Below are 144,179 nucleotides of genomic sequence, written 5' to 3'. Positions count from 1 at the left end.
CTGACTCGCACCCGCATTTGATGCCGTAATTACCTCCCGGCTTACTATTGTAACCAACGTCCATCCAAACACCTCTACGCGTCGTAGGCCAAGTGCGCTCGCTCCTGCCATTCCCTCTTCCCATCTTCCGCGCAGGGTCATTTTACAATCACATTGTCAGTGGACGTGCGGCAGCATGGTGTGACAAATGCTTAAGGAGATAATTGGGTGTAACGAAGCTCTCGCTAAGTTTTCTGCGTGTGCCAAGCTGAGTCGACTTAGACTTGCCCCTAGTAAAACCAGAGCAGTTGTACTTCGGGCTACAAACTAATTGTCGAAGTTAACAAACACAACATTTTTGTGAGGTCAGGAAAAAGGGTAGCTGATGGTAAACAAATGGTAGAGTACTTTTCTTAAAATTGGTGCTGAGAGATGCAGGTGGCATACCATCGGTATCCCAGCGCAAATCAGGCTGTTCAATGGTCTCCTCGATTCGGCTACACTTTCTGTACTAGTTCACAAAAGTGCCGTGCAAGTGCAGCGCCAGTTCTTTCGCGCGCTACACCTTGCACGAGACGAGAACTCGCACAGGGGCTAGTGCAGAAGTGTAGAAGAACTGGTGCAGCACGGCGTCAAATCGAGGGCCGTAGTGCAGGTGGCGCAAGCTGCACTGGTAAATCGAGTGCGCGAGTGCTTCACCGCCTGAACTGGTGCAGAAAGCGTAGCCAAATCGAGGAGACCACAAAATAGGCTATTGTTGCGACGCTGGCTTCCCCTTTGAAGGACAGCGCTACGAAAGCAGAGGAAGCGTTGCTGCAGTGTAAGCATGCTTGTGACAGAAAGCTTATTCGTTAAAAGCATGCAGCTAACGAAAAGCACAACGAAGTCTTTATTGCCCACATCACTGGCGTGCGTTCCTCTACTGCGCACCGACAGGGGTTTTGGCCAAAATAATTTCTTGCAAAAGCCAACCATAAATTTTCAGCTTTGCTATTCTTGTGAAAAATTAAGAATGACGACATCTCCCCACCTTAGCTTGCTTGCCTACCACACACGTACCATGCATATACTAACATTTCCACAACATCGTGCCAGGCCACCTGGCCTTGTCAGAGCAAACCAGCAGACCCCAATATCGGCACCCCAGACCTCGAGCAATGCGAGGCCGCGCTGTCTAGCTCAGTCTGGGAGGACCCGCGACTGTTGGTGGACCGGGCACTCACGACAGCAGCCACATCAGGGGCCCTGGACTGGCGTCCTCTCCCGTTTCCGAGCACGAAGGTCCTTTAACTCGGAAGAAATGAAGCTTTCACCACCACCACCACCACTATCACCTTACTTATAGCATCCTCGATAAACCGCACCGCTGCACACCGGTGTGCACCTTACCGGTACGCCTTTTCATCCTCGATAAACCGCACCGGTGCGCACCGTCTGTCCTCGATAAACCGTGGTGCACCCTCGCGAGGCACTTTTTGGTTACCCCGTCGCGCACCGAGAAAATCGACGGTGCGCCGGGGTGCAATCCCGAGATGCATCGCGGACGACGCCGGCGAAGGGGCTTCCTCCGCCGTCTGCTGCAGCGAGGCGCATCGCCGCACTCGTGTCAAGGCGGATGGAGCTATATATTGTTGCTGACAAGGATGGCGTGCTTGTGAATTCACCGGGCAACGATGCGACAGGCTCCTAACGGGCGGTAACAACGGCCAGGGATTGTAAATGAGGACGCGAACTTCGTGTACTTCAAAGACGGCTGCATGCATTGCCAGACAGTTGGGGATTGACATTCGTTTCGTTCGATCGAATTATCATGAAGTGTCACCGGAGTGCCTAGACGATGAAGACCTACTTGTTTTTCTGTAACGGAAGGGCGGAACAAAACAGGCACTCGCATTATGGCTCAAACGAAGATGACGAAGATGAGAAGCAGCTTGTGTAGCTGTTTAGTGGAAGCGGTGGCGGTACTTTGTTCCGCATGCATGACGGATTTGAGTTGTGCGTACATATAATCATTGGCCTTCAATAAATACCACTTTCTAATAGCGCTGTGTCTTATTACAGTGCTGTATTGCTACTTGTGAACGATTTTATGAGTTGATTTCTTGGATTAAGAGATGGCGCCTGGGTAGAACCGCCCCGTTTGTCCTCGTTCAACGCTCCGTGCCGGTACGCACCGTCGTGGGGCACTGTGCACCGCGCCGGTTTTGGGGGCAACACCGGTGCGTGTTTATCGCGGACGCTATTAAACAGTGCTAACATTTCGAATCCCGAATGCCATGGTCTTGAGTAGGAGCCCCTCATTTCAGTCCGCAGAACTGGACTAGGTTGCGTCGTGTGCCTTACTTGTAACCAAACTCTTACGGCTCTTCGTCCCTTGCCTTTCTCAACTGCGCAGGGCTCGTGCTAGCGGATCCACCGCAAGAGGGAGCCAGCGAAGCGGCGGGCGCACTCCGCCCACCGACGCCAGCAGCCCAATAACCGCGGGCGCACCGGCAGCCGGGCGATGTGGCTTCGGCAGCCATGTTGGCCCACGCCAGCCGCGCCAACTGCCGCGCCACTGCCCACTCGCCAACAGCGGCCTGGCTGCGCCCCGCAGCGCCACCGATCGGCAATCGCAGCGACGCTGGTCCGGCCGAGCTCAGGCCGAAGAAAAGACTCGATGCCGTCTTCTTCGTCGTCGTCGTCGCCGTCTTCTTGCTCGGCCGAGCAGGGACGGTGGCGCCGTCACGTGCTCGCAGTACTCACTGACGAGGAGAAGGAGGAGGAGGACGAGGAGATTGGAGAAAAGAAAATGCAGGACGCAGTCTTATAGGTTTCTCGCCAGCGTTTTCCTAGCTCGCGAGCGTCTCTTCATTCATTCATAACGTCATTTCAGCCGCTCTGGCTAACATTTTTGCACACCTGGACTTGGACCGTATACCGGCGTTCAGCAGCATTCTAGTCGCATCCGGCTGAATACCATGGCTCAAAAGCGGTTTCACTTTCTCTCGGGATTCGCCGCAATCGCCGCATCTTATTCCCCGTATAGGAATTGTTAAGGTTGTACTTCCCTCAAAATGAACTCCGCTATCTTGACATCCGCTTAACGAGTGGCGTGTGTCCGTGCGCCAAACATTTCGTGTTCCGATGCGGCGTGCTCTGCTGCCACGCTTTCCGCGGTTTAATCAGCGCCATCAGCTTTCGGGGCAAGTGACAGATTCGGGCGGCGTCACGTTAAACTACGTCTCCGGTTCCAACTGCATCCGCAGCCGACGTCTCTCGTGACGTCATCGCAACGTGTCGCCGGGAACAGCTACGTCATCCTGGCGTTTCCCGCCGCGCCGCCTCCGCCGCCGACTAGTTTCGGTTTGCCGTCCAGGCCTCCAGCGGGAAACGGCACGGAGGAACGGGGTCCTAGTGATGCGTCGACGCCGAAGCGCTTTATCGCTGGATAGTAACCGGAAGTTCCTGTGCGCTCATCCACACAGCGGCGATGCCTGACAAGCGGTGTGTGAACAACTTTTTCAAACGCAGAGACACTGCTTTCACCTGTGAGTTTCTGGAACCTCCATGATTGGAGGATTTTGGACAAACCTGAAGCGAAAATACCGTGCCACTGTTCTACTCGCAGGCTATACTCGCCCTGCTTTTCTCCCATGCTCTAAGGAATGGAATAATATCAAAGCCTACGCCACCAGAGTTCACGGTGCGCAGAGTTCGTCGTCGTTAAATCTAATCTAAGTCTGCAGCAGGCTCAACACATAAGCTGTTTGACGACGAGGGCGTAGAACGAAAAACTCCATGAAGCCTCTTGCATTGACGGCACTCGCAAGCCATTTTCACGTTGCCGTCTCTCACGCATTGCAAAAGCTTTGTGAGCAAATGTCCGCATGCATAAAGGACGATGGACAAGGGAATGACAGTCTCACCCGAATTCTCCGGTTCGTTCGTTTACAGCTCTCGTGTCCGTAGCTACCGTGCGTTACTCAGAATGTTTCGCTCAAAGGCGCCCACTCGTTAAACCCGCATACCTCGTCCGGTGGCTGTGTGGGATGTTGCCGCCCAGTGACTTCCGGTTCCGCGTTCGCTTAGGATAGCAAATTGCCGCGTCGCCGTCTCCTCATCCTCCGTCGCGGCGACTCGTCGCCGCCGCGCCTCGCTCTTCGAGCCAAAGAAGAGTGCGCCACACACCCCGGCAGACGAGAGGCTAGGGAAAAAGGGGGAAAAAAGAAATGCGCCGTGTGAAAGAAACCCCGTGCTGCCGAGTTTCGAAAAGCCGCGGACGTGTCTGTGTGTGTGTCACCTTCATTCCCGTCGAGCCGCTCTCTCTTCCGCAAGGGCGAAGACGTGTGTGCGCGCGAGTGCGACAACGCCGGCGACGACAGCGACGTAAACAACGGACGGACATCATGAAGGACAACAGACAGAGAGAGAGAGACAGTGATCTTCGAATTCCACGTGTACAGTACTCTTCAAGTATGCCACATTATACACATTATATTATATATAATATATTATATATACACAATTATGTAATATCAAAAAAAAACTACGAAATGATGCGGCTGTAGCGCCGATCTTTATGCGTTATACATGACCGCCGTTTGTTGATCGCAAGTGGGTCTTACGAAACTGGGGGCGAAGCCTCCGTTCTTTACACAAACCTTCTCTCTCCCTCTTTCTCTCTATCTTTCTATTTATACTTGCCTGTATTTTCGCTCCGCCATTTCTCTCTCTCTCTCTTCCTCTCTCTATCTCTCTCATTTTCCTTGCCTCTTGGGCATCGCGGCTGTATTTTGTTTGATATTTACCCATATTTTCTGCTAAAGTATGCGCGTTGCCTTTGTAGCCACTTTTTGTTTGCTGGCCTCGGTTTTTGCGACATCAAGATTGACCCCGCTGCCGGGAGAGTTCGTCTGGCTGTGTCTGGTTCGAAGCATTCTCAGTGGTACGAGCGAAAGATATAAACAAGCCATAGCAAGGCTGCGGTAGATTCCGCCCGAACGACATACCTCTCATCCGCAAACATAAAAAGTTGGAGGCTATTTGACAAAACTTTTTCACCGAACAATACACGCGCTGTGGCTATCCATTTATGCGTTTTAGAGCGCTTTTCTCTCTAATGCTGCCTGCACTTCATTTTTCAGTGGCTGTCAGGGTAGGCAATCTCCTGACACGATATTACGGGTTCACCAGCAATAAGAACTGACCGAATGCTCCTGCTAGGTCACTTAGTCTGACGTGAATGACATGGTGCTTGTAATAGATATTTGCAAGTTGTGTTCAAATCGTATTCTACCCGGCCTTCTTCAAATTGTATTTTTGCATATTAACATGATTCAGTCTAATCAGCAAGTCGAAATGTATTCTTCGTTGCAAAATGTTCTCAGGGCCCCTAAACCTTCAGTTTTCGAATATATTCAGCTTCTGCAACAAAGTAAGTAGCTATTTTACTTATATAAATCTCCCCGTGATACACATTTTTTCCAAGGAAAACCAAGGGAGGCGCCGCTATCGAAATCGGCGGCTCACCGTGTTCTCTTGTCCAAAACAAACAAACAGCCAGAATTTTCGTGACGTCGTGCTTTTTTTTTACTTAGAACCTGGACTTCTGAGAAGCCGTAGGCTACTGGAATGCTGAAGAGAACACAGTAGGGACGAAATGGCTCAGAAAAGAGCCTATGAGGCCAGGGTGTTAAAGCTTCCAACCATCGGCCACTGGTGAGTAAACACACATTGCGTCCAGGTCATGCAACATACCTCGCCTGCCACCAACCGCAGGCAGTCCATCTGACTGGTCCAGCATCAGCCAGCCGAGTTCTCCCGGTCGCAAGCATTTAAATTAAGCGCTTGTGTGCGTACACCCACTCACACACACAGAGATACACACACAAACGCACACACAGACATCCAGAATGCGTTATTGTTGAAAGTTGCGTGATGGTTGTGTGATGTGCGAGCCATTTGCTTGTTCCGCTCTCCTTGAGGTTGTTACTGCCCGAGTATAAATAATAACAGCGCCAATGATATAGCGAGACGAAATGGTCACAATAATACTCCGCAAAGCCGCGCCAAACCCATAGGTATAATATACGCGTCGTAACTAGAGGGGGACAAATGGTCGGCTGCGAACTTTATAGGCATGCGAGAGGCGCGCACTTTAAACGTCCAATTTCGACCTCCGCGCGTACGATCGTATTTTTTCTATCCGTTCTGAGAGAGTCCGCTGAACACAAGAATCGTCCTCTAGGCTGCTGCTCCGCTGCTTTCGGGGGTTTCCCCCTTTTCGAGCGTCGTTATTATCTACGAGCGCCTTACAATGTAACACTGCTCTTACTACCGCGTACTGTCACTCCAACAAGGGACGTGGGCGACGACCGCCTACACTCGGCGGCCAACGCTTGTAACCGCCAATCCTTCCTTCCACCCGGAAAGCCCACAATTTGCCAAGAAGGTTGTGCGAGGTACGAACATCGCTCTAGTCTTACTTTGCCCGCCTTTGTTTCAATTCCTCTCTTGCTGCATGCTACGCGTCGATAGATATACGATAGGCTTTACGTAGGGAGCGATCACGGTATTACTCACGAAAGGAATCGCCTTCGGATGGATCCAACATCGTAGCAACTTCTATAAATATATGCTCAAGTCCGCGACCACTCGTATGTCGCGTACGTAAATCGAAGAACAGACAGTTGGCCCACTTTCAGTGATATGAAAGGAGACCTATATGCTGCGCTAACCCTTAGGACGAACTCTTTCGCAAATCATAGTGTTTTTTTTCTTTGTTTTTTTTTTTCTAGTTTCGGTAAATCTGTTTGAAGGAAATCATGCCCGCTGAACAAATGCACCATTCCTATCATCTCAACATTCTTAACAGCCTATCGTAGGAATAACATTCTTAACAGAACCTAATTATGAAAAAATTTCGGCGCCTGATTGCCTGCCGAAAGAAAGATCCAGTTGCCGCATATTGAAGTGGCTAAGACCGAGATTGGGCTTAGATTGCGGGGGAAAAAATATAGGAATTAAAAGCAAAAAGCAGGTTCTGAGCTGTTGTTGACGTTACTCGCAAGTCGCATCTGGGCGGGATAAAATGCGATCCCATCGGTTTACCGGCTTCGAAATTGCCGATGCGGAACTTTTAAAGTGAACACCTAATCCGCTTAGATCGCCTAAGTTCTGGAAGAAACCGCTGCACAGAGTTCGGAGAAAGATGGCGAAATAATTCTTAGGTTGGGATTGCGAACGACGCTGTTGAGGATTATACATGCGCGCTTGAAAATTGCATCGAGAGGGCGTTCTTTAGAGTTCTCCGTCGAGCACAACGCAACCAATTTTGTTGCCAATCTAATAACATCAAGAACAAACGGCAGAATGTGTTTATTCTGACCGTGCTCTTAGGTTCTCGAACAAAGCCCGTGCGCATGCGCAGTGCTGCTTCGCCATCTTGTGCAGCTTAGGGAACGGAAACATCAGCATGCTGTCGGTTTCTATTGGTGGTTTTAAATTATTCTTCGTTTTTATCTCGCACGGCGACCAAGTAAACGGTGAAGCTCAAAGCCTTCAAATACCCACGACGCCGAATTTTCACTTTTAATTATATTGTCGAGGCAACGAAAATCATGGGCATTTAGCGTGCATGATTCCCTTCAAAGATGGCCGACTGGTTTCTTCAAGTTTTCCAGCCATTCAATGGCGGCCGAGGGGTGACAAAAATTAACGAGCCTCGCTCATTGTAAACAAGAAAATTACTACGACTTTTGTCCTTAAAATGGGCTGTGGGTGGGTGTCGTCATCGGTGATTTATGCAGCATACGTATTGTACCAGGAACAACTTACGCTAGCAATCGTAGCTGTCGTACTGGATAGCAAACCTCGATCCCCTTTTCTCGTCCGTCTCAACTTCTGAGCATTAAACTTCTCGTCGATCAACAGCCCTCCAGTCGTAGCTCGGCCCGGTAGCTTTTTGGAACCTCCCAACATAGCTTTGGAACGATGCTGTTCAACGACAACCTTTCAAGAACAACGTATTCATGCTTTTTAAAAGAAGCGAGCTATTGTTCCATCCTGTACCGCAGCGTCTGTGCTGAAAGTTTAGTGACGATCCCTCTAGCAATTTTGAGGTTGTCTGGTGAAGACAGTCCTCATCTTTTTTTCCGTTTTATTCCTCCTCCGTTGTAGCGTTCTAGCCGTTCCCGTTGACAGCCGAATGTCTGTTTTTCTGGGTGAGTTTTTTATCGGTGCATGAGCATTTGGCGAAGCCAGCAAAATCAAATAGAACAAAATAAATGCCGCGTGACGACAACAATGATATTGCGTTTATCATATGTTAACAGCAGACAATAACATTTAGCATACGAGAGAATGGTAGGTGAAAACGCCACGTGGCGGTTCAGTTGGCGCCGAAGAGCGGTGGTGCAGACGATGACAGACAAAAATGCTCGTAGCTCGTAAGTGAGCGATTGCGGCAGACAAACTTGCAGATAAGGATTATAAAAACACTTCTATGGTTCTTTACCACTGCGAATATTGCGTTGCTTATCATCCTCGTGTTAAATTTGACATGGGAGTGAATTAATTCAGGGGAACGGTTGCTCTGAACCTTCAGGGCTGTACTGTGGGTGGGCTGATAGTTTTTAAGAGCCTTTAGCAGACAGGTTTCTCCTTTAGTTTTCTGTTCGGCAATTTTAAAAACTAGCCGCCTCTGAAAAATAAATTTGCCGTTTCTTCGACATAAAAGGACAGCGTCTATACCACCCGAAAACTTCGTAGTTCATTCGGGACTTCGTTGTAGTAAAAAAAACAGATTTCTCTGTTATAAGATACCTTATGCGTTACGTATTTTCTTGATCCTCCATTATCGCTGACCTTTCCTGAAGACGTCGTTTCGCGAAAGTCTCAAGCGCTAAGTCTGAGCGGCGCCAGGAGAGTAGTTAGGTTCATCTGTTCAGTTGCCGGAAGACGACATCCCTTTGCCGCGCCTGACACTGCACCAGAAGGTTTGCTTGCTTTGTTTCCCTTTCTTTTTGTTTGCGTTCAATTTAGCGTTATATTTGCTCGGTCTTTCTCAGGACTGTACCTTATAAAGAAGTAGCCATTCAACTCCCACCCCGCAGGTTTCCTTCAAGCCTGGATTGCAAGGTCTGGAGCGAGGGTTTCTCGTGCGTTCTTAGCCTCCCCTCCCGCAAAGGAAGTTATGTTGTATTCAACACTCGCAAGGAGTGGCACGGTGCAGTAATTAGATGTTCGTGTTCTATGCAGTGCCCGTGCGCGAAAATTCTAACTCGTTACCTCTGTATTGGGGTTATTATTCTTCGGAAGTTGCTCACGAAAGATGCGGTTTTCCGTGAAAACAGCGGCGACTCGCTCCTCGCGCGCCGGTAGATTGTGCCAAGAACATAATAGGCTTCGCAATAACTTGGCGTCGCTCTGAAAGACTATAGAGACGTCATGACGTCAGCTAACAGGAATCGACTGTGCCGTGCGGCATAGAAGAACGCTCCGAGTAGAAAAAGAACGACGCCATAACTAGTAGCAGGTAGCGCTTGGTCAGTGACTCCTCCCCTTTCTAAAGCGCGGTTGTGACTGATCCTTTTGCTCAGTGAAATTGACGACCACTTGTCTCTTTGATTTAGACGTATCGCTTCGGGTTGTGATGGTTCGTGAGAGACGCTAGAACTGGATAAGACTAGACTAAACTAGGAATACGGCTTCAAGTGCCCCGACTCGGAATGAACCTCGGCTTTCTAGGTGCTCTAATGTTCGAAACGTTAAGGCGACCTCTACCGCCGCAGTATTCCTTAATTACTGGCGTGAGGCCGCTACAGCATGGGTGCATACTTAAACGCTCAGGTAAATTACACGCCACACTGATGCGAACTGGAGCGCGGCGCAAAGGGCGAAACACATGTGCGGGGATCGATGCGTTTTCGGAGGGGAAAACGCATCAAGGTTGCGGGACCGCTCTTGGAGAGGGAAAAAAAACGTGTCGTTCTCCTTACATGTGTTTCGCCCATAGGGCCACTTAAGCACGCTTACAAGAACGCACATCCGGGAGGTCGTGCTTCGTAATTTATTTTGTCGTTTACCTTACGGCGACACGCCTGGTGTCAGAGGAGAGCAAGAAAGCGCGTGGTTGGCGCAGCGGCTGGTCCGGTCGTCTGTTACTCTGGGCGCTAACACCAGCCGTAATGGTGACGCTTGTTTGTGTATTTGAGAGGAATCAGCTTATTAGAAAATGTGCGGAATGATATTTTATTGCTGTTTTTTTAATCAACAGTGCATACGCAAATGACCTCATTCGGGCTTGCGAAGGTCGAATGCTTCATGCAGACGACGACACGCCGGAGATCAGTTGCAAGTTTGTCTGCTTTCATGCAAGGTCGGTTACTCGAGTTGACATGAGCTTGTCTCAGGAAGACAAACTTCGTGAGCGAAAACAAATCAAGGTGTGAGCGAATGTAAGGCGGCGGTTTTTACAATCTGGGCGGGAGGCAGAAGAAAAGAACTAGAAATATGATCATACAAATAAGAATGCAAGTTGCGCGCCTGTCTGTCTCAGGCTGTCATCCCCCCGATTTCTACCTTTGTGTCACTTGTGATCGGGAGTGCATCATCGTCTGCGCGGTTCTGTCGAGCGCGACGGTGTGTCTCTCTAAACGAAAATGTTCAGCGGTTAAGTTTGGCTGTTGAAGGAGTTCTTTCGTTTGTCTGTTTACGGCGTACAAAGCGACTTTTGCTTGCTACTACTAAATGCGAGCGTATTAAAGTACCTTCTTGTCTTGTACTATCCTGCGTCTCGTTTTTCAACGCGCCCCATCTCAGGCGCCCAGAGGGATCCCGGGGCGTACACTGGTGCTGCTGCTTTTCGTTGTCGTGGCGGCGGTTGTTTTTGGTTGTCGTTGATGATGATGCTGTTTTCTTCCCAAACTTCGACGACAGTCATTTCAACATCATTTTTGTTATTTTTGTTCTTGATATTGTTTTTTTAACATGTTGTTTTGTTGTTGATGATGTTGATGTTGTTCTGTTTTTCTTTTCAACAACTTTCGATGACCGACACTTCAACACGGGATCGTATCGCATCCCCATTGGCTGACTGCCCAGGTATCCTGCCGCTATGAATGTCTTGGTGCCCGAACACTCGAACAGATTCTACTACGTTGCCAAGTGCTTATTGGCCTGCATCGCAAAAGCAGCTTTGTTGCAACTTGCAGTGTACGTTCTGACACGGTACGGTTTTCTAAGGTGCATGCTTCCCGATCCTGGAGCCATATATTCATCGCTACAATGGAACCTTGCCTGATGTGTGTGCCCGCCTGGAAGGGGAAAAATAACTGGCCGTAAATTAATGCTTATAGCAGCCACTACCATTCGAAATATTAGGGCCCGAAAATTCAAATTTTGGAAGTTGAAAGGAAAACCGTGGCGTGGTTCAGTGGAGGATTATAAAGGGTTGGTAGGAAGGGGCACTCGCACCCCCCCCCCCCCCTGCCCCTCCTTTAGTAAAAGAAACAATATGCTCTACGAAGCCAATAATGAATGGCACGCTCTTGCTGAAAGATACCTTCCGGCCTCATGAAGTCAGTCTGTAGGGGCACAAAAATAAGTTTGTTACGAGGAAACTTAGCTACTACTTTTTTTTATCTGGAGCGGGGGGGTGGTAATATTGCTGTTTTCTAGCGTTCTAGTCCTTCTTTAAGCTGCCTTATAGCTTTCTAAACCACCTTTTGGAAAGACCAGAAAGAGTGCCACCTTATGTTTACAGCGAAGCTCTCAGCGGAGCGTTTTTTTTTTTTTTTTTGACGCCTTCGTGACCACGTCCTCCATGCCTATGTCAGGTAAGCCTGTTTTTATTCTCATTACTGAGGAGAGTGTTTAGAAAGGTTTGGCAGAGGTTTAAAACTATACTCCTCAAGAGGCGAAAAGGGATAAAGTCTGTTGGCAGCGGAATGGTCGTCGCTGCGTCTTATAGGGTTTTCCCACCGAATATGGATTCTACGATGGAATGATGGTCAGCTTCGCTTGACCCATGTGGTCGGAGCTCAATTTGCACATTTTTTTCTCCGAAATTCGCGGGTCCCAAAGCGTTCACAGTTCCCCTCCTCTTTCACAGAAACACGACGAAGCGGCGCGCATAGTGTCCCTAGCAGCAAAGGTGTTAGTCGGCCGCGGTATGCCGAACCGATGCCCTGTGCCAACAACTTGCACACCAACCAAAACAACAGAGCAGGTGGGATGACGAAAGGGGGCTTTAATATTTCTATCTAAATCACGGCGGACGGAAATAAAACGGGAAGAGCGGCATAAAAATAGCTGGGTTGTCTCAATAGAACACATGCAAAAAATGAAGTAAAATATAGACCGCATACAGGGTAAAACTATAGAATCTTCAACCAAGTATATAGCGCGAAATTAATGATCGAGTGACCTTTATTTAGAAAAGAGGGCTGAGGTACCAATTCGGGTTAAAGGGAAAGGAAGATTGGGAGACACATACAACAAATAACGGTTGAAAGACGTAGTAATTGTTTAGAGCCTGTGTTCTTGTAGGTTGCAAGCAGAATTCGAGTGCTTACATAGGTAGCGATCGTCATTATGAGGAGCCCTGTTCGAAAGGCTCACCCTGATAATGTCGCACAGATTGTTAGTAGCAAGAGTTACGGACTTTGCTCTCCAAGACAATCTCTGCAACGTTGTATAGTGGCTGACTGACTCAGATCCCTTTCTTCTTTTTCAAGAACGCGAAAAAAAGATAACATTATTCAAGAACGACCACAAAGACTATAAAACGCCACACTAACAACAAAAATTAGCAGTGGCTTAGCTCGGCTATGCCAGGATATACGTAGCGTGAGTTAAGGTTCAGCTGGTTATTGTTAGCTTTCCTGGTTGTCAAGGATGAGCTTGATTATCATGCTTACTGCTGCTTCAATGACACGCACGCGATATACGCATTATGTGACACGTGTGTATTTATCAAGCGGATCCGCCGCAGCGTCACCAATCGCCCCAGAGGTAAGCTGGTTCCACAGGCGCAGCACGCCGGTGTTGCTGTGACGCACGAGCCATCGGTTTCACACGCGGCTACCCCTCGCATGATCATCAAGTGGACCGGTCCGCCACGTGCGGAAGGGAGGTCGGCGAAGACGCTGGACGCGTGGGGTGTTGTTCCACAGGCGCACGCCGGTGTTGCTGCGACGCACGAGCCATCGGTTCCACACCCGGCCACCCCCCGCATGATCATCAAGTGGACTGGGTCACCACGTGCCGAGCTTGCGCAGCACGGCACTCCAGGAGCCACGCAAAACTGCTCAACCTCGGCCAGTCTAGCTCACGCTACAAAACCAGCTCCCAAGCCCCCCGCACCATGGCTCCGGGGCCGAATGCAGCGAGAGTTGGCATCAGTATATCGCTATGCAAATTCCCAACTCCGTGTGGCTCTGACGTGGGTATTTCCGTAGATAACGCGCTACACAATACCCAGTTTCAAGCGCAGCTATCCGCGGACGACTCATACCGGTGCAGCAAACTCAATTACACTCATTTGGCCACTGCTACTTATACCGCACGAGTAACCGCGCTCGGCTTTGAAAAGTTGAACGACCGCTATCTCACTCCCGATTCGGCTCCAAAGGCGGCTTCTAACAGTATCTCTCGCTTCAAAAAACAAAACAAAGAACAAGAAAGCGTGTCCTTTCCCTACTAAACTGACACTAAATTTTAAAAAATAGGAACCGACGTGCCGCTTGTCGGTGCGTCGATTCCTATTTTTTTAAAGTCCTTTAAGAGAAACAACTGCTATTTGTGTTCGCAGCATCTGCGCCGGGTTTACTCTGAAGTTGACTTTTCGGCGAGTCGATTTTGTGCAGGACGACGTATTCGCCACTGGCGCGCTCATAAACATGACACCTGCACCTGCGCACTTATATCAAAGGCCTCCGGTGCAGTCGTGCGGAACAAACAAGCGTGGGGGTGGGTTTACGCCCTCCTTGCAGATGAATCCGGCCAGCATCGGGTTGCGTCGTGTCCTTTCCACCCGAATTGCAACTTTCGCGAACGTGACTGTGGCCGTTCTTTTTTCTTGTTTTTTGTTTTGTTTTTTGTGTGTTGCCTTGTATATATGTGTCCCCTCTCACACTTTCTTCTCCCTTTCCTGCCTCTCTGTAATCCCCATCTCCCACAACCCCGCACCATCAGGCGTTCCGGTGTCCACCCTTAGGTGAGACAAACTACGCCTTCTGGTGGACTTTCCTTTCCATGGTCTAAAACAATAAGTTTGTTCATTCATTCATTCATTGCTGTTGGCCTGCGTGGGGTTGCTTTGGGTGCCTTGGCAGTGGTGTGAACCGTTCGGCAGAACCAACGTCCGGCTCACACCGTGGCGTGGACGTTGAAGGTAACTTCGCGAGAATATTATCGTGATGAAAGCCTTAATGGCTCATCGAACGCGAAAAGTAACCTTCGCCGTCGTCGCCCTCAACACGGATGGTACCCAAATGGCCGCCGCTGGAAGGAGAGAAAAAAAAACGCCCGTTTCTTAAGAGAAAGACAGTTAAAGCGCGAAGCTTTCTCAAATGCAACCTGAGTCGAAGTCTGTCCAAAATCCTAACTTCTTCGACCGTGTCGGAATAGCACAATCGGTAAAAAGCGCCCGTGAGTTCGAGATTTTGGCGCACGTTAAAGATCCACAGGTGGTCAAAATTAATCCGGAGCCCTCCACTACGGCGCGCCTCATCGCCTGCGTTGCGTCGGCGCGTTAAACCCTACAATCGATCAATATCACAATCGGATAGGCGTCGGCTCCGTAACGTGAGGGACGCAGGTTCGATTCCGACCACAGGAAGCGCGTCTTTTTCTTCAGGCGCTTGATGTGGTTTTGTAGAAACCCATTGTGTAAGTCGACTTCCGTGCAGTGCGTTTTGGGCGTAACGATGGACGACACCAATGAAGCGAACGACGCCATCGGCGGGGCATAAGAAGCTTCGCTTACTGTCGTCATAATTTCATGAAACCCATTTCGTAAAGTTGGCTTTTCCTGCAGTGCGCTTTGCTCGGACATCGGCGCCATCAGTGAGGAATAGAAAGTTTCGATTCAATGAGCAAACAGAAACACGTTTGTATTCGTGTGGTGTTTGAACCCGGGCCCCCTAGCTGGAGCAGAGTGCGTTACCTGCGCTAACACAACACCCTCCCAGAGGGAGGGCAAGAGGTAGCCTGGAGCTGCCCCGTGGCAGACGATTGTTGTTGTTGTTGTTGTTGTTGTTCCTGGTGACTGGGCACATATCCACGTAGGGGATTAGCCAGGAATCGGGTGTGAGGAGGGCTACTGCGCCCGCTTGGGGAACGGGACAGCACGTGAGTAGAATAGGTGCACGTGGGAAGAGCCCTGACTGTGGGGCAGCTACCGCGTGAATTGCGGCCTGTCTGTCTGTCTGTCGGAGTGATTCGGGTTAAAAGACGGAGAAACGATCGCGAAAATAGAGGCGCAAGCACGATGAAGTGGTAAAGAAATTGTCAATAGTGACCACCAGGCTTTCTCCTTCAAATCAGGTTCCAGGCGAATTTTTACTTGAGCGGTATTGTGCGACGTCGGGAAAGAATTGGCGTTGTGCTAGATCGATGCCCTGCATGCCTCCATGGATGCCCAACATAGATGGCTCCCCGTTTCGTGCCCGTCCCGCGTCGCAGTGGTCTTGTGAAAGTTCACTTGCGCTACGGTGGTAAGAACCGTGCTTAACAGCTAGAACAGCAACAAACATTGGACGCCGAATGGCTGCTCTCGTTCCGGCAATCGACGCGTTTCTTTGCGACTGGGGGAACGAGATCTGAGCGATCCCACTATTGCTTGACCAGAATCGTGATCCTGCATGCCACCAACCGAATAACCCGTTCACTAAATCTGGGGTGATGAGGAAGCAAAGGGGGGGGGGGGGGGGGGTGGAGAAGCCGAGGTTGCGCACAGAAAATACTTTATAGTATCAAAATTGCGGTGTCAATTTAGCCGAATACGTACAAAAACGAAGAAGGGTGCGCAACCTTGTTTATTTAAAGAGCGCCAGTTAGGTTTTTGCTGATCACACAAGGTATTGAACCCAGCAATATCATGAATGAAGATTAGCTGGCTAGAGGTTGTAGGCGGCCGATGAGGCGGTGCGGCCGAGCCCACGTTTATTGTGGTTGCGTTGGCTGTGCCATGAACACGACGAGGCGCGTAGAACGCGGGTGCCGTTCCCGAGGTGTGCCGGGTGCCGAGTGTGTTCCGTGCCAGCTGACCAATCTACTGATGATGATGGTGGCGCTTCAGAAAATGATGATGGTGGCGCTACAAGGTAAAATGAGGCGGCAAATTGGCCTGACAGCTCTCTTGACCATTGTTTGTTGGTAGGGAGCGTAAAGGCAAATGTATTTCACGCTTTGATGGCTACGGGATCAAATATACGCCAGAGGAATCTCATTTCCTGCTATTGCCCAAGGAAGAATACTTTTTACCCAGCTTTTTAATCAACTCCGCACTCATCTGTGGTGTTTGTGACTGGTCTGGTGCTCTCACCTGAGAAGGCAGCATTCATAACCATGGCAAATCGCTTAACCAGCAGCACGCTGGTACAGCGGGCGATACAACTGAACGGGCGTGCTGCCGACATAGCTCGTGTTCGCTGAAATGGAGCGGTTTGGCTGCTGCACGTGGATCTTACAAGAAACGATTAAAGACGCCAGGAAAAAAGTCAAGTTACTCAAGAAAATTGTTGTGAAATCCCCTGCGAATCAATCTTCGTGAATGTGAGCATCGACAGGCGCATTGGAAGCATTTTACTGTCGATTGATTGATTGATTGATTGATTGATTGATTGATTGATTGATTGATTGATTGATTGATTGATTGATTGATTGATTGATTGATTGATTGATTGATTGATTGATTGATTGATTGATTGATTGATTGATTGAAAATACGTTTATTTCATTTTGTTGTACTTGGGCGCTGCTATGGATAAGAGTAGGGTTGGCGGGGGGGATTGGTGGTAAGGAAGTGGAAAGTGGGAACGGATAATTATGCCACCATTTACTGCGTCAGCGGCCTGGAGGCAACACCGCGGTCGCATGGAGTCATAGCCGTCGTACTGTCCTGCGCTTCGCCGCAAAGCTCGGCACCAACGCCCAGAGAAAAGGCAGCAGGGCGCGCCACGAGCTATTAGGTTATTAAGAAGGAGTTTTAGGGGCTGGGCAGGACCAGGGCTGGAGAGACGTGGACACGGTCCAAGTCGCACGTTGGTGAGGGCATGGTATACCGCGGAATACTGTAGTGGGAGCATACCCACACTAGATGTTCACGCTAAACTTTTTTGCACCCTTTTTGGCCAAAAAGGGTGTAGTATAAGTGAAAAAAGAGTGGTGGGACGCCATTACACCCCTTTTTCTTTGAATCTCAACACCCTTATTCGTAGCTATATACCCTTTTTGCGTGAAAAAAGGGCGCTGACCAACTTCAACATCCTTGGTTTTTGGTACGGGGTTGAGAGGGTGTGGAAAAGGTGTTCAGCTGTTGATTGATTAAGATCATGCATGCATGTATAATTGTACTGCGAAGTACAAGACATTCCCTCATATCCTCCTCCCCACCTCGTAAAATGTTCAAAGGCTAAAAAAATTGTTCGCTTCCAATGATCGCTCGTTTCAATATACGGTGCGCCTCTTGGCCGAAGTTTAGCTTCGGCACGTGAACCGTCAATTTGAACTCTTAAAATTAAAACGACTATATATATGCACACTAAGCTTTTTTTTCACGTTTATTGCCCAAAAAAACGTGTATTATAAGTAGACTAAAGGTGTTGGGAAGTCATTGCGCCCTTTTTCTTAGGTCCCAACACCTTAATTTGTAGCTTTACACTCTTTTTGTGTAGTTAAGTTTTGCGATGTTATTGCTAGGCAAGGCTAAGTGCTGAGGGGTGAGGCCAAGTTTAGCGGGATTTTTCAAAAACGTTCCGGTCGGTCCCCCACACTGGCAGCAGATTCATGGGGGGAAACAATCTAGGTCGACCACCAGCTCCGCGCGCTATTCCTCCAGCCTTACACCGCTAGTGCAAGCTGCGCCAATTTCTTTCGCGTTTTAGTATCCCAAAAAAGACCAGTACCTTTAAAATGGTATAGTAAGAGGTGCGCATGCGCCCCTTGTGCTCACACTCGAACAGGCTCGAAAGCCGGCTTCACTGTTAGAATACTTTATCTGCGGTGGTGCACCCTTTACAGTGGCAGTATATGGCTGTAAGCCACCTGACCCGCCCCAAGAAATTGTAGTCAACCTAGTCAACTGCGATGTATCTGCTTCAACTGAGCCCATTACACTCCTAGGCCTTCCAATTGGAACAAAAAACAGTCCTGGCATTTGGCTCAAAAGATTAAAACAGAAATGGAATGCCATACTGCACTCCATTCGTCGACTGTCGAATAAATATGGTGGAGCATCGCAGAAAGCCATCTTGAATATGGCCAGGGCTGTCACTGTGAGCACCCTCACGTACGGTGCAACGGCTTACGACCTCAACAAGACGAACACCAAAACCATTCAGGTGCTACATCGGGCGACCCTCAGGACAGTCACTGGCTTACCAAAGCACACACCCATTGGTAAACTGGAGCAAGCTGTACCTCTTCCTCCTATTGAAGCCATCATTCAGGAGGCCAAAGCCCAGGCGGACTTCAAAAGACCCCTTACACACCAGGGACACGCCTTAGTAGCGTGGGACGCCAGAAGACCACCAGTATTGTCAGATTACCCAGTCCCCATAGCACCCTGGCAGCGACCAGCAATTGATACTTCTACGCACAGCAGACCTATAGAGCGTGCTAATACTCTATTGCGACAGCGACGAATCCGACGCCTCGAAAGGGATCGCCTTCAGAACGAAGTGGACATTTTCACGGACGCAAGCGTAAACCAGTACGGCGCGGGCCTTGCTTGGACATGCCCTGAGGCACCGGTTCTCTCAGGGTACACTACCATACTTGGCAAAGAACTTTCCAGCCTCGATGCGGAGCTGTACGCTATTAACAACGCAGTGTCAGCTATCGCTTTTGACTGTGACCCACCTCTACCGCCCTCCATACGCATACTCACAGATTCGTACGAGGCCCTCACAGCTTTGCGATCGTATGATTCGACCCACCCTGTCGTCCACGAAATTCTGTTTCAAATTCAACTTCTCAAACGGAACAACACCAACATCCGCGTCGACTGGGTGCCTGGCCACGAACCATTTTCTTCAGGCAACCAGGCGGCTCATGTGGCCGCTCAGGAGAGTTCCCCCTCTTATCCTCCACTGGTGCCTGGGGTAAGGCCGTCGCGGTCCCCCGCTACCTCCCCAGCGATGCGTATTCATCAGCACAAGAAGGACCGACGCACACGTCTAAAAGCCCTAACTCCAGCTGGCTACCTCAGCCGCCTACCTCCTATTCCCCGCTCAGGCGAAATTTTTATTAACAAATATATTGCAAATTCAGCATACACACCTGAAACACTTCGCAAGTGGTACACCCCTCAGCTGCCCCCTCGATGTCCTTACTGCCGTGCCACCACTCCATCAGACCTCGCACACCTAGTTTGGTGGTGCCCAGCTTTCGCCACGCACCGTACATTTAAATCTCCCCAACCCCATCCCGATCCACAACAAACTGATGCACAACTATTATATGAAATAGCGGTTTATTCATTTAAAAGCGGTCTGGCACGGGTTGTTTGAGCGGGTCCTCCCCCGAACGAACTGGTGTATGTGCTCTAACCCTATTGCGATCACCATGAACTGGCCCATGAATTGCAGGTTCTAAGAACTGGCCCAGTTATTGAGTCTACTGAGAACAACCAGCATTTATTTGTTTTTTTTTTTTTCTCTTACCCTCCCTCCCCATTCCTTTCCCCCATCGTGACCAGTGGTCATCCTTTTCTATTAAAGGCTGTCTCTCTCTCTCTTTTTGTGCGTGTGTTTTTTTTTGTTGTTGTTGTTGTTAACGCCACCGAACTGATCTCAAGTTTAAACAGCTCCGCTGGTAGTAAATCATGGCAATTCATACTCTTTTAAACATCGCGAGGTACAAACCATCCCCTCGCTTGTAAGAAATGTTCAGTCCACCCGTTTAAACGTGTATAAAATACCTCCAAAGTTGGATGTCTTTCACTCGCCTTTTCTTAGTTGGCGGTCTTTCACACCCTTTTTCCAAGTTTCCAACACCCTAATTTGTAGCTTTACACCCTTGTGGGGGAAAAGGATGCTTAAATAATGAACACCCTTCTTGGTGGGCGTTGAAATGGTGTGGAATAGGTGCTTGGTGTTTCATAAAGTTCTATGATTTGTTGAACATAATAACCACCTCGCGATTTCATTTCATTTCATTTATTCCACCTTAAAGGCCCGAAGGCATTACATAAGTAGGGGTGGCGTACAAGGTATAGTAAACAACGCAACAAAACTCAAAGGGTACCAAGGCTACACATTCAGACAACAATAATAATACAAAGGGTGCAAAATGCAAAGTATGCAGTAAACATTACCAAGTGCAAAGTAAACGTAAAGGTACAAGGGTGAGCATTCAGAGAACGATGAAACAGTTTAAATGGTACTTCAAAATTATTGTAAAAACTGGCAGGAGAACAGTATAAATTCACTTAGATTGTGAAACGTTAATTTTTAGTTTATTGCTTAAGGTTTGGAGTTTAATGCATGTTACTATACTATCGGGTAGTTTATTCCACAGTGTAATCACATTGGGGAAGAAGGAGGTAATCACTGCAGATGTGTGTCCATTTATAGGTGCGATAGCATGGCTGTGGTTTACGTGGGATGAAGTTCCGTGTGATGGTTGAAACGGGACGTGCTGTGATTTAGGATGATAATAGAAAGCATGCAGAAGACACAACCGAGAAATGATACGACGAGATTCAAGCGAAGGCAGGTTCAATGATTCTTTCAGTGCAGGAACGCTAATGTCGTTAGAGTATTGGGAGTAAATAAAACGGGAGGCGCGGTTTTCAAACCGTTCTAAATCGTTAGTAAGATAAGTTTGTGAGGGGTGCCACATTGAGCAAGCATATTCTAATTTCGGTCTCACAAAAGTTTCATAAGCTAACTTTTTAATGTCTGGCTAGGCTAATTTTAAGTTGCGGCGCAGGTATCCGAGGGTGCGTGAGGCCTCCGAACAGAAAATTTGAATATGGTTTGACCATATGATAGCGATGATGACAGATGCACTCCGAGATATTTGTGTGATAGTGTAGCGCTAAAGGGAAGAGACTTTATGCGATAGGTATACTCTGCTGAGCTCATTTTACGGGTGAATGACATCATTTTACACATGGTGAGGTTTAATGGCATGAGAGATTTATCACACCAAGCTACAATTAAATCTAGATCATGTTGAAGTTTAGCTGTGTCATCGGGTTTACAGATTGGAGAGTATAAAACGAAGTCATCGTCAAAACGTCTTAATTTTGTTAGTACATTAGTGGGCTAGTCATTCATGTATATTAGAAAGGGAAGCGGGGAGAGGCAGGCACCCTGGGGGGCACCTCAAGTTACGTCAGAGAGAGGTGAGTCATAATCGTTAGCGCTTGTGAACTGCTTCCGGTTTTTTTTTTTTAATTTTCTATCCAGGAAATTATGTTGAGAGAGATTCCAAGGTTGCATAGTTTAAAGAGTAATAGGTTATGAGGGACAAGGTGGAATCCTTTATAGAAATCTAAAAATATGACGTCAGTTTGAAGATTTTCGTCCGTGAAGTGAAGTATATCACGTGTGAATTCCGCTAGTTGGGTTTCGCACGATAGTAGTTTGCGGAAACCATGTTGATGAGCAAAAAAAATTGATGGATTCCAGATAAGTCATTAGGTTTGAAGCTATGATATGTTCGAGCATTTTAGATGGGACACTGGTTAAGGAAATAGGTCGGTATTTTTGCTGGGATTGCGTGGTTGCCTGATTTAAAAATTGCAATAATATTTGCCTTCTTCCAATCGTCTGGTACGTTTCCCGTTTTTAATGATTGCGTGAAGATGAAGTAAATTATCTGGCTAGAGACTGAAATGGTACTTTTTAGTAATTTACTGTTAATACTGTCACAGCCCGCCGAAGATGAAACTTTTAGATCGTTAATCAGTTTAAATATTCCTTCTGGAGAGATTTCTATTCCTGGCATCGCTACAGCTCAGGATCCGGCAATGCTACGGTATCAGTGGTATTAACAGAGGAAAACACAGATGAAAAGTGGTCATTCAAACCAGAAGCACACTGTGCGGCGTCGATTGGTTCTCCGTCAGCATTAGTGAGGTCCAATCGATTAGATTGTGACGTAGGGGAAAGTATGCGCCAAAATTTGTTGGGGTTTGATTGAAGAACCGATAACAGGTCGTCGGAAAAGAATTTGATTTTTGCAGCTTTGAGTTCGGTTAGGTGCTGTTTCGCGCATGAGCGGTATCGCTCCCACGCAGTTGAACTTTGGCTTAGACGGGCTTTTCTGTACAAGAATTTATTTAGGTTACAGAGTAATTTTAGCTGTTTGTTAAACCATTGACAGCTGGAATCTGATTTAATGAGGGTAGTAGGAATGTATTTGTTTTTAAGGTTGAGCATTGTAGTCTTAAAAAGTTCCCAGTTAGCGTTGACACTTCGAGTTAGGTACGTAATCCTGAAGTTATCTAAGAACTTGATGAGTTCGTGAATAATGGCGTTAAAGGAGTACTGACACGAAATTTCAAAGCTGATATAACTATGTAAAACGCTTCCTTTTTATCAGGAGATATCTCCCAGCAAGTTTCAGCAGCAACCGTTCAGCGAAACATATTTAAAATCCATTTTAATCTTCGCCGGCACGAGAAAGCCCAGAGCGGGCCGACGTGACATCATCTGCTACGTGCCCCAAACTGCCGACGTCGGGGCTCCCGTGACGAAGCCGACGCGCTGGCCGTGGTTGGCGCGCGCTTCTCGGGCGTGTGTACACGTCATGGTTTTGGGACTGACGTCATGCTGCCCGGGCCTGTGGGGACGGCGAAGACCTCGACCGGTCTGGGCGCGCGCGTGTGCTCGCTCGCGCGCGCTTCCCGAGAGGCAGCGATACGGCAAGAATGGTGACGCCATGTGATACATGCTGTCATGGCGGCCGCTCGGCGTTTTTTTGCCGAAACCGAAACTAGCACGAATAAACGACGCCGTAAATGAATGTTTGCGCTGCGCTCGACCGTCTAATCTGTCATTCTATGATTAGTGGGCTGGTAGGCACGCATAGCAGCGAAAAAAACGTAACATGAAAATTTCGTGTCAGTACTCCTTTAAGGCTTTTTTTTTTTCAAATCCGCATGATTGCGTATTTGCACACAATAAAATGCATGATCCCAAAATTAGCGCTCAAATATTTGATTTTTTTTTTGCGATAAGCCCACCGACTCTATCAGAAGACTTTCCTCTGCTGGCTATCAAGGCAAGTAGAACAGACGTATTTCTAAGTCTCGCTCTCCCCATGCATCCCGATGGTTTTCATGCTCAATTCATTTGTTGTCCAAATGTGACTTGCGTGTGTTGAATGTGTCTGTCTGTAGTGATTTGCGCTCAGCCGATGTCACGCGTAGCTGCGCTGCCGACACCCCTATTTTAGGGTGTTAAGCAACCTTACACCCTTATTGTAAGGTGTTCAAAAGCACATCCTTTTTTCCTCCTTACACCCTTTTTTAGCCAAAACACCTTTAACAGAATTAATTGCGCCACGGGTCAACATTGTTGCACCTTTTCCGGCCGAAAAGGGAATAAAAAAGTTTAGTGTGTAGGTCTGCCCGCTATGGCAAGTGCTGCATGTACTCGGGACACTGGGAGCGACCCCGCGGCGGTGAAAGCGGTGGAGTGAAAACGCTGTGAGACCCGCCGCGGTGGCTCAGCTCGCTAAGGCGTTGCGCTGCCGAGCACGAGGTCACGGGTTCAATCCCCGGCTGCGGCGGCCTCTTTTCTGATGGAGGCGAAAAGCAAAAACGCCCCCAATGTACGAGATTTCGGCGCACGTTAAAGATCCCCAGGAGGTCAAAATTCGGAGCCCTCCACTACGGCGTGCCTCATCGCCTGCGTTGCATCGGCACGTTAAACCCTACAATCAATCAATCAATCAATCAATCAACCAAAAACGGTGTGAGCAGTGCTCCCGTCGGAATTCGTCGTACAATTAGTTTCCCGCACGCTAAACTTTTTTACACCCTTTTAGCCAAAAAGGGTGTACAATAAGTGGAAAAAGGGTGTTGGGAGCCCTTACACCCTTTTTCTTGAATCTCAACACCCTTTTCCTAGCTCTACACCCTTTTTGGGCGAAAAAAAAAGGTGTTGATCAACTTCAACACTCTTGGTTTTTCTTAGGGTGTTGAAAGGGTGTGGAAAAGGTGTTCAGCCGTTCATTTAATAAGGCCATGCTTGGATGCATAATAGCACTGTAAAAAACAAGACACCCCCTCATATGCTACATGTACTCCTCTGCTCGCAAGGAATTTTCAAACGCAAAAAGAAAATAATTGCTCGTATGCAATTATCGCTCGTTTCCATATGCGGTGCACCTCGTGCCCCGAATTTAGCTTTGGCACGTGAAACACCAATTTGAACCTTCAAAATTAAAAAAAGACTATAGTCGTGTGGCGGAAAGGGTGTTTACCGAATGCAACACGCTTGGCTTAACGTAGGTGGTTGAAACGGTGTGAAATAGGTGTTCAGTTGCAAAAAAAAAAGAACAGCGGAGCTGGGGGTCGACCAAGTTTCGTCCGGTGTTGCTAAGTTTTGTTATGTTTGCTAAGCTTTACAGTGTTCTTGCTAAGCTAGGATGACCGCTGAGGGGTTAGGCCAAGTTTAAGCGGATTTTTCAAGTCTGTTCCAGTGTGTGTCCCCCTCCCCCCCTTCTCTGCCAGGGGATCCAAGGGGGAAACAAGTTAGGTCGGCCCCCAGCTGTGCTGTTTCTCCAGCCTTGCACCACTATTGCAAGCTGCGCCAATTTGTCTGCCTTTTAGAATCCGAAAAAAGCTAGTACCTTTGAAATGGTATAGTAAGAGGTTCCCATACGCATACGCCCCCTGTGCTCACACTCTAACGAGTTCGACAGCCGAATTCACTGTTATAATACCCTATCTGTGGTGGTGCATCATTTATTTTGTATTTTTGTATTTTTTTGCTAACGCCACCGAAAATAGCTCAAGCTTAAAGAGCTCCACCGTTAATAAATTATGCCAATTCATATTGCTTTATACATCGTGAGGTACAAAACACCCACCGCTTGTATTAAATGTTCAGTCCACCGGTGTAAACAGGTACAAAATGCCTCCAAAGTTGGAGGTTTCTTCACCTTTTTTCTTAGCTGACGGTCTTTTCTTACACCCTTTTTTTACACCCTTTTTCTTAGTTTCGAACACCCTAATTTGTAGCTTTACGCCCTTCTGGGAAACAGGGTGTTGAAATAACGAACACCCTTTTTGATGGGTGTTGAGGTGGCGGGTAAGACTTGTTTGGTATTTAATAAAATTCTCTAAGTTATGGAACACAAAAACTACGTCGTAATTAATAGCTTTTGCAAATCCGCGCGTTTATTTGTGTATTCTCATAATAAAATCCATACTTCCAAAATATGCGCTAACTTATCTGTTTTTTGAGACAAGCCCACCAACTCGGTTGGGGGGCTTTCCTCTGCTGGATATAAAAGCCAGAACAGCACATGTATTACTAAGTAAGTATGGTCTCCCTGTACCGCTTGCATCCCGTTGGTTTTCCTGCTCAATTCATTTGTGTTCCAACTGTAACGTGTGCGGATTGACCGTTTGTGTTGAATGCTGCGCGCTCCACCGATTCACATTGCCACTGCGCATGCCGGATGCTCAACACCCTTTTTTTAGGGTGTTGAGCATCCTCAACACCCTTTAAGGGTGTTGAGCTAAACGCCCTTTTTTGCTAAAACACCTTTTAAGGGTGTTAGCCATGGGACAAGATTTTTACACCCTTTTCGGCCAAAAAGGGTGTAAAAAAGTTTAGTGTGCGCCGCGAGTACGCACGGGAAGGAACTATATGGATGGGCGGAGGGTTGGACATGGCCGCGAGGTAAGCTGTCCGGCGGGCTTGACCAACGCCACCTTCTAGGAGGCTTTGGCTTGACTAGGCTGCCGTTCAGCCGTGGGATCGGCTTCTTCCTGAGCGACGGGCAAGGATGCCGTCGTCACGACTGGGTGGGGGGCTCCGAGCTAGCACGCGTGAATGCGCTCGTGCTAGTCGTTGCACTATCTCATTTCCGAGGATGCCGCCGCAGTGTGCTGGCACCCAGTGGAGTGTGAAGCCGTTACCCGAGGCCCGGAGTTTCAGAACTTTGCGGCGAATGATGGTAATTGCACATCGCCACAGGTTCGACACGCTACTTGTGTCCGAGTAGACACTTTGATGTACTGTTCTCGACCGAAACTTCCATCCTGCAGTAATGATTACGGTCAAGGGTAGACCACTAGCATTACTGTTCGGACGAGGAGAGAGAGAGAGAGAGAGAGAGAGAGAGAGAGAGAGAGAGATAGATAGATAGATAGATAGATAGATAGATAGATAGATAGATAGATAGATAGATAGATAGATAGATAGATAGATAGATAGATAGATAGATAGATAGATAGATAGATAGATAGATAGATAGATAGATAGATAGATAGATAGATAGATAGATAGATAGATAGATAGATAGATAGATAGATAGATAGATAGATAGATAGATAGATAGATAGAGAGAGAGAGAGATAAACGTTTATTAGCTGAAAAGACTAGCTAGGACTTCGTCCGTGCCGGTCCGAGGTGGTAGGTCTCCTCAGTCCAGGAAGCCTCCGGCGGTGGTGGCCGTCTCCGCCCGGTACACCAGATTCTTTTGGTTCTCCGGACCCTCGTAGACGAGCAGTGCGTCCCACTTTTCAGCAATGTCGTGTTGACCGGTTGTGCGGGCGTTTGCATTAGCTTGTGGTGCTGCAGTCAGTGTTGTTGAGGAAAAGCTTTAATTCTTACCCCTGTTAAATAGGTCACAACTCTCCGCTGGACTCCTTCATTCCCTCACACCGACAAGTCTACTCTGACCTAAATAAAACATGGTGGTCATATTGATCCAGCTCTCCTATCGTGCATTTAGCATCATTTGGACCCTTTGCCGCATTGGGATGTTTAAAATGAACGAGCTCACCCGCTCGCCTACTCTACAAGAAACCGGGCGCTAGACGCTTCCCGTGCGAGGACTTCTTAGCTGTACCTGAACACGTTGCTGCAACTCGGACTCACCGGTCGGACTCAACCCCTCTATGCGCCAGTCTAAGCAGGCAACAGGCACCACTGTTGCGCCAAGGACAGACCTGCATTCTACAAACAGCAGCAAGGATTCAATAATTTCCCTTTACACTAAGTCTTCTTAATTTTCTGAAACTGCCCTAAGATGATAATGCGACTGCGCCCTTGGACCTAGCCAGGAGGGGGGGGGGGGGTAGGGGAGGGATTCACCTCAGCTCCATCTCCCGAATTATTTTCCAGTCAACGTGTAAGCGAGCGGCAATGTTCCTTTCAGCAAAACTCCTCCCTTCCGATGATACATACCCCCCCCCCCCTCCCCGAAAGGAAATGCATCCTAGCTCACCAGTTCGGTGCTCACACCTAGCGGGAGACGACATGGACTAGTTTTGCTGTGTAAAAATACGTAAGGCGACAATAATTGTTGGAAATATGTACGGTTTATGCAATCCATGAGGTTTTCAATTACCACAGAAAACGCTCCTTCCCTCTTTGCACCGTTCTTAGCCAATAAAATATTCCGTAGAATGTAATTATTAGTGCATTTTTTTCTAATAAAATCATACTTGGACACCTTCCGCTATGTTTCAGGGAGTTATTGGCGTAAATTGCGAGACGGAAGTACAAATTCGTGACTTAAAAGCTCCAATCTTTTTAGTTACCTCGACAGCCGCTGTGCTACCCTTAAATCTTAGGGCTTCTGGACGCTGAATATTTCCCTCATTAAGCTTTGGATAGATACACTGTCATTCCAACACTATGTGCGCATACCTTTTGTTTATTTTCCGCCTAACACGCATCCCCCATCATTTTGTGCATACTTCCCCACAAAGCTCTTAGTTCTCAAGCAACCTGTTCTAGCCTCAAAAAAGCAAATCCGTGCACTTGGAATTATCGTAGAATTTTTCCTTTCTGATGTTGAATTTCTCAGCCCTTTACATTTTAGCTTCCTTTTTTTTCTCCATTTATTTGTTTTATCTGGATGTCCAGCTCTGGCTAACAACTAGGGAGGCGCGGGAAGCTGAAGACAACGGCTCCTTGGACTGGGGAAGCCGACCAAGACTGCACTGAACGCGTTTTTAAATAAATGTTTAATCCTTCCTTCCTACCTGTCTTGCTTCTTTTTTGTTTACCTTGGCTGTTTTTGATTCTCCACGGTTCTTTCCATATTTCATCGGTAGCCTTCTAGTCTTCTTTAGCCACTGCGTGTCCACGCTTTTCATGTAGAGACACCTAAAAACTTTAGCTGTCCACCTACGTGGATCCATCGCTCTCAACCACCCCTCAAAGCACATTTTACACCGAGCTTCTCGAACTTCAAACGATGCTCAGCCCATATCTCCCTGCACTGCTTCATTAGTTTATGCACTCCTAAAACCAAACGGCCTACTGTTCTCCAGTTCCTTTCAAGCCATGATAGAGCGTCTGATTTTAGGCAGAGTACTACATTCGCAAATGTGAGGCCCGGAACCATATATCTCCTTTCCAAACTCCCCTCACTACTTCATATTTGTTATACCCTCACAGAGCTCTATGTTTCATTATAGCTGCGTTGTGCTTTTCTTTATTCTTAAGTTGTTCATCGGGAGTTCTTAAGAAGTTGCCTCCTTCGTTTATCCACACTCCCAAATATTTATATTCCTTGTCTCTGGGTAATTCGCCGTGCTGGGAAAGTACATGCATAAGAATATACAGGGTGTCCCAGCTATTTTGCATCAAGATTTGAAAAAAGAGCAATGGATTTACTCGAACAAAACCTAGTGCATAATTTTTACAGTACAGTGGAGTAGCGGTCAGTGTTTTTTTCGTTAATTAGATTTAATTAGGTAATTTCAATTAATTATCCAACTCGAGAAGTACTCTCCTAATCACTGAAGTTTCAATGAGGCACTTGTAGGTACCCACGAGGGGCGTCTGACTGCGGTACTTTCAGCGACGTGCTAATTGCGTACTCATTTATTCTGACTGATAAAGAAACGCCGCGAGATACGAAGAATACCACCAAGATGGCAAGCTGGGCGAGTTGGTATTGGTTCATGGTGATAGAAAATAGCCAGCGCAAGGAAGACGAGGACGAGGAAGGTAACAACAGACACAGCGCGGCACTCACAACTGAATTTTTATTGGAAAAGGAAAAACATATATACACCAAAAACCGCGCATGTCAAAACAGTTCACTTCAGGAATGAGTCACTGCGCAAGCCTGCAACTCGTCAAGTCACACGTTCTGCAAGATAGCAGATTTCGCTTTTGTGCAAGGACACAGAAGGTTGGCTAACACAAGTTCCGCAATTTTTTTTATATAAAAAAAGCCTCAGATACTTCCCTAGTATGTTGATTAGGGTGTTTGAACAACACGGTTGTGTTAGATAAAACCGGTGCACACTTTTGTACACGTGTACACGTGCGGCAATGAGAAGCCAAGTTAGCAAGCGAAGAGTTCTGGATGGACAGAAAATGCTCGCGCAGTCGCTTATTGACGCAACGACCAGTTTGACCTATGTAGCAAAACCCACAATACAACAGGATATGATAGACAACGCCAACAGCACAGGCAACATACTTGTGTTTGTGGTTTACAGTGCACTTGTTGACAATGGACTTAATATTGCTATCTCTTTTTTTGGCAACCAAAGGACAAATTTTTGATAACTTATTTGGAGCTTTGAATACCACGTTAACACCATAGCGGGAACCTACATTTTTAAGCCCGTGGGCAATCCTGTGGGTGTACGGAATTACTGCAACTTTCTTTTTCTTCTGTGAAGGATCCCCACTCGAGTCACGTTTAGCACGACCTATAACAACTTTTATTAACTTATCGGTGACAGACACGAGTACACTAGAAGGAAAACCCGCGTCTTGTAGACGGGCGACTTGCTTCGCAAAGCTAGCACCTAGTGTTGGTTTATATATGTTTTTCCTTTTCCAATAAAAATTCAGTTGTGAGTGCCGCGCTGTGTCTGTTGTTACCTTCCTCGTCCTCGTCTTCCTTGCGCTGGCTATTTTCTATCACCATGAAGAATACCACGTGACGGCGCTCCCGCCCGCATCATAAACCAACGCCCTCGAACAGGCTCTCCCTAAGTTAGCCTGAATGCAATGAAGAACAGAAAGAAAGAACAAATCGCGACCGCGATGGTGGGCCCATATCGGCCACAGGCGCCCCGCGAAACTTGCTGTTGCTGCTCCTGCTCCTTCCATGCGATTATCAATTAAGGTGATGCGCTGTGACTTCGGGCTCGTGACAGGCAAAGCAGTTGCTTTCCACCAGCTTATTTGAGGGCGCTGGTTTATGATGCGGGCTAAGGGCTAATGCGGGTGGAAGCGCCGTCACGTGGTATAAGTTTGTAGCAGCTCAGCCGCGGCAGCCAAGAGAGAGAGAGAGATAAAAACTTTTATTGACGCCACTGGCCTAAGGGGCCGCCACCACGGCTTGTGCTCGGGTGACCAGTGGGCGCTGGGAATCTTCGTCCGAGCGGCCCAGGGCCTCCGTCCAGTGGTCAGAGGAAGTTATGGTGGGGTGGGGGTCAGAGGGGCAGGCCCACATGTGGTGTTGCACTGTGGATTTAGCGCCCTAATGCGGGCAGAGCGGAGAGGGGTAGGCGGATGGGTAAATGTGATGAAGGAGGGCTCGGTTGGGGAGTGATTCCGTTTGGAGGAGGCGCCAAAGCCGTTCCTCCGAGGGGGTTAGGGATGGGTGAGCCGGGGGCAGCGTGTTGCGGGAGAGGCGGTAGTAATCTGTAACCTCCCTGTAAGTGGTGAGGGAGTCTCTGGCTGAGTAAACTCCTTGACGGGAAGTGGTCAGGCGCACGGGTGACTAGTGCTCGTGCCGCCTTATATGAGCCCACTCCGCGTCTAGTCCCGTGTGTGCCGGTAACCAGAGGAGCTCCGTGGGATGCTGGGGGGCTGAATTTTGGAGCAGAATTTTGCAGGCTAGCGTGGAGTTACAACCGCTAGCAAAATTTTTGATGGCCGTTTTGGAATCAGATAATATTAGATCAGGGGGAGGCCGGTGTGCGAGAGCCAGGGCTATGGCCACCTCTTCCGCAACATGTGGGGTTGGGATGGGAATAGTGAGAGACGTCAGAGGAGTAGTAGTCGGCGAGGAGACGACAGCCACAGTGAAGGCCGGCTTGTGCCTGTGTGCTGCAGCGTCTACGTAGAAGGTGTTTGACGAGGGGGGGGGGGGAAGTGGAAACGAGGGCACGCGCTCGAGCAGCTCGTCGGGCAGTATGATGAATAGGGTTCATATTGCGGGGGAGTGGCCGGATTGTGATGTTATCTCTATAATCGGGTGGAATGCGAGCCGTGGGGGTTGATGTAAGAGGAGTATCCATTTGTGCCTTCTTAAGTAAGAGTTGGCCAGGTGTGTGTTTAGCCAGGCGATGTATCTGACCCGTACGATGCGCTTCGATTAATTCGCCCAGGGAGTTGTAGGTGCCGGTGGCCCATAGTTTGGCAGTGGATCCGTGAGGAGGCAAGCCGAGAGCAGCCCTGTACGCCTTACGGATGAGTCCATCTACTTTGGTGACCTCCGTGGTAGAAAGGGACAGATATGGGAGGGAGTAGGTAATGCGGAGCAGTAGAAATGCCTGGATAAATCGGCAGCGGTCCTTCTCCGTCGGGCCGTGGCCCCTAGCCGTTACGCGCCTCAGGAGGCCTATGATTTGGGTTACGTGTGAGGAAAGGGTGTGTAGGACCGATGTGTTTCGGCGATTGGACTGGATGACTAGGCCGAGTATTTTTATGCGATTCACAGTTGGTATACGAGCATTATCCAGATATACATGCACGCTGGGTGCTGTTTTAGGGGTAGCGGCGTATGGTGATAGCATGAGGAGTTCGGATTTTGATGGCGAGCACGTTAAACCTGCTTCCTGGGCTGCCTGTTGTTCCGCTGAGACTCCTGCTTGAAGTGTTGCTTCTATATCCGCGTCGCTGCCCCCAGTTACCCAAAGGGTGATGTAATCAGCGTACATACTATAACATAGCCGAGGGATATTGTCCAGGATGGGGGGAAGATGGGAGACAGCGAGATTAAAGAGGAGGGGGGAGAGGACTGAACCTTGTGGAGTGCCGATGGACGGGAGTTGGTAGGTGGGGGATTGGAGGTCACTGAATTTGTAGCGTGCCGTGCGATTTGAGAGGAATGTCTTTACATAATTATATGTACGATCCCCGGGAGCTATGCTGGCAAGGCCTCTAAGTATGGCTTGATGAGTTACCTGATCAAATGCTTTTTGTAAGTCTAGGGCTAAGATGGCCGAATAGTCGTGTTTGGGCGGTTGCTGGAGGAGATCCGTGTACAGGCGCAGGTGTACGTCATTAGCCGCAATGACTGCACAGAATCCATACATGTGTGGGGAAAGGAACTGCTTGTCCTCAATGTAGCTATTGAGCCGGGCAAGTACTATTCGCTCCATTAGTTTTCCCAAGCAGGAAGTTAGCGATATAGGCCGAAGGTTAATCTGGGAAAGGGGTTTCCCTGGTTTAGGGATGAGAGTGACCTCTGCGTGAGTAAACTCGGGAGGTAGGGTGCCTGCTTCCCAGTAAGCGTTAAACAGATCGGTGAGATATTCTATTGAAGGATCATCTAAATTACGGAGCATTTTATTGGTAATGCGGTCACCACCGGGAGCTGACTGCAGTCGGAGGTCTTGTAGGACTGCTCTCACTTCCGCTTCAAGGATTGGTAGATCAAGGGGTTCGTTAGGGGGGCCGGTGTATTGAGGCAGTGGCTCAGATAAGCCTACTGGGACGTACTGCTGGGTTAGTGCATGGGGCCAGGTGTGATTGGAGTCGGTTAATTGGCGGGCTAGTTGCGTTACACGATTAGATTGGACAGTTCGAGAAGTAGTGGGATCCATCAGGTGTCTTAGGAGAGCCCAAGTGCGCTTCATGCTGAGGCCGTTTCGAATGTTGTCGCATACAGTGTCCCAGGCTGCCTGAACTAGTGTTTGGGAGTGGGTTTCTATGGCCTTTACAAGGTGGGCAATGCGGGTTTTGAGGCGCCTGTTATAACGTTGCTTACGCCAGCGACGTTTAAGGCTGCCAAGAGCTTCCCACATGTGGTGTAGTCTGGCGTCTACATGGGGAGATGGTATGGCTGGGTCTAGGGGATGTTGGTGCGTGTGGACATCGTGGAGAAGTTGTTGCGTCCACTGTGCTAGGGGTGTAAGTGTTGGGTCATTGGAGTTAGCAGAAGTACGAAATTCCCGGAGGGCAGCCCAATCGGTTATATGAGTTTGGAGTTTGCGCGGGGGGTTAGGGGGCTGGTTTGAAGATTGCAACTGTATAATGCGGTGATCGCTGCCTAGTGTATGGTCTAGACGCTGCCAGGTGGTTGGCCCTGTGTGAGGTGATCGTGAGGTCCGGTGTAGTGTCTCTTTGGACACTATTTCCTTCTCGTGTTGGCTGATCAGGAGGTGTCTCTAGAGTGAAATGCTGAGTTTGGAGGAGCTCCCAGAGGTGCCTTCCTTTCTTAGTATCGCGTGGATAGCCCCAGGCCGTGTGGGGAGCATTGAAGTCCCCAGTAATAATGAGGGGGTGCTGCGCAGCATGGGCTTTGGCGGCTAAAAAGAGAGGTTTGAAGTTGGGGTGACGTTAGGAGGGTTTACTGTAGATGTTGAGTATGTAAATGGGTGGTTGAGTGCTGTTGGCGGGGAAGATAGTTAAGAAGTCGTGAGGGATATGGCTGTCAGCAAGGCTGTCCCGTTGTGCTGAGATGTTGCGCTGTACAAGAATGGCTGTGTCGTTGGTATGTTGATAAGTGGTATACCCACGACACTTTACTGGACCGGCGGGGGTCTTGTATGGTGATAATGTGGGGTTGTTCATTTTGGGACTCGAGGAGGCATTCCAGGGGGGCTCTCTTTCTGCCGAAACCACGACAGTTCCACTGCCAAACCAAAACCCCTTTGAGGCGAGCCATTATCAGTTATGTCAAAAGTAGCATCAGTGGGAGGAGGAGGGGCATTCGTCTGTGCAGCTGTTGCACGGAAGTGCATGAACACCTCTTGTTTTATGGATTCCATGTGAGATTGCATTGTTGCTTGTCTCTGCAAGAGGTTTTGGATAAGTTGAGCTTGCTCTATATGAAGCTGCTCGAGACGCGTGAGCCTATCTTCCCAGGGAGTCGTATTTGCAGCGTGCTCAGGGGGCGATTGGGCCTTTCGCTTTGGAGGGGGTTCTGCATTGGGCTGGGGAGTGCGAAGTTGGGCCAGGGTTTGGCGTAGGGAGGCATTTTCAGCTCTCATTGCCGTGAGCTCGGCGCGCATGGCCTGCATTTCTTGCAGTACAGCAGGGGGAAGTTGGGAGGCGGGTGCTGATGGGATGGGGGGTTGTTGAGTGACCACTGGATTGAATGCCCTTGGGCCGCTCACCTGTGAGAGGTTGTCTGGCCGGCGACAGGGTCCTGGCTGATGCATCCTAGGTCCGTTTGAGGCGGAGAGGTGGGAGCGTGGCTCTAAGATGGATGGTTCTGGCTGCTCCTGAGGGTTGGTTTGGGTGCGGTGTTGATTCGGCGGAGAGCGCTGTCGATGGGTGTTGCCGGGGATCCTGGCATGTTGAGGGTGACTCGAGGAGGGTTGATCTTTCTGGTGTTGGTTCTTCGGGGTTTGCCGTTGCAACATCTGTGCATACGTTGGTTTGGGTCTTGGACGAAAACGTCGAGGACAGTCCGGAGAGCCCGTGACGGGTGCTCCATCGCAGACAATGCATTTGGAAGCACATGCGTGTGTCTCAGTGGCGTCAGGAGTACCGCACGTTGGGCATCGGGTGGGGGGGTTTCGCTGCGGGCAGACATCCTGCCTGTGTCCCGCGCTCCAGCACAGGGCACAAGTTTCCACTTTCCGGCGCAGTGGCTTGCATCGGTGGGTCGTCATTCTGTACCTGACCCAGTACGGCACCCTGGGCCCATCGAACAAGATCTGAACAAGAGAGGTGGTTCCATGCGGCGTGCATCTAGCACCTTGAGGTGGGGGTTGTAATGGATCAGTTGTTCTGTGATCTCTTCGGACGTCTCTTGGGTGTGGAGGTCAAAGACGATACCTGAGGATGTGTTTGATGGGGCCGGAATGTGTGTGGCCAAGGGGTAGGTGCAGTCACCCAGCTGAAGACTTTGGAGGGCTGCGTACCGTGTTGCTCTCTCCTCAGACGGGGTGCTGACGACCATGAAGTTGGCTTTTTTGTGAAGTCGCAGCTGGTCCGTGTCATTCATGTCCAAGCCAGCTTGTTGTTAAATGGCGGTGGCGATGGTTAGGGTGGAGGTCTCAGAGATATTAAGACCTCCACGAGGTCGGAGAACCACTTTAATATCCGTTTCCGGGAGGGGAGTTAGGGGTGGTAGTTTGCGGGCGTGTCTTGTTTTCCCACGGGTGTTGCTTTGATGTACCGGGCTAGAAGGCGAGGGGCCGGTCCCCGGCGTCGCTTGGTGGGCTTGCTGGCGTCTTCGTATAAGGGTCCATTTGCAGGGGTTGTACGATTCCGGGGGTATTTCGGTGCCTTCAACTTCAACGGTCATCGCCGTGGATGCCATGGTCGGGAGGGCAAGGCTGCTGTGAACGCGCGCCAACAGGCTTGCGAACGCAGCACCGGTCGCTGCGGCGGCGTCGGTGTGGGCGAGCTGAAGCGATGTAGCGAGCTTGCCGAGGAAGCTACCCCGTCACCACGGCTAACCCTACATTTAGGGCTAGCGTGGCGGTCGCCGCTTCGAATTTTCTCAGAGTCGTAGAATAAAATGTAGGGGCTTGCCTGATGGAAATTTGGTGTCCCGGTAATCGCGTTGACGAGGTCTATCGGCTGGTGTACGTTTTGTGGCTCTGGAGGCCGTTGGCGAGTCTTTCGAGCGGTGCTTAGCAGAGCTGATGCGAAGCACGCCCACGTAGGTCGGCCACCTGGTGGCGATCTTCGCGGCAGCCGAGGGAGCTCGCGCCGCCGGAGCAGTGCACCGCGTGACTGCAGATCCTGTCCCGAGCCGCGAGCCACGAGGCACGATTAACGCGGCCGGCAGTTGAAATTCAGACACCAGAGCCGACAGCACCGCGTTCGCACTCTGCCACGCATGGTCACCACCCGTCTCCGCCGTGGCTCGTGGTGATCATGCGTGGATCATGCGGGGTCAGTGACGCACGTGGCTCACCAGTCTCCGCCGTAGTTCGCTTTCTGCTAACCGCTCGGCACTCTGCTATAAATGAAGGCAGGACGTCTCCTCACGTCCCCTTCATAATTGGTGAGACGGAAAACGACCCCGCACCGCAATTCAAGGCATTCACGGTAACCATCTCAGCGGCATCACCAAAGCGTTGCGATCGCGCCTATGGGACACGCCAGCCATGGCTTTACCACGCCGGTCTGAATGCCGCCCAACCTCACGCTTCTGGGACTACAGTAGTTCTACGAGAAAGACCCTCCTGTGTGGTTAGCGCTGCTTGAGAACCATTTTTTCATCCGAGGCATCACAACCAGGCGTGGCAACATCGCTAGCAATTCTCTCCCAAAGCGCATCAGGGCACAACTTCGGTTGCCGCTGCAGAGCCATAATCTGTACGATTACTTCTCGAAGGCAGCCCTTTCATTTCGTTCATTTCGGTTGGAACAGCCCTTTTCATTGCCAGTAAGCTTCTCCTGCCGCAACAGCCCCAGGGACATCAGCTGCGACTGCGGAGACTCCACGTTCACTTCCGTCCTCTGTATCGCAAGAAAACTCTGTGGCCTCACCTGACGCCGATACGTACGTGACGGCCATCCATGCCCACGGAACCTTCGATACCACCACGAAGATCAACAGTTTCTGTGAGCTTTTTCGTGCTGTTGGTAAGACTGACGTTTTTAGGCCCGATTCCTAACTTCAACTACAGCCATTTTACGCCGAAGATGTGAAGGTATGGCTGGCTCAGGCCGAAGCATTTTTCGCCGTCAACGGCATTGCCAGTAATGCTCTCAAGTGCAAACCGGTGATTCGAGCCCTGCCAACCGACCGCCTGTCCATCATTCGCGAAAAACTGCTCACTGCTCCATAGGTCCAGTACTCCCTGCTGAAGCAAGCGATTTTCTCGCCGTCCAGCATCCAGCAACATCCTTCAGCACCTGGGCCGGCGATGTCATCCTCGCCTAGCACCCCAGTAACCCTGACTACCCGTAACGACGTACCTGCGGGTTCCCCATCATGTCTCGACCTCGTCACACGAGTGAGTCAGACATGCATACCCAAGTGCGTTCCGGCCCCCTCCTCGACTGCAACCGCGAAGGAGTTTATGCCATCTGAGCCCCCACCTCACGTTGGCCCAACCCAGCCCGCCATCAGCACCCGCCACACTACTGGGACCTGACAACAAGCCCAGTCTGTCCCGCACTCATGACAGTGCGCCATCGCCGACGTCGGAGACATCGCCATCAGTTCTGTGCTCCACATCGCCTGCTAATTCCATCATCACAGCGCCCACTGGGAACCACGCCCGGAACGCTGACCACTGTATCTCCGCTGATGCACCAGAGCGTGTGACGTCCTCCACCGAAGAGAGAGGCCTTTTAAGTACTGCCATCTCCAATCCGACTGCTCGCAAATAATCTCCGCAACGAGCAAGCAGCCCATCGCCAATTCCACCTCAGCACTGTTAAAAAAATACCCATCAATTTACGGGACATGTTCATGCTAACCTTGTTGCCACAACATGTGCCGTACTACAAAATTATGGCACATGTTCTGTAGCATCAGGTGATGGGACGTGTTCCGTGGTTCTAGATTATGGAACAAATTCCATATTACCTGAATACAGGAAATGTTCCGTACAAATGGGAAGCAGTACAAGTCCCGTGTAGCTAGGCTACGGAACATCACCCATATTTATAGCGAACAGAGAATGTTCTATACAACATACCTACAGGAAATGTACCGTACAACATGTTTACAGAACATTTCCTATTCTTTCTAAATGCAGGAATTGTGTTGCAATGTCTTTTTATGGCACATGTGTGGTAATGAAGTAAACATGCACACTTACCGTAAACTGTTAAAATGGTAAATGTATTGTGTGCTACAATAGAGCTTTTGTAACGTAACACACACTTGCAGCGTGCGTGCAGCCAGAGAATATGCTGGAATTCAAAGCACTTTTATTCAAGCTGAATTGTTTTGCATTAAGGAAGCTTTAAAAAAGCTGCAAGCTCAAGACGATTGCGTCAGTGAAATTGTAGCAACAAAAGCAGCAACCAAACAGTCTTGAGCCTTTTCTTAAAGCTCCTGAATGCAAAACTATTCAGAATGAATAAAAACGCATAGCATCCTAGCAAGTTCTCTGGCTGTGCGTATGCTGCAAGTGTGTGTTACGTTACAAAAGCTCTATTGTAGCACACAGTACATTTATCACCTTAACAGTTCATAGAAAGTCAATATCACGCACTCTGTCAAGTACCAAATTATCATGCTCTCCTGGAAACGGCTTAAGTTGGAAGATAGGCTACAAGCTACATTCAGCCTACAAGATAGGCTGAATGCTGCATTTGTATAGATGTTTTCAAAGTTTCTGACATGAAGATAATCCGCATTGAATTTTCCTTCCTGCTATTTTTTAATCAGCGGTACAAACTCACATTAAAAATAAAATAAAATAGCATGAATAACCCAAAGCCCATTGCTGCTACTGAACAAAAAACGTTTACAGTGAAAATTCAAGCAAAAAAACAAAAACTGGCTTAAGGCACACGTTACATTTACACTAAGAGGAAGCAAAAACTGCCAAACGTTGCCGACAAGAGTGTCCTCACGGCGCTGCGCCACAACTGTGGCCTCACCATGAGTGAATTAAAACACTTCTGTAAGGCTGGAACGTTTATTTCACTACATGTGCTACATGGTACAAGACTACTAAAAAATAGGCATTACGAAACCAAAGGAATGAACGAAGTAAAAAAATAAAATGGTTGTGCAAAACTTAAAGTTGAGGACTTCAAAACAGGGCTGCACAATCGAACCACTTGCTCCGGAATGTCTCCAATTTTTTGAGAGCGGTCCGGACTTTGGGGTGAATGGTAGTGATTTTTCGAGATGACTGCCGGGTGCCCTCTTCTGGGTTCATGCCTGCAAGTTTCCTGAAAGATAAGACGTAATATTATGTTGCACAGTTTTTTAGCCCATAACCAGTTTCTGCGGACATACATGTTTGTATCCTCACTAAAAGTGCAGATTCAGTAAATGCCACCATGCAAACTGAATGATTTTGGTTGTCCTAAAGCTACCCATTTGCCCCTATACTGAACCGGGGGTGGAGGTTAAAGAAGGGTATTATCTATCTCGTTGTGGTCCTGCAGGACCGAAATACCAGATGTGAAGACCAGATGTGAATGTGCCTGAATGTGTCTTGGGTCATTTCAGATAAGATCGAACAAAGCATGGCTGTTCGACCTCTTCAATTCGCTTGAAATTTGTTTACCTCATTACCGCATGCATGTAATGTGCGGATTCATAAATATTTTCGGTGGAAATAAGTTTGGCCGACAAAAAAAATTGGAACGCACCGCGTGGACCCCGGCCGCTACCTACCCCTGCGCCGCAGCCAAATTCAGCTACGCCTACCAAAAAATATACTTATCAGGCGGGAATGGTAATTTTTATTCTTAATGTACACCTGGTGTACATTTCCCCCCACAATATCGTTGGCTAGAAAAACATATTTCTAATAAAATGACAAATCTTGCTCAGAGCGCATTTTGTTCTGTACTTTGTGAGCCAGTATTATCGTAAGTAAGGGAGCTAGAGCCTTCAAATTTTAGTGAAGGCTGCTCCTGGCAAGCACAAATAAGGCCCGTAGATATAGCGTCTGTGCAAGCTACAGTTAAAAAGCAACTGGCGCGCAACATTGAAGAAAAAACGATAACACTCCAAGTTCAGGGGCTTATTCAAAAAAACACTTCTTCGATTTTGCTGAAATTCTCTTCAATGATCATTAAAAACATGTTGCATCATTTTCTTCCTGTCGCGCCTACAGCGCGAGAACAAAGCCTCATATCGTCCAGGTCTTCACAAGGTGCTGAGACACGACACGTGAGAGCAATTTCCACGGAATGTGCAGCTATTTTATAATTTTTTGCACCAAAGGAAAACGATTACTCACGGAGAATTCAGAAGTGAAACTGAAATTTTTGTGTAAATTTTGGGACGAAAATAAACAATCTGCGCACCACTAAACTTGTACAGTTTGGAGAAAAAACTTGTAGGTTGAAGAAAAACGGAACTCCAGGCTCACGCGTATTTTTTATAAAACGCTTCCAGTTTTATAAAGCTTTCCACAGATATTTTCCTCTAAACTTGCTTCTGTGAGCCCCACAAATATTGTGCGTCATTGCACACCGCGGATACAGCGCACCTTTTTTTAAGTTCTTCGGCTCTAATTTTAGAGCTTCCTCTAGATTTTGCCAATCGCGGTCACTCTTTGTCTTACATTATCAACGCTCTTTTCTTGTGCGCACTGCTGCCATGATGCGCTACATTTGGTTCATAAGATCAGCTATTTGACAAGGTGCACGCAGTCTTGTTTTTTAACTCGCCTGGACGTAACTTTCGTTCGCCAGAATTCAGAGGTTCAACGGAAGCCCGTCCGGTCGGCAGCACACATGGCAAGTATTAAAAACGGGCATCGGCCACACACGACCCCGGCGCGGGTAACGCCTCCAGGTAGTGCGCCCCTCTTCGGTCCTTCTCCGGACACATTGGTTCAATTACTGAATTAGCGACCAAACTGGCTCACGCAAGTAAATTTAGAGGAAACTATCTGTGAAAAGCTTCATAAAACTCGAAGAAGCGTTTTTTTTAATGCGTGTGAACCTCGAGTTCCTTCATTTTTTCTTTAAGCAGTACACGTATAGCAGTGCGCAGGCTTTATTTTCATTCCAAAATTCACATAAAATTTCAGTTTCACTTCTGAATTCTCCGAAATACTATCTATAAGTAATCGTTTGCCTTTGGTACAAAAAATGATAAAATGTCAGCACATTCGGTGGAAGTTGCTCTCACTGTTTCGTGTCTCAGAATCTTGTGAAGAACTGGCCGACCAGGCTTTTTTGTCGCGCTGCAGCGCGTCAAGAACAAAATGATGCAACATGTTTTTAATTATCGTTGAAGTACATACATACATTTCAACAATAGTGAAACCTTTTTTTAGATAAGCCTCTGAACTTGGAGTGTTTTCGTTTTTTTTTAAACTCGTGCGTCAGTTGCTTTTTAACCGTAGCTTGCACAGACACAATATTTACGGCCCTTATTTGTGGTTGCCAGGAGCAGCCCTCAATACAATTTGAACGCTATAGCTCCAGCACTTACGATAATACTGGCTTCCAAAGTACAGAACAAAATGGTTTCTGAGCAAGATTTGGAAGTTTATTAGAAAAATATGTTTTTCTAGCCAACCATATTTTGGGGGCGAAATGTACACCAGGCGTAGATTAAGCATAAAAATTACCATTCTCGCCTGATGTGCACATTTTTTGGTAGACGTCACTAAATTTGGCCACTGCGCAGGGGCAGGTAGCAGCCGGGGTCCACGCGAGTGCTTTCCAAATTTTTTTTCATTCGGCCACAATTTTTTCCACCGAGAATATTTGTGAATCCGCACATTATATACATGCGGGAATGAGGCAAAAAATTTCAAGCGAATTGAAGAGGTCGACAGCCATGCTTTGTTCGATCTTATCTGAAATGACTCCCTTGTTATTGATATTGCATAACCCAAGTCATGAATTAAAAATCGGCACTCGGTGTACAGACCACCCCGCCAGACTTTCCAGACGTCAGAGTTTCTGCTATACCCAAACTTAAAGTTTGTGTTATCACTTTTGGACCATCATATTGGGATTAAAGCCCAACATATAACACCCAAGTGGCCCAGTTAGTAATCCAGGTGTACACGTCTCTACAAGTGTAATTGCATGGGGTACCCTGCACAGAACTATCGTGCAGTCAGATGCCGTATTTGCAAACACAACAACCTGTTTTGGCGACTTAAAAATGATCACTAGCTTTCGAACCAAACAATGTAGCTCCTGAATGACTTGTCCAAGTGGTATGATGCACAAGAGACGCTCTGCGTGCGTCTCTCTTGCTGGGCATGATGCAAAGTTGCCTTCACGTGACTTCTCATTTGCGCATTGCACCGGGTAAATTTGTCTTCGTTTACCAGCACGCTGTTGCGGAATTACTGTAGAATGTTATAGTATGCTTTGCATGGTGCTGCAATAAAGCACACCAAAGATCACAGCTGACTGGCACAGCCACCGTACCAGTGTTGTTCATATCTAACGGTGGCACGATGTTCTGCGGCCAAGAATGGCTTGAACTTCATGCATCATGGTGCCCTGTGGGGTTGCTATGTTATTACATAGCTACCAAAGCTGGTTCAGGAATCAGGCTCAAGCTTTCAGTGGCAGCATAGAGTTTGTCACAAAAATATACTTCAGGGGAAACAGGTGCTTCCAATTGCATAAGCTTGAACACTTGTTACTGTGCAGTCTACTGATAACAATATAGAATCTGAAAAAATGACTTATAACCAATCATCCCAGCACATCTCGACTCTCATAACAAGATGCTGCCCAACATTTTTATAGCACCTGACTCAAATTTTCCACTTGCGGTGCAAAATAAAAATTGCGCAGCATACGGTTTGAGAAATAACGCCTGCATTATATTACGGTTAACGATAGCCTGAGCGTTCGGTGTCAGTTCATTTCACTTCTGCCATGTGCACAACATACAGATTCTGTGCATACACTGTTCACGTAGCATGACCATGTGAATACTTTCCGTCCATAATTCCGCTGCACCAAGCACGCCATTGCCAAGCACTAACGGAAACACGGACTAGTTTTTAACCCCTTCAGCATTATTTTAAAGTGTTTTAAATATGGCGTAGAAGTTGTAAATGTATGCACGAGAAAACATCTACATTTCCGTTGTCAACCTTGGTTAACCAACACACATTACGCTTGCTGCATCTCTTTTGTAGCAGGCAAACTGCATTATATGCGTACAACTTATTGGACATCTTATTGGGCAATGGTACGGGGAGTTCGAGCAGCAGTATTTCCCAGTTTAACGGAACTGTAGGCGCTTCGTAAATTTCAGCCAGTAGAATTGGTTTGGAAAGCTTGTTAAAAATCGATTGAGACTGTGAACTGCACAATGAACCAGGAAAACGTGTGAACAGTGTACCCCAGAATACATCCATAGTGTACCCTTAGCCTCTGCGATAGGGTACGTCCAATGTTCCTTAGACACAACACAGGGTAAATTTAGCCCCTTCAATAAAATTTTCTGTGAGTGGAATGAACTCAGAAAGAGCTGTAGAAGTATTCACAGCATTTTTCTGGTTTTAAGTTCACCTGTGAACCTACCAAAATTCTTACCTGAATCCCAGACAATGAATTTACATTCTCACCACTACGCTTGCTGCATCGTAAAAAAATGAGCACAAAAAGGAAAAGGAGTTTTGTTGTACATAAAAAACACCTGTCAATGTCATGCATAAGCGAATTCCTGACAAAAACATGCCGCCAAACAGTTTGTGTCAACTGATAAAAAGGAACAAAATAGCACAAGTAACAGTAAAATAGCTCGAAGAAGCCAAAGAATTAGCAAAAAAAGTGTAACAAGATGTAAGAAACAGTGCATGACTGCTAGTTCTGCTACATGTAAACTGATTTGCGTAACTTTAAAAATTCTGAACCAAATGTCATGTTCCCGATTTTTTCTACCCCTTATTCCTTGAAAGAGCTGCAAGTCTGCCAACAACCACAGAGCATAACAAAGAGAAAGAGAAGCAGACTGTGGTTTTGTGCCCCCACAAAGCTCGACTGCAGGGTGAACAATCTTGCCATTCTATAAAAACATTTGGGGAAATGGACATCCACCCATAATAATCGATTGACACCCATACCTACGCGCATAGCAGACGGCACCAAACAGCCTTGCTCACTGTTCACGGTGCATATCCACATCAAGTTTTTAAGATGCTATGATACGCACAAGAAATAAAACCAAGTTCGTGATTTCAAGTACTGAGAAGCACCTAGAGACAATACCTGATGATATGAATGAAGCCAATTGAGGACGTCACTTTTCCTGCATTACTTTTTACTTTATTATTGCTTTTTGCTTGATGTGATTCCTCCTGTTTCTTAGAATCACAACTACTGTGTACATTTTTGGCAGGCTTCACAATGTACAAAGAACGAGTTTTGGAAAAATACCTAGTACTACCTGAAATCATATTTTTACTAATTGTTGTGGCATGTGTGAGGGTGTGGCTTGGTCTGTGCATGCCAATAAGGGTGATGAAGTATTTACCTCCACAACACAGAAGAGCGACGCAATTTTCTCTTTGAAAAACAGGCACATCAGGGGAAAGAGACCGATGAGCAGCGCCCGTGGACGACTTTGTTCTCGTGCTGCCCTGTCTGTCTGAAGGAGCCACTGCAGTGATTCCTCCGTTTTGACATGGTGTCGAAAAAATGCATGAAGCAGCTCATGATCTTCCACGCTCGATTCCGAGAACAGTCCCCGCAGTCTCGTGCCAGTGAGTCTGGAAAAAGAACGAACAAAAAAGTGCCAGCACGATCATCAGCAGCCAGCAGGATAAACAAGAACTTTATTTAATGGGCAGCCGGGGCAACTATAGAGGTGGAGGATTGTGCGCTTGCATTATTGTAAAATGTACAGTTAAATGGCTATTCTTTAATGTGAAGCATAAAATGGCTGGCATGTCATTGTGTAACTGAATTGTGCTTAATTTTTCGTCATCTTTCCGTCATTACAAAAAATTTTAAATCGCAATGCCACAATTGCCCACAAACACTAACACAAGCATGAAGATTCACACTGCAAGCATCCAACAAGCGAGGTTTTGTGCAAGAAGCCTGGTGGTAACAACCAGGGCTCACAGAAAACAAGTAGTGTCTGTGACACCAGTGTCGTTTGACAGCAGCACGAAGGCTTTGACAAAATGTGTAGAAAGGCTCTTAAGTCATACTATACACCACTGCAATTAGATGAAACCAACACTTAAGGTTCACAAGCCTTATCAAGCCAGAGCCCAACATTTTATGACCAGCTGGATGAGAGATGAAGCAGCCCTAACAGTGTTAACTATCAGGTAACTAGAAGCACTTTGTATGCCATCCACTGCTAACTTTCAAAATCTTTATCAACAATTCTACCATTTTATTCTCATTAGCTGGGACAGCGTGTGCAAAAAAGCATTTTTTTTGTAACGAATTCGAATATTGTTCAATCATCAATCATACACTGCAGTGTGGCTTTACTTTGGTGCTTACGTAATATACGTAATACTAATGGCAATCATGAGCTTCGGTTAGACGTAACTTTTCTGAATAAATGTGTTTTCTCAGTCCCATCAGATTGGTATTAATGAGTGTAGAAACAATTACTGCATGCACAATTCATGAAGTACCTTTCGAAGTGTGCCAGGAAGTGGTGCTGCGTAAATAGAAGGGGCCACTCTTTTTGCACATCGCTGGCCTTCGTGACATTTGTGTTGATATTAAGCCGCACCGATGCATAGAACGTTGTGAACAGGTGTTCCTGAAGACGTAGATCCTGCTCCTCCTCTGATTTTAGGCTTTCATCCATGAGAACCTTCTTTGCCCTTTGGACCCACTACTAACTGAAAGGCAAACATGGAAGAAAATACACCAAAAAAAGCAGCTGTAGTCAAACTTCATTTGTAGCACCAAGGCACTACCGTGCACCATCGAAGCAACCCCGATGGATTCCGGTATGCCCGACATAAACTTAGATACTACGCTTTCTCGGTGGAACTTAAATCGAAAAAAAATCGCTCCGCTAATTTTGTTAAGTGGTGATTTGACTATGTCATATCACCTTCTCACAACTTTCTAGAAAATCTACTCGGAACGCGAGCTAGGCGATATATAGCTCAAGGCTTATAGCGTGCTTTGCTTCCTGGTTTCACTGTGGTGAATTCGTTTGCAAGGAACTTTTTTTTTTTACCTCACACAGATACACATGGGCTGCTGCTGGGTAATACTGCCAGCGGTGCCAATAGCCACACGGCGGAACAATAGAGCGTCAATTTTGCAATGTACATCAGAAGCATGTACCGCAAAGGCCAATATCGCATCAACCCTAACACCTTATTTTGAGTGCACAGATACAGTTGAATTTTCTTTCTTTCCACAAACAGTGCAAGAATACAACTTCCTAAAAGACTCTGTATAAGGATTCACTTTGGTTGTTTTGCTAACTGTGTTTTGTTTGGGTCTGTAAACCTGTTCTTGTGTGTCGAATTCTTTCCTTTTTCCTTTTCCATTTCTGCCTTACTTGTACCATACGTGCCAACCTGCTTGGACCTGCGAAGGTCTGCAGTATGCAATAAATGAAATGAAATGAATGGAGAATCGCTTTCCTGCTCGCAGAAAATTCCCTGCCCCACGCCGTGTTTAAAGGTGCAACGCCAGTCGCGCGCTAAATAAAGGCCGGAAATTCTCGGCGTCAGAAGCACGTACACGCCTCCTAACTTCATAGGTTTGTAAACGGGAAGCATTAGCATTTCAAGCGTGTTTTGCCCATGACGATGTTGAGGACAACGTATACACTTCACGTACGCTAAAAACAACCTATACACTAAAAACAACCAATTTAATCCGACTGCGAGCCATGTTATACAAGGGCATCGCAATACAGGAGGCGATGACAAGGGGTACACCTTCGTGGGGTGCTCAGATGGCGACTGCCCGGCGCTCCGCTTCCCGCCGCCCGCGAAAGCCCGAGGATCGGTTTTCAACTTCAAGCCGCGCGGCGAACATTCGTAGGCCGCAACCGCTGAATAAAGCACTGCATGTGCCTGGGGCAGCTGGTATGTATGTAATTTTATTCTGCGCTTTCGGGTGAACACATTTCTACCACGATCGGTCCGGCATTGAAACTGGCCGTCCTCCATGTCTTTTTTTTTTGTCCAATCCCGGAGGCAATGAAATGACCTTGCGAAACACTCACTTATATTTTTGGTTTTTTTTGCCCTCGGACAACAACGTAAAGTAAGTTGGTTTGTCCGCACGACGCAAACGCTTTGCGGGAAAGCTCTGCGCGGCACACTCCTGGCGTGCAGCGACTTTACACAAAAGCCAAAAATTGCACTGACAGCGCCACTAGAGTTATCAACTCCCTGCTTCATGTGCTAGAAACTTCTTATAATATATAAGACGCTATCTATAACTCAAAATCACTGCCGCAAAAAAGCCTTCGCCCGCCCGGCTACTACTGTTTGATGCCACACTGCACCTCTTCGATTATCAACCTTCGACTCGCCGCGGACTCCCCGAGGAGCAATCCGGCATTCGTTTTTCCCATATATCACAGTGGTTTCGAGAATCCTCGGAATACCCGTGCACTACCCGCGGCGAGGTCGAGACTGAACAGATGAGTCCCGCTATCAAGACTTTGAATAAGTGCCGCAGGTAAGCGTTCGCTCGCCCGGCGCGACGCTATCAGTGGAATATCACGCTCCCACATCGCGAACAAACAAACGCTTGCGCAGTACATTCACCATCCCCATGTCACCTCACTCTCGCTCACTCTTCTCCCCCCAAACGGCTGCCTTCAAGCATGCGGTGTAAATACGTTTTAATCGCACTTGCAAAACAGAAACCACGTTAGGCTTAAGGTAATTCGGCGCCGCATCAGCGACGCACAAGAAGCGGATAGCACATCGTATACCTCAGTTATGAATGGCTGAATGGTACATACCTTGCAAAACGATCTTGTGTGGCGCAAAATCCATACAAAGCTGGGCTGCCAGACGCAGTCTTCGGTACTTGAAATGACGGTCGGAGTGTAGACCGCACTGACGACGCGGGAACCTACGTTGGCGAGAACCTCAGCAGATCGCCGCTCCCGGCATCCGCGCCGCGATAAAGTGTCGTGTTCCGCACTGCGTGCGCGGCTCATGTGGCGATGGCGTCCGCGGAAAAATACAGGCCGATAAAATGCGAGACGTTATTGAGACCTCGGATCAGCCGCAGTGTGTGTGACCCCTGCGTCAAAAACACTCGGGTAAAGTGCGTCTCCAGGCGTAGTTCCCCACACATATCGGATGTTGTTACGTAAATAGAAAATTTGCAGTGCTACGGTACAGTTCCTGTTACTTGGATGGAACAGCAAAGGGGGTGTAATATCGACGAACATTACATGTTCCATTGCCGTTTCCACGTAAATTGATGGTTTTTTTTAACAGTGAGCAGTCAGAGGCAGCTGGTGGGGCAGACATTCCTGAGGGCAAGCCCTACGCCCACCATCTCAAGGATCACCACTCCACCATCTCAAGGATAGAGACCTTCACCGGAGGAACATAGCTCCCACCTGTAATTCAACAGACTTGCCCACGCAAGCATTTTGCCTAGACTAGCGTGTCTGCAAGAACTACGGCCAGGACAGCACACCAGCGGGTAATCTGTCACCGCCGCAAACGACCACAGGCACGAGGCTTAACCGCCATGTTCAGTAAAAACGCAGGACGAGGCGTTATTACTTAAGCCGCAGCGGCCAAACGAAGCCCCTTCACACCGGATCTCCTGAACTGAGGGCTCGCGTAAAGGCATGCCGATGTACACCCAGCTTTCTGTCATTGGTGCAGCATGCGCTCGGCCCCTGAACAGCCAAATTCCGTCAACATGGTGCTCTCAAGTGCTCCGTGCAACGCCATGACGTACCGGAAGTCCCTGCTCCCCCTACCTCCTCAACACATCTTTCACCCTGTGATTCGTCCACCGCTGCGCACCCTGAGGAAGACCACCCGAACTAACGGCAAACCACCGGACAGCTTCAACGGCCTGACCAGGACTGGACACAACGTGTAAATAGTTTACAGCATGCCATTCCCCTCCCTCTGGGACTGTGACGGGAACTAACTTGTATATAGTGTACAGTGCACGTAAGACATTTTTTGTTGTCAATATCTTGTCCATTTTTTGTTGTTCGTTCTCTCGCGTCTGAACACCGCGAGACAACTGGAAGGGGAGTAGTTGCAGCAGTTCAGCCGCGGCAGCCGAGGGAGCTCGCGCCGCCGGAGCAGGGCACAGCGTGGCTGCAGATTCTGTCGCGAGCCGCGAGCCACGAGTCACGGGGTCGGCATTTGAAATCTGGACACCGAGCGGACAGCACCGCGTTTGCACTCTCCCACGCAGGATCACCACCGGCGCTAGGGTTTACCCGTCTCCGCCGCAGTTCGCCTTCTGCTAACCGCTTGGTACTCTGCAATAAATGAAGGCAGGACGTCTCCTTACGTCCCCTCCAAGTTCATTCATAAAACGATGAAGATGATGGTGATGATGATTGGAGGCCCTCCCTTCGTACCTGGACGTCGGTTGTCACCAACCGACGTGCCTGTGTTATTCTACTTATTTGAACCTAATGGGTCAGCCCTTCTCCCCCCGGTTTTAAACTCCCATTGCTCCCCCCCCCCCTTCCTGCCCTTGCACACCTGTTTACCACTCCCCCTTCTGTTCTAAATTCTAATTCGTTGTATTACTCTTCCTACGTCCCACTCTCTTCCCTACTTTTCGTCCACCACCACTCCAGCCGCCTCTTCGTCACCTCTATAGCCCTGAAGTTGAGGCACCCCTCACACCATATCCAAAGCCTTCGTCTCCGTCGCTTCCCCATCGTCCAGCCACGGTGGTGGTGAAAAAAACTTTATTCATCCAAAGCTGTATAGATAGACGCGCCGGCTGGTAGCATCGGCACACTACAGTCCCCTAGTCGACGGCCAGGAGCCCGTGGGCCCTAGCGGCGAGTTCGGCCAGCTGGATTATACACTCGATCTTGCACTTGTGTGTCGGAGCTGAGCAGCGTAGCTAGGGTGGCTAGCCACCTTATTCTAGCCACCTTAGCGTAGCCTCCCATTGCTCTAGAGTGGTAAGGGGCAGGGACAGAGTACGTAAAGAGTGGGTTTGGAGGGGCACGCGCCCACCATATGGTGGAGGGAAGATAAAGGCGCACCGCACCATGTGCGCAGTATCGCGTGGGAAAGTGGGGGCGGCACAATGCGGGTTGCGGGAAGGTGTTAATTTGCAGCCGACGCCACTGAACAGACAGCCTGCGGTTTAAGGTGGGAGCGGGGCCGGGGAAGTGCGTCCGATGGACCTTTTTCCAGTACCGGTCCCTCTAGCGGCCGCCACGGCGAACTAAAAATGGCAGCAAGGCACACCCCCCAGGAAAGTTTGCCTTTCGGAGAACTCGTGCACAAAATATCCTGGTCCTGCTGCCCCTCCCGCACTGACCCATCACCCGCACCTTTCACATGAATGTCACGGTAGCAGGGGAACGTTCTCCTGACTAATCTGCCGTGTTCGAAGCCCCCCCCCCCCCCCCCCCCCCCCACTCTTTTTTTTTTTCGTAACCCCTCACTGGCAGCGTGGTCAGTCCCAAGCGCCTTCGCCCCTTTTCTTAGGAAGCCATTATTGTATGCACGTACGAACCCACCCCGAGCAGTCCAAAGAGAGAAAGAAACAAAGCAGAAAACCGAGGTGCGCGCTTTTGTTTATTTTGCCCGAGGCGCCTGCCAAGAATGGCGGACCGGCAGCCAGCGCATGCGCAGATCGCTACTGGAATAAGGTCCATTAAGGCGGTAGTGCTGCATGATGTCTCGAACCGATACCTAACCAGGCGATCCCTTCCTCCCGCTCGAGGTGTAGAGGCAGAATCCGAGGCAGAAATCTCGGGCTACCTCGTTAGCCAGCTCGTTACCCAGAAGGGACGAATGGGCCGGTGTCCACATCAGGCGTGGGCAATGTGCAGGCGGATTCGGTGCTGTCTGCAGGATGCGTGAGGTGATGGGGTATCCGTCGACCCGTCTCAAAGTTCCGAAGAGCCGCCTGCGAGTCGGAGATTATTGCGGTGGCGGGGTAGCGGTAAGGGCCAGGGCAATGGCGACTTCTTCACCAACTTCAGGGTGAGGCATGGAGACTGAGCACGAAGCAACAGAGTCTCCTCGGGAGTTGACGACTACGGCGACACAGGCTGCATGGTCGGGATATTCCGCTGCGTCGACGTACAGGGTAATGGGGTGCGAAGCATGGACCTTGTAAGTTGTGTGGCCTTGGCCCGGGCAAGGCGGAGTTCTTGATGGAAGGCAGGATTCATGTTCCGTGGGATGGGACCACACTGTAGCGGGATCGGAGAGAGTCGCTCAAACTGACCTTATGTCCATGCTGCGTAGCAAAGGAGATGCCCAGTTTTGTTAAGATGGAGCCGCGGTCGTATCTCTGTACGGTATATGACAATATGCTCTACGGTTTTCTGATCCTTGCCACAGCATACAGAAGTTTCGTCCTATTGCCTGTAGATAGCCGCGGGTATGCCCGTATTCTCAGACACTTCGCCCGTGCTTCAAAATGCAATGCACTGCCTGGCGTATTGCCATAGAAACCTTCCTTCCTGATTTCTAGTTTCTCTGTTCTATAAGCCTCCAGGGTTTTTTCACTTCCATTTTCTGTACCAAATTTACCGTCTCTCCTTCCCTTGCCGATACATAAGAATATGGCGCCTCTAGCGGTCATTTCACCATCTAAGGGTGATGGAACTCATGTATGGGAGCAGGCATTGGGAATAAAAAGGGCAACGTTCAATGTATGTGCAGTTTGTTTCGGTTTCGGTTCAAAACTAAAATAATACTCCATAAAAACGCAAAGCAAATTAAGGCAGTGCTTACCATTTCGTTATTTTGAAATATGCTTAATAATGACACTTACATAAATTTTATGGTGAATAATTGATGGAGAACGAAGTTCGGCCTATGAGTTCGGCAAGACTTGCACATTTGCATTCAAAGTTAACGCCAGTGCTGCACTGACACAACCTAATCCGGAGGTGGTGCACCTGTGCTTGCACCACTTGCACGACGCTCACGCGCAGTAAGGAACACGACGCGAGTTTCAAACAACGTTGGTGGTCTGTTTGTTGTTGCGAACCCGCTGGCGTGTGTGCGCTTGGCGAGGGCGGATTCTTGAGGCACCCTCGTGCGCGACTCATGCCCTCTTACTCCTTCGGGAATTCAACACTCGACTCCGGCACCGCGTTCTGTGTGCTTTCCTCTCACCTTCGTCGGCAAGCTGGCGAAGCAAGCAATGTGCTGCAAGTAGCGATGCAGAAGGACGGACAATGAAAGCCAAGTTGGCGCTGTCCGCGTCTTGCCTTGAGCGGACGTCTTCCAAACTTGCCGGGTTGGGGGTGCCGTATCGTCCCAAAGTTACGGCGGTGTTTCGTGCTTGCTGCTCCATACACCACCTCCGTCGTTCGCAAAATGCTGTCAAAAGACTGCGTGTTCCGTGCGTCCAGAAGTGCGAGTGACATGCGGTGACAGCCAGCTAACAAGCGCTAATTCGCGCCCCGTTCCGGCCGCCCCTCGACTTGTCTTCCGAGGCGGCTGCGACAGCGTTGTCACTCACGCCGAGAACTCCGTAAGCGCACTCACACGAGTTAAGAGACAGCGCGAGCTTCCTTTCGGGGTCACCAGATCCCATCGCATGCTCGGAAATGAAGTCCTGCGGCGGGCCTAAGCGTTTGTATTTCCTCGTCAACCTAATGCTCGCTGCGAACATCGTCTCTGGCGAGCTTCGGCCAGCTTATTACAGCGCATACTCGGCGGCGGCCGCGAGCGATGCCCGCGCGAAAAGGCACGACAACGCCATAGACAAGGTAACCCCGACGCCGGCTTCGTCGAACATCACTACTGTCAGCGCTGCGTCGGCTGCGACCCACGGAGAGACTTTTCCCGCCACCGTGGTTCCTCCGTCGTCGCTGGGCGGGGACGAGGAGCGCGAGTTCCGGCAGCTCGTGGCCGACAAGGGCCGCGGGGGCGGCAAGGCGCACGGGGTGCTTGTGGGCGGCGGCGGCCGGCACCACGCGACTCCGCTGGACCACACGTGGCCCAGCCCGGAGAAGTGCGTGCGGCCGGCCAAGTGCGAGCCGCTCATCAACGCCTCCTGCTTCGGCGCGCCGCTCCCGTACACGCACACCACCATCGAGCTGGCCAATGATTCGTCGTCGCAGTTCGAGATTCAGGTGGGCTCCTTTTGCTGACCTTCTCTGCTGGGAGAAAAACTCTACGAACGCCGGGAGCCGTATCAGCTGGCGGTACCTGAAAATGGCAGCGTCGCTCTCAGTATGGCATATAAGAACTGTAGTGACAACTCATCAAGGAGTTGGGTCTATGCTGTATTCCAAGCTTCTTTGCTATGACACCCTTAAAAAGAAACTGTGATGGCGTCTGCTTACCGGGTGGTTGCACATGGGTCTGTCAGATGTTAACGGCATGACGCCATTTTTTTTCCCCTGTTACCTGAAGGCCGATGACTGTACAGGAGGGATTAAAAAAAATATGAACGGAGCACACATCCTCCGATGCATGCCACACCGTCAGGGCGTTTGAGAGTGTTGCCTGCTATTGAGGGAAATGCTTCATAAATAAACAACGCCGGTAATTTATTTTGAGGTGTCTTTTTATGGTCTGTCGCCACTGAGCATCCTGTTATCTACTACATTTGGAAGTCAAGCGCGCAGCAGGCTGATTGCAGCTAGCATGATGCCCTTCAGCGATCATCTTGCTCAGTGGTGACACGGCGTGAAAAGTCGCCTTAAAATTTACAACCGGCATCGCTTCTTGATCAAGCATTTCCCATAAATGTTGGCCGCACTCTCAAACGCTTTCGAAGAAGTGCGCATGCGCGTAGTTGACTGACTTTGCAGTCTGTGGCTTCTGGCGGCTTGTTTCCCCGACATCAGGTCAGCAGGGGACACATCTTCAATCAGGGGTGGAATTCTCAGTTTTGTCCATTTCATGTCCGTGTGATGATTTGACCGAGGATCATGCAGCATGAGTTCAGTAGAAAATGTGCACATGTGGACGGAGTTTGTTTAACGGGATGGTACTTGTGACTTACGTAGGAAACCAACAGGACAATAACAGGCAGGGTCAATAAGGGGTTGGATTGAGGAGAACGCAGAGTTCACGAGCAGTTCACCAAAATGTCTTAGCCTAGAAAATCCGTGAGAGGTCACGCAAACGTCCAGGAGAAGGAATGGGCTCACGTTCCGCAATGTTAGATGCTGCCCTCGCAGCGAAGATTGTGTAGCTGGAGTGGTTGTTGTTGCGTTAGACATCAGAGAAGTGCACAAACAGGCCGAACAGTTCGGCCACGCCGTGAGCCCGATCCTGCACTGTCAGGACCGACGAAGCTGGTAGCCTTGAAGTGTGAGTTGGGGCAGGGTGCCTGTGCCATGACGACGGTTCCCAGAGGAACCCTGGACCCTTGGTGGTGGTTGGCGACGGCATTGCATACGTGTGACCTGTGGACCAGGTATCCAATGTGGCTTCTGCCACTGTACTGTGCCTTGTTCCGACCACTTTGCTTCTGGGTTGCGTTCCAGTGTCCTCTGCCTGCACGCACTTCATGCAACACTTCTTTGTCCTTTTTCTCCAGCCACCACTTTGTCACTCCAGCCCTCTGACTAAAATCTTCCTTTCCTCTTTTTCTTTCTGTAAGTTCATTTGTGCGGCTACTCTCTTCCATAGCTATTCTATCGCAGCCTGTTTCAAAAGGTTCCAATTCAAGCGGGCCCTGATTGGCCGGAAGCAGATGACTTGGATGTGACACAGCACAATCAAGGCTGGGGTTCGGTTTCTGTGCATATCATTGGTCAGAGGCTTCGCAAGTACAACTACGTCCGGATTGAAATGGACGCGAATGGAACTTTTTGAAATGAACACAACTCGTAGAGTTCCGCTCCAGATGTTTGCCTGCTTGGTTGGCAGGTTAGCGGTTAGGTACTTCTAGAGAAAATGTTCCCTGTCCCCACCGTCCCTGCCCCCATTTCCTCCCCAGGAGCGTCTGGAGCTGTGGGCGGGCCTTCGGCAGATCCCCCGCTGCTGGGCGGTGGTGCAGCCCCTGCTGTGTGCGGTGTACCGGCCCCGGTGCTCCGACGGCCTGGTGACGCTGCCCAGCCACGAGACGTGCCGCCTGGTGCGGGGCTTCTGCCGCCTGGCCGCCCTGGGCGCGGACCAGTGGCCCTTCTTTCTGCGCTGCCAGCACGAGGAGGGGAGGACCTTCGCCTCGGGATGCAAGGTGGGGGGGGCCCTTTCACGCTATCATCTATGCTTCTGTTATTCTTCAACCCTTTAAATGTGCATCCGAGCATCTAAAGGGACCATGAAGACACAATGGAAGTTTGGGTCTTAAAAACAATAGATTTGTCTCGATAACAATGATACCAACTTTATCGCACACTTCAAAGAAATAATCGAGGTATACTAAAGAAAACATACAAAGCAATGGGGACCCCCTAGCCACTTTCCGCCGATTTCTCTATGACAGGGGTCTCAAACTCGCGTGAGTGAGCGGGCCGCAGTCGCAAAATTGAGTCCCCCAATGGGTGGGACAGCGAAGAAGGTTGAAACGAAGGGGGAGGGGGGTTAACAAAATGTCAGCTAATGCTGTAATGATGAAGAAACAGGAACTTTCCCACATCCTTTAAACACACCGGGTCGTTTATGAATGGAATTTAGCCTCAGGATTCAAGAAATATTTCGATACCAATCTCCAGGATGACTAAAATCTGGACTTTAACAGGACGTGCTGTTGGGCTAGTTGGTACATACTGAATGGGAGGCTCAGCGCAAAAAAGACGAGGACGATGGCAAACGTGACAGGCGCTATCATGTTTGCGCTTGTCACGTTTGTCACGTTGCGCTTGTCAAGCGCCTGTCACGTTTGCCACCGTCCTCGTCTTTTTTGCGCTGAGCCTCCCATTCCAAAATCTGGACACCAATTCTGGAATATAAAATATTTCTTCCACAGTGACGCTTCAACGCATGGCATTTGCATTTTGTGCACTCTAAAAAAGAAATAAAAATAAATGATTGAAGGCAGTCATGAGCCGGCTGGGCCCGCATTCGAAAGGTGTGCGGGCCGCATGTGGCCTGTGGGCCACGTGTTTGAGACTTATGCTCTATGACATCACAAAATCTTGTTTGTGCAATGGGTGGCCGCCAGCCAGAACCATACCAAGAAATGTGACTGGGGCATTGTAGTGGGGCCTCCAGTTCGCACTTGAAAGCTAAAGCGCACTTAACACAGTGATAAGAATGTTCTTAGTGCCTGCCCATATTACCTCACTCCTGCCCATATTACATTATTGCGGTGGGAAATTTAAAAGTTTTTCAATATTTCTTGCATTTTTTCGGATAAAAAAGTCTTCTGGGGCTGGCAGGGAGCTCAGTGAGCTAACAAAGTTTATTTCTTAAAGTTGAACAAGCTTGTATTGCGGCTTCATGGCCCCCTTAAGAAGCAACCACGTGCAGCGAGTTTGGTGAGCAACACGAAAAACATAACTCAATGAGTAGAGTAACCAGCTAGTGTGGACGACAGGGACAAGCAAAAAAAAAAAATCCCGCCATCTCCACGAAGTGAATGATGATGAGAGGGGCGAAGCTAAAATGCTTATCGGTGAAACCGTGAAACATTGTTATAGGTCTTCTTGACGGCGCGCACTATCTGAATGAGTGAAGGACATAAGGCGCGTTCGTAGCCATGCTCGCGTCTCAGTTTGTAGCGCAGTGGGAATTGCGCCACGCACCTCTCGTCGCGGCCAGAGAGTCGTGGGATCGAAACCGGGCGCCGCCGCCGCGTCAAGACCACCACTCCTCGCTCGCAAAGCTTGAGACTTCCCACCACTCCGTTGACAAGTCCGTCGACGACGTCGATGTTTGTGGTGATCATGTAGGGCTTGTTTGGGACGATGAGAATCTCCATGGGTATGTTGGCAAATTGGGTGTGTGACATTTTAGCCACCTTGGTCGTCGCCTTCTTCAGAGCGTCTTGTGTCGCGTACCCCCGGTACGTGTCTTGAGCTCGCAGACGAGGAACGACAACCTCTTCTTCTTCCTCTCCTCCTTGTTGGGTAGCAACGAACGCGTTGAACGTTTCGACCTCTTCGTCCAATGTTTGGTTGGCCAATCCCTAGGGGCATCCTGCCACAATCATCATTAATGTGCCGGATACAGCAGCAACGAGGGACGGGATAGGGCCCGAGCAAGAGGAGCTTCGCCCCTAAAATAAATTAATACACTGCCACTGGGGGCAACAACAGCGACGAGCTATCGCCTTCGCTCATGTCTAGCTGGTCAGAAGGGGCCCACAAGCAAGCGGCAGCAGCGGGGGACAGTGATGGAGGCTGTCGTCTGCTGTGTGCATTAATTTACTTCACATGTCCCTGTCGCCCACACTGGCTGTTTACTGTATCCATATAGTAAAGTTTTCCACGCCGTTCACCAAAACCACCGCATGTGGTTACCCATTCGAACTTCTAAGTGAGCAATCTGAGCATTAAACGAGCATACTCATTCAGAATTTTGAACTTGCTTCCTGCCACTCTGGAGGCAAGATGTGAAAGAAAACTAGTTGAAGATTGACAAGGGGATCTTCAATTAATGCTCCCGCATTAAGAATGTGTGAGCATCTTACCCCTCTCCTTCATGAGCTTGAGAGTTGGCCTGATGCACACTCCTTGGTCCAGCTTCCTGTTTTGCCTTCTTGTGGCGAGCTGCGCTTCGGACGGATGTTTTTGTTTTACGGCCCTGTAACAATTTTAACTCCCCAATGCCTCCAATCATTTACCTTTCCCTGCTTAGGGGGAAAAAATCTTCGTTTCTTTTGGGTTCCAGTTATCTGATTACAGAAAAACTAAAGCGCATTGCCATGCTCTTGATAAAAACCAAAGGAAGTAAGGCTATGATGTCAAGCTCTCTCTGGTGATGCACCAAGTTTTGGCGAAAATTTGGATGGAATATGCCTTTAAAAGATGCCTATGGGGAAACATTCCCAACTATTCGGAATGATTTTCAATCGAATGTTGTACCTCACTGCAGTGGCTCAGTGGCTAAGACATTATGGTGGTGAGCCTGAGGATGCAACTTTGATCCCGGCCGCAATGGCCATTCTTCTGATGGGAACGAAAAGCAGAAATGCCTGCGTGTCAAGATTTGGGCGCACGTTAAAGATCCCCATGTGGTCAGCATTATTCCGGAGTCCTCCAATACGGCGTGCCTCATAGCACAAGCATTGCTTTGGTGTGCAAAACCCCACAATCTTTTTTATTCAATGCTGTACAGCTGGACGTGAGTGAATGCAACCTTAAATCACGAGGTTTAACGCGCTGAAGCTACGCTTGGGCTTGGAGGCATGTCCTGAACGGGGATCTTTAATGTGTGCTGAAATTTTGACACACCGCCGTTCTCACTCTTTGCCTTCATCGGAAAAGTGGCCGCTGCAGCTGGGAATCGAACCCGCGTCCTTTGGCTGAGCAGCACAATGCGTTAGCCACAGAACCACTGTGGTGGGTAGAGTGTGTGTAGCTTATTGTGCTGCCTTAATTGTATGTGTACATAAGTGTTGTTTGCTCTCACGCTTGCTGGTGTCACAGTTGTTTATGTCAAAACTACATGTACAGTGAAACCTTGCTATACCGTTCCTGATGGGGGTGGGAAGAAAGTACGCACTAATCGGCACTGTTTTATCTGAGTGCATTAGGTTAAAGGGAAACCGAGTCAGGGATTCGGCTTAACTACGTATAAAAAGAAACTTTGGCTTGTGCGGGTGCGGTTTAACAAAATTCCACTGTACTTTGCTCCTTCTTTCCTCTTGCCTCTCTTTTGCGCATGTCTTTCTTTTCTCTCCAACTGACCGGCTCTGTACAGAGGGACGACGGATTCATTGGGTGGCGATCTTTGATCGAATCCCCCCCCCCCCCCCCCCCCTCTTTCTCAGGACACAATGCGGGAGATCAAGTTCAACACGACAGGTCGGTGCGCGGAGCCCCTGGTGGCAGCAGCACGCGAGAGCAGCTGGTACCCCGCGGTGGAGGGGTGTGGCATCGGCTGCCGACACCCGCTGCTCACCGAGGACGAGCGCACCAGCATGCGCACCTTCGTGGGTGTCGTCGTCTCCCTCGCCACCGTGGCCTGCCTCTTCGCCGTGGTCAGTGTTGCTTGGCTCTTCACAATGCTAACCCTTGGTCACTCTTGTCTGACTTCGTGGATTTGTCGTCTCACGAAGGGCTGCTTTGTTCACATTTCATAGCAGCGTAAGGGCTGCCAAGTTGCATTTGGGCTTAGAGAAAGAGAAAGATAACTTTAATGACATGGAGAAGTCAGTTGGGCCTGAGCTTGGCTTGCTACTCCATACGGAAATGAAACAGTGAAAATAGGTGAAACGCGCAAGCACACAAACACCACCAAAAAATGCACTAAGAAAGGACAGAAACACTAAAAAACGCAGTGACACTCACTTAACACACACATGCGGTAGTTAAATTGAGGCAAATTGTTCACAGAACTTTGTCTGAGACACGTTTGTGGATAAAAGACAGCAAGGTCTTCGTAGCCCGTATCACAGCGACAGCCGAGTTTCTTGGTCTGAGCACATCACTAAGTGCAAGACGTGTCACGAACACTGCAAGTTTCACAGAGGGGGGAAGTCACTTGGCATACCTTGTGCTTGGGCTTAGCTTACCTGAGAAGGTTACTCTGAATCAGTGTTGTTGAGCTAGCCTTTGGACTTGCAAGGCAGGCAAGGTAGTCTTTGTAGTGGAGTGCGCAGCGCTCCTATCATCTTCGAATTCTACCCGTCGGTCCTATCATCTACCCGCCGCGGTGGCGCAGTGGCTAAGGCGTTGCGCTGCTGAGCACAAGGTCGCGGGTTCGATTCTCAGCTGCGGCGGCCACTTTTCTGATGGAGGCGAAAAGCAAAAAGGCCAGTGTGTTCGAGATTTCGGCGCACGTTAAAGATCCCCAGGTGGTCAAAATTAATCCGGAGCACTCCACTACGGTGCGCCTCATCGCCTGCGTTGCGTCGGCACATTAAACCCTACAATCAGTCAATCTACTTGTGTGTGTCAACACAGCTGAGTAAAATCCCAGCTGGCATGAATCATTAGGAGTTGAGGAGAAATGCTTGTATTATCTGAAATGTTTGCTGAAAATTAACTGTGCCATCACAGAGGAGCAAAGGAAATGTGCACCTGGTGTATGTACTCAGACTATTTAGTCCATTTGCATAATCAAGCCACGCCTTGCGTTGGCTGGGGAAGATCGCACATTCCACTGTAGCCTCTCGGAATGATACTTAGCCTTCGTCTGGGGAGAAGAATGCGACCGGGAGCCATATTTTGTAGATGCCACCGCTGTTTTACACTGTGCCAATGCAAAGGGGGTAACAGTGAACAACAACAACAACAAAAAAAAGCCTTTATTGGCGGTCATCAGCTTATGTACAGTGTGCACTGTGCTAGTCGCACAAAAGTTTGTATACTACCAGTCCTTGAAAACCAAAGCATGAACTTAGACAGGGACAGAGAACAATGCCAAACACAACGCTGGTGTTGTTCTTTTTCTGTCCCTGTCTAACTTTGCACTTTGGTTTGTGCTTCAGCTCGTCTTTCCGTTTGCTTTTTCATTTATTCGTTGCAGATATACTTTCAAGGCTCATTGGGCACAACAAAAAGGAGGGGAAAATGCACAAGAGTGCGCAATACAGTAGAACAGGGGTTCTCAAGCATGTTGTTCCCAGGGGACCCTGCTAAGCTCCGTGAAGTGCCAAGGAACCCCCCCACCCCCCCCTCCGCTGCCATTTTTCATTCAGTTCACGCTACATTCACGTGCAATAAATTCAAAAGGAAGCAAGCTTGCTTGCTTTTGAATTTATTGCACGTTAATGTCGACTTTACGAGTGGCACCTATCTCGAAACTGGAGAAATGCGCATGTGGGTAATACAAGGCCGAGATTCAAGTGTAATAGTTTAACCTTGCGGCCCGTTTTCGGAGTCTGGCTGGCTACAAGCTGCTGGCAGGATTTATTGCGCAGCTCGCGCCTTTCTGTTACGCACTGAGATGTGCTTACTGACACTCGGGCATGAGTAATGGAGGTTCCTTAGATCTATCGCACCTAGGGTTTGCTATCTAAGTTACTTGTCGAGTGCGGAACCAGAGAAAATTTATCAGTGGCCCGCGGAACCCCGAGGAGGGGGCTGTGGAACCCCTAGGTTCCGCGGAGCCCACTTTGAGAAACCATGCAGTAGAACCTTGTTACAACAGGTCTGCTTACAACAGATATTTGGATACAACAGACTGATTTGCAATGCTTGGTTGGTCTTCCTATCTGTGCCATTGATTAAACTTCCTTTACTGCAGATTCTGTTACAACATACATTCGGATATAACAGACAAGTTTGAAAGGTTAACAAGTTCACCTTTGCATCTCTAAAGTGGACTTTTCAAGTGCAGGCAACCATTCATTTGTTAGGTACATTTTCAGAGTTTGTGTTTCTACCTCACAGTTGTGATCAAATGAAAACAATTTGAAACAAGTGTGATGTCCTCGCAGTCAAGTGATAGGATTTAGAATTTAAGCGCTATAGTGCAACAGATAAGATCCTTATATATGAAAGTTACCATCATTAAAACAAAAAAATGTATGCCCTCATACATTATAGATGGCTAAATCTCGAAGCCTAGCTATGAGACCTTTACTTGAACTTCATTTATATTAATGTGAAGACAATGAAAATGCAACTGTAGGTTGAAGAAGTGAAAGACATTAATAATAGTGTGAGTGAATCAAAAGTTTGAGGGGGTTCAGGAGCCCAGCAAATGCAAGAAGAGTCATGCATGTGATTTCGTGATGTGCTTCACGGTGTCGCAAGAGGATGAAACTGCTGAAAAACCCAAGTCATCCTGAAGGTTTCTGTGCCTAAAATACCAACCGGTTTAAGTTGTAACTGAATCTCGAGAGACGACCGACATACTTTTATTGTGTGATTTGTTTTAAACAGTTGAAAAGTCCAAACTCTTGTTATAACAGACTTCATCCATGATTCCGTAAAAGCCTGTAGTAATAGTATTTGAATTGTTCATACTTCTTTTATAGCAGACTGAGATCATGATCACTATCATGGTCTGTTGTAACTAGGTTGTACTGTATTATAAAATAGCAAAAGAATACAATGCACTATGGTACGAAAAGACTATGGTATGGCGTTATGTGCGGCCTTCTTGAACAGGGTTGTATCGATGTTGCCTAGATTGCAGCGGGGAGGTTGCTCCATTGACCACTTGTTTTGGGAATAGACAAATCATTATACAGGTTAGTACGACAAGATGGCTGGCCGACTTTGCACCTGTGGTCCATTTGGGATGAGAAGTGGCAAGTGGGCGGAGGGTGGGTAGTTGGTTGTTCTTTTAAGGTTGGATAATGTTGAGGTAATAATTAAGATAGTAAGGTTGCCAGCATTTAAGCTGGAACTGTTAAGCTCGAAAACACCACAACTGCGTCATTGTGCTTCTGGACAGGCACTGTCTCACACAAGCATTCCTTCTATGGCTTTCGCCAGATGTGATAAGTGCTGTATGGTCCCCTTTTCCACCGCAGTGTTGTGGCATGGGGGTCTGCCTGATGTGTGGCTGTCACGCTGATTTCGCATGACGTATGGGGGATAGTGTGAGGCATGGCTTCGATTGTCACAAAACAAGTGGCCTTTCATGCTGTGGACGCGGCCCGTTTCTTTGGGTAATCGTATGAGAGCAAAAGGATGGGAAGTATTTGAAAGGGACTCAAGCAAGGCGCTAGTTTTGAAGTGGCCAGGACAAAGCAAGCTAAAGGTGCTATGCATGGTTGATGCAAGCCAGCAGGAACCAGTAGGCATACACAGTCACAGTTTAGGCGTACTCATTTTTGCCCTTTTTTCTCCTTTAGTGTGAGGAACCAGTGCTTACAAGCTCACAATTTTTTGTTACACAGCACCTGATCTAAAGGTACAGCAATTAAGCCAGCAGCATGTCAAGTTAAACAGTCTTAATGCGTTAATAATAAAAGTTAAAAAAGTAATATCCTGAGCCCATTGGCCTCGACACCCTTGTGCCACTAAAACACACATACCACTACAAGAGGTAATGCCTGAACCGTGGCCTAACTGGGGACACTGTGGGCAATTTTAGGACATAGCTAAGGGTAGAACTAGAGAAGAGCAGTTAGTCTACAAAACAGCAATACCCAGAGTGGCTGAATTGGTGAGGGGGAAAAAACTCATCCTCCAAAACCCCGTGGGTGCTTGCGTGCAGCTGACGTTTGTGATTGGCTGGCGGGACTCGCGCCAGTACCCGAACGTGATGGTGTTCTACATGAACCTGTGCCTGCTGTTCATGTGCGTTGGCTGGCTGGCCCAGTTCCTGCCCGGCGCCCGGGAGGACATCGTGTGCCGCCGGGATGGCACACTGCGCAGCGGAGAGCCCAGGTGAGAGGATCGATGAGAAAGCATTGACGAAGTCGTTGAGGGGGTTATGACACCAATTTTCAGGGTTAATATCATTGTGCAATTCGCTCCCTTGACTCAACAGGAAAACCCGGGCAGTAGTATCAATGGTCTGCGATGCGTGGAACATATTTTAATATGACCTCATTTATCGCGCCGACAGAACAGGTCGGGGAGTGGCGTGCATCAAATTGACATGAGCTTCACGTCACCCCGTGGTAGGGAACTGGCTGACGTAGCTGAGGTTCTCCAACGTGTGGCAGGAACTCACGACGTCACTTCACACGGACAACTCGGTGAACAGAGCACGGCGCTTGCAGCGTTCATGAACTGATGGATGCAGCCACTGCTACAGGTGTCACCGGTCGGTGAATGGCACTCTTGGCAAAAAAAAGTTCCACGTGTGGAAAAGAAGCTAATGATGTAGACGAGAATAGGAATAAAAGTCTACATCCTCACCTCTTTTGGAAGCTGTCATGAAATATTCACCGTGATGGTGGGCCTAATGCCTTCTGGCAGTGCAGCTTAGGCCAACTTCTGCCGGCCGCCACAGTGTTATGTTGTCCATGCAAAACAGTGAGGTCACGGCATGGCTCTGCCATATGTGCCCTGTAAGCCCAAAGAAATGGAAACAGAAACGGACAATTTGTAGGCCATTTGATTTAACGAATTATTGCGCACTCAAATGTTTAAAGTGCTGCTTCAACATTGTTAGGCCATCTGGCATCGATAAGAGCAGTAGCAATGAAAGACTTGATGTCAATATTCCTTTAAGGGGGGACGCGGCTTTCAACTTCGGAAAAATGACCAAAACATCGTTTTTTTGAAACCCACATATTCGGCTTCTATGTTTCCTATTCTGTGCGTCTGCAAAGTTTTTACGCTGAAAAGCGTCGCAAAGTGGCATAAAAAAATATTGTTACGTGGCGGCAGATGACACGGACCATGTAGCGATGAAGCGATGTATTTACATAATGGTTAAAGAACTATTTACATAATGCCAAAACGGAACCCGGCCTGGCAGCGCTGCGCACCAGCTCTTCTTCGTTGTCACCATCCTTGGTGGTGGGCTATGGCGCCACAGGGATCGTCCGCCACGTCCCGTGACATCACCCCGCCGGTCGAAGACGACCGTCCCGGTCGACGCCGACGCCAGTTGGCGGATCAATGCGGATGAGTGTGCGATGAGAAATGCAGACGAATCGCTTGCCGCCATGAATGACGATGATAGTGTTGATTGATGCCTGGCCCAGCAACAGCAATGGCTTCAGCCGTGACGAAGCGCCAAAGGTCCTAAGGCCACGTCGGACGGAAGGGCGGGGGAATCCATCTTCGGCTTGTATGGGCACGGCTCATTTCGGCTTGTCGTCACTTGGGTCTTTCGGGCTGGGGACACGAGGCGGGGGACATCGTCGTGTGGTGGTCTCTGCTGGGCTGGGGCTGCCCGACGCGGCTTCGATATCCCTGGCGGCGACGTCCATACCGATGCGATGCGATGCTGGGACCAGGATGGGGATGACGAACCCGCACGCTCCACCAAATGTTACGTGGCGGCAGATGACACGAACCATGTAGCGATAAAGCGATGTATTTACATAATGGTTAAAGAACTATTTACATAATGCCAAAACGGAACCCGGCCTGGCAGCGCTGCGCACCAGCTCTTCTTCGTCGTCACCATCCTTGGTGGTGGGCTATGGCGCCACAGGGATCGTCCGCCACGTCCCGTGACAATATTTTTGTCAGGCGCGGTGACAAACTATCAGCGCAAAAGAGCGAAAAAACGGCAATTTTCGGAGCGCTCTATCTCCGCAACGGTGCCACCGGGCGCGGCCATTTTGATATGGTTAGATCGGCCGAGCGATTGTCTTTCCGGTTCTGCTCGTCTCTTTTATATTCGTTCATTCACAAACGCACAAACGGCAGAAAAGAAACGACGCACAAACGAAGCTAGAAATAGATGCTGAAGCTCCGGTCGGGGCGCAGAACAACGACCCTCCTGATTGGATGTCGCGGGCACAACGCAAGATGGCGGCCGCCTGAGCTGTGTAGCGAGCGGATTGAGTTCATTTTCGCCGCTTCGCTCGGCCGAGTTTCTGTTCAATCTGTGGTATTCAACACGGACGTTATCGCGATGGGAATGCCAGAGATAACGAGCCAGATTACGGGAAGTTGTGTGGCTCGAAAGGCGGAGGTCATCGAACGCTTCGTGGTGCACGTGACTCTGCCGTCGCCAGACCCCGGAGGGTGACGCGGTGTGCGCGCTTGCGATAGCGGTTCGTGAAGTGAACTTTTAGTCGGATTTGCGATGTTTACACGCTTAGTTATTGCTGTGTTTTGACTGTGGGCTCGCTAGCCTTGAGAAAGAAACGGTCGACGCGTCAAACGCTGCGGCGCGCACGGCATAGCCGACGCGCATTGGAGCATCACATGACGGCAACCGGTTACGATTGAACGCCAGTAGTTGTAATTAATGCCTGCGACGTTAGATTTAATCTTAAAAGCGACCTGACCAGCCATATCAGGTATAATCAAAGTTCGATATGTCGCGGTAAGCGTGCGCTGCGATGCGTGCGAGCCATATCGCCTTTTTTGCGCAACGTTTCCCGTGCACTTGTAATTTTCATGCAAACAGGTTTGAGTTAGTAATATAGGAATAAAAATATGCTCTCTGCGTTAAAAATGTACGTTACTGTGGCAGCATTTAACAGTGATTTTTTTAGGGAAATTATTGATACCATTGCTCAGGGTAGAGTGTACTATAGTACACTCTACTCAGGGCATACTGGCTGTGCTGCGAGAAATATTGGATGCCTTGAATGTCAAAAGTAGTAAAAAAATATGCTCTTTCATTGAAGTTGGGAGTTATGCAGAATACTCTACCAAGCTTCAAAGTAGCTCATTTTCATCCCGTGTGGTATGCAAACTTTTGGCAATGAACACCTGCACGTATGAGTACTAAGTTGCTGTGCCAGGCAAGATAAAACATAAAAAAAAGCCAAAAATGTTCAAATTTAAGTAAAAGAAAATGTTCAACTTGTTGCCATGGTGACAACACTGCAAAAGGAGGTTGTCCAGTGCGATACAGCCAACCAACTAACCTACTTTGCATTGAAAGCCCATTGAAACCCATCTCCCCTCCGTTTGGTTTGCAAAGGGGGGGTATGTACTCTTCACGGAGGAGCTGAAAATGATGTTTTCTGGAAAGAGAAAGGCTGTAAAAGGCACTCCAATTTCAAGGCAAGGCCTTCCAGAAGCCCCATGTTCAAAAGGACATGAAAGGCTACAACTGTGACGACTTTTGATATGCGAAACCTATGTTGCAACTTTGGAAGCCGTTTTCTCAAAACAGTTTTTTTTGCCACCTCTGTCGCTTGTACCAGGGATTTCTACATGACCGCTGGGTCTATTTTGATTCCGTTTCTTGCATTACATTCCTTGATGAACTGTTCAGGTCGTGACACTTTTGGTTTTCCAGATTTGTTTTTTGTGATTTTTTTATTCAAATAATCGTTCACAGTTGACATGCGTGTTGCACGTAAACCTCTAAAAAAATGAAAACTAAAAAACATTGTTGTAAAAAAATTCTAAAACTGTCACGACCTCGTCCATTCATTTGGGAATGCAAAGCACTTCGAACAAGTTTTCTATCGTGTTTTATAAGCCGCTCAAGCTCGGTACAAGCGGAACAGAAAGAAAATTTCATACATAAAAAAGTTTTCAAAGTATTACATTGACATTTTTATGGTGATATCACAGAAGCATTTCCAGTTGCTGTGCCAATTTTCATCAAAATCCACAAAGAAATAAAAAAGTTGATTTTGAAAGCCACGTCCCCACTCAAAGACTGACACAAAATTTTGAAGGCGAGATAATTTCGGAGATAGATTGGTACGAACACACATGCACCATCTGCACAATATCAGTGGCAAATACAGCCTACAACATATTTAAAATCAATTTTAAAATGCGCGAAATGCAACTGAGCAGCCAGCGGAGGACCTTGTGCAATTGACATTCCCTGGATGTGGAGTAAATAAACAACATCCAAACACGTCACGAGTGTATGTTGGCCACTTCCACACTGCCGGCGTTGCTCACCGGCTCGCTGCTTCAATCGGAGGTTGGAACTTGTGATCTCGAGCAACGAATGATCCGATCGTTGGCTCATCGGGCAGCTGGCCGCAACCTAAGTTCTACAGCGACTCCAGGCACTCTATTTTTATGGCTTTTTATTACACTGGACGCAAAACCGTGCCAGGGACACGAAAAGCACCGTGAGCGAGCTGCGCGGTTGCTGCACAGGCGGTGGCCATGGCTGCAAAGTGGCACAGGCTGGCGCAGGTAGCTTGAGCGATAACTTGTTATCAGTGCACGAAATGGGACTCAAGTCCCAAACAAGGCAGCTCATACGAGAAAGCAGTTAATGATGTGATGGCGAAGTGCATAAGGGGGGACGCGGCTTTCAAGTTCGGAAAAATGACCAAAACATCGTTTTTTTGAAACCCACATATTCGGCTTCTATGTTTCTTATTCTATGCGTCTGCAAAGTTTTTCCTCTGAAAAGCGTCGCAAAGTGGCATAAAAAATACTTTTGTCAGGCGCGGTGACAAACTATCAGCGCAAAAGGGCGAAAAAACGGCAATTTTCGGAGCGCTCTATCTCCGCAATGGTGCCACCGGGCGCGGCCATTTTGATATGGTTAGATCGGCCGAGCGATCGTCTTTCCGGTTCCGCTCGTCTCGTTTTATCTTCGTTCATTTGCAAACGCACAAACGGCAGAAAAGAAACGACGCACAATCGAAGCTAGAAATAGATGCTGAAGCGCTATTAGTCCTCCAGTCGGGGCGTTATACAACGACTCTCCTGATTGGATGTCGCGGGCGCAATGCAAGATGGCGGCCGCCTGAGCTGCGTAGCGAGCGGTTTGAGTTCATTTTCGCCGCTTCGCTCGGCCGAGTTTCTGTTCAATCTGTGGTATTCAACACGGACGTTATCGCGATGGGAATGCCAGAGATAACGAGCCAGATTACGGGAAGTTGTGTGGCTTGAAAGGCGGAGGTCATCGAATGCTTCGTGGTGCGCGTGACTCTACCGTCGCCAGACCCTGGAGGGTGACGCGATGTCCGCGCTTGCGATAGCGGTTCGTGAAGTGAACTTTTAGTCGCATCTGCGATGTTTACACGCTTACTTATTGCTGTGTTTTGACTGTGGGCTCGCTAGCCTTGAGAAAAAGAAACGGTCGACGCGTCAAACGCTGCGGCGCGCACGGCATAGCCGACGCGCATTGGAGCATCACATGACTGGGCAACCGGTTACGATTGAACGCCAGTAGTTGTACTTAATCCCTGCGACATTAGATTTAATCTTAAAAGCGACCTGACCAGCCATATCAGGGATAATCAAAGTACGATATGTCGCGGTAAACGTGCGCTGCGATGCGCGCGAGCCATATTGCCTTCCTTGCGCAACGTTTCCTGTGCACTTGTAATAATCACGCAAACAGGCTTGAGTTAGGAATATAGGAATAAAAATATGTTCTCGCATTAAAAATTTACCCTACTGTTGAAGCATTTAACAGTGAATTTTTTAGGGAAATTATTGATACCTATGGCTTAGGGCATACTGGCTGTGCTGCGAGAAGTATTGGATGCCTTGAATGTCAAAAGTAGTAAAAAAATGTCCTTGCACTGAAGTTTGAGTTATGCAGAATATTATACCAAGCTTCAAAGTAGCTCATTTGCATCCTTGTGGCATGCAAACTTTTGGCAATGAACACCTGCACGTATGAGTACTAAGTTGCTGTGCCAGGCAAGATAAAACATTAAAAAAAGCCAAAAATGTTCAAATTTAAGTAAAAGAAAATGTTCAACTTGTTGCCATGGTGACAACACTGCAAAAGGAGGTTGTCCAGTGCGATACAGCCAACCAGCTAACCTACTTTGCATTGAAAGCCCATTGAAACCCATCTCCCCCTTCGTCTGGTCTGCTAACTGGGCTATGTACTCTTCACAGAGGAGCTGAAAATGATGTTTTGTGGAAAGAGAAAGGCTGTAAAAGGCACTCCAATTTCAAGGAATGGCCTTCCAGAAGCCCCATGTTCAAAAGGACACGAAAGGCTAAAACCCTGACGACTTTTGATAAGTGAAACCTATGTTGCAACTTCGGAAGCCGTTTTCTCAAAACAGTTTTTTTTGCCACCTGTGTCGTTTTTCCAGGGATTTCTTTATGACCGCTGGGTCTATTTTGATTCCGTTTCTTGCATTACATCCTTTGATGAACTGTTCACGTCGTGACACTCTTGGTTTTACAGATTTGTTTTTTGTTATTTTTTTATTGAAATAATCGTTCACAGTCGACATGCCTGTTGCACATTAACCTCTAAAAAAATGAAAACTAAAAAACATTGTGTCGTAGAAAAAAAATTCTAAAACTGTCACGACCTTGTCCATTCCGCTCAGGCTCGGTACAAGCGGAACAGAAAGAAAATTTAATAAATAAAAAAGTTATCAAAATATTACCTTGAAATTTTTATGGTGTTATCACAGAAGCATTCCCAGTTGCCGTGCCAATTTTCATCAAAATCCACAAAGAAATAAAGTTGATTTTGAAAGCCACGTCCCAACTAAAAGGGGAGACATGACTCTTAAAACTATTTCTTTGAATTTCTAAGTAAACTCTGTGAAACTTGCCAGTCTTGCCACTTTTTTCCACTGATTTAAAATATGCCATTATTTTTTAATCAGATTATTAGTTATCAAGATAATTAGAGGTAATTAGTCATTATTGGAGGAACGATAGAAAAAACATGAATCTTCTGTAATATATGTAAGAGGGGTGTAATCTGTAATCTATATAATCTGTAATCTGTAATATAATCGGTAATCTATGTACGAAGCCATTATATAGTATCCAGGTGAATGTCGGGAGCCAGGTTAGAATGCCGGATTAGAACGCCAGATTAGAAATCATCTTGGAGTGCAGCTGTATAGGTAACACAGCCTGGGGAAGGGCGGTGTAACAAAATTTTAAAGGGAAATTAGTGACACCTATGCTGGTGTAAGCAGCAAGAGTGAATAGTAATTCTGTTACACTTCGTATAAAACTAGCTTTGAAACCTATGCAACTTTAACGCGGTGGTGTATTACGTAGACATGTATTACAGTCAAAACCCGCGATAACGAAATCCCGCAGGTACGAAATTCCCGCGGCAACGAAATATTTTCGCATCCCCGGCGAACGTCCATAGACGCCCATGTATTTTATATCTCGTGGCAACGAAACGTTTTTGGAAACTGATCCCGCGTTAACGAAATTCGGTGCAAGTTTGGTCGGCATTTTACCTACCCATTGGAGGGTAACTGTGTCCAACAAGTGCTCAAGTGCATTTTTTTGGACTCAAAGTGCGTAAACTTCAGCCACAGCACGCTTGCATGGCCGCCGCCATATTTGTTTACACAAGACCGCGCAGCCGGCGGCCGTGGAGGCAGCCTCGCAGCGGCACCACCAGGGGGCGACACATGGTGACTCAAGTCGCGGCTTTGGCTTGGGCTACGCTAGCCCACTACCGCTGAACAGAGCGCGTGCGTTTGTTGTTTGTGTGTGGCGATTGGCATGTTTGCTCTCAGTAAGATGCCTTCGCCAGCCCAAAAGTGGAGGTTTTTATCGCTACGAGATAAGGCAGCCATCATCGCCCACGTCAGTGGCCCAAGGGAGGATAGCGCCGACGAGTTTGGAAACGCCTGCAGCTAGCTCAACCATTTTGAAAAGCAAGGATCCCACCAGTTTTCAATGGCGCACGTGCGCAAAATAAAACAGTGACAGCTGTGACCTTTCTGGACGTCTAGAAAGCGGTGCTCACTAAGTTTTGTAAACAGTATTGGTGCAACGAGGTGCCACTCTGTCTGGCAAAGTTCGTAAACAGAAGAAGCTGGGCTCCACTTGCATGATCGGACATAGTCGGTGCTGAGGGCCAGGGCGGAAAACGTGCAGAGAAGGTGAACCCACGGAATGTTTTGGATGCGTTTGACACGATCTCGTTGTTCTTGGGCGCGCACGACGACTAGCAATGAACCACCTGTACAGTGATAGCTGAACTGTGACGTTGGCTGCAAGGTAAGGCTCACAAAGTAATATAACCGACTTTAGGAAATAAATTTTTGGTTTGTGGCCAATTTTCCGCTCGTTTATGTTTCATTCTCGCGGCAACGAAATGCCCGCAAAAGCGAATTTTCTTGCTTTCCCCGGTGGTTTCGTTATTGCGGGGTTCGACTGTACATGTATTACATGTGGTGTATTACGTAGCATTGCCGTTACCAGTCCATTGTGTGCTAGCATTGCCTTCTCAGAGTGAACCCGCCGCGGTGGCTCAGTGGCTAAGGCATGCTGAGGACGAGGGTTCGATTCCCGGCCGCGGCGGCAGCTTTTGTGATGGAGGCGAAAAGCGAAAACTCCCGTGTGTACGAGATTTCGGCGCACGTTAAAGATCCCCAGGTGGTCAAAATTAATCCGGAGCCCTCCACTACAATGCCGTCTCATCGCCTGCGTTGCATCGGCGTGTTAAACCCTATAACCAATCAATCAATTCTCGGAGTGAAGGGATGAGAAAATGTGAATAGACAGAGACACCCTGCCCATAGAACTTGTGCCTGATAACATAAAAAAAAGGAGGAGATGAAATGAAGTTAACTTGCATTCTAAATAGATTGTGGCATTGACTGACAAGCTTCTGACTGAGTATTGATGGGAAAATGGGACCAGAGCGAGCAAACATGACCACAGATATGTATTTACTCGGGTAATACCTCATCTACTGTTACTCTGCTGAAGCAATGGACCCAGGCGTCAACGACGCACGTTTCGAAAGGAGATGGCATCGTCTGCTTTTTCCCTCGTAGTTTGTTTATCACTGCAGTGATGCATAATCAGAATAAATCCGATAAATCACTAAAACGACTTGGGTCACGTTCAAACTACCCGCAGTGATGCACTCTTTGCGCCCAGCGGAGAAACAGCTGGCTGCGGTAATGAGGTGCAGGGGCAACTTCCGTTATCGTTCTCAAGTTGTACCCCACTAGAGTGCAACGCATTGTTGGCATGGTGTGTGAGTGACGTGCGAGAAATGCCGCATTGCGGGCTTCTGAAGCCGAAGCAAGGCATGCGCATTGGCCTGAGCCTCAAGTTTGCGAGGGAGAGGGGCGAGATGCTTTCTCATACACATTCTCGAAGATCCTCCTCCCCCGCTAATCCTTCCCCCTCGCCGCTTACCTACATGCCGACCCAGCTCGGGGGAGAACCTGTCGTGCGTGGCCATCTTCTTCCTGTGCTACTACTTCCTGGTGGCGGCGCTGTGCTGGCTGGTGCTGCTGGCCTACGCCTGGGAGCACCGGCTGGTGCAGGGGGCCCCCTCCGCCCAGGCCCTGCAGGCCAAGGCCGCCTACTTCCACCTGGTCGCCTGGAGCGTGCCCTTCGTCCTCTTCATCGTCGTCATGGCCCTCGGCCTGGTGGGCGCACTTCTCCCTCTCTCCTTCTCCCCACCACCATCTTCTAACTGGAGCTCTTAGCTGCAGTGTTCAGATCAAGGACTAATTACAGTGGAACCCCGGTAACACGACTTCCAGGGGACTGCGCGAAAGCGTCGTATGACTGGGGTGTCGTATGATTGTCGTAGTAAATGTCGCCCTAGTAGACGGTCTCACGCAACAGGTGGGCAAAGGACTTGTGGGCTAAAAATACCCTAGCATGCACATAAGCACAAGCCACAGTTTCACAGAAGAGAAAAAACTCGCGCAAATAAAAGAACTGAGGAAAGTTTTGCAACTGAATCGCAAGAATATTCTTCTTGTAAAATTTTTAGAATTAGAATGTGCAATGTACAACGGTGCCACTGGTATTGCCTTCCAGGTTAGGCACCCACCAGGTAGGCTAACTGTCGCAGACCTTAGATATTGCCTTCTCGAGCTATCTACTTCGCAATCTTAGCTGAGATGGCTGCTGTTGCTGACTATTTTGCCCATCTACTTGTGTACGGTGTAGACCATTTATAACGCAACCGCTTATACTGTGGGACTGGATATAATGCGGTTTTTGTGACCACTGGTTTCCCTACCATAGAGCTCAGTGTATAAGCGTACTGTTTAAAACACGGTTGCCCAAAGCACAATGCTGCTTAAAGTGCAGTTTTTTGGTGGCCCTGCTGATCGACCGGTGCAGCTTGGACATCATTTTAGGGTCGCAAAAAGGGAAAAAAAAACAAGATGGAATCGGCCATTGGACTCAGCTCGCGCCTACTTAGACACTGGAAAGAAAAAAACAGGCACCCTTTAGTCCGCGTGTTCCGTTTTCACTCTCCTGATAACTACAACTGCCCTTGCTCTTGGCACACCTCTGAAGGTAGCGAGCCCCCGCGTTGTGAGGCAAGTTGTTTGCTCTTAGAACATTGGGCAGATAAGGAACCGCTTTTTCCCTTTCTAAACATCTGGAAACAGCGAGCTGTGACGCTGGAGGTTTCCACTACCTGTACAATGTGCTGATAATTTGGCATCGCGAACGCAAAAATCGCAATCGCGAACGCAAATCAGCAACATAAGCCGGACTTCTTCCCTCCCTGCGGCATCCGTTCTTCTAGACGCTGTACTACACAGACATGCTCCCTTAAAGCACGAGCATAAAATAAGTTAAAGCCGCACTCATGGTTTTTGAGACTGTGCCGCAGTGTCTGATGTGGAAAAAAAAGACCCTCTCCGTTTTTAAGCAGCATTAGTTTGAGTGATGATGAACAGAGAATGATTGAAAGGTAGGTTGCACTTTGGTTAGATTCGCGTTTGCTTTGTTTATAGTGTGGTACAGCTTATAGTGGGGATTTTTTGCGGCTCCCAAGACGTACGTTATAAGTGGTCCACATTGTGGTTAAAACACATAGTCGAAGGGAGAGTTTCAAGCTGGAGTGAAATTGTTTTCAATTAGTGAAGTTGAAACATGCTTCTGAAAATGGCTGCTGCAGGTGTCTATTTTGCCGTCTGCTAGGGTATTCGGAGTGCACAGTCAAGCGGAGAGTGTTTTTAACTTACAGGGTACAAACATGGAAAAGGTTCAAGGAACAGAATGTGTGAAGCGTGCATGGACTTGTATTCCGAGTTGGAGTGAAGTTGGTTCCAACAAGTGTAGTTGGAACGTGCCTTTAGCCATGTTTCCAGCCTTACAAGCAGCGTGCGTGTGTCTGTAGCCTCCCCTCCCCTTTCCCTTCCTCGCTTGAGTGTGCCGTGTGTGCTTTCAGGTGGATGGGGACCCCGTGTCGGGCGTCTGCTTTGTGACAGCGGCCAATCCCCTCGCGCGCTCAGCACTCGTCCTGTTTCCCGTCACGGCCGCGTTTTTCGCAAGCGGCTACTTTCTCGTCCGAGGTGTGTGTGCCCACTCGTCTGCTGGCCTGCTTTTTTTCTCTGCCTGGTCTCTCTTGTGTTTGTTGTGCTTCATGTGGATTGCACTTGGCTTTATGTGGCTTGTACGAATTTCACACACGTCTCGTGTGTGAGAGAGAGGACGGGGGGAACATTCCTCCAAATCAGTGAGCTTATGACCCCAATGGATAAGTGCTTGCAAGTTTTGCCCAGCAATGGTTTGTGGTTGAGTGTGGCAGGCAGAACATGCATCACCACTACCACCACCACCACTATCATCATCATCTACCTGTCTACGCCCACTGCAGGGCAAAGGCGTCTCCCATGGATCTCCAATTGTCGTGGTGCTGTGCTAACTGTGACTAATTTATCCCCGCAAACTGCTTGATCTGGTCTGCCCATCTAACTTTCTACTGCCCCTTGCCACGCTTTCCTTCTCTAGGAATCCACTCTGTTACCCTTAATGACCAACGGTTATCTTGTCTTCGCATTACATGCCCTGCCCGCACCCATTTCTTCTTCAAAATTTCCACTAACATGTCCTTAACACGCGTTTGTTCCCTGACCCACTCCGCTCTCTGCTTGTCCCTCAACGTTACACCTATCATCTTCCGTTCCATTGCTCGCTGAGAACATGCATAAGCAGCTGCTAATTTTGTTTTGTGCTAGGTGACGCAGTTAGGCGATTGAGGTTACGTTGGTAAGTTTGTTCTGGTACAAACTGCACTGAATGAGTGCCTTCTTGAGTCATTGAGTGCTCATTCAAATTTGATTCACTGTAATCAGAATGTGTGCTGTGCTGAAGCAAGAAAACCTGAAACATAGTGTTTGTCTGCTAATGTGCCTGCCAAGTTTGCTGCTGCTTGCTTCGTTGTAAAAGAGACCGTGAAGGCAACTTTGCTCTCTTAGAAAGGGTGTCTGAACGGAATAAGCAGCGTTATAATTTTAGGAAAACTTTATTCAGACAAGCTATACTATAACCGGGAAAATTAAATGAAAGCTAAAAAAGAGCGGTTACCATGTGCTTTTAACGTGTGCTTTTGATGCTTTTTGATGTCAAGACTAACTTGCATGATTGGCTGATGCCAACAGAGCAACCACAAATTAAAGTTCTATTGGTAGGAGCTTGCAATCCAAAATTATTGCAGTTAAAATGCAAAATAATGTTTTGCAGAAATGAGGATTAGGGTAAATTGGCTACAGTGCGCACATCCAAGTTGTGTGATTTGGAGGCACGCACTAACAGGCATACACTGACTGGCCATTATGGCTGCTCCCTCGATTGTGTCGTGTTATGGTGGATGAAGCAGTTTTAACCTCAAGCCCACCCTGTAGACACTAATTCCTCACTGATGAGACGTTTCCCATCAAGAAAAGTTATGTGGTGATGCAAGGGCTGCTGTCTTTCAAATAAAGCAGTCTGTTGGCCTTACAGGTCCACGTAGCCTTTCCTGTTGACTGCACTTTTTGTTATAAAAGTATATTACTAGTACAAAAGCCATTTGGCTTGTGTGTAATTTGTTGGGGGCTTTCTCAGACTATGGGACTTATTGGTCTGCTCATTGCAGCTAAATAAATAGTTCACCTCCCAGATGGAGGGGCTGGCTACAAATTAGCGGAGCAGGAGCAGGACTGTACAGACGAACCTGACTTTTATATTAAACCCATTTACATTGAATTATCTCGTATCATAGTGAACATTTTCCAAACACGGTATTTCTACAATGAGAATATACAGGAAGAATTGTGCTTGCATCAAACAAGAATAGCAGTGACTGTACCGAGTCCCGCTTGTTTTGTTTCACCCGACTTCAATACTTCAATATTTATTTACCCGGAGCCACTTAATAAATTTTTCATTTGTGCAGTTTAAATGAACATCATCTATTTTTGAACAATACCAACCAGATTAGAATGTGTTTTTCAAGGATAAATATGGGCCTCCAGTTTTTGGCACTTTACACTCAGCCTGTTAGATAGGCTGTTAAGAAACACAGATTAGACATGGAGGGGTGCTAATGAAGCATTCCTTCAAGGTGTGAACATCTGCCGCAGATGTTTATTGAGATCGGGATAGTGGTCGACAAAATTATTTGCACCACTTCATTTTTGCGGCCAAGCCTTCTCGTTGCTCTTACCCAAAATTTATTGGGCAAGGAACAGTGAGCTGGACCCAGGAAGCATGTGCTTTGTGTAGCATTTCAATTAACTTTGCCATTAATGATTAAGCGCTGTTTTTCTCTTGTAAAAATGCAGTAATGATAGAAACTGATTACTGCTTCCTGCACCCTGTAAACATTACTGGCTGATTGCGGGGGAAGTCGTTATGTAACACTGAGGAAACTCTTGTTAATCTGCTTGTACCTTCTGTGCGACTGTTGGCCTCACCCCTCGCCCTCTTTCCTTTCCCCCTCTCTGTTGTCTCCTCACAGCTTGTGGCCTGCATGTGAGTAACCACGCTTTCCAAACCTTTCCAAAAAGACAGGTTGTGCTTGGCTCTTGTAACTTGCTGTCATGCGCAAAGCCTTGCAAGAAGTCGACTAAAATGAGCTGGGGATGTCTTGTGATACTCGTCCTGTTGCCTATTTATAGTTGATGCGTATTTTAATGCGTACCATTCTCTGTCAAGTACCCCCCCAGCGTTAACCATGTAATGCCCTGCATTTGCACAAAAATGCTCGATTGATGGAGTTAACACGTTTAATTGTTATAACAGGGTATATAAAGATAATCGGTAGAACGGAACCTTTAAAAAACGAGAATTACGAGAAATATAAAAAAATGGAAAAATTGCAAAAGTCGTCTTACAAAACCGAAGATATGTGTTTTATACATCTCTCGCACAAAAAATAAAGACAGAAGTAAAAAATCTCTGAGAGGAATGACAAAACAAGAACAAAAAATCATGACAACGGACCAACTGTGTAACACCCTGCGTTTCCTAAAAAAAAATGCTAATTGGCAGCTAACGGCTGTAATAGTATAAAGATACATCACTGGTGAAAAGGCGCAAAGGAAAAGTTTAAAACAATAACAATCAAATGACCAAACGTATTTGGCTACTCATAGGCAAATGTGGGTGTAAAAAAATTCGCATTGACGCCAAACGGCTTAAAAGTACTGCTCATTAATAAACAATTTTCAGATTTTCTGTACATTTTTTTTATCGCTACAAATGTTTGTGAAGGATATGGCTGAAAATATGCGATTATACTTTTCGCTGGTTGTTTGTGGTGCCTGGCAGAGTGGAAAAAAAAAAAAAGAGAAAAAGCTCAGTATTGACGTCATCAGTCTTGCTAAGGTTGTATAGTGAACTTTCGGGGTACAAAGAGCTGACGCTCCCGAGTCCGCAGCATCACTCGCATGATAAAGATGAAAATAGGTCACGTGATTTCGTGTGCCTTCACTTTGCCCTGTTTTTGTACCCTGCAGTGGGTTCCTTCTCTCCATCGTACTTCCGTAATTGCGGTAAAGAGCAATTGGCATTGCTCCAACCTGTTTGAATCTCAGTTCCCAGGCCCGATGAAGTCATTAAAGCCTCACACACTCTTGCTCGGTCTGCAATTGTTTTCTCTTTTTTTGTTGTTGTTTTATTACCCATTTTTTTTACCCCCTGGGATTTCCTGCGTGGAAACCAACAAACAAAAGTAATAGACTTCTGGGATCGTTCCCGTCTCACAGTCCATAAAAGCTAGCTAAATTTTCATTTATGGAAACAAGGAACAACACAGCAACGACCAGAGCGGTGAGCAGACTGGACGGGCGCTAATCCTTGTTTTCCTAATCGGGAACCAACTCGCCCAACAAAACGCTATATAAAAGTTCCACAATTTCTGTCCCTTCATGGTACGCCACATAACTGGTAAAGTGAAATTTCAAAGCACCCCTTGACTGAGTGTTTTGATGAAAATAAATTTCCCGGTCCTTTTCTGAACTTGGATCCAGAGCGTATTACAGTTAAACCTCGTTATAACGAAATTGAAGGGGCGCCGCGATTTGCTCGTTATAGCCAATATTTCGTTATAGCCGTAGCCGACATTTACTGCAAATAATATGCATAGTAATTACCTTAAACAAAAAGCGGGCGAAATAGCATCTTGCTGCACGGCAATAGTCAGTAAAATAAACACATTCCGGAGGTAAAAAGGAAAAGTCACGAACCTACTTTATTGCAGTTCAAAACTCGTATTTCAAACAGACTTGGCTACGAAGAAGTCCGTAAATGGACATTGATGCACCTTCCTGATGCGAGCGATTGCTCCCTCAGTTGCGGCCGCTACGTTCACGCCATCTTCGCCGCCCTCGTGCGTGCCGAAGTAGCGACGCAGCACGTCCACCGCATCAGCCTCCGACGCCGTCCTTAGCGCTTCTTTTCAAGCCATGTGCAACAGCGCTGACGATGGACTCTCGGTTGCTCACGATGCACGATGGTGGACAGCGTACTCGTCCACAAGTCAAAGTCTCTTTGCCACCTTGACGGGGTGCACCTTCCTTCGCGCCCTACGCGACGGCTTTTATCATAGCCGTGTTCTGTTCAAGCGTGATAGTCTTTCGCTTTCGCTTCCCGCCTGTCGCACTCGCGTTGTTGTAATCACGCCGGCAGTACGATAAAAGATATGCCAAAACCCACGCACACACAACTACGCAGCGACTCCGGCGATACGAAAAGAGGAGGGGGGGAGAGAGGAAGGCGACGCAACCGCGCGCGCCGTGTGCATTGGGGTTCTTCTCGGGCTCACCGCGGATAGTCCGCGGATTCCCCGGAGCCATAGGGATACGTGGGAAAATCGAACGTCGAACTGCTTCTCGGGGAGCCCGCGGTGAGTCCAACACTGTTAATCGAAGGGCCCCATTGTCTGCATGCCGTGCGCAGCGAGAGGAGGGTGGGGGCTTCGCGGGCGCAGCGTCCGCATGGCGCGCCACCCAGCTTCGCACGCGTGGCGGGAGTTTTGAACTGCTAATACAGTTGCCGCATCACGCACTGTCTCAAATCCGCGTTGCGCACTGTTGTAAAATTAGCTCAAAATTTGATTTCTCAACGAAACTTGTTCGTTATATCCCGTAACGGGGAAATTTTACCTCGTTAAAACGAGGTTTTAAATACATTGGTTTCTATGGTGGTTTCTATGGGGACTTTCAAGGGGAATTACGATTTGCTCGTTATATCCATTATTTCGTTATAGCCCTTCTCGTTATAACGAGGTTTAACTGTATTGCTGACTTCCCAGGCTTCAGCATGTTAATGTACAGCAGCATTTGCAAACAGTGTACATTATCGTGCTCCCATTATCAACTAAGTACATTTGCGAACCTAACTTTCTGGCTGTAGTTCTGGGCTTCTATGTTGATGTTCCGTTTAAATTCACGCATGACAATTTCGGAACAACCTTAGTCTAAGAAAGGACTCGGCAGAGACTTCCGATTTGCAAGCGTCCTGTGTGGTAATGTAAAAGTTCTTGCTCGATTCCTCCAATGCTTTCCCAAACTCCTGCAGAGCTGTACAAGCTGGTGCGTCTCAAGTCCTGCAGTGGTGAGATGATCAATGACCGGGTGCGCACCAAGATCCAAAGCATGGTGCTGCGAATCGGTGAGCAATGCCTGCTTGTCTGTCTTTTTCCCGGTGTGTTTGTGTGCGTTTGCCTGTGTCTATATGAAAGGGTGTGTCATGTGGTATTCCTTACAAGCTGACTTTGTTACACATTGGCCACCCTGCTTGGTTACCTGTTCCCAGCTTTGCACGGCCAGTAGAATGGGAGGTTGTTTTGTCTGGCAGTTGCCAAGAGCAGGTAATAAAAATTTTTTAGTTTGAGCGGTCTGTGAGTGCCTGGAAACAAAACTTAATTTAAGGGGGGACGCGGCTTTCAACTTCGGAAAAATGACCAAAACATCGTTTTTTTGAAACCCACATATTCGGCTTCTATGTTTCCTATTCTGTGCGTCTGCAAAGTTTTTACGCTGAAAAGCGTCGCAAAGTGGCATAAAAAAATACTTTTGTCAGGCGCGGTGACAAACTATCAGCGCAAAAGGGCGAAAAAACGGCAATTTTCGGAGCGCTCTATCTCCGCAACGGTGCCACCGGGCGCGGCCATTTTGATATGGTTAGATCGGCCGAGTGATCGTCTTTCCGGTTCCGCTCGTCTCTTGTATCTTCGTTCATTCACAAACGCACAAACGGCAGAAAAGAAACGACGCACAAACGAAGCTAGAAATAGATGCTGAAGCGCTATTGGTCCTCCGGTCGGGGCGCAGAACAGCGACTCTCCTGATTGGATGTCGCGGGCGCAACGCAAGATGGCGGCCGCCTGAGCTGCGTAGCGAGCGGATTGAGTTCATTTTCGCCGCTTCGCTCGGCCGAGTTTCTGTTCAATCTGTGGTATTCAACACGCACGTTATCGCGATGGGAATGCCAGAGATAACGAGCCAGATTACGGAAAGTTGTGTGGCTCGAAAGGCGGAGGTCATCGAACGCTTCGTGGTGCGCGTGACTCTACCGTCGCCAGACCTTGGAGGGTGACGCGATGTGCGCGCTTGCGGAAGCGGTTCGTGAAGTGAACTTTTAGCCGGATTTGCGATGTTTACACGCTTAGTTATTGCTGTGTTTTGGCTGTGGGCTCGCTAGCCTTGATAAAGAAACGGTCGACGCGTCAAACGCTGCGGCGCGCACGGCATAGCCGACGCGCATTGGAGCATCACATGACTGGGCAACCGGTTACGATTGAACGCCAGTAGTTGTAATTAATGCCTGCGACGTTAGATTTAATCTTAAAAGCGACCTGACCAGCCATATCAGGTATAATCAAAGTTCGATATGTCGCGGTAAGCGTGCGCTGCGATGCGCGCGAGCCATATCGCCTTTCTTGCGCTACGTTTCCCGTGCACTTGTAATTTTCATGCAAACAGGTTTGAGTTAATAATATAGGAATAAAAATATGCTCTCTGCGTTAAAAATGTACGTTACTGTGGCAGCATTTAACAGTGATTTTTTTTAGGGAAATTATTGATACCATTGCATAGGGCATACTGGCTGTGCTGCGAGAAATATTGGATGCCTTGAATGTCAAAAGTAGTAAAAAAATATGCTCTTGCATTGAAGTTGGGAGTTATGCAGAATACTCTACCAAGCTTCAAAGTAGCTCATTTTCATCCTTGTGGTATGCAAACTTTTGGCAATGAACAACTGCACGTATGAGTACTAAGTTGCTGTGCCAGGCAAGATAAAACATAAAAAAAGCCAAAAATGTTCAAATTTAAGTAAAAAAAATGCTTAACTTGTTGCCATGGTGACAACACTGCAAAAGGAGGTTGTCCAGTGCGATACAGCCAACCAGCTAACCTACTTTGCATTGAAAGCCCATTGAAACCCATCTTCCCCTCCGTTTGGTTTGCAAAGGGGGTATGTACTCTTCACGGAGGAGCTGAAAATGATGTTTTCTGGAAAGAGAAAGGCTGTAAAAGGCACTCCAATTTCAAGGCAAGGCCTTCCAGAAGCCCCATGTTCAAAAGGACATGAAAGGCTGCAACCGTGGCGACTTTTGATAAGTGAAACCTATGTTGCAACTTCGGAAGCCGTTTTCTCAAAACAGTTTTTTTTGCCACCTCTGTCGCTTGTACCAGGGATTTCTTCGTGACCACTGGGTCTATTTTGATTCCGTTTCTTGCATTACATTCCTTGATGAACAGTTCAGGTCGTGACACTTTTGGTTTTCCAGATTTGTTTTTTGTGACTTTTTTATTCAAATAGTCGTTCACAATCAACATGCCTGTTGCACATTCACCTCTAAAAAAATGAAAACTAAAAAATATTGTTTTGTAAAAAAAAAATTCTAAAACTGTCACGACCTCGCCCATTTATTTGGGAATGCAAAGCACTTCGAACAAGTTTTCTATCGTGTTTTATAAGTCGCTCAAGCTCGGTACAAGCGGAACAGAAAGAAAATTTAATAAATAAAAAAGTTATCAAAATATTATCTTGAAATTTTGATGGTGTTATCACAGAAGCATTTCCAGTTGCTGTGCCAATTTTCATCAAAATCCACTCAGAAATAAAAAAGTTGATTTTGAAAGCCACGTCCCCCCTTAAGCAAGGTCTGTTCAGACCAACAAGGGGTTCTGAAGCATATTGCACCGTAATGTTGAGTCTTGTCAAGAGTAAGAAGTTAATTTAATTAGCAAAAAGGACATAAACCCTAGGACAGTCTAATGGCGACACTGTCACAGCTGAGAGAGCAGCCGAGGGAAAACGTCCTCTTCGCTCTCGCGCGAACGAGGGATCGAAGGCATCGCCACTCTGCGCTGTTTGAATGTCTTGGAGCTGCTGTCGAATTACTGGACTGCGGCATTGCCCTTTTCTTCGGAAGGAGCATCGTCTTGATGCTCGAAGTGGGTTTCACCAGGAAGAAATAGATGATGGCCGCGAAAAGAGATAATGCAGTGCTTCATTGCCGAAGGTTAACCGTCACAGGAATTGGGAAGAGAAAATGTTCTGTCTATTATCATGTATCGGATTCGCGTGGTGGTGTAGTGCGCTTAATTTGGACCCCGTGCACAACCTCAGAAGTTGGCCGGACGCATCGTGAGCAGTGAGCCCTACCATTAGGTGCCACTTTATATTTGATTTTACTAAGGTGGCGAACAACTTTATATGGCCTGAAATACAAACGGAGCAGTTTTTCCTGGTGTCCAAACCCAAACCGTGTCCCCTGGTTCGTAAAACACGGGGCCCGCCTGTGCTTGTTGTAGCGAGCAGCATCAGAACTCTGCTGACATTGAATTCGTTGCCGTGCTAGTTGGCGTGCTTCCTCGGCTCTTTGCACAAAATAGTCGATGTCGCTGGTCTCATCCTCGTGAACCGGTAGCGTGCAATCAAGAGTCATAGTGGCAGTGCGACCATAAACCAGCTGAAATGGAGTCATTGCTGTGGTCTCCTGAACTGCCGTGTTGTATGCGAATGTTGTGTACGGCAAGATCTCATCCCACATTTTATGCTCTACGTCGGCATACGTTGAGAACATGTTGGTGAGAATCCTGTTTAGTCTCTCAGTCAAGCCATTTGTCTACAGATGGTAAGCAGCTGTTCGCCTGTGAGTGGTGTGGGTTAGTACTATCATGATGGACTGCATGAGGTCAGCAGTGAAAGCTGTGCCCCTGCCTGTTACGGCAGTCTGGGGAGCTCCATGCCATAAAGCAATGTTGTGAACGAAGAATCGAGCTACTTTAGCTGCAGTTGCTCTTGGGACAGATGCTGTCTCTGCGTACCGCGTGAGGTAGTCAGTTGCCACCACCCCGTCGTGGAGGTAGGAAATGGGCCCAGGAGGTCCATACAGACTTCCTCTCTCCTTCCTCAAGCCGGGGCGCCCACGCCTGATCTCGCGCGGACGAGGGATTGATGGAATCCCCACTTTGCGCTGTTTGAATGTCTCTGAGCTACCGTCAGATCACTGGACTGTGGCAATATTTTCTGTACTTACTGGCACTGGTTGAGTGGGGGCCTACCATGGCGGGTGCCAAAAAAATTTCGCGGGTACGATTCCCCAGTGAGGAATGTTGAACTTTAGCCAACTTGCTCCTGGGTGTGTGCATATTTTGTGTGGTGAAAGATAGTACTGAAGCACAAAGAGTCTGACTTGAGTGACCGTCACGTAACAAACACATTGTTTCGTGATGGTGACGGGCGACCCTTCCGGTGTTACGTAGGCCTGTTCCTGGTGAGTGCGGTGCTGCTGGTGTCGTGCACGTACGTGTGCCACATCTACGAGTTCCGCAACCGGCCCACCTGGGAGACGAGTCTGCACAACTACATCGCGTGAGCCGCACTATTCCTCTCTCTCACATCGTGCCCCTTGTCGCATCACTGGTATTTTTGTGCAAAATGTCGAGCAATTTAATGTATGTGGGCAAGTAAGCAGGACGGTAGTTTTGCATCACTGTGACGCCATAATTTAGCCCTATGCTCGAGTAAAAACTAGGCAAGTTTTCAGTATTTATTTCACGTTTAATATTTGGTGTCTGTTTTCTTTTTCTTTTTTTTCTTTTTTTCAGAGTTCAGTGTGTGCAAATTTTGAAGTATTCAACACTAACAAAATCCTGAAGCTTAAGCCGCCTTCTTTCCATTAAAAAAAATCTTTATTTGGGAGTCATTGTCAGTGTAGTGTTGTGGTTGCTACACTAATATAGTTCTAAACTGCTTTAGAAATTGAATCCTGCTGCATTTTGGTACATTTAAATGTTCTGCACCAAACCTGCGCCAAACCTTGGTTTTTGTCATGTGTATGGAAGTTCAGTCATGGGAAGTTTCCCATGGCTGAACTGAAGGGAGGTCGTTACAAGAAAGCTTCGTCTTACAGTGGACTTAGATTAGCCGACGATGATGACTGAGAAACAGAAGTAACTGCCCGAGCTTGTCATACATTGCAATCAAGAGCACCGTTTTGGTTTCTGTGCACACGCAGGCATTCCCCCGTGCATGCATAAAGGAAAGAAAGCATGTTAAGGAAACTAGAGAAATGAAAAACAGTGAAAATGGTATCAAATTTGTCCCTTGGTGGAACCGGTTTCTTACCCGCCATGGTGGCTTAGTGGCTAAGGCGTTGTGGTGCTGAGCCCAGTGATACGGGTTGGATTCCCGACCACAGTGGTCGCTTTTCTGATGGTGGCGAAAAGCAAAAACATCTGTGTGTATGTACGAGATTTTGGCGCACGTTAAGATCCAAAGGTGGCTAAGATCAATCCAGAGCCCTCCACTACGTCGCGCCTCATAGGCCATGTGCAACTTAGGCTCATTAGACCCCGCAGTCAAAAGTGACCCCCATCCTGTCTCGGTGGCCCGTGCAGTTGCCGGGCGAATGTGGCGGCCGCCCAGAGCCGGGTGGTGCCCCCCGAGCTGCCCGTGCGGGCGTGCGAGCCGGACGCCCGTCCCAGCCTGGCCATGCTGCAGCTGCACCTGGTGTCCTTCCTGGGCGCCTGCCTGGCGCTGGCCTCCTGGGTGCTCACCTCGGCCACCGCCCACGTCTGGAGGCACTTCTGGTGCAGGTCAGCTGGGGGGACATTTCTTCGCCTCCAGGGACCCCGTCGAGGGGCGAGATTCCATTCCCTCGCGGGTACAAGCCGTGCATTTCCTGTAGGCACCCAGTGCCCTCTACTACTTCGCTCGAAATACTCCTCCAGTTGTTTTACACAACTGCTAAAAAGGCTGTGCGGTTCTTCCTCAGTAGCCGACGGGTAGAATCGTGGGTTTTGGAACCAGTGTCCCGGGTTCAAGCCCCAGCAAGGCCAGTACTTTTTTTCTAGGATCTGTGATTTTTTTTTACGAAAAATGTTCGTTTACTCGATTCTGCACATCCTTTTCTTAAATAAAAATGGCTTGGTTTCGTTTAGGTTGGTCTAAAAATGCAATGCGGCATATCAACACGTGTAATTAACATTTTGCATTGCTCTGGAAGTGCCAGGCTTGTACCGGGCCTTGTGCTGGGGAGGGCCTGGCTCAGAACAGAACATTGCCCCAAAGCTTATATTCCTCTCCAACTAACCCCTGACAGCAATTATCTGTTCCAAGATAGGTACCTCAGCGGGGGGAACTGCGGCAGTAATTGCTCCAAGCTGAGCCAAGAGGGTCATCCTGCTTCATGCTGCTCCAAAAGCGTGTTAATTTGAAAAATTGCTCCATGTCGTCTCCGAAACAGTCGCAGGGTATTGGTGGTTTCTCCCGGGAATGAAACGACATTGAAATTATTATTTTCCGTGAGGTGATACAGTTTCTGCTATTTCTCCACTAATGTTCACTGACTCACAGATTTCCAACTTCTAGTACGGCAGAAAGAAAGTTTCTTACATAGTGTCATACATATTGGACCCTTATTTCAAGGACATTGCAGTCCAGGAGTTGAATACACCCGGAGACATTTTCACACTTTAAGGGGGGACGCGGCTTTCAACTTCGGAAAAATGACCAAAACATCGTTTTTTTGAAACCCGCATATTCGGCTTCTATGTTTCCTATTCTGTGCGTCTGCAAAGTTTTTACGCTGAAAAGCGTCGCAAAGTGGCATAAAAAAATACTTTTGTCAGGTGCGGTGACAAACTATCAGCGCAAAAGGGCGAAAAAAACGGCAATTTTCGGAGCGCTCTATCTCCGCAACGGTGCCACCGGGCGCGGCCATTTTGATATGGTTAGATCGGCCGAGCGATCGTTTTTCCGGTTCCGCTCGTCTCTTTTATCTTCGTTCATTCACAAACGCACAAACGGCAGAAAAGAAACGACGCACAAACGAAGCTAGAAATAGATGCTGAAGCGCTATTGGTCCTCCGGTCGGGGCGCAGAACGACGACCCTCCTGATTGGATGTCGCGGGCGCAACGCAAGATGGCGGCCGCCTGAGCTGCGTAGCGAGCGGATTGAGTTCATTTTCGCCGCTTCGCTCGGCCGAGTTTCTGTTCAATCTGTGGTATTCAAAACGGACGTTATCGCGATGGGAATGCCAGAGATAACGAGCCAGATTACGGGAAGTTGTGTGGCTCGAAAGGTGGAGGTCATCGAACGCTTCGTGGTGCGCGTGACTCTACCGTCGCCAGACCCCGGAGGGTGACGCGGTGTGCGCGCTTGCGATAGCGGTTCGTGAAGTGAACTTTTAGTTGGATTTGCGATGTTTACACGCTTAGTTATTGCTGTGTTTTGACTGTGGGCTCGCTAGCCTTGAGAAAGAAACGGTCGACGCGTCAAACGCTGCGGCGCGGACGGCATAGCCGACGCGCATTGGAGCATCACATGACTGGGCAACCGGTTACGATTGAACGCCAGTAGTTGTAATTAATGCCTGCGACGTTAGTTTTAATCTTAAAAGCGACCTGACCAGCCATATCAGGTATAATCAAAGCTCGATATGTCGCGGTAAGCGTGCGCTGCGATGCGCGCCAGCCATATCGCCTTTCTTGCGCAATGTTTCCCGTGCACTTGTAATTTTCATGCAAACAGATTTGAGTTAGTAATATAGGAATAAAAATATGCTCTCTGCGTTAAAAATGTACGTTACTGTGGCAGCATTTAACAGTGACTTTTTTAGGGAAATTATTGATACCATTGCTCATGGCATACTGGCTGTGCTGCGAGAAATATTGGATGCCTTGAATGTCAAAAGTAGTAAAAAAAATATGCTCTTGCATTGAAGTTGGGAGTTATGCAGAATACTCTACCAAGCTTCAAAGTAGCTCATTTTCAACCTTGTGGTATGCAAACTTTTGGCAATGAACACCTGCGCTATGAGTACTAAGTTGCTGTGCCAGGCAAGATAAAACATGAAAAAAAAGCCAAAAATGTTCAAATTTAAGTTAAAAAATGCTTAACTTGTTGCCATGGTGACAACACTGCAAAAGGAGGTTGTCCAGTGCGATACAGCCAACCAACTAACCTACTTTGCATTGAAAGCCCATTGAAACCCATCTCCCCTCCGTTTGGTTTGCAAAGGGGGGTATGTACTCTTCACGGAGGAGCTGAAAATGATGTTTTCTGGACAGAGAAAGGCTGAAAAGGCACTCCAATTTCAAGGCAAGGCCTTCCAGAAGCCCCATGTTCAAAAGGACATGAAAGGCTACAACCGTGACGACTTTTGATATGTGAAACCTATGTTGCAACTTCGGAAGCCGTTTTCTCAAAACAGTTTTTTTTGCCACCTGTGTCGCTTGTCCCAGGGATTTCTTCGTGACTGCTGGGTCTATTTTGATTCCGTTTCTTGCATTACATTCCTTGATGAACTGTTCAGGTCGTGACACTTTTAGTTTTCCAGATTTGTTTTTTGTGATTTTTTTATTCAAATAATCGTTCACAGTCAACATGCCTGTTACACATTAACCTCTAAAAAAATGAAAACTAAAAAACATTGTGTTGTAAAAAAAAAATTCTAAAACTGTCACGACCTCGTCCATTCATTTGGGAATGCAAAGCACTTCGAACAAGTTTTCTATCGTGTTTTATAAGCCGCTCAAGCTCGGTACAAGCGGAACAGAAAGAAAATTTCATACATAAAAAAGTTATCAAAATATTAACTTCAAATTTTTATGGTGTTATCACAGAAGCATTTCCAGTTGCTGTGCCAATTTTCATCAAAATCCACAAAGAAATAAAAAAGTTGATTTTGAAAGCCACGTCCCCCCTTAAATTGGTGAGAAACCGATTCCGGAACAGCACTGCCAGCTTGATGTGCTCGTGAGATACTGTTCTTATCAAGAGCAGACGTTCTCCTCAATGCTGTGAAGGAAGCAGTGCAAGACCTTCCAAGAGACAACCTGTTGTGTTTTTACAGTTACGGGCCTTATTTAGTGAAGAGCCTAAAAGGGCAGCTGAAAAAACATGTCAGCCCTGCCCTTTTCAATATTAGGGAGGGTTCGTTGCATAAAGTGCACAATGCCTTATGGCATGCCCTAGCTGCATTGGGCAGTGATGTAGAAGCGGCACTTGTGGGTACTTATTGCTTCTTCAGAAACTCCACATGACAAAGTGAGCTTCTGAAAGCCGGCCAGAATGCCCTCAACCTACCTGAGAATGTTTTCTTCGACACATGAGCTCTCATTTGCTGACACTTGGCCCGGCTCTTGACCGGCTCATTCAACTGCTGCCAGCAGTGGAAGAAGTGGTGCTGACTGGTTGAAATGCTCGTGGTGATGTGCTCTATACCGCCTGAATCGATCTCTCGCAGATAATGCTTTTCTGTCCAAGGCACTTTTTTTGCGCAACTGCACTGATTTGTTCGTTGGGTTTTTCACCCTGTTCCAAAAAAACAGAGCCACTGCTACACATCCTCTTTTTCTGAGATAGAAGTTTTGATCAAGTTCCCTGGACGTTTTTTGCACCGAGAAGTCTACCAGGAAAAGTCTGGAGAACTTGAAATTCATTGACCATCCAACTGCAAGGAGTGCGTTGAAATCGGCGTAGATACCAAAGCTGCCCTCGCTGACTGGGCACCGCATGAAAAGAAGCAGTTCCAAGTAGAAGCAAGGAGCCTCTACCTAAAGGCCACTGGATACCTGCTCTCCAGGCTTCCACTTCAAAAACTGTGCTGAGGGACCCCAATTGCATCAGCAGGCCTTTTCAGTGTAAAAGGCTCTGCTGCATCTATGAGGAGCTTGGCTAAGAGCTTCCCCAATAATTGCACCTCACCAGGTGCCCTCTTCAATGGATGAATTCAGCCTTGTTACGGCATAAAACATTGACTATACCGCTTTTGATCGGCTGGATGAGTTCTGGCAAAAGATCTTTGAGCTTTTAAAGCTAGGTGATAAGGCCCTAAGGTACCCATTACTGGGAGCACTTGAAAAGCGCTGTTAAGCCTCTCGCTTGGGAAACGCAGATGTAGAGGGAGACCTCAGTGAAGCTGGGCGTATGTCTCAAGCCCAAACTAGTTTCTCCATTTCAAGTGTCAACGCCCTTTGGCCTATAATGACGTTCTCAGAAAGATTTGGCCGCAATGCAGCAGCAGTGCCCCTGAGTGGAGATCTCATCAGAGCTGTGAAGGGCTCTCATAAATGTAAAATGCAGCGACTTAAAGGCCAATCATTGGGAGAACCATGCGAAAAGAAGTCAAAGCGAGATGATTCCAGTGCTACAAGCAAAGCTGGCAAAGAGCAAGAATTACAGGCCAAAATGGATTCAGCTAAGAAGGTGTTGAGCAATGCTGATCTCCTCATTTCAAGAGGCATGAGCAAAAAGTGCTTCGCTGATGTGCAAAGTGGCCAGTCTTCTGGAGGAGGGTTGGAGGGAGCTTTCGAAGCTTTGTCAAACTTGCTCTCCGTATAGAAAAAAAAGTTCTAAACGTATAATGCTGATAATTAGGCTTACGCTTTGCTTGTGCAGTGTTTGTTCTCTTGAACTGGTGTTTTGGTGCTTGAAATAACTACGCCTAATTTACATAATTTTTTGGAAAAACCAGCTAAAAGCTTCTTCTGGTGCTTTTATGGTCTGTGTAGTTTTTTTTTTTTTTTTTTTGCATGTTGAGGATTTGCATGGCTCTGAATAGTAGTCCTTACAAGACAATTAAAGTGGTCCAAAACAACCTGCTCCAAAAGCTGGAAAGTGTGCTCCAAATCCTCATTTTTGGTGCTCCAAGCACTGTTCTAAGAAGCCAATTCTCTGTTCCACCACTGCATTAGTCCAGCAGGGTTATAGGACAATTGAATGGATATGTTCAACTGCTGGTTCCTTTGTACAATCATAAACAACAATATTATTGGTATTCCTGTAGTAGATACATTCCTTCACCTCTTCATTTGAAATTATTTGCATTCATGCAAAATTTATGGTGCCTATATTTACGACATTGGAGGCCTAAAAAAGTTTTTTTCCTGCCGGTTCTTGGCTCATAAAACGCTATTTTGAAATGCCTAAATATCCGGCCTCTAATGATGACAGCTAATGGCAGAAGAGCGCCATATTTTTAAGCACTATTCAAAGTGCTGGAAGTAGTGGGAAGCATGTGGTGCTGCCGTTATGGGCAGTCGCTTGTTGACATTGGTTGTCAACAGGTTTTTCTCCAATCCCACCTGTGTACAGCTGCTTCGTCATGGGGTGATATTGAAGCTGCCATATTTACCCACATAATACTTGCACCATTTTGTCACGAAACATGATGCAAAATTGGGGAGTGCAACACCTCAAAGCGCGAGAACACCGCGCTAAAAACATCCCTCAACCACCTTTCAACTGAGAATGCCGCTCTAAGGACATCCATCAACAAGCTCACACCGAAAATGCTGAACTCAGACAACGGTAGGGAACTTCACCGAAGAAATAGCCAATATACAGGCAATGCTCGCAGCAAACACCTGCGAACCGGCCACGCAACCAACACTGCAACGCCACGAGGCAATGGACGTTACCAGCAAACAAGATGAAAGCGAGACCCGAAATTTCATAGAGCCAATGGGCAAAAAGCGCGCTGCAGAAACTTATCCGTCAAGGGAAGCTATCGCCCATCAATTCAATGAATACGAGCAATGGGTAGACAGCCGATTCAACAAACTCGAAGCTCAGGTACAGAACCTACACATCCGCTTCAGCAAGATATAAGGAATGCTGGAAGAACTGTTAAGAACCCAGGCCAGCCATCAACAAGGAACACCAACATACACCCAGCTTTTATACAACCAAGGCGACCAACCCAAACTAAACTTCAACCAACCATGGCTGCCACAACTGCAGGAGCAGCAGCCACATCAGGAATGTTGATCTGGCAGTGGAACGGCCGCGGTCTCAAGAACAAGAAGGCTACACTCAAGCAGCACATCAGACACTGCACAAGGAAACCGGACATACTACTGCTACAGGAAACCCTCACCGACACACCGTCCCTCCCGGGCTATGGACTGCACAAGGGTCCGGCCGACGGCAGAGGGATGTGCACCCTTGTCCGGAAGGGACTCACCCTCATCGAGCACGAGCTGCCACAAGGTGGTCGCACCAAGATAGAGCACACGTTCGCCGAGGTCCTATACAGCCAAAGAAGAAAGAAGGGAAGCATCTACATACTCAACGTTTACAGCAATCCGACACACAGACACCGATTCAGAACGTTACTACAGGGGGCCAGCACTGTGGCGGGACGCAGCACGCTCCTCGCGTGTGACGATTTCAACGCGATGCACCCAGCGTGGGGATACAAGAGGGACACCATCAAGGGACGCAACCTACACCAAGACGCACTGGACTACGTGCTCATCACGTACCCGACGAACCCGACAAGGACCGGCAATTCTGTGTCGTGGGACACTACTCCCTACCTCACGTTTGTGAAGAACGAAGCCAGCAGAGCCGTCACCTTGGCCAACACGGGCGAGGACCTCGGCAGCGACCACGCCATCATTGCCATCATGGTACTTACACGTATCGAATCACGCAAAAGAGAACACAAATGGATAGACTGGAACGCCTTCAGAGACCGTCGGCTTCACAATCACTGCGAGATCAACAACATTGAGGTCTGGACCAACGACCTGAACAAAGACGTCAAAGAATCCACCAAAACGATAGAGACCGACAGACATCAAGGTAATAGACAGCAGACTGGTGCACCTACTAGAAGCCAAGTGGTCCATACTTACTGGCATGCTAGAAAGTGCAACGCCTGAACCGACAGCTGCGGAAAAAAGTAACGGAGCTCAACAGGAAAATAGAGGAGCACTGTCCCGTGCTCTGCTCCCAACAATGGAACGAGATGTGTAACACCGCAGATGGGCAGGTGCACTGCAGCAAGACTTGGAACCTCCTGTGCCACCTCCCCAACTAAACACAAACGAAGTCGCATCAGTGGGAGAGGCTCAGCAGACTTCTACACAGAGCTGTACAGAAACACGGGGAGGAAGCGGTCGCGAAGAAGCTAATCGACAAATACGTACCGAGCACCCCCCATGGAACAGCACGGCTGATACAGAGGTGCCGCCAACGCCATGCTTGACCGAGACATCGAGGTCGAAGAGGTCCGCGTGGCGCTACACGAGCTCAGCGGAAGATCAGCCGCTGGACCGACCGGATATCCAACAAGACACTCCGAAACCTAGACTACGAGTCCATCTGCCAGCACTTCAACAAGTACTGGCAGACGGGCTCTGTGCCTCGACAGTGGAAAGCGTCCAAAACCATCCTAATCCACAAGCTGGGGAAGCCACCGTATACGGACAACCTAAGACCAGTCTCCCTCACGTCCTGCGTGGGCAAAGTCCTAGAACACGTCCTCCTAAACCGCTGGCAAGAGTGCCTCGAAGAAAATGAACTGCACCCACCCACCATCATCGGGTTCGGTTAGTGACTCGGAACGCAAGATGCGATGTTACAGCTGAAACAAGAAATCATAGATCCCAGAAACACATCAAAGGACAACAAGGCGATCCTGGGGCTCGACCTGCAGAGCGCCTTCGATAAGGTCAAACACTTGACGATTATATCACAAGTATCATCCAACCTCGGCATGGGCACGCGAAGCTACAACTACATCAGAGACTTCCTGACGGATCGTACTGCGCAGCTATGTGTTGGAGACCTGCAGTTCAACGAATAGTGGCTAGGTAGCATGAAGACGCCACAGGGCTCGGTGATCTCGCCTCTGCTCTTCGACTTAGGGATGATCAGGGTAGCCCACAAAATCACTGAAACAGGAGTCCGTCACACGATTTACGCAGACGATATCACTTTGTGGGTGCCGGGGGGGCAGCGACGCCCACATCGAAGACAAACTCCAAGAACCACCTGGAAGGGTCGTGCCTCGCATGCTCACCCAGCAAGTCAAAGCTCCTGGTACCCCCATTGCGACACATGCACAAGAAGCACCAGCGCGAACACGAAAATATCAAGATCGGCACGAAATCGGGACAGACCGTACCCGAAGTGAAACGAATCGGAGTACTGGGCATGAGCTTCGAGAGACGTGGACGAAATGGCAAGACGGTGCTATGCCTAGTCGCCAAGACGGCAAACGCCATGCGACTCATCGAATGGATCACAATGAGAAGAGCAGGCATGAAGGAAGACAACCTGATTAGGCTGATCCAATTTTTCGTGGTTAGCCACATTGCCTACGTGGCCGCCTACCACGACTGGCTTCCTTACAAGCGAAATAAAATCAACGTACTCATATAAAAGACCTACAAGGCGGTCCTCGGCCTGTTCGAAACAACTAGCACAGCGCTCTTCCTCCAGCTAGGCATTCACAACACACTCGAGGAAATTGCCGAGGCGCAAAGAGCAGCACAGTTAGAACGACTGTCTACAACCCAAACGGGGCGTCGAATCCTGGCCAGCCTAGGGTACAACAGCCAATACAAGGACGACAACTGAACCGCCATACCACCGAACATACCCGCCAAATCAAGGTGGACCACATACCCAAGAACACGCAACCAATCTACAACAAGGAACTGCGCTCGGTGAGAGCAAAGGCCCTCGTCAACTCGTCAACCACCACACAAGTGACGAGCAAGCAAGGTACGTATACGCTGCGGAATACCCGCACTAAGCCTTTGCGTTAACCGTCTTCAGAGCAACCACAGGAGAAACTTGGAACCAACACGAACCACAACGAGAAGGCACACGCGGCTGCACGAGCACTTACCCACTGCGCCGCCGCCCCCAGCCATTCTGTGGAGTGGTTCTGCACATGACCGACTACGATGAAATAACCAAGGCTTATCGATTGGCCCACTGGACTTTCTCACCCTCACAACCAGGTCTGAGCTGAGCAAAAGTCGTCACGCTACACCAACTACAGACGGGATCGGTGCCCACCCCTGCACTACTACACCACGTGTACCCCGACACGTACCCAACCGCCGAATGCCAAGTCTGTTGCAAGGGAAGGGCCAACCTGGCACACATCCTATGGGAATGTACCAAGCACCCCAATGCATTTACCCCAGGAGCCATCCAGCCACGGCTCGAAGAAGCCATACGGAATTACAACTATGAGCTACAACTACAGTCCAGCAGGTACTGGGGGTGCTCGAAAGGCCGTTGCCGGCTTTGAGTCCCTAGCCGAGTAGCTACACCACCCTTGGGACAAGAGAGGCCCACGCCGCAGTGCGTAAAAACGCCATCTGCCGGTCTCAGTAAATGTTTATTCAATCAATCAATCAAACGTTGTGGTACTCTGGGAAAGAAAAAGAAGCTTCTCATGCCACCTGCACTAAAAACAGAAAATTGTGTTCCGAACAGGACTAAGGCTGCAGACTTTATTAACTAAGCAGTTAAAATAAAGTACTAGTGCATTGGCTAAACCCTCACATTCCAGCCCCAAATACCGTATTTACTCGCATAATCCTCGCACTTTTTTTTCGGAAAAGTCAATGTGAAGTTAGGGGTGCGAGAATTATGCGGGGAAAAAAAATCCGGTGCACAGTGTTGCCAATTTGCCTTCTGCTAATCACGCTAAATGTAGCGGTCGTTTTTTGTATATGTAAGCTCAGTGTTGCCAACAGCAGCTATTTCTTTTTATCTTATCATAAACAGTCTCCCGTTGATCAGCGATCATGAAATTGCCGCCAGGCACGCCGAAGTGCCTGCCTGCGGCGCGGTTGCCGTGTTCGATCGCGTACTCTATCGCTTTCAATTTGAAAGCGGCAGTGTACCTGGCGTTCTTCCCCATGGCGAAACGGCACCAAGCACAAAACAAACAGATCGGCACCAAGCATAAAACAAAGCAATCAAAAAGTTCTCATAATGGCAGCGAGCTATCCACCACTGACGCGAGTGACTCACTGACTGCTGCTGCTCAACGACGGGACCACGACGGCGACACGACGACACGACAGCGGGCTGCGCGAACGCCGTCTAGTTGCGCGCACGCGAAACCGGCACAAGGACAGTGTGAGTAGTGTGTTAGGGCGCCTGTTAGCCATGCAGGTTGTTAGGGCGCCTGGATGGCCTTGAATACACAGCGCTCTCCGCCGAACGGAGAGGCGGCGGGGGAGGGCGCGTGTTGGAGAGCGCGTGCACCATGCGGGTTTCGCGAGCAGGCATCTTTCACCGCTGCAAAGTTGGGGGTGCGAGGATTATGCGAGGAACCAAGAAATCCAAGTTTTGCTGGCTCACATTAGGGGTGCGAGGATTACGCGAGTGCGAGGATTACGCGAGTAAATACGGTAAGAGTCGGACCAATGTATGTCAATGGACCTTTACAGGCCAATTGTGGTACATCGAGTTTGCATTTAGCATTCATTAGTATGGCTCCATGCTTGCTCTGGTTTTAATTCCAGTTTCCTGGTATGCTGGCCTGTCTTTGAAGTTTGCTCAGCCCTCGACATCATCACCCGGCGCAAGTCGTGTTGTTTATTGGTTGTTTCAGGAAGCTGTTCAGCAGGTGTCATTCGTCATCTTGTGCTGCTCCCCCTTGCAGCGCGGAAGTTCTTCATTTTGCTCTAGGTCACCTGACCACTCTTCATACGCTCTGTCCTGGCAGTGTCGATGACCCCTCTTGATTATTTGTGGTTCCATGGTGGCCATTTTTCGGATGGGGGCCAAAAACAAAAACGCCAGTGTGTCGAGATATCGGCGCCCGTTAACGATCCCCAGGTGGTCTGCTTCCGCGCAGTCTTCAGTTGCAATGTCAGTGTCCCAGCAGTGTTGCCCCTGGCTTGCGTGTTTCGGACCGTGCCGTCTCCTCCTGGCACTCTTTCCTTGTTCGCCACTTCGTCTCCCTGCCATCCTAAGCTCCGCACCTAAGGGGCCATGCAGACAAAATACAGGTTTGTTTTATTCGAGATATTTCATGTTTTATAGTGCCCCTGCACTTGTCCAGCAGCAAATGAGGCCGTATTCACTGAGAAATTGATAAATTTACGTTCAAATTTTCATTCTCCCACCAAATCATGTGTTTTTGCCACGTCTGCCATGAAGTCACAAGGGCGCGTATTCAAACAAACTTCCAGTGCGTCATTTGGCTCTGCAGCCTTGCTTGCCGTCAGTCCTCCCAATTGGCGATACCATACTCATCCACGAACTGTTGTCCGCTGTTCCTTTGTTTTTGATCTTATTTGCACCTGGCTTGTTTTTGTTACTGTAGAAAGCAATCACTTCGTGAAACGTGAAGCATCCTCGACAAACAGGGTCATGTAAGACAAGCGCCTATCGGCCAGTGTCGTGTAAGACAACTTCAAAACGGCGGGCTGCTGTGCAGCTAAAACAAGCATAGTGCGCCCAGTACCAACAGCAGTGCGCCTTGGTACTTCTATGCTTACGTGTATTTTCGTAACTATCATTGTTTACCGCACCATTCTTACTGCTGTAAAATGAATATGCATTACATTTAAGCGAAAATAGCTCCTTCGGCAAGCTTGTAAGCCGTGCTGAATCTGCGTTTGCTTTTGCCAGCATCAGCCAATCGCACAGCTGGGCATATATGACGTCACAGGTTCTGTTGCAGGAAGTGAGCCAGTGGGTCGCACGGCCATTCACTTTTTTTCCTAAATATATTTCTTATTAGAGCGAAGTGTGCATTAAAAGTGGTGTCAGTATGACTAACCAGGCGCTCTTTCGAATGAACCAAACTTGTGTTTTGTCTGCATGGCTCCTTTAAACTTTAAGCACCTTGTGTGTTGCTGCGGTAGTTCCGGATTGGGCTGTCGTGAATTCGCTGGATGCGTCCACCCACCACTTGGTCCTGCTGCCAATTTTAAGGCGGGGGCACTTTATGATTGGGCCATTTCCTTGGCACTGACGTTTGACTTTCACTTATTTGTCTTCTCCTAAAGGAGTTTTGGTGCCTCCCTTCTTGGGGGAAGTGAGCTGCATGATCTTCAGTTCGCCATAGAATTGAATATTACAGTTAGAAAAACTTTAATATTTCCGAAGAATTCCAAGGTTCGGAGTACCTTTAATGTTTGAACTACTAAAAGAGAAACAACCGTTATTCGCATCACGGTTAATCTGGAGCCCTCCACTTGGGTGCACTTCATACCCCAGGTGTGGCTTTGATGCGTAAAACACCGTGCATTTGAAAGAAAAAAAAATTGTATATTTGTGGTTTCTTTTTGCTCTATTGGATGGTGCAGGACGGTGCTTCGGCGGCCTTCTCAGGACCCACCTCGTGTGCAGCGGCACAAGCTGGTGGCCGAGGCCTTCACACGCCGCCACGAGCTCAACCGGGGCCAGGGCTCCATCAGCTTCCACAGCGCTCACGACGACCCCGTTGGTGAGGAAGACCTTGTCAGCTCGCTTACTATCGCATCTCACCAAAACTGTGCACTACAGTCGAACCTCGTTTAATTCGAGCTTCTGGTTTATTCGAAGTGACGCTGCGGTCCCGGAAAAGTTATTTGTATTTAAACAGCTTTCGTTAATTCGTACTTCTTTTAATTCGAACAAATTTTCGTGCCCCTTCGAGTTCAAATTAATGAGGTTCGACTGTACTATTCTTGGTTAAAAGTTAAGATCGGCAATAGCTCTCTTGTGATGTAGCACTTCGCGGAAACGATAAACGTGTGACATCAACGTGCACGCACATGGTTTGAAAAGAGATTGCGCTTAAGGGGAACTCACCTGATCACATTGCTATGGGACTTGCTAGAAAATTCGTGACCCACGGGTTTAAAAAGCATTGTGCGCCAATATAAAATGTTTTACAAATCCATCGAAATGCTCCTAACGGCCGAGTTTGCTTCTTTTAGAAATATTGCACGTCTTTATCGAAATAAAAGATAAACTAGAAATGCGTTTTAGTTTACAGAGTCTTCATTAGATGGCACTAGCGGTCTTCCATACGAGAGTTTTGCTTTTAATTTCAGTACAGAAGTGGCATATTTCCGATCTAAGCAAACTAGGCCATTTGGAGCATTTTGATTGATCTGCAAAACTTTTCGTATTGGTGCACGATGGTTTTTACACCAGTGGGTCATGAAGTAGGAAGTCGCATAGGAATGTCAACAGGCAAGTCCCCCTTAATGCGCAACATTCTCGGTCAGTTTGTGTGACATCGCTGCAGTAATTTACAAGCCGATTAAAGCCGGAAAAAAAATCACGGAAACAACTCATGCCCTGTTCGCACAACTCAGGAGAACAGCTGGCTGCAGTAATGGGGTGCAGGATTAACTTCCAGTGTCATTTCTTAGTTGTACCTGAATATAGGTATAAATGCTTTCTTGGTGGCCACTGAGGACAAAGAGGTCCTGTGCATTCCAGAGATAGTGTAAAAAAAAAAAGAAGAGGGGGGATAAATAATTGGCAGAGGCTCCCAAGTGGGACTTGTCGTGGATAAATGCATAAGCTGCCACGGTGCCCACTGAGACCTCTTACCCCCTTTTTCACAAACAAACCTTAAGTAGAACTTTTACCTTCGGACACTTTTCGGCGCCTCAACGCGTTTCAAGAACCAAACTAATGCTCAAAGGGCGCCTTTCGCGAACTTATCGGGCAGAGAAGTAAGCGCTACCTACCGTAAGTTAGCTACCGACTTAACTTAAGTGCGTCTTTTCCCGACCAACATTGCAGACTACTACGATAGCTTGGCTGAGGTGTTCGATTTCGCGCGTCGTACGGGAGAAATTGATAAAGCTCAAACAATAAAGCGCTTTCTGTGAGCAACAACGACCCGCACACACACCTGCCACCCTGACGCGGCCGTGCGCACACCGCACACCTCACACTGGCTCGCCGGCCCGGCCAGCGCACGATGCGGCCAGCGCCGGCACCATGGCGCTGCCTCCGCTCGTAGAACGACGCCGGCAGGTGCAGCTACAGTTTGCTGCCGCTTGCCCGAATGGAACTAATCGCGCGAACAAAGTTACACATGCGGGAAAGGGCATGATGCTGTGGTGAAAATTCACGCAATATATAATCGTGTGCGGTAGTAGCGCAAGTGGCAATCAGTATTCCGCCGCGACATTAAGCCTAAAGTTCCCTGCGGGTACTGGCTGCGGACGGAGCTGGCTGATCCGAGCGCTTTGAAGCTGGCGCCATGGAAGCGTTCTCCGCTGTTGGCGCAAAGGTCAAGTCCCACCCACATGCCGTGTACGGATTGGCGCATCGCGCGCTAGCCTCGTTCGCAGGAGCCTAGCGTACCTCGAAAAGGGCGTCTTTGTGAAGCGCAAAGCGGCTTTTTCTCATTCTGGTCCTTTTCCGACACTTACGAAAGGCTTCCTTATGGCATAAGTTAAAGGGGTCGTGAAGAGAAAATGAAGTTGTCTTTGCTTAATTTGGTCTGCTTGAACGACCTTTTAAGGGGGGACGCGGCTTTCAACTTCGGAAAAATGACCAAAACATCGTTTTTTTGAAACCCACATATTCGGCTTCTATGTTTCCTATTCTATGCGTCCGCAAAGTTTTTAGGCTGAAAAGCATCGCAAAGTGGCATAAAAAAATACTTTTGTCAGGCGCGGTGACAAACTATCAGCGCAAAAGGGCGAAAAAACGGCAATTTTCGGAGCGCTCTATCTCCGCAACGGTGCCACCGGGCGCGGCCATTTTGATATGGTTCGATCGGCCGAGCGATCGTCTTTCCGGTTCCGCTCGTCTCTACGACGCACAAACGAAGCTAGAAATAGATGCTGAAGCGCTATTGGTCCTCCGGTCGGGGCGCAGAACAACGACCCTCCTGATTGGATGTCACGGGCGCAACGCAAGATGGCGGCCGCCTGAGCTGCGTAGCGATCCGTTCGAGTTCATTTTCGCCGCTTCGCTCGGCCGAGTTTCTGTTCAATCTATGGTATTCAACACGGACGTTATCGCGGTGGGAATGCCGGAGATAATGAGCCAGATTACGGGAAGTTGTGTGGCTCGAAAGGAGGAGGTCATCGAACGCTTCGTGGTGCGCGTGACTCTACCATCGCCAGACCCCGGAGGGTGACGCGGTGTGCGCGCTTGCGATAGCGGTTCGTGAAGTGAACTTTTAGTCGGGTTTGCGATGTTTACACGCTTAGTTATTGCTGTGTTTTGACTTTGGGCTCGCTAGCCTTGAGAAAGAAACGGTCGACGCGTCAAACGCTGCGGCGCGCACGGCATAGCCGACGCGCATTGGAGCAGCACATGACTGGGCAACCGGTTACGATTGAACGCCAGTAGTTGTAATTAATGCCTGCGACATTAGATTTAATCTTAAAAGCGACCTGACCAGCCATATCAGGTATAATCAAAGTTCGATATGTCGCGGTAAGCGTGCGCTGCAATGCGCGCGAGCCATATCGCCTTTCTTGCGCAACGTTTCCCGTGCACTTGTAATTTTCATGCAAACAGGTTTGAGTTAGTAATATAGGAATAAAAATATGTTCTCTGCATTAAAAATGTGCGTTACTGTCGCAGCATTTAAGGGGACACGCGGGTCGAAAAAACGCGATTTTTTCGAAATACACTGATTTTTTGTTTTCCCTTGCATTAGCATCTTTGACTATCCTTCTTTCATGGGTAAAAAAATGAAAACGAAATACGAACGAGAACTTAGTGAAAAATGTGTCTGAATGACTCGCGGTGACCCAAGAAATCGCGCAATCAAGCCAAATTTCGGCCAGGTTTGAGAATTTTTTCCGCACGGCAGCGTGGCTCGCCGCCATTTTGGTCACTTGAGAGAGGTAGATCAAGCCTTCTTCTCTCGATTGAGCCGCTCGCCAGCTTCGTATCTCCGCGTAAAAAAAATAAAAAAAATGTTTCTTCCCGCTTGTTTTGCGAGCTCCCACTGGGCATTTAAATCACGTGACGCGAAAGCGGGACCGCCATTGGCTCTTGCCGCTTGTGAGCCGCCATCGCCCGCATCCTTCCGTTCGCTACTTCGCGCTATCTTTTCTATTTCCTTATCGTGTGTTTTTAATCGTGAACAGTGAGGAGAAGCGTGACTTTTGTCGCCGGAAGCAGCGTACTTCATGCCGGTACAAAGGAAAGCGCAAGCGGCGCAGCATTGTGACGACCACGGCCAATGCCGGCACGACCGGCACCGTGAGGCCTAACGGCGCCGGGCCTTCAAGCGTTGCAAGCGCGGCTCTACCAGGCGGGGCTGATTTTATCAGCGAAGATATCGACTTTATAAGCGCATCGGAGAAGAAGTCGGCAGCCTTCCAAGGTGAGGGGACAGCCAGCCACGGGAGCGGTGCAGTTATCTGTGGAGTCGGCGCTCTGACTGACCTTGAGTGCCGCCGTGTGCGCGACGTGCGGGAAGTGCGAACTCGTCGTAGTCGAGGTTGCGAACAAGCGGAAGGGCCTCGCATCGGTACTGGAACTGAAGTGCAAAAACGAGAAGTGCCCTGCGGGAGTGGCTTCAGGAGTGATTTCTTCTGTTTACTCGTCGCAGCGTGCTGCCGCCGTCGGTCGCGGAGGCTGCAAACCGGAACTCTGCAGTTCCGGTTTGCGGCCTCCCCGTGATAGTTTCGCCGTCAATGTGAAAGCGGTACTCGCTGCACGCGCGGTTGGCATCGGACACGATCAGCTATGCAGGTTTTGTGCCATTCTTGGTCTACCAAAACCGCAGCATCAAAAGACGTTCTACAACACTGCCAAGAAAGTTCATGTTGCGGCCACAAAAGGCGTCTCTGACAACCTTGCTGAAGCAAGGCAAGTAACTGCGTTGCAAGCTGGTCAGACTGACCTCAGTGTGATTTTTGATGGTACTTGGCAGAAGCAAAGACACGAGACACAACAGCACTGCCATTTCTCTTGACACTGGTCTCTGCCTGGATTTTGAGGTGCTGTCAAACTACTTGTACTTGTAGCCGCCACCAAAAGCTTGATGAGCAAGAGGAGGAAGTGTGGCAAGCCTTTCATGCCTCTTGTGTGTGAAAAAAATGTTGACTGCTCATCCCATGCCATGGAGACGGAAGCAGCACTGCGCATCTGGCACAGGACGCTATCGTACAACCTGCAGTTCACTGTAGTGGAGACTGCCACTGCCCTCACAGGGTTGTGGTTCAAACAGAGGCCACACTAGCTTTGAGCAAGTTCTCCAAGAACTGGGAATCTTCCCTTCAGAAGAACTGGTCAGACTAAGCAATGCAAGTGACCAGCGGAGGGTCAGGCAGATGTGTGCAAAGCTGACTGCTAAGGCTAGCCCCATTGCCGCAGCCTGGTGAAACGGTCCCACACCAAGGACTACCCCAGCAAAAACCGTGAGGGTGCAACTTATGCAGCAGGAGCATTCTAGTTTTAGTACCTCAATGTGGACATTTCAGACTGTATCCCCACCAAATTTCATGTTGTTCGAGCAAGAATTTCTGAATCTGCCAAAGAAATAAACTTTCAATTGCGTTTTTCTCAGCTTGTTGTTTTTGTCCGTTTTCTGAGTTTGTGCACACTTATTTTCCTAGTTAAAGTTGTCGTATCAGGATGAAATTTTGCACAAATGTTCATTATAACACGTAGAGTGCACAAATCTTGTTCATTATGCAATTTGTGTCCTTAGATATTTCTGGCGATCATAAAACAAAAATATACAGAACAAAAAAAGGCACACTACCAGTCATTTTTTTTTCGTGGTGAGGAAAATGATGATGAGGCTTTTTTAGGTAGATTTGTGCACTCTGCAGTTCATAAGGAACCACCTAGGCTATTTTAAAAGTCTCAGAAAAAATTTTTACTATAAAAAAAAGTGTGCACAAAAAAGCCATTTTTCTGAAAGTCATGCTGCGTAACATTTTATCCGGAGCAGCTATTCAAAATCTGATTACATATATGACCAGAGGAGCTCAATCTCTATAAGCTGTGAAAATTTCAGCCTCCTACCTTCATTATTAAAAAAAAAGTTGTTTGGAGGAGCACGTCCCCTTAACAGTGATTTTTTAGTGAAATTATTGATACCATTGCTTAGGGCATACTGCCTTTGCTGCGAGAAATATTGGATGCCTTGAATGTCAAAAGTAGTAAAAAAATATGCTCTTGCATTGAAGTTGGGAGTAATGCAGAATACTTTACGAAGCTTCAAAGTAGCTCATTTTCATCCTTGTGGTATGCAAACTTTTGGCAATGAACACCTGCACGTATGAGTACTAAGTTGCTGTGCCAGGCAAGATGATAAAAGATAAAAAAAAAAGCCAAAAATGTTCAAATTTAAGTAAAAAAAATGCGTAACTTGTTGCCATGGTGACAACACTGCAAAAGGAGGCTGTTCAGTGTGATACAGCCAACCAGCTAACCTACTTTGCATTGAAAGCCCATTGAAACCCATCTCCCCCTTCGTTTGGTCTGCAAAGTGGGGTATGTACTCTTCACAGAGGAGCTGAAAATGATGTTTTCTGGAAAGAGAACGGCTGTAGAAGGCACTCCAATTTCAAGGAAAGGCCTTCCAGAAGCCCCATGTTCAAAAGGGCATGAAAGGCTACAACCGTGACGACTTTTGATAAGTGAAACCTATGTTGCAACTTCGGAAGCCATTTTCTCAAAACAGTTTTTTTTGCCACCTGTGTCGCTTGTACCAGGGATTTCTTTGTGACCGCTGGGTCTATTTTGATTCCGTTTCTTGCATTACATTCGTTGATGAACAGTTCAGGTCGTGACACTCTTGGTTTTCCAGATTTGTTTTTTGTGATTTTTTTATTCAAATAATCGTTCACAGTCAACATGCCTATTGCACATTCCCCTCTAAAAAAATGAAAACTAAAAAACATTGTGTTGTAAAAAAAAAAAATCTAAAACTGTCACGACCTCGTCCATTCATTTGGGAATGCAAAGCACTTCGAACAAGTTTTCTATCATGTTTTATAAGCCGCTCAAGCTCGGTACAAGCGGAACAGAAAGAAAATTTAATACATAAAAAAGTTTTCAAAATATTAGTTTGAAATTTTTATGGTGTTATCACGGAAGCATTTCCAGTTGCTGTGCCAATTTTCATCAAAATCCACAAAGAAATAAAAAAGTTGATTTTGAAAGCCACGTCCCCCCTTAAGAACATAAATCCCAAATATTTTCACAATTCATTGCTTCTGGAATTTAGGAGGCACCGTTGAAATTCACGTTTTGAGGCGCATCGCAAGCGACCATGCGCGCACCGGCGGTCGGCAGCGCAACTAGAATGACGTCACGTCAAGTACATTCGAGAGTTCAACGAGGTTCAATGTTCTTTGTGTATAATATTCTGCAAAGCTGCACGCCCAATATTTTAAAAATAATGCATCCTTTATTCGTTGCCAAAAAACTGTTTTCTATCCACGTGAGCGGTGTCGTGACCGCTTCAGTTGTCTGGCAACCATTGCAGCAGAACTCAGACCTACTGGGTGTTTGTACAGTTTGTAGCCAGTTTCCCTGCTGAATTTCGCGTTCTTTTCCCGAATTCTCTTCGGAATCTTATCTTTTTTGTATGAAATGGCCCAAGATCTCTCAAGCAAAAAAAAAAAAAAAAGTGCCCCATGTGCGATTCGAACTTGCGGCCTCTGGGCCAGCGCAATGTTACGACCAGCCTAGTCGGACACTTTATCCACTACACTACGACGTGGGAAGGGCGCGCGCCGAAAAACTGCTGCATAAAAGCCTCTCCGTATTTGTAACCCAGAAGTCTGTCGTGTTTTCATAAATTCTAATCTACCCAGAGCTTTAACCGCCAACTTACTGTTGAGCGCTTCTGCAGTAAGCCAAAGCGGAGCATATACAATCAACAAAACAGTGTTAACAGCATTGTTTATTGCAGGAAACAGGAAAGCAATCATCAAACTGCGTCATGTTGGGACTCGGCGACTCGGCGCTGCATCGCTGCTTCTCGCTAGTTATTTTTGCGCTTGATGAGTGAATAATGGATGGGTTTTAAGTTCCGACTACTCGAAGTTCCTTCGATAAACGTGTTTATGTAATAAACTCTTATTTTAAGCGTTCGGTCATGTAAGCGTTCGGTCATGTATCTCGTCAGGTCAGAAGTTTCACGTTCTCGCAACTCACATTACAGGCTACGTGAGACAGACGTCGGCAAACTTGTGCAAGAATATCGGCTAGCAAAACTAAAGTTTAGACACGTGGAAATCGCGTAAACTGTTTACGAATGCCCAGTATAGATTAAACGTGATTACCTCTGCCTGCGCATCTCGCCGGTGTTGTTGACTGAAAGTTCGACCATCTTGATCAGGCGCATCAGAGATCAGACGTCTCCCGTTCAGTTGCAGGGCGAGTTTCATCATGGTGCCGATGTTGTAGCTTTATCTGACCCTTTGCAAGCCCGCTCTATGCCGACATATTGTGCAGACGAGGGAGAACCGTGATTGGCTTCTTACTGACTTACTGAAACGTCACTTCACGAGTTGAGGAGGAAGGCCTCGGTGAAACCGTAACTGCATTTGTTTACCTATTTGCCGATATCGGGCGACGAAACTGGTATGCTTTGTTTGTTTGTCAAGGTTCCACGGTTATAAGCGCACACACAACACAGTTTTTTTTGAAAATCTCTTCACAACCCCTTTAAAGGTGTTGTGCCACCAAATTTGTTGCTTGTGCATTCTTTGTTGCAAAAGTTTTATAATTCGTTAGAAAGCATGATACATGCTCTCACATGCACATATTCTGAGTAAAAAATTTATTATCGCACGATTCATGTGAACAGGATTCGGTTTCGGTTTCTGGGCGCCGATTCAAGCAGTGACGTCACAGTGTTGCGAGGAGGCTCTGCCACGGCGGCGCTGCGGTACGTTGCGACTTTACTGCGGCGTCTGCTCCCCCACATACGTGCTTCACCACGGAAGGAAACATGCCGACTCGTCACGTGAAGCCGCGACAGCTCCGACGCGGATTCTTTGTCTGCATCCTCGGATGCAGACAAATGAAAACCATGGATATGCAAACCATGAAAATGCTAAAAAAAAATGCTCAAAAAAATGCTCAAAAAAAAAAAAAAAAACTGCCCCTGCCGCGAATCGAACCCGCAATGTTGACCGAGCGGGGGAAAGCGCGAGACCACTGAGCCAGCGAACAAACGGTTTCACGCAGCGATATAGCCGGTGTACTAGATGGAGGCCCATCCTTGCAGTCGTACGTCGGTGTTTACTAGCTAGTTTACAGAATTCCTGGCTTGTAAACTCAAATTTCTTAAATAGCGCTTGCGCAGCAAGGTTCCGCGAAGCCCCCGCGACAGCTTACCGCCATCAACTCTGGTCTTCTGCGAAAGCGCTCGCAAAAATAAGTGTGCCCGGCTGCGACTGCGATTTTGCAATGAAGGGATAGTGCTTGCCGTGCTTTGGTTTTACGCTTTACGTTAAAAACCTTTGCCGACACTGATCTCTTATTACCCAAGTTACTCTACGTAACTGTTCTTCTGCACGAAACTGACCTTATATTTTCTACAGGCGAGCCGATCGCACACGCATTCCGGGGTAGCGGCGTCGCCGAAGAGCACGGCCGAAGCGTCGAACGCCAAAATACGGATCGCATTAGCGCTAGTGTTGAGGTGTATGGGCTTCATGGAACTTACTGAGTTTATTACCCTCCAGAAACTAACAAAATAGAGCCGCGTTCATTGCGGCACGAATGTTGTCGGGGCGCAGTTTTCGCTTCTCAGTCGATTGACGACGCGTCGTGCGACCAGTCAGGCGACCGGTTCTGTTGGCGTCTTCGATCGGTGAGTCAGTCACACTACGGCGACTTTCCATCGGCCGACGTGTTTGTGTCGCCGTCGGCGTAGTGTGACAACGCGGTCTGGCATTTCGGCAGTTGGCCGATGTTTTGGCGACTCGTCGGCGTCGCATCGTCGTCGCCTTCGTATCGGCATAGTGTGTCGATACGACCAAGCGACCAAACTGTGGTAACTGGAGTTCACGTTGACGTCGCTCGAGTCGCTAACGTTGTATGACGTCACAAACTTTGCTGTGCTGGCAATTCACTGACGTCATGGTTAGTGGCGCTAGCGATGGGTCCCGATTTCCAGAAGAGCATTTAGGTAATTTTTAGACGCGAATTAAAATATGTATTAAGCGCTTGCTGTACCCAGCACTTCGTGTTGAGGGTCGTTGCATGCAGAGGAAGCCTACAGCAGGCTTTTTACAGAGTTAAAATTTGGTGGCACAACACCTTTAAGCATGCTTTCTGAATACGGGGGTTAAAGTGGGTTTCACTGCTAAGCAGAAGTGTATTGCTGGAAAGACATTTCTCTGGGGGCGTCTTTATGTGCTCCAAAGGTATGACTCATTTAGTGTTCCAGATAGACAGGTGGGTTTTCCCGTTAAGTCCATGTACAAGTGCTTTTGAATTGAAAAAGCAAAAGAAAGCTTTAGGTGCCACTCAAGTGCTGAGTGTTTGATACAGCTACCTGTACTTCATGGCTCCAGTCGGGTTAATGTGGACAAATATCGCTGACGGCCTTCTTGTAAGGGCAGCTCTTTGAAGGGTATCTGTTCAGGTTATTGTTTTTATTTTTAGCTCAGCTTGCACACTCTATCTATAAGCAGAGACCATTAGCTCAAAGCTGGAAAGATAGGCTAGCGATTGTTAGGATAGGCATGCCAGTTGTGACTGGTTGCCAAGCAAGACAAGGAGAGAGATGGTGAACGTGTTGTGGCACATTCCCCACAATTCAGGATAGTTTGCCAGTTTCGTGGAGCCGTGTCAGCACAATGGTCATACCTTATTAACATGCTACTTCAGCAAAGCCTGGAAGTAGTTTGTCATTGACGAGGACACACATTTAACTTTGATAAAAATGGGTGACGTCATTATAAGTCATTCGTGCTCATAGGTTTCAAGAGGGCAGTGCCAGAGGAAGCAACTGTGTAGTGCACGTAAATTAAACTGCCATTGTGGAGACGCGCGGGCACGAGTTGAGCGTCCTGAACTGGGCACAGGGATGAACCTGGACATGAACAGCGTGACGTCCCAAGACCTGTCGTCCACCTGGGCAGCGGCCCTGCCGGGGTTTCTGCACCGACGCGGAGCTGTGGCGGGACCGTCCGCCTTGCCGCCAGTTCGGCGCTACTCTTCTACCTCTGGTCAGTGGTGGTGGTGGTAACTTTACTTTGCCCGAAAGTTGTGGTGAATGCGGCACTGAGTTGTTCACTCAGTTGTCTAGACAGCGGGGCTTCCGATGTTTTGGGAGCTCAGTCTCTTGAGCCAACTGGGTGAGGGCTTCTTGCACGTGGGGAGGAGAGAGAAGTCTCCCACTCTGGGGAAGACTGTATGTTATGAAGGATGGGATGATATCTTCTGCATGATGCTGATATGACTGGGCATGACCAAATGATGTGGTGAAGTGAGGCTCATTCTGCAGAACAGAAGGGGCAAGCGTCCTTGTATTCCCCAGGATATAGGATAGACATGAGGTGTGGAGTGGGGAATGATAGTGTTTGAAGCTGCCCGAGAAGGACTGCATGCCTGCGACGGAGCGATAGATGCGGTGGTGGGAAATGGGCATGTCCTGGTGGAAATGGTCGAGGATATTTCAGTGGTCCTGAAGCTCTCTGTGAACCATATCTCAAGCAGTCTCATTGGCCCTCTAGAGTGTGCCAGTGACCAGATGACGCGGAACGTCCGGCTATGAGGTGTGGGCCCTTGCAAGAGGGCTGCCAAAGTTTGAAATGATACCCTGCCGTTGTAAAACTTGAGCAAGGCCGATTTGGAATCAGTTACGATGTTTAGACGTGGAGACCGGCTGTGGGCTACGACTAGACCGATTGCCATGTCCTCTGCCTCCGTGGCATTACTGCAGATGCTGTAGCGATGGGGCTCCCTTTGGACTCTACCACTGCTAGTGCCGATGCATTGATGTATGCCACAGTGGATGTTGTTTGGCAAGGGCCACCATCTTTGTCAGGAACCATTCAAGTACTCCAGTAACCTACCATTCCGGAATGCATGCTACGTGCTTGACATTGCCCATCTGATACATGCTTTACGGTGCTTTGTATGCGAGTGTGTATTTTTGAGCAGGCATCACTGCTATTGCTGCAAAATCGTGCCATTCCTCCTTCGTCAGGACTGATGTGTAGGAATGTGCAAATATTTGAAACATTTGAATATTGAAGTGAGCAACGTGATCTTTGATTCGGCTTAGAAACAAACAGCACAACTAGAAAACCTAGATTATTTTTGAAGAATTTGGAAGTTTAGAATACTTTTGAAGTTTGGAATACTAAAGAAAAACTCATTATTCATTGTGAAAGGCAAAAGTACTGTTCATCAACTTTTAGTAGCAGGATGCATTCTTAGTGTTTTATTGCACATGTGTTTCATTACAACATAAATATTTTGGTATTAAGGTTTATTTTCCCACAAAGATATAAATATTTATCGAAAAACCAACAGCAGCAGACTACCAATCTCCTTACAATGGATTTTTTTTATGGCCTTGTATTTTCTTCTCTCAGTGGCTTTAACAGCATATAGTTTTGTTATAGTAACTATTTTTTTGCCCAGAGGTAAATAAACCACAGCTCGTGGCTTATTTTTACAGGGATTCTAAAGCATGCCTAGGCGAAATTATTTTACTGCTGGAGGTTGATGTTGCGCTGCTTTTTCGTGGATGTCGTTAAATTTGGCTGAGTTATTGCGTTCCCCAGGTTTGGTTTAAAAATAATATTTCTCCAAACCAGCGCTACCCATTGATGTACCTCTGTCTTCTTAGCAGGAATGAAATGTAGTTTTTATTTTGTTTCGTAAGTTTTGGGCTTAGCACGCTGTCGTGCGCTGAACACTGCTGCACACAGTTGTTATCGTAAATACCTCGCCTCAAGTCTCCGTTGCTTGCACTGACTCTCTTGGCACTGTTGTCCTCAGGTGCCTTTGCGGCAAAAAAAAAAAAAAAAGACCACTAGAGAAGTGCTGATTGAACAGTTCGCTGCTACAGTTACAGTCGATTTTTACTTCTGCGCCCATGTTTGAGTTTTTCGTTGAGGGTGTTCCCTAGCAGTTGTTGGAAAAATTACTGACAGCCTATCAGTTGCACCTAGCATCACTAAATAAGTTACACTTAAGAGTACCGCCACTTCATGCACCCGGAACCGTCTGGGGGCCATTTTGTTTCTGGCTTGCAGGGTTGCCATCTCTCCCAACGATACCACCGCCGGTTGTGACAGGCAGAGTGTGACTGTCCGCTCTAGCGTCCACACAGCAGAGAGAGAGAGAGAGAGGGAGGGAGAGAGAGGCGCTCAGAAACAAAATAGCTGCGCCCATACGTAAACAAATATCACGTGGTGCCGACCGACCAATGAAAATCCTGGCGGCACATAACAATGAGAGGAAAGAGTGGCCTTTATTTAGTGACGCTAGTTTCACCGAAATTCTTTCGTGGTTGCAGGCTCTTATTTTAAAGTAGTAGAGTGGGCTGGTGACAATCTGACCTACTGCAGCTTTTTGTAGAAGCAGCGTGTGGCCAAAGTGCAGTGCAATTTTTGTGTCTACATACAGAATTTCCCAGGGCTGTATGTGTCTTTGAAACCCGAGATGTTCTATGGCATGCGCTTTGTTTGGGAGTAGCATAAGGTGACCATCTGCGCCAGTAGATTGCAGGTAAAGTAAGGTAGCAGAAGAATGCAGCCAAGCGAGCGAACAAATTTGCCATTGTTGTCAGCTCTCCCAGTGCATGGCAGGAGTATCAAGCAGCAGCACAATGTGTTAGGAGATGGAACTAAGCCTTTCGAAAGCAAATCATTTTAACCCTTTCGAGGCCGCGGAAAAATGCCAGATCTTGAGTGCTTCTAAAAAACTTTCTTTTTTTTTTTTTTCTCCTGAGCTACTGGACACATTTAGCATTGCTATGCATGAAATCGTAGCCTATACATTTCTCTTCAGAAAACACATAACAGCAGTTTTGTGAAAGATGTAATTATTGAAAGTTTATTGATCAGCAAAACAACAAATGCGCAAAAGAAGTATACACAAAACACAAATAGGGGATTTCCCAGAGCTTAAAAATGATTTCAGCAGTTCTAAGATATACAAAATGTTTCTACGTTCCTAAGCTGTGATTTAATATACACATCAACGCTGTACACCACAAGTTCTGGATTTTTGCGGGCCTGCCAACCTAACAGCCCTGATGGAAGCCACTTGAGAGTCAGTCAGTTTGTCTAAAATCTGCATCCAAGCATGCTTGTTTGTGTTTTCACACAAAATCCTTATCCTTGCAGCTGTAAAAAATAAGACAAAAATTTAGCACTCCTGAGAAGCAGCACATGTTGCTCCGCAACGCTAATCTCACACAAGTGCCAGGCTATCATGGAGGTGATAACGCGATATGGCATGGTGCATTTGGCAAAATATCTCCGCTGCTTGTTGTCCAGACCCTACGCATGAAAGTAGTAATAATGCAGTCGTCAGATATTAGGCACGTTTTGTTTATAAAGAAGCACGAAATTAAAAACGAACCTTCCCTGGCAGCACCTGCCGAAGTCTGAGGCTGTTGAATGGGAGAGTCTTCATCAGAACTAAAACCTGACAAATCCACATCGTTGCTGGTGTCGTCACTGCTACTGAAGTAAAGAAAAATAAACAGCAGCAGTGATTGAAGTGCGTGAAACCACTGTTCGCCTTTGCAGGGCGCGTAGTAAAACAGCACCCCATTTTCGCCCAACTCGCTACTACTTTGGGTTCAAATGTCACTCGCGACGCTATCCACCCACGTGAAGTGTAAACAAACAGCGACGAAACTGAAAAAGGGACTTCCAATGAACACGCCAGATGGCGTGAGCTGTCCGAATAGCGCCGTTTTTAGTTTTTGCGGGGTTTGAAAATCATTGTTCATCCGTGAACGATGGCCTATGGCGCTTTTGCGAAAGAGTTAAGCAGCAAGTGGTTAAAGCTCTTCGAGAATGTGGAGTTGAAGCAAAGGCATTTGATTGGATGTTAATGGATTCGCATTCAGAACCTTTAGGAAGTGCTTAGGCGTCCTCTGACTGTCCTCGGACTGTGGGGGTTAGCTGCGATGACACTATCCCTGTGGTCATAATCGGGCATAATGTGAGTGCGTCGTGGCTGAAAAGAAAGTGGTTTAGGTGTTTCATGTTGAAGGCGTTTGGCGTGCGATGGCACAATGGTTGTTCTGACATCTCAGCAGTGTACGTGCACTCATTTGACCTTATCCAAGAATGTGCTTGCAGTTGCGAGTTTGCCAATCAGTGTGTATCATAGCAACCACAAGGCCACTGTGACTGGTGTTACTAAGTGACAATGATTTTACAGCTTTTGTGGTCAACTACCTTGAAAAGGTCATCCTATGCTGGTCATCCAACATGTCAGAGCATTGGGTGGCAATTGGCCTGGAATGATCTCGAAGATTGTGTGTGTTCAGGGTCAAAGGTTGAAGTACATCACTACTATTCCTACGGAACCACCTGTCTCACTGCTTCATGTCCTGTTGTTGTTTGGATGTTATTTCTTTAATTTTAAGGTGGCCAATGTTTCACTCAAATGACCACCACCAGCTCTGTCGTTTTATGTGATGTTCAGTCTGTCTCTCTTTTTCTACGTGCAGATGTTAGCCGGCAGCTGTCGCTGAGCGTGCGACGCCAGTCGCTCGACTCGCAGATGAGCTACCAGGTGGCGGCAGAGCAGCACTGGCTTGCCGCGCAGCGAGCCATCGCACGCCATCAGCGCCGCAAGACACGCCGCGAACGCGAGCGGCTGCTGCACGTCGCCGCCTCCCACCGACCTTCACCTTTCCCACACCTCGGTGCCGTGAGGCGTGGCAGCGACTCGTCCATGCAGAGCCTCGTTGCTGCAGCCACCGCGACATCATCTCTTCGTCGGAGTTTCCGTCGCGGCGCAGTGGGCACGCCGAAACCGGCTCTGGTGGCTCGCGCCACAAGCACGGGAGACTTGAACCCCGGCTGCGTCCTTCCGCAAAACCACCTGTCTCTGCTGAGGCCGTCCGTGGCAGTGCAGAGGCGAGGCGAGCCGCTCATCAACCCGCCGTTCACGCATGGCATGTCCGATTCCGGCAGTACGCGCATGTCTCTCCGCTGTAGTGCAAACGCACCGTCCGCTGCTGCAGACAATCCAACCTCTTCTACGGCTGCAGGAAACATGTCTGTCGCGACAGCTCAGACCAACCAAAACACTGTGGCTCCCGGAATGCCTGCCTTGCTTCCGGGCTACTCTGCCCTCGCTGCTGCGGCTGCCGCAGCCAACCCGTACGCGGCCTACCTGGCCTACTTGAACAGCCTGCAGATGCCCGGAGGTCACCCTCGTCCAGAGGCTACCCTGCCTCCCTTTGGCTACCCTGCTCCCTTTGCATACCCCGGCTTTCCTTTTTACCCGCCAAACTTGTACCCTTACGGACAAGGCTTCACGTCGTACCCAGAGCTTGACCCGGCACACACGCCACTCATTCCGCTGCACCCGATGCCGGACAGTGCAAGCGAGGCTGGCTTCATACCCATCATCACGTCGGACTCGGACTTCACGGATGCGGGCGTGTGCAGCCCTCACATGCTGTCGGCGCGGCTTGCCGTTGAGGAGAGAGAGAGGGCGCTGCTGGTGGCAGCAATGGCCAGCGCCTCGCCACCCCGACCTCAGACCAACCAAGAGACGCAGACCGAACAAAGCCGCGAGACCGTCTTGACGCCAACTCTCCTCAGGAGGGCACCGGACAGCCTGCCGGTCACCACGCCGCAGCAGCAGCCAGAGGCCATTGAGATGCGAGAGCTGCGCTCGGGCCAGTCGCGGTGGTCCAACGCTTCAGCTTTGTCCAAGGCCCGGATGTCGAGGTCACCTCCAGGGCAGCAGCAGCAGCAGCGCATACCGTCGCAAGCGTCGAAGAGCAACACTCCAATGCACAGGTTTAGTTCGGTGTCCCCGCCTACAAACCAGTCACCAGCAGCACCGTCGCTAACACTGTCGCCGCTGGTTCAGCAACAGAGGCAGAGCGTGTCGCCACTGCGTCGTGACGGTTACCAGGCCATTCCTTCACACGATCCTTGCAGCAGCAACAACAACAATGCCCAGCTGAGCAACTTGAACAACAACCCCCAAGCGTCCTGGCCTCCGTGCCACCAGCAAGTGCATCAGGGCTTGCAGCACTGCTCGTGCCAGTGTCCAGTGTACGGACCCGAAGTGCCGGTGCTGCACGCACCGTCCCACGCGTCTTCGTACCTGCACGCTTCGAATGCCAACAGCTACCAGCAGGGAATGCTGTGCACGGACCAGTACCAGCTCTGTCCTGGACTGGCTTCCGGAAGCACGGAGCCCAACACCTTGGACTCGACCACGTCGGGCCACACGAACTCGGACGGTCCACACAGTTGTCACACATACCTCTTCGCTCCTATGGGAGGAGGCGCTGACGGTGAACTCCACGACTGTGCAGACAACAGCTGTGCGGTGCCATCTCCAGAACAGTTCCACCAGCCTCAGGAGCAGTTTGGCGACGGCCATCACATGGCGCCATCACCATCCCAGCGGCCTCCTCCTCTCAATGGTTGTTGTGAGAACCAGTCTGCTCCGCTTCAGCAAGCATCATGCCCTCAGGGCCTTACAGAGCCTGGGTTCGTGTCGAGGTGACATCTGCATTGTGTTGTCTAGCCATCTTGCACTCGTTATGTCGTCACAGCTTTAATTGTTCCGCGTGCCCCAGAAGGAGCAAGTGCTGCTATTAGCTATCTGGGCTATGTGTGAGCAGGGTCTTTTTGTTGTGGAAATACTCATTTCTGTGTCCAGCTGAGCTGTTTTTATCCTTGACCTTCGCAATATACTTGGACGTTATAAAACCTGTCTTTATAAACAGTTGTCGCAGCGTGTAGCTTCATTTATTTGGCACATTCTTGGCTATGTAAACGGTGGCCTCTTGTGCCAGTTCTCTTCATTTTGCGTTCTACTGTGTTTCCATGGTTTTTGGGATGAGTGTCTTCCTCATTCCATAACTGTAGCAGAGCTTAGCATTGCAAAAAATTTGCTTTTATCTTTGATGTCACATGCACCCATATGTACTTTGTTCTAAACGCACCCCTAAGCTGTGACCTACCTTGGTGGCTGAGTGGCCAAGGCGTTGTGCTGCTGAGCCCAAGGACACTCGGTTCGATTCCGCCCGCTGTCGCTGCTTTTCTGGTGGAAGTGAAAAGCAAGAATGTCCGTGCATTGAGATTTCGGTGGATGTTAAAGATCCCCAGGTGGTGAAAATAAATCCGGAGCCCTTCACTACGGCGTGCCTGACAACATAGGTGTATCTTCGACACAATATACCCCCCCCTCCCCCCCCCCCCCCAATTTTTTTTTTAATTGTTGACGCCCCTTTGCAGTATATTGGGGCAGCATCTACACTAGCATTGATGGAGAGGCATGTCCTATCGTAAGCATGAACTAAAAGCTGGTAGATGTTAAATTTGTAGACATTTACGTAGGCATTAAAATTCGTGGACTTTTAGGTTTCTAATGCTCTGGAAGTATTCCGAACTTGTGGTTATTCGATTCGGGCTTTCAGTCAAATAGATTATTCAATAACAGCTGAGCACGCCATTGTGGCTATGCCTACTTATGCCTTGACAGCTTGTGTTGCTGCTTCCCCCATTCTTTCATTAAAAAAGTGGGGGAGGAAGATGCAACATCTCTGCTGAAAGGTGCAGCCATGATGACAACAGCAAGGGGCCGGGAGCCGCCTGTGTCGAAACGAAAACATACCGGTTCGATTGCGTTCCGGGTCCAAGTAAATTCATTTTTTTTGTCACCCGCCGCGGTGGCTCAGTGGCTAAGGCGTGGCTCTTCAAAGAATAGAACCAGAGATGACTGAACGCAGTAGCAACGGCAGAAAGAAAACGGAGAGTACCGTCTGGCAAAAAGTGAGGAGGAGGGCGGCACTCCCTGCTATAGCGTCATCTCACTCCCCTCGCTTTTGTTTCACATGTCGCCACCAAAGGGCGCCCTTCCTGCCCTCCTTCTCCCCAGACGCTGTTCGTTCACCGCTAATCCAAATAATCCAAGCCATGTGAACGCCGTGAACATTATGCAATTTGCACTTCACACGAGGGCTTTGAATGAACACAGGTGGTAGACCCGCCGCTCTGCTCGTTGAGTGCACCATCTGTCTCCCCGTCCCCTCATGTGGGCGTAGCTTAGTTGGTAAGATGACGGGCTGTCGCTCCGTTACTCTATTCGGGCCCAGGTTCGATTCGTGGCGGCGCCTATACTTTCTTTTACTTGTTCGCGGGAGTTTTGTGCCGACGGTTGCGACGGAACCCTTGGCTGGTAGGGTATACTGAGTAAAAAGCACAATGACAGATTATTAGTCTGCAACACGTCTCCCTTCTTGATTTTGTTCAGAGTCTAGACTTTTGTCGCCAATTCAATCGTATGACATGCACGGATTGCCCTGATACTTGAGACTTATTGCTTATAACGAAGCCTGAAGCCTCTACCACCCGAACTGCTCGCCCAGCGCTGTGCGGAACAGAGAAGGTTGAGGACCTGAAAAGAGGGATGCGTACGATGGCGCAAGTCTCAACTGAACCGCCGCTTTATCGACTGCACGCTGCCTCAGTTGCGATGGTGCCGACGTTTATTTTAAATTTTATTGAGACATGACGGTCACCGGGATGCTTTTTATTGGAAATAACATCCAGTTAACCAAAGTAATGGGTTTTAGCTTCGAATTATCAAATGGTTTCTTTCATTGAATTGCATGTAAAATTGTTGGGACCAGAGCATCACTTCCAACAACCTTAAAATTCGTTAGGTGACGTGGAATTATCGAGAGTTGACACTCACCAAAAGCGAATCTGGCGCCCTCCTCACTCCGAATTTTCTGCGACGCTTTTCCAGACTCCTTGGATTACTCAAAACAGAACAAACCACACCAAGAACCTGCATGGCATGTGGCTTTCGGGCGGCCTTGAGCACTTGTATTGGGCCTGCCCGTTTTATGACCATCTGCGTAAACGGGTGATGTATATTGTAACGGACAAGCGGCAAGGTCGCAAACAAGCTACTCGGGGACCTCGACAACACAAGCGTCCAAACCTTAACGGGGTACTATTTCAATGAGCACTGGGAACGGGGCGCAATACTGCCTCAATGGAAACGCTGAAATGGTGCTCATTCCGAAACCAGGCAAACCTGCGAAGCTGGACACATTGGACACCATATAGCTAACGTCGTGCATAGGGAAGCTTTTTGAGCGTGTGATCCTCCCGTGTGCCTACAGCCATACATAGAAGCCCAAGACTACTCGCAATGTTCGCACACAAGAGTACACAAAAGACCGCACACATCCGCCCACAATGTTTGGCTTTGGGCCCCATCTGTCAACTCGTGACATCCTCCTTCAACTAAAGGAAGACGTTTTGGCGCACATTTTCCTTCACTCCACCAGGGCTATCACTCTTGATTTGAAAGGAGTGCTTGACAATGTGAGCCACGACACCATCCTCGAAAACTTTCATGACACTAACTGTGGAAAGCTAATGTTCCAGTATATCCAGGCATTCCTCACGGATTGCACGGTGACTAGGCACTGGACCGCCACGAACAGCCCTTCAAACCATGCCCAACAAAGGAACGCCACAAGGAGCTATACTTTCCTTAACATTATTCAATACAGCTATGATGAAACTCCCACTACGACTTAAAGGGGCACTGACACAAAAATTTTGCATCTTGTTTTTTTTGTTGCGATAAGTAGCTAGTGACCTACTTATAACCCTTAGAAACCTCATTTGCTTCAGCGTGCGACAGTTGTTTAATTAGAGGCATTTTCAATGCGGCCAGTCGCAGTTTCGGTTTCAGCGAGTGCCGCGAAACGATGGATTTTGTGGATTTTGTGTGAACAAAGCTGACCACGTGACCGTCAGAGGGATATCACAGAGCAGAGCCACCGTAGCACTGTTGAATCCGCATCGACGGTAGTTTCTGCGAATGCCCCCACGTACTGATCTCGTGAGGCGCCTAATTAAAAAGCGACCGTGGATGTGACGCAGGCGCTGCGAGTGCAAATGCTACCGCGGCTACAGAACGACGTGCGACGCTCGAGACGGTGGGTGGCAAGACGCGCGCTGGGAGCAGCCAGCCGGTCTGCCTACAGGTCCGCCTACAGATGTGTTCGGCTTAGCACTGCGGCGGATATTCGAGTGCCGCTCTCGTAAGCGGTGCAGATGACAATTTTTAATGCAACCCGCCATCGCATCTAACTCCTTTCTCATGTCAGCCACCATGGTCGGGACTTCGTGCAGCGGTAACAAGCTATCACTCGAGCTACCTGCGCCGGCCTGGGCCACTTCGCGGCCGTGGCCGCCGCCTGCACAGCGACCGTGCGGCTAGCTCAGTGGGCTTTTCGTGCCTCCGGCGCGTTTTCGCATCCAGTGGTAATAAACAGTAATAGAAACAGAGTGCCTGGAATCGCTGTAGAACTTTGGTCGCGGCCAGCTGCCCGATGAGCTGACGAAATCACGGCGCCTCCGCCACCGCCGCCAACGATCGGGTCGTTCGTTCTCGAGAGCAGAAGCTCCGCCCTCCGGCCCTCCGATTGGAGCGGCGAGCCGGGCGAGCCGGCGAAAAACGCCGGCAGTGCGGAAGCGGCAAACACAAATTCGTGACGTGTTTGGACGTTGTTTATTTACACAATATCCTCTGGATGTCGATTGCGCGTGGTCCTCTGCTGTCTGCTCGGTTGCGTTTCGCACACTTTAAAATTGATTTTAAATATGCTCTAGGCTGTATTCGCCGCTGATATTCTGTAGATGATGTATCTGTGTTCCCACCAATCTATCTCCGAAGTTATCTCGCCTTCAAAATTTTGTGTCAGTGCCCCTTTAACACCATCCCGGGGATTAAACATGCACTTTGCGCAGATATCACAATTTGGACTACTGGTGGGCCAGAAGGTGACATGCAGGATGTGCTCCAGCAAGCCCCTGATGCAGTCCAACAGCTTGCCAGTATGCGCTGTCTTCAATGCTCGCTGGAGAAGTCTGAGCTCATCATTCTGAGACGTAAGCCACTAGAACCCCCCGACGAAACAAATAAAACTCCAGGGTAGCAACATCTCCATTGTCCGACCATCCGTACACTGGGACTTTACATCCAGCAAGACAGAGAACGAACGCTAACCATTTAGTGCCTCAACCACACCTCGCAAATCATGTGTAGGGTGAGTCGCGTCGCAAACAGGCACCAGGGTATGAAGGAAGATGATGTCATCAAGCTGATGCAAGCCCTGGTTGCCAGCAGTGCGCTGTACTCTACCCCTTACCTTCCGCAGAAACAAAGGGAAATGGACCAACTGGACATACTCCTGTGGAAGATGTACAAGCAAGCACTAGGCCTCCCTTCTCACACGGCCACGAGCAAGCTGGAAGTGCGGGAGATCACTGATGCCCACCTAGTTAGCCAGCTAGAGCGGCTCAGGCAAACTTCGACCGGCCGAACGGTGCTGAGGCAGCTAGGCTACCAGATAACGGACGCCAACCACCCTCGCCCAGAAACTGCCACGTGACATCCGTACGCTCATCAGGGTTGCGCCATCCCCCACACAACATGCACCCTGAGCATCACACACAGTGCAGGCAAGCACGGGTACAATTCATACAAGGGAAGTACACTGACCACCCCCATGTGCAATTCATGGACGCGGCCCACAACGCTTTCCACCCGGCCACAGCAATAAGCGTCATCGACGGCTCAGGCAATGTCGTTCACACTGCGTCCGTGAAAACAAGAAAGCCATCACGCTGGCGATGATGTCTCCAACTTTGACAAAACCACTTTACATAATCACAGGCTGCCGACAAGCATGCAGAAACTACGGCAACAGTCGCAACTCGGTATTCGCCCTCCAACTACTAAAAAGCACAGATACCCTAAACCCTACTTTACTGATATGGACGCCAGGTCACGCCGGACTTGACGGAAACGAGCGAGCACACGCTACAGCACGAGAATGCACCATCCGGACACCGCACCAGTCGCTCCGTGACCCAGAGCCCATCCAGCAGCAGTACCGTGCACTTCTGCAACACCACCACCTTGCCAGATGTGCCTACCCACCACCGCATCAGAAGCTCATCCGAAAGGAGGCTGTCGCCTAAAGCGGCAACTACAGACTAACACATACCTCCACTTTAGCTTCCTGCATATTGTACACCCCACATATCCACCACACGCCCACACTTCAGCGAACGTCCAACACTGTACCACATCACGTGGGCTTGCCAAAACACACCAGCGCCCCCCATTATTCGCACCCCCACCTTCGAGAAGTGGGAGGCCGCGCTGTGTAGTTCGGTCCCTGATGACCAGCTACAGTTGGTGGACCGGGCACGCAGGACCGCAGCCGCAGCAAAGGCCCTGGAGTGAGGGCTTCCGCTCTCAAGCGCCACGAGCCTCTCACTTGAAGTACCTAAACGTTTTACCATCACCACCACCACGCGGCCAAAATCTTTGCAAGCACAGGCTAGCCCATGACCAGAACAGTGCAGATACCGCCTATCAGTTTCGGTAGCTGATAATTTTGCAAGCTTTCCATGTACCATGTATCCGCCGCCCTTGACCGGATCCACAGTTATTTGATTGTCTCCCGCAGTTTCCTCTCTCCATTCGCTTCAGCGCATTTAGCGTCTCGTACATAGTTGCTGTACGTACCTCCCCTAGTCCTGGAAGGACTGCCACCGTGGCCAGCGCACAAATCCACGTAGAACTTGTGCGCTCTTTTAGGTGCGGCACCTTAGGACCGCACAATGTCCGTCCGCGTCCGTGCGCATAGCATTTACAATCGCAAAAAATCACACAGGCACCGGCAGGATTCGACCAGACAGAGTTAGTGTCAGTCGTCTTACCCATTGGGCTACGACCGTGAGTTAGAACCCGAGAGTCAAACGGCTTACTCCCTCGCCTGTAACGGTGCGGAGTACCTTAGGACCTCCCAATGTCCGTCCGCGTCCATCCTTGCGCACACCACCATCAAGCGAAATTCGATTTGAGCCACGAGTTGCCGTTTAATTTAGGGAATGATAAAAGTGCAACTCGCGGCTCAGATCGAATGACGGTCGGTGCGCAAATCGGATGTCACTCGGGGCGCAACCTGGGTGTCATTTCGAGTCCCCGTACTCCGCACCCTCGTCATCATCGACGGAGTGTAGATGCTGCCATTTGTTCTTTCACAGCCATGTTTTTCCAGACGTGACAACTCTCAGTTTTAAGTGTGCGAATGTATCTGTTAAGCGTGAACCGGATGGAGCGTTTTATTCTCGCGAAAACGTGCCGCGCACGCCCTAGGCGCGCTGACTACGCCGCGAAACCACCCGCCCGCACGCTGCGCGCATAGCTCCCGCAGGGAGCTATGCGCGCAGCGTGCGGGCGGAACTCTAGCCGGCTTCGGCGGCGAAGTGGTGTGGGGAGCTCGAGCGACCGCTTCTAAGCGCTGTTTAAAATGCCGCTTAAGGCACACACGAAGTCGCTTGTGCGGTAAAAGAGCTGGTAATGTTGGCGAAAACATCATCCGTGCCGCTACCAGTGAAAGCGCCCACGCAATACCTGCCGGGGTGGTATAAGCCTAAACATCTCTGGCGGAGTCAGCCGGTTGTCTCGAGCGCTTCAAAACTGCCGCCATGAGGCGCGCACCTTCCCATTGGCGTAGAGTTCCTCTATATAGCTCCCGCAGGGAGGAAATGCTCCCTATGCGGTATACAGGAACTCTACATTGGCGCAAGTCCCCACTGCCGCGCGCGTCGCGCGTCATTTTCTGACCAAGGAAGATGCACTACAAGGCACAGTTGATATAACAACAGTACCGTACACTGACATGAAGCCACACATTAGACAACAACTACGTAAAACATGGCAAACAGACTGGAGTGAACAGATAGACAACAAGTTACACGTAATTAAACCACACTTCAGACCATACACCACCGACACACGCAACATATACACAGAAGTCGCTTTGGCTAAGCTAGGCACACACATGCAACTCATTCGTATCTGCTCACGGGATCTTCAAGACCCCTGTGCAGCATGTGCGAAGAGGCCCTATCCGTAGTCCACATACTCATTCAATGCAAGGAACTTGACACTACACGACACTACTTGAGGAACTTGACACTACTTTCCCTAACTCTACAGACAACACATTTCACTCCACCCATCGTTGTTTTTGGGTGACGATGCCATGGTACCCCTGTCAAATGTGTTTTTAAGTATTTGTCAGATATAAAGTTTTTTAACCTCATTTCCTATCATGTGTAATCAAATTTAAACATCAGCCACCACCTTTGTCAACTGTTTTTAATCTTGGCCTTATTGAGCGATTTTAGTGCTTACATCTTCACTGCTCATACATATCCACTGATTTGGCGCTGTTTGCCCTAGTTGGCCTTGCGCCATAAAAATACAACCATCATCATCTTCATCATCTTTGTGTCGGATGCTCTCTCGCTCACCAGGCCTTTATTTGCTTTTCGCTCTTCTCTAGTTTTTTTGTCTTTTACTCATTTTGTGTGTGCGTGCGTGTATTTCTGTACGTGTCTGCTCCAAGATGAGTGGCGGAAGTCGACGCCAGTTCACCGCTGCGTTTAAGCTGAAGGTGATTGAGTCGCGCTCAATGCAGAATGGGAATATGGCGGCGCAACGCCAGTTTGGCGTTTCGGAGAAATGTTTGCAGTACTGGCGGAGCCAGAAAGCTAAGCTGTGTGCGTGCAACCCCCGTAACAGGTCGTTCCGCGGACGTCTAGCGGTGTACCCTGAGTTGGAGAACAAAGTGGCGGACTTCGTTCGGGAACTTCGCTCACGATCGCTGCCGGTTACAGCGGAGACCAGCCGCGGACCGGCTCCGCAAACTGTACAATGAGTGGATAGCCGGTGACAACGAAAAGACCATTCCTCGCGACCGTGTCAAGCTGGGTGTCCTTCTCTTGGCAGTCGCTGCCCGACGACATGGTTGCACGAGCGTTTAGGAAGTGCTCCATCAGCAACGCGCTCGGAATACGCCGCATACCCGAGCAGAAAGTCGAACTTATATGGACACCGGCTCACTCAGGGCTGGAGGGCAACGAACTCGCCCACCAGCTTGCCCGAGAACTTAAACACCGGGCAGACGAGCACGAGCCGCAGCCCATAACGAGTTACAAGGACATCACCAGCCACTACAGGGAAGGCAGACGGCGGTACCCTGACCCGCACAAGTCGCTCAGCAGAGCACAGCAAACGATCTATCGCCAAATTTAAGCATGATCCTTCCCGCACCCCTATCTCCAAAGCAGAATGTACCTCGAGATATACGAGAAAGAGTGTAGATTCTGCGGGCAATTGGGCACGCTCCGGCACGTCATCGGAGAGTGCGATTTCACCGAGGCAATCCCCCCACCCCTTACCCAACGCTTCATCACCCTTCCCACACCCCTTAACGAGCGATGGGAGACCTTGCTAACCAGCTCCGCCTTGGAAGACCAGCTCGTCCTGATCTCCAGGGGCCAGGCAGCCGCGGAAGTATATGGGTCCCATGAAGAGGGAACCACTCCATCCGGCACGTAGTCGCCGCAATTTTGTGTGGCTAAATAAAGTTGTTCTCTCTCTCTCTCTGGAAAAAAGGCCGCTAGGGGGCCGAGCTGTGTGAACATGCTTCGCATGTGCTTCGGTTTTTTTGCTTCCTAAGTGCAAAATCGGCTTCTTCAGCAGCTCCAAACTGACCCCAGTGCTTCATTAACGTGTGCTGACCACCCGAAAGCGACCATTCGACCAAGGAGGACTGTACGTATTCGTAAGTCGTTCTACGAAGTGTCGCGACGGAGGTTAGGCCTAATTCTCCAGCGTCGCTCAACGACCAACAAAGCCACAGCCGCAGACGCGAACGCGGCTGCTCTTGAGGCAGCTGCCGACGCGGCTGCCGGCTCGACGACGGCGGCTCCCCTTCCCCCGGCGCAGCCACACCCAGCCTTCGGTGACGACGACTCTCATTCGGAACCTTCAACATGGACGATGTCCACGAGTTCAGCGCCGTCCACCGAGAAGAGGCAAAGCACTCAGACTCCGAAGACGACATTGACCTAGAAGAAAATATGGATGAAGAGGACACCCAGGACTGGCAAAGAGTCTTACCCACTCGACGGAATCGGACCACAAAAGCTGACAGAGTAAGTCGTACTCGTTTCTTACTACAACTGAGGCCTCTGGCAAAAATCCAAATAAGAACGGTCCCTAAGCAGGCTATTGCCAATATTATTGGACTTACAGCTCCCAGCGCGCGCGGAGCTCGCCGAAATGGCGTCTGTAACCTACGACGACGCAGCGAATAGTGACCGCATAAGGCTTTACGATGAGAGTCACGTTGTCAAAATGCTCAAGATCGATCGCCTTACGTTCAGGAAAGAAGACAGGAAGCACACTATTGAAATTGCCATTGACCGCATGGATCTGAACCGAAACACCATAAGAGGTGTAATACAGACTGACCGCAATGACACGCCTGAGAAGATTTTCAACTGGCTTCGCTGTGAACAGACCGACATTCTGAAAGTCCAGAAGATTGGTAAATCGGACCGCGCCATAGTGACATTCGACGGTACGACTCTGCCCAGGGTAGTAAAGTATTATATGGAACTGGTCAAAGTGGACGAATACAAACCGAAGAGGCTTGTATGTTTTAATTGTCACAACCTGGGACACATGGCACGCTTCTGCCCGTCTATTGGTGTATGCAAGGAATGTGGAAGGTCGACCCGGATACGGACGATTGTACACCTTGCAGTTAGTAAAGTCTGCCCCAGCCGCCTTCCTCAGGAGGTCGACCGACGGACTGACCAGTCGACTGCTACTAAACGCAGCACGAACAGAAGTCTGGGAATCCGGCCTGGCGTCAGTTGGGCGGACGCCACAGCACCTGCAGACAAACAGCAGCATGGAACACCCGATAACAACGGTCCTAATAATGACGGCACCAAACAAAAAGGACAGGAACCTCTTGACCTTTCGCTGGAAAATGCACATTTGAAGCGTCAGTTGACAGAACTCCGAACTGAGCTACAGCAAATCCGCCAGGAACTCCAAAGCCTGCGGCAACAAGCGGCACAGCAGACACCGCGACGTCCTTCTTCGTCACCCGCCCCTCCAGCTAGCGGTAGGCGCAGCCGCTCGCGCGCGAAGAAACGAACGCCTACGACCCAATTTGCAAATACTACGGAATCCAAGAAACTGGTCACGACTCAGATGCTGACCCAACGGGATGCCCAGCTCAAATTCGAAGCGTCTCGAGAACTGCAAAAAGCCTTCAGTGGGATTCATGAACTTCAAGGCCTTTTCAATACATTAACCGCGAACATCCGTCAACTCACTGAGCAGATGAGAGGTTTCCTCCAAAGTACGTCACCTGAGCAAGCTAAGAGGAAGAAGGTACAGCAACACCAATAACAGTGACGCACATGCATCCCAACCGGCTCATCATTCAGTGGAACTGTCGCAGTTTCTCGACCAACAGTCCTATTCTTAAACAACAAGTCGCTACACTCAGACCTCTCGCGCTTCTCCTACAAGAAACGAGAGGAGTCTGTAAAATCCCAAATTACAATACGTATATGACACCCGCCATTGTGCATGTGGGCGCCAACGCAGTGGAAAAAATAGAAGGCCAGGCAGCAATCCTGGTGCGAAAAGACTGCAAAGCGGTACAGTACCGTTGGGATCTTGACTGTAACAGGCACAGGGAGGTCGTAGTAGTCAAGGTTGATCCCCCTGGGAGCAGGCCCGTATTACTGGTGTCTGTCTATTACAGACCGTATGGCTCAGACCGTTACAGCGACACATACGATTGGATTACTCACATATTTTCTTTACTAAGATTTGACGGCCCGGTTATCGTTGGTGGCGACTTTAATGCGCGAAGCCCCTTATGGGGGTACACGAAGACGGACGTTAGGGGATCCCTCCTTGAACAAGCCCTAGAGTTTAGTCCGTTGGATCTACGAAACGAGCCTAATGTGGCTACTCGTATTGGACTCCATTGCACTCAATCCGACACAACTCCAGGCCTCACCTTGTGTACGCCAGGTGCAACACGCAGTTGGGATGTTGCCGACATCACATGGGGAAGTGATCACATCCCGATCCTTATTCAGATTAACGCCAAGAAGGTACGAGTTCGCAAGAGATACGCTATTACTTCGTGGCCCCTCTTCAGAGACTCCTTCCACACGAGTCCCGACCCGTCCCTTTCTGACTTTATCGAGGCTTCGCAACAAGCCCGAGGTCATGCAGTCGACGAAATCGAAAGTACGGTGGAAGTAGAGAGACCAGATACTTACATGATTAGTCTTATGAGGAAAGCGCATAGGCTTACCCACCGTTGCCGCACCGGAGGCAAAACGCACCGCGATCTCATGAAACTCAAAAAGCACTACAGGTGCATTAAAGGGGTCCTGAAATGCCTTCCGCCGATGCATGGATGTACATGTAACCAAATAAAGCAATGTATTAGCAATCTCCTCCTGAAAGAATTTTGTTAAAGCGATGAGTATTAGCTGAGAAATCGTAAATCAAAAACCGCGAATTATCGTCGCGCCGTATTTCCTCCTCCTTTCAACTGTTTCGTCGCTGTTGGCCTCCCCTCCCATGATGCTCCGCTCCTCAGCGGTGACGTACTTCCGCTATTGCGCTCCCACAGACTGCCGTCTGCTACGGGCCAGCTCTTTCGGCTTTTTCATCTCTGTAGACACCATGGACACAGGCTGGAAAAGCGAACGAATGACCTGGCCGCATGTGTGCGGCCTGGCCTTGCCCTTTCGCGGTGTACGTAGGTGCAGTTGGTATCGGCGGCGAACTCGCAGCCGCGTGGGGAGAATCGTGCGCTCGTTCCCTTTGGTGCACCGCGCACTGTTTATCCAAAAAGCGCGATCTCAGATGTGGCCCCGCTGGTGCCGGGTGTTATTTTGCGGTGGTTGTAATTCCTACTACCGGCGGCATGTGAAAAAAGACATTTTCAACCGACACAGAACCCGTGCACAAAACGCGCCGGATCGGATCGCTTTATCAGCGGCGATGAACGTGAAGGCTAAGAGCAAACCAACGCTGCACTCGATCAGCGAGAACCCGTGTTCTGACAAGCTGCACCCGTGTGTTGCATTCAACACTCACGGGAAAGCGTTTGTTTGCACTTGTCCAAACACTCCGGCACTCCGCTAGCAGATCAGCCGGCGAGACATTTCGGAAAACATTTGACAGATGGCGCCGTATGCATTAGTGTGTCGCTACGCAAAACTGATGAGACGCTCTACTAAAACTCCCATCGCGGTGTCACGTAGCGGGACGCAAAAATTTAGCGTTTAGCGTATGCAAAGGCCACTACAGCGTGTACTAAAACTCTATTAGCAGCAAAATAGCGTGCGTATGTGAAACCGCTTGCGTTTACAAAGCTGCACGCCGAGCGCGTACGTTTCAAACCTAGTGACATCGTTTAAATACACTGGCAAGCACAGTGTAACGTAGTCAGATATCAACCGTATGCTCAGGCGACAAGCAAGAGCTTGTTTTATGTGGGGCGGAGATTGCGCATAAAGGCCCGTTCGCACTTGCGACGAAAGCGAGTGAGAGCGGCAGGAATTCCGTCGCTTTGTCGCGCGACGATCGTTTTTGTCGAATGGTCGGGACAAATTTTGGTTGCGCGACAGAATTCCCGTCGCTTTCGCTCGTTTTCGTCGCAAGCGGGAATGGAAAGTTCTGCCGCGCTGCCGTCTGCTACGCAGCTCGGAGGTAACCGCGCGATCTGCTCGGGCCGGATGAACGCGCACACTCCCGCACCGCAGCGCCCCAAGCGGCAGACGGCCGCGTACATCGCTCCCGGCGCCCGCCTGGAGCCTGCCCTCGGCACACTAGCCAGTATATTTCAGGCACTATAATGGAGGAAAGATTTTTTGCTTCCGATGAACCTAGTTCTTTGCCCCTGTGTTTTTAAATACTTGAAGTGGTTAGCACGTCGTCCTCACGCAGCTCTGTATCGTCGTAGCATCGCTGATTGTCCGAACGAAGCTTGCAGCTAAGCCAATGCAGCGACCGAAGCTGTGTGTGTGTGTGTGTGTGTGCATCGCCTCCTGTGTGTTGTGGACGCGTTCGTTTCGCGATGAAATGCGACATTGTACTTCTGCGGGTGGATAGTGCTTCCCATGGTCTGGATTATCTTTCTCGAACGACGTACCACTCAACCTCGCATGGGGTATGTGCAGTGTGCCTGGCTAAAAGCCTTCTCGCTTGCGCGCCAGAGTTGTGACTTGCTGCTCGTCCCCGCAAACCGGGTGTGAGGTGAGTGCCGTATTTACGACGGGCAGGAGGAGGCAACTCATCGTCTGTCAATCGCGGTTCAGACTTGCAACGCATGTTGTGACGTTGCGTTCGTTCGAAACGCATCTCTGGATTGTTTTGAAGTTGAATAAAATGTACGCGTCAAACCCGGGCATTCGGCTCAGGGCGTTCTCTGCGATTGCACCAAAGAAGTGCCACGGGACTTTCTTTATGGTACGTACTCACGTAAGATAAAATCCACGTCGTGTTATGGCCGTGTTGCATTCAATACAAACGGTGAAGCGTTTGTTTACACTTGTTTCGTTTGTCGTAAAATGTCAAAGCACTCCGGCACTCCGCTGGCAGATCAGCCGGCGAGCCGACGCTGAGCAGACGACTCATCTCTTTGCCGGAAGTGCGTGAAAAAGCCGCCCAATAGCAGGATGTCTAGCTCATGACGAACATCTGGGAATCGATGATGTAGACATGTGAAGATGGCGGCGTCCAAAAACACGAAGGAAAGGGTGAGAAAAAAGCGACAAACTTTGCAACAAAAGTGTGAGCTTTCCGCTGCGCGTAGAAGAGTAATACTTGGCACAGGTGACGTTGGCGACCCAATCAAGCGATTGCGCTAGTTCATTTAGTGTGCTCAAAATGCCTTTCAGGGCCCCTTTAATGAACATCAAAAACAACTGCAAAATGAGCGATGGTATCGTCTTTGCGAGCGCCTGGGTCAGGAAAAGAGCCTCTCTCATCTCTGGGCTATTTTCCGTAGCCTCAGTGGGAAAGCCAAAACTAAATTGCCAGTGGTAGACGCCTTACTCCTGAAAGATACTCCAGCAACGGTAGAATTGGAGATTATGACAACCTTCTTTCCGCATGCGACTCAGGATAAGTCCCGGCTTCGTACTTTGCCGGTCATTACAGTTGCGAGCCCGCAAGAGTCGCTTGACTGTCATTTTACCCTAGCAGAACTACAAATCGCCATCATGCAAGAAAAACCCCGCTCGGCACCAGGACATGATGGGGTTACATGGCAAGAGCTCCGAAACCTACCCACCATTGGTCACGAAGCCCTTCTTTCGCTTATCAATCAATCGTGGACAACCGGTATCGTTTCGGACCACCTGAAGACAACTATTCTACACCCAATTCCTAAGCCAGGTAAAGATTCCAGCGAGATTGAAAACCTCAGACCAATATCCCTTACACCAACAATCTGCAAATTGACTGAACGTATGATTAACAACCGGCTGCAATTCCACCTTGAAAATACTTCTTGGTTTCATCCTGCCCAAACGGGATTTCGACCCAACCTCGGCACCCAAGATTATCTTTGGCTTCTCCGACGCGTGCTGAATCGCAAATCCCGCAAACATTGTCCGGACTACTTGTTAGCCCTGGACATGCGCAAGGTATTTGATAATGTAAATCAAGAAGGCATTCTACGCGAACTAGCGCTTGCCTTCCCCAGCACAGAACTGGATTAGGAATTTCCTCGAACACAGGCCGATTCGCCTCAACCACAAAGGCTATCAAACCTGGTCACCCTCAACATTCTATTTGGATAGAGGAGTCCCCCAAGGATCTATTCTCGGACCTATTCTCTTCAACCTCGCCATGAATCGGATCGCAAGAACACTTGAACAAGACACATCCGCACGTTTCGCGATCTACGCGGACGACATTGTTGTCTGGACGGAAGCTGCCGATTATCCTGACCACATGATCATGCAAGCGGAGCTTCAATCGGCTGTACTCAGCCTAGAAAAATCCCTTTCTGACTTCAGTCTTCACCTATCTGCACAAAAGACTGAATTTCTCAGTGTGGATGGCCGCACCGCAACAAATCCAGCATTCCAGATACCATTGCAGATAGGTGACTCCACCATTCAGTCCAAAAATGGGACAATCCGTTTACTCGGAATATAAGTAGGTAGCTGCAATAGTCCAAAGGCGCCCGCCAGATGGCGCCGAGCACGGATGCGTGCTCCCTGTGCTCGAAGAGTTTTTACTGGAAACAAAAGTTTCTCCGATGTGCCGGCTGTGAAAGTAGAGTGCATGTAAAGTGTGTGACCTGGCCAGATGAAGAGCTAGCCATGCTGGTGTCTGGACAGCGGCGTTTTACCTGCAACAAGTGTGAGTGTGCCGCCGCTTCCCTTAAGCCTACCCACGACATCGGCTCTACCGACGGAGCCGACGGAGCCTCGGCGCATTCCACAACCCCACCGGGCGCGGCGACGGCGGTGCCCACTCCGTCCCCTCTGTCAGGGTCGGTGACCCAACCGGTCGAGCAGGCTCCCCCGCGCGGCCTTCCCGTCCGCGCGCTCCGCGGGACCCCCTCCGACGCCCAGCGCCCTGCGGAAATGGAAACTGAGCACGGAAATTCTGATCCTCATATTTTATCCGATGACCCCGCTGGTATTGAAGATCGGCCGGCACGTATAGCTCCCACGTGGACCGAAGTCGTAAGCCGTAACAACCAGAGGCGCCTCCGACAACAGCAGTCCCATCTTGTTAGCCAACCCTCCCACCAGCAACACGGATCCTTACCGAATTGCACCACTCCGCAGCATCATTCCCGAACGGACAAGCGTCTACCCCACCAACCGCGACTGCCACCTCTCCCGCTTGAGGATTACAAAGTGGTCATTCGACCCCGTACTGGCCTCATCCTTGCCCAGTGGCTCATTCAGTGTGTCACCAACGCAATAAGTGCCGAAGCGCAGATATCCGACGCAACACAAGACCGCATCACTTTTCGCATCCGAAGGGACCAAAACCTGGTCGTAGTGAGTACCCCGGACCTGGACATCGCTAAGAAAATCCAGCAAATCACCACCCTTAACATGGAGAGCAAGCAGTATGAAGTCACCGCTTACATTGCTGTCCCAGACAACTCAAGCAAAGGCATAATCACGGGAATTGCGGCCAACACAACCACCGACGAACTTGTAGAGCATCTGCGGTCACCAAACGCTGAGATAATCCACGGCAGGATGATGGGAAAATCTACCACCGCCCTTCTCACCTTCGCGGGTCTTCGTGTGCCTCATTACGTCAACTATTACGGGGGAGAATACCGTTGCCGCGTATTTCAACCTCGCCACCAAGTATGCCGGATATGCCTTAAGCTCGGCCACCGAGCTGACGTCTGCCCGAGTCCGGACACGCACAGGTGCAGCGCTTGTGGGACGGTGAACCCAGTGCCAAATCACGTGTGCGTTCCCCGCTGCGCCAACTGCCATGCAGACCACCCGGCCACGGATCCCCGCTGCCCGGTCCGCCAACGACGCCCATACAACAAGACGCATGTTCTTCGATCCTTGGCATCGACAAACCGCTCGCCACCAGTTTTCCCTCCCGCCACTACCCAACAGTGTAACACCACTGACTGTACCGGTGAAACTGTTGCCCATCAAACCCAGGGATCCCTGCAGTCCTGTGCAACCACCGAGCGCCCGCTTGCCGATTCGGAGCTACCGTCCACGGATTCCCGTTCGTGCGGTCACAGCAACAGCCACGACCGGAGACGCGGGGACCGAGGCCGGTCAGCGAGCCACGGCCAATCCAGGGTACCAGGGTGCAGCCGGGAGGCCAGCGACAGCCGCGGAAACCAAGCTCCACCTAACTTCCGGCCGCAGAGCACCAACCTCAAGGTGAGCTGGACAGAGCAGTTTCCTCCCCTCCCTTCTAACAACACCTCCTCGTCCCACCCCATCACAACACCGTGCCCCACACCCACACACGAACCCCCAATACCCGATGCGCTCCAGGCGATGCGAACCGATCTCCAGGCCCAATTCACGGCCACCATACAAAAACTGCAGGCAGACGTCGACGAGCTCCGTCAACAACACACACGAGCCTTACAGCACTACACCGCCACCATTGATGAAATCCGGAGCCAGCTGCGGAAGCATCACGAGTCCCTTCAGAACGAACTCCGAACCCTCGGAACTGATGCCATCCGCGAGGTGCTCAAACAAGCTCAACCCCAGCCGATTCTCCCACTTACTCTGCCCGTAGACACGCATGGAGTAGACAGAGATCACCGAGACTTACGCCGCGTCCACCCCTGCCTCACACCCTCGACGGATCGCCCCGGCAATGCTCTAAACTACGCCCAGCCACCCCCTCAACACGGCTAGCAAGTCGAGACCACCAAAGCCACACACCCGTCATACGCCTGAACCCCTGCGCATTTGGCAATGGAATTGTAGAGGCTACCGCCGCAAGAAAGGGACACTTTTGCAATATATAGCCACGCACTCAAATTCGCCGGACGTAATTGCTCTTCAAGAAGTCAGATGCGATCCCACCCTACCAGGCTACTCTCCGTACTCGAACTCCAGAAATGACGACCAGGCGCCTCTAGTGACGACATTTGTAGACAAGAGGATTGCATTCATTGATCACTCTCCAAGCAGTCCCCATCACATCCCGCACGTATTACTAGAAATCATCCCGAATACCTCCAAGCAAACAAGTGTATACGTCCTTAACATTTACAGTACGCCCCAGGCCAGACGAGACACATTTGACCACCTCTTCGACAGCACCCTCTCTTTAGCAAAACGGACCAACAGCCCCGTGCTTATAGTGGGTGACTTCAACGCGGCACACCCTACTTGGGGCTACATGACAGAAACTCCCAAGGGACGAAAGCTAGCCCTGACAATAGCCAGGTGCCATCTTACGGTTCTTACAGAACCTGGCCAGCCCACTCGCATGGGTAACAGCGTTACACGGGATACATGTCCGGACCTCACTCTAACCCATGGCCTCAGCAACCACAGGTGGTCTAACCTTGGGGAGACACTCGGCAGTGATCACTGCATCCTCTTCACTGAGATAGCGGACTTCGGCGCCAAGGTTTCCAACCGATCGGTCGCAATCACCGACTGGGTCGCCTTCCGCAAGCGTCGTGCCCAACCGAGTGGCGATAGCTCACCCGACACTGACCCTGCGTCAACTACTGGAGACCCCGAGCAATCGCCTCTTCCTTCCCTCCCAGAGTGGATTAAACAAATTCAAAGTGATCTGGCAGGCACTACTAGAACCGTACAAACAACAGCTCACATGCCAGACGTGGACAGCCACCTTCTTCATATTTTGGATGCCCGCCGTAGCCTCAGCAAACGATGGCGAGGGCAAAGGCACAATCGGAAACTTCGTAAACGGATCGCCTTGCTCACCGCCGAAGCCGAACGCTACGCAGCAGAGTTGACACGGGCCAACTGGCAAAATTTCTGCAACCAGCTACAAGGAACACTTGGAACAGCAAAGACATGGTCGCTGCTACGCAGTCTCCTCGACCCCAAGCAGACCAAAACAGAAACCACGAAAGCCATCCGTACATTACTCCACAGGGAAAACCTTGACAAAGATACCCTTCTCGCTACACTGAAACAGCGCTATATCAGCGTCGGTCCCCGCACCCAGTATCGGCCTTACCCAGACACCTCTGACACGAATGTCCTGCTCGATGCTGACATCACAGAGGCAGAAGTGAGAGCGGCCCTTCAACACCTTACAAAAAGCACTGCACCGGGAGCGGACGGCATCCAATATAAGTTACTTCGCAACCTGGACGACCGCGCCATAACCCAGTTGACGGCTTACTACAACGATGCCTGGCGCAAGGGCACTCTACCACAGGAATGGAAGCACGCAGACATCATCCTGATACCCAAACCGGGCAAACCTCTTTCATTTGGCAACCTCCGCCCCATCTCACTTACTTCGTGTCTGGGCAAGCTTCTCGAACATATAATTCTTGCTAGGCTGCAACCACATCTCGAAGCCACCCACTTTTTCCCCGACACAATGTTCGGTTTTCGTTCCCACCTGGCCACACAGGATGTGCTCCACCAACTCAAGCACGACATCCTGGATCATCCCAACAGAGCCCAAACACGCGCCGTCCTGACACTCGACCTAAAAGGTGCGTTTGATAGCGTCGCACACGACCTCATTCTTGACAATCTGGCATCATCAAATTGTGGAGAACGCACATACAATTACGTCAGAGCCTTTCTGGCTGATAGGACAGCCACCATAGGGTTAGGTGAGCACCGCTCACCACCCTTTCAACTGACTGGAAGAGGAACGCCCCAGGGCTCAGTTCTATCCCCGATACTCTTCAATGTGGCCATGGCTAAGCTGCCTCCTCTACTCAACGCAATTCCGGAGCTTCGCCACGCGCTGTACGCGGACGATGTGACCATGTGGGCAACACGCGGATCGGACGGCCAAATACAGGACGCCCTGCAAGAGGCAGCAGATGTAGTTCTGAACTATGCCTCTCTGGGGGGCCTGTCTTGCGCAGCGGAGAAGTCCGGCCTTCTTGTGTTGCCTCCCCGCATGCGACCAGTAACCAAGCCAGAAATATCCGTTTACCTTACCAGTAATTTGATCCCGTGCGTCACCCGAGTCCGAATCCTAGGACTCCATCTACAGTCTAACGGCCGCGCCACGCACACAGTTCACCTCCTCAAAACTCAAATCACGCAAATCACGCACATGATCCGTCGCATCTCCAACAGACAGGCCGGCCTCAAGGAAGCAGACACCCTCCGCGTAGTTCATTCCTTACTCATCAGCCGCCTTGCCTACCACGTCCCCTTTCACAATTTGCTGCGCTCCGAACTCCAGCGCCTCAACACTGCCTTACGGACGGGAATCAAAGCAGCCCTGGGACTTCCCCCCTACACTTCTACACAACGTCTCCTTCAATTGGGTGTCCACAACACGATAGAGGAAATTATTGTGGCACAACGAGCTGGTCAGCTTATCCGCCTTAGCACCACCCGCACCGGTCGTCACGTGCTCGCCAGCCTGGGATACCCCGAGCCGTCGTCACCTCTCCCACCAAACCCTGTGGCTCTCGCCCCTGTCCTTCGTGCACGTTTACAAGTTGCCCCGCTCCCCAAGAACATGCACGCGGAAACCAACCAGGGCCGATGCCGCGCCCGAGTCGAAGCGCTAGCCCGCCGGTACGGTCAGGACCCACATGTGATTTACACCGACGCAGCCAGTTATCCAGCCACCCCCAACGCTAAAGTGGCAGTGGCCTCTGCAGTTGCTGGCAATGCGCAAACAACTTGCTCTGTACGCACCGATTCCATCAGGGTGGCCGAGGAAACATCCATAGCATTGGCTGTGTCCCACATCACCACCGCTCGACCCGCGGAAGCTGACGACGACGAAACCTGGGCAATTATAACAGACTCGCAAGCCGCCTGCCGGGCATATTCTTCTGGAATCCTCTCCATCCAAGCAAACAACATTCTTCGACACTCCGATCCATCCAAGCTTCCCTTCATCCGTATCGTCTGGACCCCTGGCCATGCCTCCCTTCCTGGAAATGAGCACGCACACGCGCTCGCCCGAGAAATGACCCACCGGGCGCCAGAGGAAGCGGACAGACAGATCCGGGGTGGCTCCAAGACATCAGCTTCCATCATCCCATCCCACGAACCTCTCAACTATACACTCACACTCGCCTACTACCGCACACAAAGAAAAACACTACCTCCACCCCACCACTCCCTATCCCGCGCCGACGCCACGTCATGGCGGCAGCTCCAGACACACACGTTCCCAAACTTACACCACAAACACCTCTTCTACCCCACCCAATACGCTGGCAACTGCCCGGCTTGCCAGAGCCCCACTCCCACCCTCTACCACTCTGTATGGGAGTGTCCGCGTCCACCAGACGGGCTCACCCCTATACGCATCCCCACCCTCTCCTCTTGGGAGGCTGCTCTGTCCAGCACTGCCCCGCAAGACCAACAACGGCTGATCGAGCGGGCCCGCCGGATAGCGTCCGCCATTGGAGTCCTGAGGACCCCACTCATAGAGGCTGCTCTTCGGCTAACAAATGATCAATAAATGTTTTCACCACCACCTAGTCCAAACGCGTGGATACTGCAACTTCGTTCCACATGGCGCCCTACACTCCACCTCATTACTCGGATGTCCAACAAATACGGAGGAGTGACCCAACGGACCTGCCTCACACTTGGCAAATAATAGGCCTCGGTAGACTGACGTACGGGTTCCCTGCATATGAATTTAGCACTCGTCACGTCAAGGATCTCCAGATACTGTACAGGTCTCTTGTTCGTGCTGTCACGGGCCTTCCTCGTCACACCCCAATAACTACCCTTTAACAAGCCCTGCCTTTACCTTCGCTTAATATATTGATCGAAGAAACGCAAGCACGGCACCGACATAGGCTTGAACTCACTCATCAGGGCTATAAGCTACAGAAATGGGACCAACTCGATAGCAAGTCGGATTTGGACACGCTTCCGTCTCTGCTTCCCCCTGGGAAAGGCCAGCGGTTGGAATTATAAGAAAGCGGCCGATTCCACGCATTCGACATGAGGCCCGTGAACAGCTTATCAGCAAACTGAGCGCATAACGCTTGCAAGATGAGTTGGACATCTTCACAGATGCTGCCGTAATGGGTAATGAGGCGGGAGTAGCATGGCGATGCCCAGACCTTCCGCTTCTCAATGGATCAAATCGTGTATTCAATCATTTCGGGCTAGTGGAAGAAGCGGAATTGCTTGGTATCTTCGGCGCCCTTCGAAGACTTCAGGAGCAGGAACCCCAACTCACTGCTCATAGTACCACTCGCTTTAGGATCATCACCGACTCCCACGTGGCCCTTCAAGAACTGAACAAGTCGTACAGTCGCAATGGCGTGGCTAATCAGATTCTTTCACTAATTAAAACGCTACAGAAGAAAAACTTGGAAATTAGATTGGCTTGGACACCTGGCCATTCCACCAGTGCTGTTGGGAATCAGGAGGCACACGACGCTGCCCGGGGGAGTCTTCAGTCTCTTTCACCTCCCACTGACCCACACTCGCACGAAGAGCAACCCTCCAATACCTGGCACCAACAGCGTCGCCAACTGCACACTGAGAGCCGTAGGCGACTACACGATGCGTCTCCGCCTGGCTTCTTATCCCTCATAAGCGGACTGTCAAGATCGGCTGAAATTTTCGCAAACAAAGCCCACGCGAACGTGGCCTACACCCCGGACATTCTTAGAAAATGGCACTTTCCAAACGTCACTTGGTCGGCCTTCTGCCCGTTTTGTGACACGGACACCATTCCGAACTTGTGTCACCTAATCTGGAGGTGTCCTGCCTTCCCGAAAGGACGTAATACACTGATCCAGAAATTCACCCCGTCATCTTCAGAGCAAGATCACCTCGACCTACTTAGATCGGACCCCTCCGCGCTTGAGTGTGTGGTGAACTACGCGATTGTGAGTGGCCTGTTCAAGGCAGTGTGATGCGTGTTTCTAATCTATGTGCCCGGACACAGATGTGAAAGGAGCTAGGGCTATAGCCATGAGTTGAACATTGAACAGTGATCTTTTAACTGTAAACTTTTTTTTTTCTCCTGACCCAATCCCCAACCAGGGCCTACGGCCTCCTGCTCAATAAAGCCATTCATTCATTCATTCTCTCTCTCTCTCGATGGCACTAAAGATGACAGTGGGAAGCAGTCATCCTCGGACGACTCAGACAGCTCGGACGAGTGACTTCGGCAGGCATAGGGAGTGGCAGTGACGGATGGGCGTCGAAAATAAATATAGACATTGTGTTTGCGCTTCTCTGCCGAATTATTTTTTAGATGCGACGCTGAGGAGCATCTCTTGCCGGCGGCCCTGTCCTGCGTCCGTCGTCGTTGTCCGCGTCCGCACAGCTGCGTCTCTCCTCCGCTCACCCCCTCTCCTTTCTCCGATAGCGAACACTCTCGCCCAACATCTGCGGGCGCGTGGCGCAGCGCACTCTCACTCCGCCGGTGGGCGGCGCTGTGCGCATGTGCAGTACTCTCTCTCTCCGCGGTCTCCTCGCCTTCGGGTGCGCTGCGCATATAAGCGGAGTGCCGCGCTCCGGCCGGTCTCTCAGTGGACGGTCGCCCGCGCTTGCGCTTGCTCTCTCGCAGTACCACATCCCCTCGCGTGGAACCCAACGATGTGATTGAAACGCAATTCACGTTCACTACGCGTTTCACGCAATTCGACTAATCGACCCAACGGAACCCCCTTCAGCGTCGCATAACACCAGGGTTCCCGCGAGGGCAGGTGGGCGTAATTTTTTTGTCAACTTTTGCCACCTCAACGTAGGGGGCGGATCTGATTGATTGTGGGGTTTAACGCGCCGACGCAACGCAGGCGATGAGGCGCGCCGTAGTGGAGGGCTCCGGATTAATTTTGACCACCTGGGGATCTTTATCGTGCGCCGAAATCTCGTACACACGGGCGTTTTTGCTTTTCGCCTCCATCAGAAAAGCGGCCGCCGCGGCCGGGAATCGAACCCGCGACCTCGTGCTCAGCAGCGCAACGCCTTAACCACTGAGCCACCGCGGCGGGTAGGGGGGGGGCGGATCTATACCAGGTCGACCTATATTTCGGTTTATACGGTATCTCTCAGCGTAATTATTTGTAGATTCATCGAATCAGATCGAGAGCAATGGCGGTCAAAGTACAACATTCTTGTCTAGTGATGACAGGGCGATACACTGTATTTTCGCGCGTATAACCCGCACCAAAGAATGTGAAAATTTCAGTGGCAAAGTAGGGGCGCGGATGATACGCGAGGTTTTTTCTTTAGTGCAGTTTCACGGCAATGCGCGTTGTGCCGTGAAGATGGCCGTGTGCACAACAGTGAGGACTGCTGCTCAAGTGATAGCTCTAGCGAGAGCAGTGACACTGAGTGAATTGTGACTTTAGCCTTGCAGTCAGTGTATTATACTTGCTAAATACAGGCTTTTTCTGTCTACTTAGTGTATGATGTGTTGCTTGGGCAGTAGCTTTGGTGCATCCTTTGCTGTATCAAATGCGCGGGCAATACGCGAGGATTTTTTCTTTTCCGGCGGGCTGTAAGTGGGAGTGCGGATTATATGCAGGGGTGGGTTCTACGCGCGAAAATGCGGCACCCTCCTATAAAATGAAATGACGTACGTGGCATAGGAAAGGAAGAGAATCATACACGCTTCGCTTAAAACACAGATAAGACAGCAGGCCATGGCCAGATGGTAAAAACAAAGCACACAAGTAAACAAACGGAATGCATGGTTCATGGCAATGTGCTTATCCTTTCAGTTTTATTGCACATTGAATTCGGTAATCAGCGGAAACAAAAAAACATCTCATGTAATTGCTTTTCTATTAGATGTGGAGCATGTTATGGTCGGGGCTATGTCCCTCGTTCCGCCGTGCGGCGTCCACACCCCCACAGCGCATGCCTGGCCAGGCACTGTTGATGATTGTGGCAGGATGGCCCTAGGGATTGGCCAACCAAAGAATCCATCACGAGATAGCTTCGCATTCAACCACCGTCGTTATCTTCCCGTAGGGGAACCCAGAGTACCACACCCCCACTGCGCATGCCTGGCCAGGCACCGCTGATGATTGTAGCAGGGTGCCCTTAGGGATTGGCCAACCAAAGAATCCATCACGAGATAGCTTCGCGTTCAACCACCGTCGTCATCTTCCCGTAGGGGAACCTTGAGTAGTATGCGAGGCATTCCTCTCCTCTACGACGCTGTTCTCTCCGGCATTCCTACTCTCCTCGCCGAAGCTCCTCTCCTCTCCGGGATTGCGCAACGAATGGCAACACCTGCGGTAGCCGCTGCATACTCCGCTGGGGGCGCCACTGTATCTCCGCGGTATGAATGACTCATTCCGCTCCCCTCATTCTCCTCCCGCAACGCCGCGATGAGTCGGCGTCAACGCCAGTGTCAGAGCCGCGGACAGCGCCGCGGAGAAGAGGGCTCGAGCCGCTGCCACGAAACGGCAGCGGCGTCAGGCCGATCCCGAACTTCGGGCTCGCGAAGCCGAAAGGAAACGTCAACGCCGCCAAGAAGCTGCTACTGATGCAACGAGGGCTCGCGCAGCTGAACTAATGGGAACTTGAGTCGACCCCATGGCTGCTTCGCATACTACTCAGGGTTCCCCTACGGGAAGATGGTGAATTTTTTTTTCTGTCATTTATCGAACCAAAACTCTTTTCAACCGGTCTAAAGTATCTGTTCTAAGCGCCTCGTAAATAAATAAGAATTCCATTTATTTTCACTGTCTTCTGTTGATTGGCCGATTCCCTGATTGGGTATGTGCCATACCTAAAGGCGAACAACAACAACTAGCAGGTTGCTTTTGGAAGAGCCGAATAACCGTTCGGGACTCTTCTATGCCACTCGTTTTGTATTTCGAGGCCGCAGATATTGGTTACGTCATGGGAGATGAATAATTTTATGCCATCCTACGTTTGTGCGACAAGTTGATTGGATTGATCGGGAAGCCACAGTTATTGGGTAGTTCGGGAGTTCAACGTAGTCCACTTAATTTAATTTTCATGTAACGCCCATCTTTTATATTCTCGAAAATAATTTCCATTTTTAAGCTCAAACAGAAGCACAATCAACGCTTTAGCACTGGCCAGTCCCCCCAGAGTGGGTACGGGCTCCAAGGGAATCACTGGAAGGGCATCATTGTCTGTGTTGTGAATGCGCTTCTCTGCCTGCGTCCATATTACGACGTCTTGAAGAGCCTTGCTACAGAGAGAGTGCAGACCGGTCTCTCCAGCAACGCGCCATCTGCATGGTTTGTCGTTTCGCATGCTGCCATGCAGCAGCGCTGCTATGCTGTTCTTCGAGGCCATATCCTTAAAACGTTTCACGTTAACAATGTGGTGGAGACACTCAGCATCGTGCAGGTAACATGTAACAGATCGTTGATTGGCGCCATCTGATCGGCGCTGGGTAATGGAGGCAACTACAAAAAAAAAAAAAAAAAAAACGGATTTGGAAAATAACAGCTTAAAGCGCACGCAATAAAACACAGGGACAAGGATGTGGAAAAAGTTTCAAACGTTCGCGGCATTACATGTTATATTACTCCATCCGGAAATAACTGCGGGTTGAAAGATGCCGCGCTTATTCAACACGTCGGCGCTTTAGCACCGTAAACACTGCGGGAGAAATGCGGTGCCGCGTATATCCGTCGGCACAAATGAAGGTTTCACACAGAAAAATCGTCTAATCTATATTTGTGGAGTTCTAAACAAGAAGTTGCCTAAATTCGCGATTAATTCAATTCCATCTAATTGTAGCAGTTCTTCACTCCGGTGGCCGCGCCGGTCGGGTTGGAAACAAAGCACCAAAGGGCCATACCATTGTGGCCTTCCTTCGCGTGGACGTCCGGATCCGGATGCTGATTTCGCCGCTATCTAGGGTAGTGATGTCATCGTTCTGAAATTCGCTGACGCGTAGCCCAGATCCCCCGGTTCTGGTCGAAGGTGCGGCGTCCCAGCTTGCGTCAGGCATGTCCACAGGGCGCAGCAGTTTAATAATTCGTGTTAGCGCTTCCTGTCTGCTGCTGCCACCGCCTCCTTGCGAATTCTCAGCAGTCTCACCCACGGTGTCTTCGCAGCGTTCCTTCCGCGTTCGTATACTGTCAACTGTACTTTCATCACCAAATGATAAAGCTTGATCACTCACAGCTGAGTACGTTTCGTTGACGTGTTGCAGGCCCTTCTCAGAAGCTGCCGTCAGGTTCGTAACCATGGAGCAGTCGCCGTCTACCTTCGGAAGCTCCGCACTATTATTTTCATTTGTGATTCGCACTGTTGAGGGAGTACGTAGAGCAGAGACGGTAGGCTGACGCTGAGGCTCAAGTCGGTCTGTGCGCGGAGATGATGACCCAAGGAATCCTGGTTCTCTTTGTTTGCCAGAAGGATCGGCGCTAGTAGGTGACCCTTCCTTCGTGATGCTGTCAGCTTCTTTAGACGATTCCGCAGGTTGTGTTTCCCGCTCGGGTGCCAACATCGAAAATAAGTCATCGACAATGCCACTGAGTGCGTCCAGATTGCGGTGAGAGTTTGCGGCTTGCAAATCGGTAAAAAAGGAATCCGAAGTGCTAGACTGCCGTTCGGCCCCTATATCATTTGAAGGCAAGTCTCCACAGCCCTCCGCGAGCCACAGCAGGTCCTGGTAAAGGCTCCCATTTGTCGATGGTGATTCTGAGTTCTTTCTTGAGCTCGAAGAGGAAGCCTTTCGTGACGCTTTTGGAAGGGACGGGCGCGGGGTATCTTGTGGGTATTTCTGCGATACTTTCAGACACACCTGATCTGGATCAACTTGCTTAGACGTCAGGGGTAACGACAGGGCGTAGCCGTCTTCTTGCGAAGGATCCCAGCCAGCCACTCTCTCCAAAAGTTCTTGCTCTTCGAGAAGAGTTCGCTTGCTAGACATCGATTCATCGCTGTTCGGCTCGGCCGTCAGCGAGGAAGGCCACTCTTCGCTTATCTTGACGGGCTCAGACGGCGTGGATGTGTCTTCAGAAGTCTCAGTGCGTGGCACACGCTGCCTTCCCAGATTGACGATGTTCATGCACACACTACCAGACGAGCTGCAAGGCTCCGTCGAACATGTTCGCGTCTCCGACGAGGCAGTCGCTGCTCCATCGTCGTGAAGGGCGCTTTTGTTTCGCGACAAGTGTCCTCGCCGGGTACAGCAGCCACACAGGTAATCGGTGTCGCTACCGCAACCTTCTTTTGCGTGGTTTCTCGCCGTTGGGTCCGAGAACAA

At 49.1% G+C, this 144,179-nt stretch overlaps 2 protein-coding genes and 1 long non-coding RNA gene across 6 annotated transcripts in view; 2 read left to right on the top strand and 1 right to left on the bottom strand.

Annotated features, from left to right (window-relative positions):
- Sh (Potassium voltage-gated channel protein Shaker) overlaps positions 1-10,744 on the top strand; it is a 621,315-nt gene extending 610,571 nt beyond the window's left edge. For all 4 annotated transcript variants that reach the window (XM_077704118.1, XM_077704117.1, XM_077704116.1 and 1 more), the window contains one exon: positions 2,375-10,744. The gene's annotated coding sequence lies outside the window, so the exon portion shown is untranslated. The remainder of the gene's footprint in view (positions 1-2,374) is intronic.
- Positions 10,745-39,111: 28,367 nt separating this feature from the next.
- LOC144173419 (uncharacterized) lies at positions 39,112-48,180 on the bottom strand. The gene is made up of 4 exons (XR_013323260.1): positions 48,037-48,180; positions 45,722-45,934; positions 44,599-44,833; positions 39,112-39,350 (listed from the first exon to the last, which is right to left on the bottom strand). It is a non-coding gene; the product is annotated as an uncharacterized LOC144173419 (long non-coding RNA).
- A 3,997-nt stretch (positions 48,181-52,177) lies between these two features.
- On the top strand, positions 52,178-116,511 carry Smo (smoothened, frizzled class receptor). The gene is made up of 12 exons (XM_077704114.1): positions 52,178-53,349; positions 55,170-55,409; positions 59,109-59,318; positions 63,455-63,627; positions 72,929-73,148; positions 74,921-75,044; positions 80,536-80,628; positions 84,735-84,843; positions 85,872-86,069; positions 98,558-98,697; positions 109,229-109,372; positions 113,851-116,511. Exons 1-12 carry the CDS (start codon positions 52,822-52,824, stop codon positions 115,875-115,877), a joined length of 4,206 nt encoding a protein of 1,401 aa, XP_077560240.1. The 5' UTR covers positions 52,178-52,821; the 3' UTR covers positions 115,878-116,511.
- Positions 116,512-144,179: the final 27,668 nt, after the last annotated feature.

The sequence above is a fragment of the Haemaphysalis longicornis genome, unplaced genomic scaffold (assembly GCF_048455015.1).
Source record: "Haemaphysalis longicornis isolate Haplotype H1 unplaced genomic scaffold, Haemaphysalis longicornis Haplotype H1 scaffold_3, whole genome shotgun sequence".
NCBI lineage: Eukaryota > Metazoa > Arthropoda > Arachnida > Ixodida > Ixodidae > Haemaphysalis > Haemaphysalis longicornis.
This window is presented reverse-complemented; position numbering and strand designations above follow the sequence as displayed.

Coding starts and splice junctions, on each gene's coding strand:
- Smo (XM_077704114.1), top strand. CDS start 52,822: ATGAAGTCCTGCGGCGGGCCTAAGCGTTTGTATTTCCTCGTCAACCTA. Junction 63,628..72,928: donor CTGCGCAGCGGAGAGCCCAG/GTGAGAGGATCG, acceptor ATGCCGACCCAG/CTCGGGGGAGAACCTGTCGT. Junction 86,070..98,557: donor TGGAGGCACTTCTGGTGCAG/GTCAGCTGGGGG, acceptor TGGATGGTGCAG/GACGGTGCTTCGGCGGCCTT.